Source organism: Rhinopithecus roxellana, chromosome 14 (genome assembly GCF_007565055.1).
Source record: "Rhinopithecus roxellana isolate Shanxi Qingling chromosome 14, ASM756505v1, whole genome shotgun sequence".
In the NCBI taxonomy this organism is placed as follows: Eukaryota; Metazoa; Chordata; class Mammalia; order Primates; family Cercopithecidae; genus Rhinopithecus; species Rhinopithecus roxellana.
This window is the reverse complement of record NC_044562.1, coordinates 30403617-30545359: the sequence shown is the minus strand read 5'-3', so window position 1 is coordinate 30545359 and position 141743 is coordinate 30403617. Positions and strand designations below refer to the sequence as shown.

Genomic DNA, 141743 nt, shown 5'->3' with positions numbered 1-141743 from the left:
TTCTCTCCAATTGACCATGTATAACTTCTTGCTAACCACAAGCTTGTATCCATGAGCTTCCTTTCTTCTAGGATCACTGCAAAACTCCTCGCTTCTGCGGAGGTACTGCCAGAAAGGCAGACATACAGTTGATTTTTTCAACCAACTGAATGTGGGGAGATGTGCTCATTCAATCCTCCCCTTTGTCACCATCTCCATCTGCCCCAAGTTTATTCCATTTCATAGTTTTCTTGTGCTGCCTCTTCAGATGACAAAGTGTTAGGCCACACCTCCTCCAGGCTCATGCAGTCTCCATTTTTAAAAGCCTTTGTGCCAAATTGTGTTTTGAGGCTCTGGAAAGCCTCAGGAGAAGGCTTCATTAGTCCACATTCCCTCTTTGCCCTTTGTCCTGGTTACTATCGCTGTGTAAGGAGTTACTCCAAAATGTCAACGTTCTGAACAGCCATTTTATTTTGTGGTTTTGTGAGTCAGGAATTCAGAAGCAGCTTGTCCATGTAGTTCTAGCTTGGGGTCTCTCATGTGGTTGCATTCAGACTTTGGCCAGGGTTGCAGCCATCTGAAGGCCCGGCTGGGCTGAATGTCCAAGATGGTGCACTCCCATGGCTGACAATTGACTCTGGCTGTTAGCTGGGGTGTCAATTGGACCATGGACTGGAACATCTCTCTATAGGTTAGGTGCACACACTCTCCAGCATGGCGGTCTTAGTGTAGAACCAGGCAGAAGCTGCATGGCCTTTCTGACCTAGCCTCAGACCAGATTTGAGGTAGACCCAGCATCTTTACAGGAGAAGTGTCAAAGAATTTGTGGACATATTTTGACCGTCCCCCCAACCCAACCCTATCCTGGATCCCCTCACAGCACCTAGAACATTATTCCTCCAGAACTCCCTTCTCTAACAGGGTTCTGGTTACTCCCAAGTTCATCAGTCCTTTTGGCTGAGGTGAGGATTGTCCCTCCCATCCCCTTGGTTTGCTGCTGTAGGAGACCTGCGATCTGGTCTGAACTCTGCTAATGTTTGATTTTTAAGAAAATGAGTTCACCTCTCTGGGCCTCTGTTTCTTCATCTGCAAAGTAGGAATTAGGAACAACCTCATGTCACACACTGTTAGGATGAAAAAAGACATGTGAATATCACACGTAGCACACCTAATCCATAGTAGGTGAGTAATAGATTATGGAAGATATGGCTGTGGGCAAAGCATTTTCCCTCTTGGGGCTTTGGTTTATTTATCTCTGAAATGGGGGTAATAATTCCCCAATTCTGCTTCCCCACACGGATGACAGAGCTCTTAAATAGGCTGCAGGGAAGGCCAGCCCAGAGGTCAAACCCTGACCCTGCCTGGGCAGAAGGCCCAGCTGGGGTGGATGGGATGTGCATGCGTGCCAGGCGGCAGGTGTGACTCAGGCCGGTGAGGCACACAGGGCGCGGCTATATCTACCCAACTGGGCCTTATCAGATCCGAGCTGGCCACCACTTGGCCCCGTGAAACAAAGAGGCTTTGAGAACCAGGCTGAGGTGTGGGAGGTGGGGCCGAGCCCCAGAAGGTACAACCACCCAGGGACCAGAAGGCACAGGCTGGGAAGCTGCCACCACCTACCCTGCCAAGGAGGTTTGCCCTGAAGGGGCGCCCCCCAAGGTGGGATGCTGGGTCTGTGTTCTCCAGAGAAGTCCTCCATTGCGGGAGCCCAGCCCTCTTTGGCACACTACCTGCTGGGGCATTTCCCTCCAGGCCCTCAACTCCATTCCTGCCATGGGATAGAGCATTTCCCTTCCCCACCTCCCATTTTGAAGTCTCCCCTCCTCAAACTTCTAGCCCCAACTACACTGGCTCCCAGTCCCTGGGCATGCCCTGAACTTCCCCTCTGTACATCTGCTCCTGATGATCCACCCACCTGCCCTTGCCCAAGTCACTCATACCCCTGAAGACCCAGACCAACACCAGCCCCAGGAAGTCTCTGAGCACTGCGCATCCTGCCCCTAGTCTTGTCTAATTGCTCTGCACTTCCTCTGGTGTCACACTGTGTGGAGCTTCTCTCTGAATCTTCATCCCTGGCAGAATCTGCTAAGCCTGGCAAAAGCCCAGGCCCACCAGGACCAGAATTGATGGCTGTAAAAGTTGTACACTGCACAGGGCTCTAGGTTGAGCGAGCAGGGGGACTGCAATCCAGACACGCTCTGAAAGTCCCAGCATATACCCTGCATTAGTCTCTTCTAAATGGACTTCCTGCTCTGGGCACCAGACCAGGAGAGCTGCCTTTTCTAGTTGAGTGTCCCTGAGGGAGCACTTCTTACCAAATATTTCAATGGAGGGCTCCTATTTCCAGTTCCCACACAGGTGGCATAGGTGCTAGGGCTCTGCTGTCTAAAGGCCATGTGCATTGGGTTCAGCCCTTTCCAACACAAGACCACTCACTGTCAGAAGCCATTCTATCCTGAGACCTGTGTGTCTTAGGGAAGATGGCTGAGTGCAGGCGTGCAGGGCTTCCAAAGAGCCATGCAAGCGGTGACTGGGGGCTTTCCAAACAAAAGAGAGGAGGCTGCAAGGCCCGCCTGAGGAAGAGTACTTATGGAGAGGCCCCAGCACAGCCAGATAGGGGAACCAGGGTGCAGTGAGCTTCTATAGAAGGTAACTGGCCCAGGCAGCTCCAGAGGCCTCGCAGCCAGGAAGTTCCCCATTGTGACTCCTAGACCCTGACATTCCAGGTCCTCCCAGGGACCTGTGGACTTAGGCATAGGTCTTGCATTTTGCCTGGACTGGGATATCAGAGGCTACTCTGAATTTCTTTCCCACGCATTTCCAAGATAGAGCGGAGAGGCAGGCAGACAGAACAGGTTCTTGGAGGGTACCTTGAACCCAAGTAGACTCTTGGATGACAGGGAGAGAGGATATCTCTACAGGAAAGCCCTGGACATCACCCTTACAGGTGCAGCCACTAGGGCCCGAAGACCAAGGTCCAAGGTCAAGGATGCTGGGGGTGGGGGAGCTGGATTTCCTATTTAAAACCCCCAAAGTTGACTTGGGCCCTTTTCTCATCCCCTGGCTCATCCAACCCTGGCTTCCATCCTGGCCACTCTGTTGCCTAAGTGTCTACAATTCATCACCTTCTTTATGACCCTAGGGCCACTTCCCTAGTCTAGGACACCAACTTCCACAATTGTTCCCTCTGGTCTGCCTTCCATACTGTAGCCAGATGAGCTTTTGGAAGAACCTAGTCATGAGCTTCCTCTGTTTGAGGGCCCCCAGGATTGAGTCCTATTGTGTGCAACACAGGCTCTGTGTCATCTGCCTCCTGCCTCTGTCTCCACTTTGGTTTTTGCCAAGCCCACATGACCCACATAACTTTACCATGCTGACCTCATGGTGGTTCCTCTAAGCCTGCAAGCCCCTAAACCTTTGATTTAACTATGTCCTTAGCCTGGATCTCTTCCACATGCCTGCCAGGCAAACTCCTTCTTGCCCCATGTTGTAGCGTCATCGCCTTCAGGAAGTCTTCCTAATCACCAGCCACTCCATGGTGCTTCAGTAGCCACTGTGAGGATGTCAGCCACAGCAGTTGGTGCACCATGTGGATATCCCTGTCTCCCACACCTCTCCCTCCCAACTTAGGAGTTCCCTGAAGACAGGCACTGCCTCTTTCCCCCAACTTGGGCACAGTGCCTGACATGGAGTGGCATCCATTAACACTGACTATGAGATTGGCCAACCGCGGTGGCTTATATCTGTAATCTCAGCACTTTGGGAGGCTGAGGTGGGCAGATCACTTGAGGCCAGGAATTTGAGACCAGCCTGGCCAACATGGCAAAACCCCGTCTCTACTAAAAATACAAAAAATTAACTGGGTTTGGTGGCATGCATCTGTAATCCCAGCTACTTGCGAGGCTGAGGCAGGAGAATTGCTTGAACCTAAGGCAGAGGCTGCAGTGAACTGAGATCATGCCACTGCTCTCCAGCCTGGTGACAGAATGAGACCCTGTCTCAAAAAATAAAAAAAAAAAATAAGCATTGACTATGAGTGACCGTCACAGTTGTGGATGCAGCAGCCTTTGGTGCTAAGCTTGGGCCCAAGTGGAGAAGGAGGCGTCGGATCTGCACTGCCTGGGTCTGGGCAGTGCAAATGACCCTCCTCTGGGTCTCGGCACTGTACAGAGGATGGGAGAGATTTGGGCCACCACACTGCAGACGCGAAAGATGATCTCTAGGCTGTCTCCTTGTTTCTTCATATCTGGGCCCAGGATTCCAGGAAAAGCTGTACGGTCCAACTCCCATCCCAAATTTGTTCTTTTGAGGGACTGAATTCATACAAAGTTCTTTGTCTTTGAAATCTTTGAAATCTTTGTCTGAAGAATGAATTTTTTCCCTGAGGAGGCCCATCTAGAACAGAAAGGTCTAGGGACACCAAATGACTGTGTCTGCTGGACCACATGTGCCCAACCCTAGTAGGAGAGGCGCCCCCCCACTCCTTCCCCCATGACCTGGGGAGTCATCCACTGCATGCATCCACACTCACCAACAACTTGTCACTGCAATCTGATCTCCCAGGTAGAATGTCTACAGGGAGAGAATGTGTGAATGAATGGACAAGAGCATCTTGACCTTGGCCTGATATTTCTCACTGTGAATGAGTTCATGAACATTTTGGTCCCTGTGAGCCTGGTCAGTAAGAGTCTGCCACAGAGAGATGGGTCCACTCTAGATGTGTTGACAAAGCAGATTTCCAGACCTCAGATGCTGAATGTTACCTTCCAGAGAAAATCTGAGTTCCCCAGAGGAAAAGCTTGGGGTTAAAAACAATGTGCACAAGAGCCAGTCTGGAAGGATTCAAATTCTGCTTCTGTTGTTTGCTGTGTAATCTTGGGCAAGTTTTTCCCTGTGCTTCTGTGTTCTCTTCTGGAAAGTGGTAATATTAAATGAAGTACACACCACGTAGGGTCATTATGAGCATTAAATGGGCTACTGAGTGTAAAGATCTAGAATGATGCCTAGCAAGGGTTAGTCATCATTAAATGATAGCAGTTATCAATACAGCCAGTGGAGCCCGATTTCTCCAGATGACACAGACCACAGAATAATGGTTTTCTCTGGCATTTTCTTCAATGGATGTGAAGAGAGGATAAGCTAAGAGTCTGAACAGTCATCCCCACCACTTTCAACACAGTCATCTGTGTAAGAGGACAGAGCCTGGGCAGTGGCACACTTCAACAACTAGCTCCCCAAGGTGGGGGGAAACCCTAATTTGTAGTCTCTGCCAATTTCCAGTGTTCTATGGCCACTGTGCCTATTTCTTTTTTTTTTTGAGACAGAGTCTCACTGTGTCGCCCAGGCTGGAGTGCAGTGGCGCGATCTCGGCTCACTGCAAGCTCCGCCTCCTGGGTTCACGCCATTCTCCCACCTCAGCCTCCGAGTAGCTGGGACTATAGGCACCCGCCACCATGCCTGGCTAGTTTTTTGTATTTTTAGTAGAGACGGGGTTTCACCATGTTAGCCAGGATGGTCTCGATCTCCTGACCTCGTGATCCACCCGCCTCGGCCTCCCAAAGTGCTGGGATTACAGGCTTGAGTCACCGCGCCCGGCCTCACTGTGCCTATTTCAACTGACTCACAAAACTCCTGAAAATTTTGTATCACTGGACCTAGGACCTCAGCTTATCTGTAGTGAGTATAGAAAAATTTCCATTGGGATGGAGGGATGAAGGGAAAGTAAAGAAGGGGGTCATGCTGTCTTGGCAGTAAACCGGGCCTCCTCTGGACTAAGCAGCAGTTCTTGAGTGTGGCCCATGGACCATCTGCCATGTTTGGGGTGTTTGCAAAACTAAGCTCCTGGGCCTTGCACTGGATCTACTGCACTGGATCTACTGCACTGGATCTGGGTGCAGTAGCTCATGCCTGTAATCACAGCACTTTGGGAGGCCAAGGTGGGTGGATCACGAGGACAGTAGATCAAGACCATCCTAGCTCACACGGTGAAACCCCGTCTTTAGTAAAAATACAAAAAAAAAAAAAAAAATTAGCCAGGCATGGCAGCAGGCACCTGTAGTCCCAGCTACTTGTGAGGCTGAGGCAGGAGAATGGCGTGAACCCAGGAGGCGGAACTTGCAGTGAGCCGAGATTGTGCCACTGCACTCCATCCTGACCAACAGAGTGAGACTCCATCTCAAAAAAAAAAAAAAAAAAAAAAAAAAAGTGGAATCCTGGAAGTAGGGCCAGGAATCATCTTTAAACAAGCTTCCCAGGTGATCCTGACGTTTCAGAACTGCTGGATTAGAGATCTCTGACCTATCCGAGAAGTCAGAATAGTCCACAAGATAAATGTGAATTTTACAGAATCTTTTCATACTGTGGTCCATTACCAACAGGGAAGAGTCAGAAGCCCAGACCCTGAGAGCACAAGGGCATGGTTATAGATGAGTGAGGTGACCATGGACTTGTCACCTCTGTTCTCTCTCGGATCCATCCTTGTTTGAGGTAAACGGTGAGGTCAGTGTGAAGGCCCTGCCCTGTGCAGAGCACAGCTCTCTGTAGGGGCTTTGCAGAGCTACTGGGTGGGAATGGACCTGCAGCGACGGTGGAAGGCTTGGAGTTTCTGTCCTTGGAGGAAGGTGAGCCAGGCCTCTCTGAGGAGGGAAGAAAACCCTGGACAGACCCTTCCAGGGCTCCAAACTATCTGTGAATTGTCCCCTCTCAGCATCTTGGACTCTGTGGCTCTAACAACTTAAATAATTTTTATTACAAAAGGAAGAAAAGACCAAAACATCCCCAAAATTCTCCCATGGGCTTCCCCCTCCGCACCAATAAATAAGGTATGGGAGACTGACCAGCGGAAGGGGTGGGGATCATGGTTCAGCAGAAGAGGGAGCTTAGCCCGGGGGGTGGCAAGCACATCCAGCCCACTTCCCCCAGTCCCCGGCACTATAGTCACATTGGCCAGAACACAGAACTCTGCCCACTGACGGCAACAGTCTCTGGATGTGTCTTGAGGAGTGTGGCCGGGGAGGAATGTCATACCTCAGAATGGCCGGGATGGCTGCCCCACCCCTGTGGCCTTCCCAGTTCTGGACAGCATCGGGTCCAGCCAGTTCCATGCTGGCTCCCAGGGAATTTAGCAGCATCAACTGAGGTGCAAGCCCACCCAAAGGGGCCTAAGACAGATGGAATGGGCCCTCCCCAATGGGGGAGGCAGAGTATGAAAACTCATAGTGAGAGTAGGCTGAGTTGGGAGTCGCCGTGCCAGCCTCAAGGTCTCTAGGATAGAGGGGTCAACAACCACCCCCTCGCCAGCTCAGCTTGCAGCTCTATGACTACACCACGACTGGGGTGGGGGACCCTGGTGTTGCCCAGTCAAGTCTCAATGATGTATCTCCATGGCAGAGGAGATGGCAGGAGCCAGTGCACCCCAGCACAGGTCCCTTCCAGGGCCAGCTCCCTCCTGGCCGAGAGGCTTCCGGACCCAGTACAGCAGTTCCAGGAGGGCAGCGGTGGAGTCCTTTCAGCTCCCTGCCCCGGACATGCCCAGTGGGTGGAAGCTGCCCTCTTCTAGCAGGAGACGCCCCAGGCGGTAGAGCAGCTGGGGGTACCAATGCACACCCTCCCCAGGGGTCCAGCTGCCCCACGCCAAGCTGTGAAAGAGTCTCAGGGGCCAGAAGGCCAACTGAGCCAGGTGGTGGTCAGCCACGGCCGCGAAGCAGGATGCCACCACATCTTCCACCACGAGTGTCCCGTGCCTTGTGAGTGGGGCATAGGCCCCAAGGGCCACGTGTGTAGAGACAGCTGCCACGCGGGCAGGCTGCAGGCCTGGCACCCCAGCCACCAGCACGTACTGGCCAGGCTGCACGTGGCTGGCAAATGTGGCCCGGAAGCGGGCTGCCGGCTCCGTGTGATTGTCAGCCGTAAAGAGCAGGTGAGCGGGTGTGAGTGCCAGGCGGCGTGGGGGGTCCTGAGTCTCGATGACCTGGAAGGCTCTTAGCCTGTGGGGCTCGCGGTCCAGGAAAATGAGCACATCACTGAAGGTGGGGTTCCCGTCCTCCCCCATGGCCAGCACGCGGTCTCCCGGCCTCACAGCTGACAAGGCCACACGCGCCCCACTCTCCAGGCGTACCTGGGCTCCGGCAGGGAAGCAGCCACCCGTCTTGGCTGCAGCCGAGTGCTCTGTGGGAGAAAGGGACATGAAGGTGTTACTGCTGTGTAACTCGGCCTCCCCGTCACAATGACCCTCCCTTGGCCACCCCAGCCAGCCAGAGCTCCTCTTGCTCCCAGAGAGCCCCTGTCACCATATCCTGGCTCCTGCCGCCCACTTCCTATGCAGGCTTGAACCCACACTTCACTGCCCCCATCCCTCACTCCAATGTGATCTTCTGCCCCCTCCTCCCCAGCCTAATACCTTGCCAACGAGAGGAGCACAGTAGGGCTCCAAGACCCAGTGGATGAGAAGGAAAGGGCTGCCTCATGGAGCAGGAGGTTGCTTAGCTCCTCCGAGGCCTAGATGTTTTGTTATTTCACACCCCTTGCTCAGACCCTCCCCAAAAATTGCCCTCTCAGGCTGATTCCCCAGGTTCTGTAACAGAGCTGGCCCTTTGAACGTAGGGATGTGAGAGAAGCCCACCCAGTGGGGCGAAGGCAGACTCCTGGGCAGCCTCGGAGTGAATGGTTGGGTCAGGAGCAGGCCAGGGGCGAGGACACAGTCACCATCTTCAGTTCATGTGCTGAGTCCCTGTGCAGGGACAGGACACCTGCGGCATCAGCAAGTGAGCTGGAGAACAGTGTTTGGGGGTCAGGAGTAATGAACAGAAGTGGCTGTCGTGGGCTGGTGTTTGTGGTGAAGGGTGGATGGGGCTTGCAGTAGACACAGTTGGCAGGGGAAGTACTGAGTGGAAGGTTCAGAGTGTGGTTGTGGGTCAGGGTAGGGTCAGGAATATCAACATGTGGGCCTGGGATCAGTATGTGGGTCTATGAGAGTGCGACTACTACATGCTGCCAATGTGAAGGGCTGAGCCGGCAGCCAGGTGGGGCTAGGCTGGAAGCCACACAGGAACCTTTTGGAGCCTCCATGGCTGGGTTCAGTGTAGTTGACAGGGTGCTGACAAGACTTGAGGGAGGGGTGAGGCCCAGTGCCTGCCGATTCTGATCAACAATGCGGCCAATCTGGGAAAATCCACTTTATTGAGTCCACTTTGTTTAGTCTGGCTCTCCTGGCTGGCTTTGCCCTGAAATGTCCAGCTTCAGGGCACGGGGTGTAGAGTTTGAGTTTGGGGACGCCTGCGCCCCAGGGAGGGCTGACCTGCAACTGGGTGATGGGTTCTGAGCCTCTGGGCTCCTGGTCAGGCATGCAGGTGTCTGGGCATATCCCGGCCCCTGGCCCCACCACCCACCTTATTCTGCACCAGGTGGGGTGGGGAGGCCTTTTCTGGAAGCCTGGCTTCCTCCATCTGTCCAGCTTGCTCTGTCTTGCACCTCCTGTGGCAGGCTCTGGACTGTGGGCCACCAGGTCAGCACCCAGCAGCCCTGGGACAGGGCCCTATCTCCCTAGGCTCCTACCATGACACTACCAGGCATGGGATGAGCAGGCAGTCAAGGTCAGGAGTAGCCTTGGAGAGCGCCGCTGATGTCCTCTTCCCCCGGATCCCTGCCTCCATCCCCGGGCGGGACTCTTCACCTTCTTGGCACTAGGCCTCCTGCCCACGCCCTGCGGCCCCGGCCCCGGCCCCGGGCCCAGCCCCCCGGCGGCGGCTCACCGGACTTGACGGAGCAATGCACGTGGGCCTTTGACTCGTAGTACACCCAGTCAAAGCCGGCCTCCACTGCCAAGCGCGCCAGCAGTCCATACTTATTGCGGTCGCGGTCTGATGTGGTGATGTCCACCGCGCGGCCCTCATAATGCAGGGACTCCTCTGAGTGGTGGCCGTCCTCGTCCCAGCCCTCAGTCACCCGCAGCTTCACACCGGGCCACTGGTTCATCACGGAAATAGCCAGCGAGTTCAGGCGGTCCTTACAGCGCTGGGAGAGGAATGTGCGCGAAATCAGCTGGAGCGAAATCGGCGGGAGGAGACGGCCGAGGTGCAGGTGTAGGCGCAGCCTCGCCCAGAACTCTCCCGCCACACCCACGGGAGCTGGAAGCCCGGGAGGGTGCTGTCCCTCTCCCTTAGGAACAGAGGGCCCTGAAGTGCTCCCTCCCTAGCATACAGCCTCCCCCGGGGATCTAGACCGCACGACGGTATCACAAATCTGGAGGAGGCATGGAGGCAAGCGCCCTGCCGGCGCCTTCTCTGGTAGGTAGAGGTCCCCTCCCTCCCTGTGCTGTCTTCAGCTCTGGGTATCCATCCCTCCACAGACAGGACTACACCTTTCAGCGCCCGGTCCCTCTGTGCCTCCAAGGCAGGAGGGCCAGCCAGCGGCCGGGAGGGAGGAGTGGCAGCGGAGTCGACTGCCTGCGGCGGGCCTGCAAGGCGTGCAAGGCCCGAGGTGCCCAGTAGGTGTCACCGCAGCCTCAGGGCTGAGGCCTGGGGACGACGGGCTCTGGAGGCGCGGCAGGTGCAGAGTGTCTCAGGAGCTTCAGGGGGTGTGTTGGAGGGGAATCGCCGGTCTGCCTGGATCCCTCGAGCATCACCGGGGACTCCTGCCAGGACCCTCTTATAATCCCAAACTGGCCCACACCCCCGCTAGAGATGACAGGGCCAGGAAATCAGAAACCAGTGGACTAGCGCCAGGGCCGCCCAATGCAGGGCCACATGCAGCGTCTTCCTCTGCAAGGCACATAAGGGGCTGACAATCCCAGACCTCCAGGACCTCTGCACCGGTGGCCCGCCCCTATACCGTGGGAAGGAACTCCATAAACCAAGCTTCTGATCTCAGGGAGCCAGCTCCACCACCCTCCTCATGTGGAGCTGGGGTAGAGCCATGCCCTGGGGGAAGGACGGAAGCGGCCATCCCTGGTTGCTGCCTCCTGGCATGCCTGGGTCCTGAGAGCCCAAGGGACTGTGCAGCTGACTCTGAGAAGAAGCTGGGGCAGAGGCCTTGGCCTGAGGGGAAAGGCCCTTCCACCAGTCCTCAACTCTGAGATTCAAGGCGCCAACAAGTGTAGGCAGCCCAAGACTCAACCTACCCCCACCCTGCAGAGCCTGGGCCTCACAGACCCTTGGACTCAGCCTCCTAGGAGCCAATAGCAGCTACAACCCAGGGCCTCGCAGGTCCTCGCTGGTGCACAGCCTGGCTGGGGGTGCTTACTGCCTGGGAAGGGAGTTCCGCTTGCTCCTTTGTAGACCCTGCTGTCAGGCTTCTAGCCCCTCACCTATGCCCGCCTGCAGCCCTGGTTCCCCGCCTCTCTCCCTCACTGCCACCGCCCCCTCTCGGGTCCAGAGCCCGGGCGTGCGCTGTCAATGATTGCCCAGCCCGTGGCCCGGATCCTTATCTGCATTCCTCGGCGCCCGGCCCGGCCCGGCCACCAGCCAACCTTCGGCCCCGACACGGGCCGGCCAGCCCCGGCGCCAGGGTGCATGCTGAGGGCCCTGAGTCTAGCTGCTCTTCCCAACGGATCTAGAAAGTCAGGGGCCTGCTTTCAGGGGGAAGCCTCGGGAGACCCCGGAGGAAGGGGGTGAAGGTCTCCCCCCTCGCGGACCTGGCTGCAGAGAAGGAAGTTTGCGCCTCTAAGCTTGGGTGGAGCGCGGGTCCCGCTCCCAGCATGCAGAGACTAGCGTCAGCCCTGGTTCCCTGCCTCCTTCGGCATCTCAGCCCCTCTCTTCCACCACCAAGCCCAGGAATACCCTAAGCTCAGTTCCAGAGCCCAAAGACCCCAACAACCTACCCTTCCACCGCAGTAGCACCCCTCAGCTCTCCGAACAGACACGTGGGCTCGCTGAGCGGGTTCCCTTTCCCACCTCCGCCTCCCCATTCAACTCTTCCTCGCTGTTCTTAACCCCAGACCCAGCCGGGACGCTGCTCCTGGAGGGGGCAGCGCATAGAACCAAGAGCGCACAGGGAGGAAAGGCCGTGGTGCCCCTACGCAACAAGAGATTCTTTGCCTCAGGGGTGCCGAAAGGTTTCAAAATGAAAGGGGCACAGCTGTGCAGAAGGTTAGGCCGGGAAGGACTGCGTGGGTCCCGGAGGCGCAGGAGGCAGCTGGGTAGAGGTACCTCCGAGTGCCGCGTCTGGCTGAGCTGCCAGTACTTTGGGGCAGAGGAGCCGCCGCCAACCTGCTGGGCTGTGGGGCTTGGCAGCGAGGAGCTCTTCTAGCAGTCTCCGCCGGGCTTGGGGATGCTGACACTCCTGCCTGGACCCCTGGCCAGCCCATCGTGGGCAGGAGGCAGGGGGGCTTGGCGAGAGGGGCAGGTGCCAGGGAGCGTGCCAGCCAGTCGAGAAAAGGTGCCGGGGGTGGGTAGGGCCGGGCAGGTGGCGGTGCTTCGGCGGCGGCGCGCTGGTAGGGCGGATCGCGCTCACCTGGGTCATGAGGCGGTCGGCGCCTGTGTTCTCCTCGTCCTTGAAGATGATGTCTGGATTGTAATTGGGGGTGAGCTCCTTGAAGCGCTCGGAGCTGCGAGCGATCTTGCCTTCATAGCGTCCGCTGGCGCCCAGGGTCTTCTCGGGCACGTTGGGGCTGAACTGCTTGTAGGCGAGCGGCACGAGTTTGCGCGGCGGTCGCCGGCGGCTGCCCACCACCCGGCCCGGCCCGCAGCCCCATGCCGCCGGCACCACCAGCAGCAGCAACAGGAGCAGGCAGAAGTGCAGTCGGGGCCGGAGCCGGGCGGGAGACATGGCCGGGGAACCCGGGGAAGCGGCGGGCGAGGACTCCTGGTGGGCTGATGGGCAGGCGAGTCGACGGGAGCGCTGCGGGGGCTCAGGCGTCCGGGTGGCTCCGGGGGGCTCCAGGCGGGGGCGCCATGGGCGGCGCGGTGCGGCTAGGGCCGGCGGGACTCAAGTGCGGGGCGGGGGCCCGGGGCCCGAGCTGGTGGCGGCGCGCTGTCCCCCTCGGCGCCTCGACTCTGAGCTGCCGGGCTCGCCGGCCGCCAATAAATAGGCCGGCCCGTTTGTTTTGGCAACGCGGCGGCGGCGGGGGGCGGCGGGCGGCGGGGCTGCGGGCCGCCGGGCTGGGCTGGGCTGGCCGGGCCGGCGGGCTGCAGGGCCCCGCGGTTAGCACCCCGGCCCGGCGGTCAGGCGGCTCGGGCGGAGCGGGAGCTGCTGCCGTCTGCGGCGCGGCCCGGGGCCGAGTGAGAGGGGAAATGGAAGGGATCCGGGCTCGGGCCCCGCGCAGACCGCACCCTACCCATGTCCCTGCCTCCTGTGCGCTCGACAGCGAACCTGCAGCAAGGGCAACACAGCCTCCTCCCCCTCGGGCGGGCGGCCCCGGCACTAGCCAGCCCTAGTCCCGCTCGCGCCTCCGCCGCGCGTCCGCCCGCCCGCTGCCCTCTGCGCCCCCTGCGCTGCCCGAGTTTGCCCTTCCAGCCTGGACGCGCCCCACCCCGCCCTGGCCTCGCCTACCGGCTCTTCGCGGCTCTGGGGTGCCCCGCCAGGCGCAAACCTCCCGGACAGGAGCTGCCACCCCCACGGAGACCGCAACCCACGGCGCGGCCGGACGCGAGGGGCGGGGGGCAGTGACCGGACCGCACAGCCGCCTACGGTGTCCCCTGCGGGGAAGCAAACCCAAAAGGCAGGAGGCCGCTCATAACCTGGTGCCCCACCCTGGCCCAGGCGACGCGCCCTTTCAGCTTGGTGGAGCTTGGTTCTGTATCAACCGGGTGCACATCCCACAGCCTGCCTGTCGGTGTCAAACTGGGGGTGGGGAGTCTAGCCTTTTGAAGAGTCAAATAGGGGGTTTTAGTTGGAAACACTGTTAAAAGCGACAATATGAAGTTGCAAAGGGATAAGTCAATATGCAGAGAAGGATAGCTAAAAAGTTGACATCAACAGAATACCGAGGAACCCTGACTGACCATGTTAAAGAGAGGCCGCAAATATCTCAGTAACGGGGGCTTGCTATGAATGCCAAAATGATGCAAAGCCACCGGAACTGCTAAATAATTACTTGCTTCTATATTACACATTTAAAAGAGCAGAGAATATGTAGAAACAACTAGGAACGTGAACATCTGTTATGTGTTTTTATACGACATTCGGGAAAGCTGAATGAATTAGGATCCCTTCTGCCAAAACAAGTAAAGGCAAGTGTGTTAAAGGCAAACAAAAAACATCACCACCACAACACCAAACTATATGATTTGACTGTAATAGATTCTACAAATCCAATAAAGGTAGAAATGAAAAGATGAGAAATAAAAAGGCTTAAAAATTCTCATCCAAATTCTATTAATACAATAGGTACCATTTTATTGGTACTTATATTCCTGAATATGGGAGTTATTAGATATTATTGTACTACTTGTTCTACTTGCATTATCTAATTTAAACTCAAAACGGCCAAAGAAGCTATTACTGTCTACATTTTACAAATGAAGATATTGAAGTTCAGAGAAGATGAACAACTTGCTAGTGGCTGAAAAGCAGGGATTGAAGCCTATGACTCTGGCCCAGCCCCAGTTTTCGCCTATGCAGGTGCATTGTCCCTCTGTGCAGGACCAATCCACCCAACACCACCGGGTTTGGGGCTGAAGTAGCTCTTCACAGATTTACTCACACTCCCTGGATCAGTTTTATAAACACAAATTCAGGATTGGATGAGACTCAAGAGAGTGCTTAAGAGAGTGCTTAATCTAAGCGCTTGAAAGGAAACTGAGGCCCACAGAAAGAAATTTAGGATTGCTCCACTAGGAGTGGAGTGGTGCCTGCAATGTGGAAACAAAATGGATCGCCTCCTTTCCTCCCCTTTGCCCGCACCTTCTCCCCACCCCGCATGTTCTTTCTTGCACTAGCATTCAGATTCTGTTTCCTAGTCAAAGATGAATGTTGCTTCTTTTCCCTGAAAGCTTTCCAAGAGCTTTAACTTGTATTTTCCAGGGCTCAAGAACTATCTCTGCGATATTCTCCATCCCTTTTCCCTCCTGCCCCACTACCTCAGATTTCTGGAGCTGGGTCAGTACCTCTCACAAACCAGACAAACAGGGGCTCTCTGTTTTTATGGAGCTCCATGAAAGAAAATTCCATAGGCTTCTGCGGTCACCTATCCCAGTGTTTAATAATATTCTTCTAGAGAAGTTTTGCCTTAAATTTAATCTTTCTCCCTCCCTCTGTAATGCAAATTCAACTCATTCCTCTTTTTCTGGCCTTGGGGATTAGGACCATTATCCTGCTGATTATCCTTCATGCATTGTCTTGAAGAGTTGTTAAATTACTTTCAATCTTCTTTTCTCCAAGTAAGAGACAATTTCTTTAAGTTCTATCAGAGGTTCTAATTTATAATCATTTATTAGCTTTTCCATTCTTCCTCTCATTTCTCCTCTCTCAGACTGTGATTCTAACCTATTAAATACAAATCTGGTAAAGATCTGATCCATGTCAAATAAGTTCTTATGCTGTAAGTGCTGCCATAGCTTGCATAGGTGTGCCTCTGCAGCAGAGTCACCTCGTTGGTTGAGATTGGGCTTCACTAAGACCAGACCCTCCTCTGCCATGCTAACTTAGGAGCAGTGATAAGGGTGTGTGCTGGAGAAGCAGAGGGAGACCAGTGTATCAAGTTTTTTCTCTCTGCCAGGTGCTTTACACAATTAGTAAAATCTCCACAAGAATCCTCTGTGCATGACATTATTCTCCTTTTAGAAATCTGTAACTCCAAGATCTAGTCGCCAAGTAACTTGCCTGGGGTCCCAGAGCTAAAAGTTGAACGCAGAGCTTTTTCACTCCAAAGCTATACTGTTTTCTCAGGACATAATGGTGCTCCAAGATCTGAATCTCAAATTTGGGTCAACATCAGTCCAACCTCCTTCAATGGAGGAAGGGCGGAGACTGGGAGCACCATAAAGTGACCTGGAACACTTTAAATCCAACCTGGGGCCTCAGTACCCAGGTCATTTCTTGGTTGCCTAAGTTCTTAGCTGTTCAGTAGGTATAGGGTGGCTTTTAAACTGGGCTAGTAGTTCCTTAGACCTATCAAACAAGACCTGGTTCTTTTTCTGATCATTGCCAGCCTCTGCCAGCAGTATTGAAATTGGACAGGGGCAGAGTATGCCACTCTGGAAGCTCCAATGGCCTACAGGCTGGGACATGTGACCTCATTATCAGGAGAGAGCTGCAGTGATCGAGCCTCACTGGGCTCGACCCTCCTGAGCCTGCTGGTAAAATCACTTTCTTCTCTTACCTTTAGATCTCTTCTATCCTTCAATCAGCTCTATTTTGAAGAGGACAAATTATCTATTGCTTTGGATAATACGATTAATTTTTTGTTTAGAAAAGTGAAAGTTAAAAAAAACATTAGAAATGGAGGGAAATACATAATAGAACATAATTTAAATATCTACTTAGTAGACTACCATGTTAGCATTTTTAGTTAATCTTACTTTAACACTATATAGTACAAATACATTGTACTTATAGTATATACATATTCTATAGCATATCTTCACATCCATATACATACTGCATAGGTCCGCACTTCTATAGTCAACCAGTATTTTTTCTCCTAATCCTGCCACTTGACCAGATCAATCCAGCTCTAAATCCAAGGGTGGTAAGCCACACCCAGACAAGTTTCAGGAATGCAGTTAGTCCAACACCCTCCAGTGACCCAGTGCACAGCAACCCTGGCTCAGTAGAAACAGTGGACGTGGAGGTAGCAGACCCATGCCTGAACACCGTCTTTGCTACCTTCTACCTGTGTGACCTTAGACATGTTTCTGAACTTCCATTTCTCATCTATAAAATGAAAATAATATCATATACCTCATAGAGTTGTTGAAAGGGTTAAAAAATAAAAGCTTTAAAGTACAAATGTTACTTATAATTCACTTTTATCCTCTGCTGGGTTCACTTAGGGATAGCAGCAGTTTTCTGATTCCTATTACTCATCTAGGGGGAACATAAAGAGGCTCATGTGTGGTGCCCCAAGACAGCAGTGGTGATTAGGAGCCCCTACCTCTTTCTATTAGTGAATATCTACCTTGATGCTGTAGTATAATAGGCCCATAAGAACACAGAATGCAAACAGAAAAGTAGAAGATACAGTTGTCCTTGAGGAATTTACTATTTAACCTTAGAGATAAATCATGAAAATAAAAGACAATTACAAAGCCACAAATGCTACTCATAAGTGAATACAGAATAATGCATTATAAACTAGATAGGCTAATAGATTAGATGAATTTGGTCTAGGAGAATACGGAAATAAGAAGTGATTAGCCTGGGGTTAGACCTCTTGGATAAAATCAGTTCTGAAGGAGGGAAGGGAATGACTGAAAAGAATGAAGAGGATACTCAGGAAAGGGGAGTGGTACAAGCAAAGATGATGGCCTCGTAATGAAGAGCCAAGTTAGATGATCTAAGAAAGAGAGGAAACCCTAGTATCACCTCACAAAACCTTCACAAAAACCTTATGAAGTTCACACTATTATCTTAATTTTACAAATGCAGAAACTCAGATTCACAGCTTGTCCAATAGGGAGCTGGAGTTGGAATCCAGGACCCTGTTGACTCCATGGTAACAGTTTCTTGGTGAGTGATTCCCAGAGCAAGCATGCTGGGTTGTCCACCTCTGTTCAAGTCAACCATTTTCCTTCCTAAATTGAAGTAACTGTTTTTCCTCCTTCCAGAACTGTTACCTTCTTCTTGCGCTTTTAACACCTTATACTTTATTTGACTGACCACTTCCCCAACAAGATGGTGTCACTCTGACTTCTACTGTTGATTTTTTGAAAAGGTAAGCAACTCCACCAAATTTGGCCCCATATGCAGAAATAAAAGCATACCTTTCAAGCCTCTGATCAGTCCAGGTCACATTTGGAGATCCAACTAGAGCCACTCAAAACAATGCTTTGAAAGCTGGCTGTTGATTAGAAATGGGAATGTCAAGTTACCTTTGCTCAAACAATAAGCTCATTACAAGGTACTTCAGAGAGAGTCAGGCATTAAAGACCTTGCTTTGATGACTTTGAAAAGCTAGGAAAAGGCAGAATTAGTTACAGAGTGTTTTTCCCTCAAATCAGAGACCAAAGATTGTGGGAAACTCTTATCGTATAGAAAGACATTTACAGAAAAAAAGACAGATGTCTTTTTTTATCTAGGGCTGGGCTCTGGCTCACACCTGTAATCCCAGCACTTTGGGAGGCCAAAGCCAGTGGATCACTCAAGGTCAAGAGCTCAAGACCAGCCTGGCCAACATGGCGGAACTCCTTCTCTACTAAAAATACAAAATTTAACTGGGTGTGGTGATGCACGCCTATAATCCCAGCTATTCAGGTGGCTGAGGCACAAGGATGGCTTGAACCCTGGAGGCAGAGGTTGTAGTGAGCCAAGATTGCACCACTGTACTCCAGCTTGGGCGACAGAGCAAGACTCTGTCAAAAAAAAAAAAAAAAAAAAGAACAACAACAACATACATACATATATCTCTGTACATGGATTATAACATATTGACTAACTAATAAGTTATTTTTTTTTTCCTGAGCCACCATGCCCAACCTTTATTTCTACTCCAGTCTCTATTTGAGAAGAAATGAGTTGCTTAATAGAAAATCTTAGAAAACACTAGGTCAGTGAATGTTCAATAACACTCAAGTGATTCCCTGGCACACCTATCAGTTTTCTGTAACTGGGTTGTACTAGTCTACCCACAGTCTCTCACCCGGTCCCTCTGGGTAGAGATGGTACCCTAAGGATGCTGGGGATCTGTAGCCAAAGAAAGCAAGAAAGGATACAGTCAATTACTTTTTAGTAACTTGTATTCTTAGCTTCTGCAAAATGACAAGTTTATTCTATTCTGGTTATAGCTAACAAAAGGGTATTTAACTCTCACTCCTACCCTACAACAGAGTGCCCCAAACAAAACAGACTTCATTTATATCCACAGATTTCTAAAACCACCCAAGATACTGCTAGTGTGAACAGGGGTGTCTCATGTGTGTGATAATCTTTCTTCATTTATTCACTCAACAAAAAAAAACTTTTTTGAGAACCTACTAAGTGCCAGACACCATTCTAGGTGCTTGAGATGTGACAGAACAAAAAAACAAAACAAAACAAAATCCCTGTTCTCATGGAACTTTATTCTAGTAAACAGGAGTTGGGGAGACAGACAATTTAAAATGAACATAAGAACAAATAACTGGCCGAGAGCCATGGCTCATGCCTGTAATCCCAGCACTTTGGGAGGCCAAGGTGGGCAGATCAACTGAGGTCAGGAGTTCGAGACCAGCATGGCCAGCATGGTGAAACCCTGTCTCTACTAAAAATATAAAAATTAGCCAGGCATGGTGGTATCCACCTGTAATCCCAGCTATTAAAATGGCTGAGGCACCAGAATTGCTTGAACCAGGGGGACAGAGGTTGCAGTGAGCCAAGATAGCACCACTCCATTCCAACCTGGGTGACAGAGCAAGACTCTGTCTCTAAACAAATAAATAAATAAATAGGCTGGGTGCGGTGGCTCACACCTGTAATCCCAGCACTTTGGGAGGCCAAGGTGGGTGGATCACCTGAGGTCAGGAGTTCGAGACCAGCCTAGCAAACATGGTGAAACCCCATCTCTACTAAAAATACAAACATTAGCTGGGCATGGTGGTGCGTGCCTGTAATCCCAGCTACTAGGGAGGCTGTGGCAGAAGAATCACTTTAACTCAGGAGGGACGTTTCAGTAGGCCAAGATGAAGCCACTGCACTCCAGCCTGGGCAACAGAGTGAGACTTCATCTCAAAAAATAAAATAAAATATATAGTTGTACTTCAGTTTACAATGGGGTTGTGTCCCACTAAACCCACTGTAAGTTGATGATATCCTAAGTCGAAAATGCATTTAATACACCTAACCTATCAAATGTCATATCCTAGCCTACCTTAAACATGCTCAGAACACTCATATTAGCCTACAGTTGGCCAATATCATCTAACACAAAACCTGTTTTATAATCCAGTGTTGAATATCTAATGTAATTTACTGAATACTATACTGAAAGTGAAAAACAGAATGATTGTATGGGCACTCAAAGTATGGCTTTTACTGAATACAGATGGCTTTTGCACTATCATCAAGTCAAAAAATTGTAAGTTGAACCATCGTACATTGGGGACCATCTGTAATAATAATAATAATAATGTGTTAGAAGGGAATAAGAAAGGACTATGGGCAAAACACCACATTCCAAGCACCTAAAACAGGGTGAAAGGATTGGGGTGCAGCCAGCTTGTGGCAGGAGGGGGATGCAAGGTCAGAAGGCAGATTCCTCCGTTAAGTAGAGTGGTTAATGTTGGTCTCATTGAGAAGGTGCGATTTGAGCAAGGACCTGAAAGAGGAGAAGGTTTTCACCAACCAGGTACCTAGAGGAAGAGCATTCTAGGCAGACAGAACCATGGCATGTCACGGAAATAGCAAGGAGACCATTGTGACTACAGAAAATAAAGCTAGGTGGGAGAGTCGCGGGAGAGGAGGATGGAGTGAGTGAGCTTAACTTTCTACTTTCTGATCACGAGGGTGTTTTTCAAACTTTTTGTAAAGCTCAGAGTGAAGATAATTTACCCTTTAAAGAGATTTACGTATTGACATGTAAATATAGACACAACATAATTAAGTAAAAGTAGGTAACAAAACAGTATTTACATATAGGATTCTTTTAAACTTTAAAAGAGAGAGAGAGAGAAAGAGAGAGAGAGAAACCCTCTCATGGTTCTCACTTTCTCCTTCATACACTTAAAAAAATTTTTTTTTCTTCTGAGACAGAGTCTCGCTCTGTCACCAGGCTGAAGTGCAGTGGCGCGATCTCGGCTCATTGCAACCTTCTCTTCCTGGGTTCAAGTGATTCTCCTGCCTCAGCCTCCAGAGTAGCTGAAACTACAGGCGTGTGCCACCACGCCCAGCTAACTTTTGTAATTTTAGTAGAGACAGGGTTTCACCATGTTGCCCAGGATGGTCTCGATCTCTTGACCTTATGATCCGTCAGCCTCAGCCTCCCAAAGTGCTGGGATGACACGTGCAAGCCACCTCACCTGGCTCCCACACTTAAAAAATTTGAGAGGAATGCTGGGTGTAGAGGCACTCACCTATTGTCCCAGCTACTCAGGAAGTTGAGGTAAGGAGATTGAGCCCAGAAGTTTGAGACCAGACTGGGGAACTCAGTGAGACCCCACGGGGGAAAAAATTTAAAAAATGAAACAATTTGGGGGAAAGAATCTATCCTTTAAATATCAACTTCAGGCTGGGCCTAATGGCTTTCCTTGAACCCAGGAAGTTGAGGCTGCAGTAAGTCATGATTGTGCCACTGCATTACAGCCTGGGAGAATGAGTGAGACATCTCGAAAATAAATAAATGAAAATTTTAAAAATAAAGGAGAAATTTAACACGGTGATATTTTCAGCAAAAGGCAGAGAAGACTCCTCACTAGGACACCCAACTTGTGAGGCAGCTGACTTTGAGTTTGTACTTGGCTGTCATGTACCTGGGACGTACCAGGCATAAGTCACAGCCACACTGTTTTTGGAGGGGTCACCAGTCAACGAAATGAAGTACAGTGAGACCCCAGTTCCCGTACTATGGACTAGTGAACGGTCAAAGTGTGTGTGCATTTTTAGAGTTTGACAAATGAAAATAGCAGAACTGTGCCAAATGAAACTATTTAATCTGTTCATATAGGGTAGGGGTGGAGCAACAGCAGAGAACACTTCAGGGTTTCTCACCTAGGGTGCTCTGTGGTGACTCAGGGACTGGCCTGGCTCCTTTGGGTCATTGATCAAAGCCATTTTGAAGCAGGGACTGCTTAGCAGGAGCTGAGCTTTCCACCAGAAAGACAACTTAGGAAATAGTTCCTGGCTGTGAGAACGTAAGAGGTATGCATGCTTCTGGATGGGAATCTCAGAGATAATGGCAGTCATCAAATGGAACTGAAGCAGGTAGAGAAAGTGGTTTCAAAAGGATCTAAAGATGATGGAAAACATTTCAATGGTTAAGCCACTTAGATAACTAATTGGAAGAATTCAGTGGGAAGAAAGATCCCCACTGGAAGCTCCAGAAAATGGGCTATATTGCTGACCAGGAAGGGAGATACAGGAAGCCTATAAAGTTGGCTTAAACCTCATGTTGGTTAAACATCATGGTGTTCACAGACTTGAACTGCAAATGAGAAGATCCAGTGGGAAAACATTCCAGATCACTAAGGGAAAGGCACAGACTTGTAGGAAATATATTGGGAATTAGATAGAGAAACCCACATTCAATAAGAAACAGGAATCCTTAAACACGTATTAACTCAAATTATATACTTACTGACTGCATTGAGTGCTTATTCACTATCACCACCAACAGGGGCATTATGCTTCTTGCTGAATGGCCACAAAAACATACTGCCGTGTTCAATAAGCCCACAATCTGCCGCAGCCTCCTGAGTACCTGGGACTACAGGCGCACATCACCACACTAATTTTTTTTTTTTTTTTTTGAGATGGAGTCTTGCTCTGTTGCCCAGGGTGGAGTGCAGTGGTGCGATCTCAGTTCACTGCAGCCTCTGCCTCCCGGGTTCCAGCAATTCTCCTGCCTCAGCCTCCCAAGTAGGCTAGCTGGGATTACAGGTGCACGCCACCTGGACTTCCATCCAGCTAATTTTTGTATTTTTAGTAGAGATGGGGTTTCACCATGTTGGCCAGGCTGGTCTCGAATTCCTGACCTCAGGTGATCCACCCACCTCAGCCTCCCAAAGTGCTGGGATTACAGGTGTGAGCCACTGCACCCGGCCCACCACGCTAATTTTAAAAATGTTTTGCAAAGACAGGGTTTTGCCATGTTGCCTAGGTCTCAAACTCCTAGCCTCAAGCAATCCTCCCACCTCAGCCTCCTAAAGTGCTGGGATTACAGGTGTAAGCCATGGAGCCCAGTCTTAAACTTCCCCTTTAGCACAATCCAGACACTCAATCTTTTCTTTTTTTCTTAATTCCATTAATCCTTAAATACCATTGTACAGCTTATCCTTCTGAAATGATCTATTCCCTTTGTCTTGCCATTCTAATTATGTAAATTTTCCTGCCAGATTTAATTCACACCTATGAAAGAGGGCAACACAACGGACATTACCACTACCAGAAAACCACTCAAGTTGGGCCATCAGTATCACCTTCAAATGTCATCACACTGTTATTAGTATTGCTGTCATATATGAAACAAAACCTAAATTATTACCAGCTTTGCCTTCCGCAACTAGTGCCTCCTCATTCCTCCCACATGACAGGACACCCTGAAATCCCCCCTAGGCAACAATGCTAAATGAAACTGGAAGTCTTTCCTTCTTGTGTGGCATCAGGCTTTTTCTCTCTTGAGTAAGGGCTGTCTTTACCATGCATGATTCCCAACAGTACTGCTTTTGACCCCTGAGTGGAGACCCACACCCTATGGAGCTTCTCTACTAGCTCCAACCCCTTTCACCACTCCCTGCTCAGCCTTCAAGGCCTGAGGTAGGAGGGAAAAGCCAGGATGAAGTGGCAGTCAAGAGGATCACCCTTCCCCTATTCCATTTTCCCCTCTTCTGTCACCCATTTCTGACTGGCCGTCAGTCCTATCAGGGGTCCATAAAGCTGGGAGGACTCTGGCCCGGGAGAGGGGGGTAGGGGTTAGGCAAACAGGCCAGGGAGGCAGTTGGTTGAAATTTAACCACAATATTCTCGGTCTCTATTGTTTTGAGTGAGGCCCAATATTTCCACAGCAGGATTATAGGATCTGATTAACCATGTTAGACAACAATGCCGAGCTGGGATGGGCTTCCCCTTCCAGCTGCCAATATGAAAAAGTAAATACAACACATTTCAGCAGGGACTCCCAGCAGCCCCTGAGTCCTACTCCCCAATTCTAACTCTGCTACTGTTTTGGGCCCCAGAGTAAGGGGAGGGAGGAAGAGTGTGGCACTGCATGCTCCTTTAACTACTGGCCCTTGGCCCAGCAGGACAAGTAATCCTAGCACAATCTTCCCAGGTGAGTCAATGGCTGTGTGCTCCCCACACCCTGGAGCTCTTCCAGTGCTTCTTCCGGGTTCCCCTGGTAGACTGGCCCAGATTCTCAAGAACCCATGAGAGTTGGGTGCCGAGTGGGTGGAAGGGTAGCAAAATCTGTTGGACTCCAAACAGAGAAACTGAGCGGGGTGGGACTTAATAGCTGAGAAGAGTGATGAAGCCTTTGCTAGAATACTTGGGTGCCACCTAATGACTTCCTATGTGCTAGGATAGAGAACTGAGAGCCCAGAGCTGAGAGGATACATAAAAGGCCACCACAAAAAAAAAGTCTCAGAAGATGGGATGAAAGATCAAGAACAGATGGACTTCTAGATCCTCAAATAGAGAAGGATTCCCTATGGTCCCTCTTCCTCACATAAGACAAGCTACCTCATATCCTCCATGCACTGGATGTTCCACTCATGGTGAGGTCTTCTGAGGCCTTGGCCAAGAACACAAGGAAAAAACACAGAGCAATGAGCTGCCCTGGACAAGAGTACCCTGTAGCAGCTTCCAGGGCGTCACCGCAGCTGGGAACCCCCCTCCTACAAAGTGTGGGCTTCCTTCTCTTCCTGCATTCCCCTCTGTATCTAAGAGCCTAGCGTAATCCATTACAATTTTGCTAGCCCATACATTTATGCATGTTAGTAACAGAGATGAGGAACCAAGGTTCTTGAGCTCTGAGTTCTGCAGCTTCCTTCCAGTATGTCACTTATTCCTTTCAAACAGATTTTTCTTCAAGAAAAATTAGAAGACAGAAACTATTTCACAGCAGTTTAGAAAAACATATTCCGATTGTATCAAAACCTAGTTAACATAAACTTATATTATTTAATGGTATAATACCCCTGCAGTGATATTTTCTGAGTTAGGGTTAACACTGACCCTGTTCTCAAAGAGTATAATCTAACGAAAGGATGAAAACAGAAAAGTGCACAAGAAATGTGTCTATTAACACAGTCTACATTAATAGCATAAGCAGAACAGACAAAGTGAGCTTACCATATCATGAGGAAGGGCTATTAAGAGAATTTAGGTTTACCCTATACTCTTTGGAGTAAATTTGTGTAGTTTTGTAAGCTGGAGAAAATGAGAGACAGAATAAATGGAGAGAGGAAAATGCTCCTGGTGACAATGTAAGGAATGAAACCAGGAGGAGCAGCACAGCCTTTTCCACTCCCCACTCCTCCCGCCAACTTTGTACAGAGTATACAAGGGGCCTCTGCTTATCTCCCAACAGACATGGGCTAAGGAGGAGGTAAGGGTTTGGGAAAATGGGAGGTCTAAGTGAAAAGGAAGGAAAGAAAAGGGAGTCCAAATGTACTGCTGGATAAAAACAAGCAGCAGTAGGGCTGAGTATCAAAAAATGTGAGCATCTCTCCTTCCCCCAGTGCTCACTGTGGGTGCACTACACCAGGCCTGTGGAAGGATTTTGGTCTCAACAGGCTAGACTCTTTCCAGTTCAGAGCATAGGAGCACAGATCTCACTCTTTGCCACCTTACACCATAGCAATTAGCTCCACAGGAGTCAGGGAAAGATGGAGACTAGAAGTTTTCTTTTTGCCTTCTCAATAACTTTACTATCCCTTGGAAATTCTCCTTGATCTGGGAGACTGGCTGCCTGGTGACAAGAGAAGAGAATGACCCTAGTGATATCTTTCAGGACCCAGCCTGAGCTTTGCTTTTAAGGGTTGCTGGGGAAGTTCCCATTGAGGCATGAGAAAAGGAAGTGCTATCCAGCTGGAGTGGAAAGGGATGAGGCTTTCTCTCCAAGCAAAGAGCACGCCTGTCCTAGCTAACTATGGGGGACCAGCCGGCAAGGCCAAGTAGGCCTTGCAACCTAGGTGGCGCTATTTCTCTACTTTTTACGTCGAGTTCCTGCAGGAACTTCCTCGAGGTCCCAAGTCCTGCTCCTGGTTTGCTGGCTTGCTCGTGTAAACCACCTTATATTATTTTTTTTTCTAAAAATACTCCAAAGCAATTGAAAGAGTCCCTTCTCCCACCAGCCAGCTCTGGCCCCAGCCCCAGCCCCGGGGAGCGGGCGGGTAGGCGGGGAGGTGGGCCACTGCTTTATTAAACACAGGGAAAACTAATATTTACGGAATAAAATTTATGGAGCAGCCACGAGAATTCGACCCTTTTATGTGCATGTAGAGTGGGGGTTGGGCCAGGCTGGGGGCCTCAGGGAGGGGCCCAAGCCAGAGGGCAGGGCTGGAATACAGCCTGGCTAGGCCAATTTGTCAAAGCAGGGATTTCCCTGGAGTTGCCTTAGGATGAATGATGCTCAACCACTACCCCTAGTTTTCGGGGGTAAGGGCTTCAGGGCAAGAATGCCTGTGGCAGAGCCTCTGGTAGCAATGTTTCTCTAAGGATGTATTTAAGCAATACCCCCATGGAGACAGCAACCTTTGGGGATGATGGGGGCAGTGGATGGAAGGTTACTAGCTATACTCTTACTTAACCTTTTTAGAAGGTCACACATTCTTTTTGAGAACATCAACAACATTTTGGTCTTAAGATTTTACCTACAATTTTGAGGGATTCACAGGCCTCTGACCCCGCTGTGATGAAAAATGTCTTGAGTCTGTGCTCTTAGAGTACAGGGAATGCCCAGGGTGAAGAACCCGTATTTTCTCCAAGCTTGCTTGGGAAGCCTTTCCATTTCCCATGTGCCTTGTGGATAATGAAATCTGACTATCTAAATTATGCTGAAAAGAAACAAAAGATCGGCTCGGTGCAGTGGCTCACACCTGTAATCCCAGCACTTTGGGAGGCCGAGGCAGGTAGATCACCTGAGATCAGGAGTTCAAGACCAGCCTGACCAACATGGTGAAACTCCGTGTCTACTAAAAATACAAAACTTAGCTGGGCTTGGCGGTGGGTGTCTAATCCCAGTTACTCGGGAGGCTGAGGCAGGAGAATCGCTTGAACACAGGAGGTGGAGGTTGCAGTGAGCCAAAATCGTGCCATTGTACTCTAGCCTGGGCAACAAGAGCAAGACTCCATTTCAAAAAAAAAAAAGAAAGAAAGAAAGAAACGAAAGGGCAAAGTAAGCCAGCTGATAGGCTGTTTTTATATAGTTCCCAATTCACTTCGATGACAGTCACTACCACACAGCACACTCTAGGGTCCTCTGGTCTGGGAGTAAAGAAAAGTTATTAGCAGTGACTGGTAAGGAGCCTTGGTGGAGCTCTCAGACTCTGCTAGCAGGAAAGAGCATGAAGGTAAGTCCTGGAGTCCTCAAGAGCTCCTTCCTTGAAGAGCCCCAGGGGAGTAGAACATCCTATTGAAAGGAGGCAAGGTCATGGGATATGGACGTTTACAGTGGGAGACTAGAAAGAAGGACCTAATGTCCTTTCTGGAAAATAAATGTTCTCATTAGTGTATATAATAATGCTGCGAAGAACTCAGCTATCTGGGCTTAAATTCTGGCTGTCACTTATTAGCTGTATGACCTTTGATAAGTCACTTACTTCAAGACCCAATTTCTTAGTGGGATAACAGCATCTTCCTCACATGATGCCATGAGGATCAATGTCAGGTGCTCATTAGAGTACCTGGTATACATTAACTGCTCAATAAATGTTAGCTATTTATTATTGTTGTTCTTATTATAATTATTTTATTATTGTTTGATCATCTTCTCGAGACTTGACATCAGGACAGAAACACCAGTATATATACAGGATATATGAATAAGGAGGCATTTAACCATCACAAGTAAATAAACCAGAAATGGGACAGGCATGGTGGTTCATGCCTGTAAACCCAGCACTTTGGGAGGCTGAGGTGGGCAGTGATCTCACTAGAGCCCAGGAGTTCAAGCCCTGTCTAGGCAACATGGCAAAGCCTTGTCTCCACACACACACAAAATACAAAAATTAGCTAGGTGTGGTGGTGTGTGCCTTTAGTCCCAGTTACTCAGGAGGATGAGGTGGGAGGATTGATAAACTACCCCGCATGATAGTTTAACCTGTTGCCTATACTTTGGAAACAAAGAGAAAAATGCATTCAAGTTTGACACAGGAAAGCAGCAATCATCTATCTATCTTGTTCCCACCATGAAGAGAGTTCTCAAGATCGAAGTTTCCAAATGGAGGTTTAGCTCTGGCCACTGCAGAGAAGTTTAAGAAGAATCTGAAGGACTGGACTGATGGCTAGACTTCATCCAGAGACAACAATGGGGTGGAACCCAGTGAAGTGAATTGGGTTATGAGTTCCACAGCATAAGTAATCCCAAAAGCAGGGGAGTGTGAGTGCTTCTTACTCCATGCAAAAGACAGAAGTGGGTCTCTGAGGAGTGTCGGGGGCTGGCTGGCTAGAGACTCTAGGGAAAGGTAGACAAGGCTTCCTGAGTGTGTGGTGCTTTCTTGCTGACTTGCCCTACATACCTAAAGTCCATGGTAGAAACCTGAATCTACAGAACCTCCACCAAAAGAGAGGAGAGCATGGGATTCTCAGAGACTGGCTTCCACTTGAATAGGAAGGCCAATTCCCTGTGGGCCTGTCAACATGAACTTCAGTTCTCTTGCCCTTACAGTAGGCCTCTGACTGGATCACTGTTTTAGAAATACTGCTGCCATGCAAGCTTCTTTCAAGGTGAAGCTTGGAAGCTATTCTCCAAGTCCATCCTCAGCAGCTGAGGCCACAACAGGTTAACTGAAGAGCCCCCTTGGCTTCTTCCTCTTGACCTTTGACAGCTGAGGTCTCTGCAGAGGGCCTGAAGTACCCTAGAAAAAAGGGAACCCAAGTTAGTAAGGGTTTTGAAATAGTTCCACTGAAATTAGGAAAGGAACTTTCTTCCTCTCATGGCTCCTGGTTAGGATGAGGCCCTCTTTTTTTTTTTCGCCCAGGCTGGAGTACACGGGCACAATCATAGTTCACTGCAGCCTTGAACTCCTGGGCTCGAGCAATCCGCCTGCCTCAGCCTCCAAAGTAGCTGAGACCACAGGCACATGCCGCCATATCTGGCTAATTTTGTTTTTTTTTAAGATAGGGTTTACTTTGTTGCCCAGGTTCGTCTCAAACTCCTGGCTTCAACTGATCCTCCTGCCTTGGCCTCCCACAGGTTGTGATAACAAGTGTGAGCCACCATGCCCAGCTAGAAAGAAGAGGCATTCAGGAAGTGTCTGACATAGGTATTTTGAAGTCTATGTCAGGCAGCAAATGTGATATAAGACCCTAAGCAGGAGATGGAGATGTCCCTTCTCCCCCAAGGAACAGCCTCGCTATCACTGGTCATCACTGGCCATCACTGGAAGTGGGATAAGGTGAAAGAGGAGTCGAGGCACATCATTCGTACAAGGACTACAGAGAAGAGACAGCAAGGGAAGATGTGCAAGACCATGACTCTCCATCTAGACACCTACAATTTGGAGCCTGGTCACAAATATCCCTCAATATTGTTGAGGCAGTGCCAATGAAGTAGCAATTCCAGGGACCACTGGTTTGGGGGATATAGGTGCCAACTCTCAGAACACCATCCAGGAAGCTGCTCATGACTTACTGTGGACTCTTTCTCAGGCGCTGAGAGGGTTGGAGCTGAGGAGACCAGTTGTTCTGGCTGGTTTACACATTGGCTATGAATTCCTTGCAGAGAAGCACTGTTTGAGGTCTGAGGATCTCCTGAAATCAGAAAGATCAAGAGAAGATAGTGATAAATGCCTTCTTCTTACCAGGAAGACATTAGTATTCACCAAGCATTCTGATAAAGGCCAGAGTTTGGTACAAATATATAAGTAGACAGAAGTAGCCACAAGTCCAACTTCCAGCTGACTTTCAGAAAGCCCTGTTTCTGCTATGAAGATTTCCCCAGGCCCACTTTCAGCAGGTAGGATGAGAGTTTCCTTTACTCAAAATAGCCAGCTGTTCCTCTACATATTCCCTGACATGTCTCAGGTATGGAGATTAACTTTTTTTTTTAAGAGATGAGGTTTTTGCTATGTTGTCCAGGCTGGTCTCAAACTCCTGGCCTTTCCTACCTTGGCCTCCCAAAGTGCTAGGGTTACTGGTGTGAGCCACTGTGCCCAGCCAGGGAAACTAATCTTTCTCCTGGTTCTTTCACTAACCCTTCTAAGCACCTAGACCAGAGCCACCCAATCAAACTTTCTGCAGTGATGGAAATGTTCTGTGTCTGCACTAACTTGGTAGCCACCAGCCACATGTGGCTACTAATCATGTGAAATAAGGCTGGTGCAAAAGAGAAAATACATTTTTAGTATTATTTCATTTTTATTAATTTAAACTTAAATGTTATATGCGGCTAGAAAACTATCATATTGGACAGCATAAACCTAGATCCTAATTGTATCCTCAGACAGACCAGGTACCTCTGGAGTGCTCACCAGTGCCTTGATGCTTCTGTCCCACTTGGACCTCTTGTTTGGTGACTGCCATATACAGATCCTGCAGATTCATGACAAAGGGCTTTCCATCACCAATGCTGCATGCCTCTGGCAGTTTCTGTAAGAGAGAGGAGAGACTGTCATTGGTTACACTGTACTGCTGGAGAAGCAATCTAATACCCCACATGCAGAACTGGCATCAACCCCAAATGAATTAATATAAAGCAGTTAGATCCAATAGGGGGCGTCCATATCCAAGCCTGGTGGCACCAATATAAAGATTTCTTGGGACATCTCCTCTGAAGGGCAACTCCAAATGTATATCTTATTTCCCCTAATCCTTAGGTCTATTATGTTTTCCCATGAATACCCTATAGATTTCTAGGCTCTTTTTCCAAAGGGATGATTTCTTAGAGGGCTACTTTAGGAAATTATTTCCCCTAAATTTTCCCTGAGCTGAACAAATTACTATTTTCATTAAATTCATTCCTAAACTAGAGAAAAATGATAAAATTCAGGATAAAGGAGAGAGAGCAAAATGGTAATGACAGACTGAAACACAAGAAAAAAATATGGAGCTGTGATGTTCAGGCAGAAGAGACAGGAAAAACAAAGCTGACAAAACTTTTGAGGCCCCCTGCCATTTTCCATTCCCCACTGCTGTCCCATCCTCCTTTACTATCACCCACATGCTCATAGTGGGCTGAGATTCCTCCAAGGGGTGAAAACTGTTCTTGAGGGGTAAAAAAAATTTACTCTTTTAAAGCATAAAGCGTGCACACACATACACACACACACACACACACACAGAGTACATAGATTTTTTGGTATATCTGTAGCATTAAAATTTCCTGAGAGGGAGTGATTAGGCAAAAAATGTCTTAAAAGTTTCCTCAGGGAAGTGATAATTTTTAAAAGGCTGAGAAACACTGTTATGATTACATTATATTTATCTGTTTCCTTCACTACAGAATGAACTGTGGACTTATATCCAGAGCAAAATGCTTTGCCTAGTTGTAGTTTCATACACTTGGCTGAACTGGGTTCAGGGAATGGCTGAAGACTGAACAAAGTGCAATAAAAATGAGATGAAAGACTAGGGTATCTAGTGGTCCCAAACCTGGCTGCACTTCGGAATCGTGGAAAGGGCCCAGAACGATTTCATCTGTCCCTAGGCGTGCAAATCACCATGGTTCCCAGCCAAGTTAGCAGGTCCCCAAGAGCAGCCATGCCAGCAGCTCACACGGGAACCAACCCAAGAATCCTGGATTGGCCCATATCATGGGTCAAGGGCACCTTTTTGTGCTATAAGGGCATTCATTTCTGAAAGCCCCTCGTGGCAGAAAGATAGAAAAGAGAAAGTGTGAGAAACAGGAAAGCAGGTGCTGAACCAGTCAGGATAGCTGAAAACCTTGTTGATTACCAGGAAATGTCACATACATTTCTACTCCAACCCTATCCCCATAAAGACTATATCAGGCCTGGACTTTCACTGGAAACCACAGGCAATGAATCAGTGCCCCGAGTCCAAACTTTGCCTCTAGCCAGTAATCACACTAGGAGTCTAACAGCCCTCTGGCAGCATTCCCTGAGGAATGAACTGAAACAGGGAAGGTAAACTATCAGGCCACACCACCTCTACCCTACCTCACTCTCCTTCCTAAGTTCAGCTCTCTAACTCTCAAGACACCGCCTTCAAAAGAGGGTTCTCTCCTCCACAGCCAGAGAGCCCTGATGGTGGGGAGGCAAACAGCTGCCCTCCTTCCTTATATATTGACCTCTAGCATCTCCCTTCATACTACCCAAGAAATGTAGCCTCTCTTAGGGTCACTCATACATGACTTGGTAGGCACTGTGCTGTCTACACAAATGGGTTAGGCAGAATGAGGCAGTCCAGAGTCATTTCTTCCTGCCCTTTCCATGGAATCAAACAGATTCATCAATTTTTCAGGGTGACCTTCACTCAGCTCAAGTATTTAACCTCAAAATGAAGTGCCAGAAATGTTAGGCCTGCGTCTAAACGTGGAAACTAATCTAAGCCCTTCCTCTGTCCTTCCCCTTCTCAGAGAGATCTGGTTCTGCAGTTGCTGGCAAAGTTATTCCACCTGACTATTCTCAGAAAAGTCCTAGGAACAGCATATTGCTAGAATTGTCGAATACTTAATATATGCTAGACATTGCTCTAAGTACTTAAAATGTATTAAACCATTTTTGTGTTTTCTACTACTATTTCCCTGGCATCTAGAAGAACCCTGAGCTCACGGTAGAGGCTCAGTAACTATGTGTGAATAAATGAGCATGGTAGGCACTAGCATGACCTCATTTGGCTGAGATGGTCCCGGCTAGTAAGTGGTGGCACAGGGTTAGAGTCCGGGCAGTCTGGCTTCAGGGCCCACACATATAATTACTATCCTATTTACTTCCCTGAACAGCAAAATTTTAGTCAAAAGGGCAATCCAGCTTCTCCAAGGATCACAACCCGCAATCCTTCACATCCCAGATGACCGGCCATCCAGCTGAGGAACAAGTTCCCCAAGGTGTCAAGAAAAGGGAGCAGATAAAAAGGAGACAGCTGGACCAGACTGGAACCCGTGGGAGCTGAGAGATCATACTCTTAATCCCATTCTAGCCATTCCCCATTATCACAGATTCCTTGGGCCTCATTCTCAAAATATAGTAGGGAAGAGAGGTGGAGAGGCAGGAGCTTGGGAAAGAGAAACATTAGCTCCTGGGGCAGGACAATGGTAGTGGCTATCTGGGGCAGGCAGCAGAGATCAAAGGGAGAATGCTGGAGTCAGGAGTAAGTAAAGTAAATAGTGCCCCCTGCTATAGGTGCGACCTGAGCCAGGAGCACGATGTACCAGCCACAATGCGGGTCACTGCCCAAAGTGGGGAGGGAAAGAAGAGTCAGGTAAGCCTACTCGTAGAACGTGTTCATCTGATTAACCCAGAATCAATTCTAGTAAGCAAAAAAGTTACTGAGAGTCTGCTAAGACAGGATTCAAGGCAGGGGAAACAGATGCATCAATCCTTCCCTCATAACAGGTCTGAGTTAATAAAAAAAAAAATAGTAACTCAGAGTCCCTACCTCAAAGAGTTCATATTTGCATGTGGGAGATAGGCAGACATATGTTGTTTTGTTTTATTTTTCAAGTGATTTGCTATAACAGAGTTCAAAACGAAGGGTAATAGGGAACCAGAGAAGAAGAAAGGGATGAATTTTGACACAAGAGTTCTGCAAAAAGCATCAGAGGTGATGACATCAAGACAAGCCTTGCAAAGTTAGACTTTGGATGTGCTGGAAGTAAGTGAAGCATAAAGGTGTGAAGACAGGATATGCGGATGTGTCTCATGGGAAACAAGACTAGAAGGCTAAGTTCACATTCACTAGTTTGCAAAGGACTTCATTTTCTGAATTAAGGTTATGCCTAAGGGAATTTCCTTTTGTTTCACAAAGTGGCTTTCTCTGCTCTACAACTGTTTGCCAAAGCTTCCTTGGCTCCAAACTAGTATTGATGGAACAACAAGGAATCCAGAGCTGCTTCCAGGCTTCGCTTTTTAGACTCTCTGTTACATTTACCTAAACTCTTAGTACTTCCTCATTACTTACTTCTAGTAGTGTGATTTTTCAACAGCCACAAGAGCTATATTACTCTCCCATGTCCAATTCGCTGGGACTTTGGACCCTGGTATACAGCCATACCAGAAACTGTAGGCAAACCAAAGTGACAGAAATCCTGTAGGGCATTTTATTTCCCCTTCTTGTCCTTGCTGCAGCCCATCTTGGTTCTGAGGGTCCAACCTCCCCTCTTTAGAGGTATCTCTCATCTTCATGAGGTCTAAACTCACTCCCAGTGGTCCAGAAAGCCCAAGAGCTTCCAATTAGCATTTTCAACTACAAATACAAAATCTGCCTCTCCTCCCTGCCTTACTTTCCTCTGAGTTTCAGAAAAGAAACTTCTAGAATCCTGGGTAAGAAAGGCTAGATCTGATCTACTGCTCACCCTATAAATATGGGCCCACAGTCTGAGGATACAGGTTTAATGAAGAAAAAGGGAAAATAAGCTAACTGGAGCTCTCCAGAGTCAGCCTTTGAGCATGTCTTTGGTTCTGGCACCCGCCCCAGAAACTGGCACAGCCCCAAGGCCCTGGCACTAACCATCACAATATCGCAAGGGCAGGGCTCACAACATGTGACTTCCCTAAGAGTAAGAATTCCGCTCCTCCCTCTTGCAATGTGGTAAACATTGCTGGTCTGGATACAAACTTCCTTCCCTTGGGAGCCCAGGTCTCCACTTAGGGAATCACGGCAATGTGAACCATCAGCTTCCCTTAGGAATAAGAGCACATTAGAAAACTCTTCTAAGGTCTCAAATGGCCAGGGAGTTCGCCAGAATAAAGAGACAGGAACAAGAAATGTAGTTTAGGAAGAAGACTCTAAAGAGAAGGACTCTTCAAGAAACGTAACTCCCCCTCTGCCAATCCATTCACATTTAACAAATATTTGCTGATCATCTACTGTGGTGTTTGGGACTATTTAGATGCTGGGAATATGGTAGTGAACAAAAGAGATAAAATTCCTGCTCTCTTGAAGTTTACATTCTAGAAGGGAGATCACCAACAAATATATAGCTAATTAAAATGTATACTCTGTGAGATGGTACTATTACCATCCAAATGAAATCCCTAAATCAAAGATAATCTGAAATGGCCCTGGATCCATGACACAGACCCAACTGCAGTAGTAAAACGCTGAGAGTCAGAAGGAAAGATGAACCCAATGCATGAGGATAGTATCAAGGTTTAAAAAAGAAAGCCCAAAGTAGCTTCTCACTCAAAGAGAAAGAAGCAAGGCTATTCAGGAATTAGAAAAAAAAAAGAAAAAAAGAAATACACTTTAAGTTCTGGCCTTAAGGTCTCAAAGATGTGGATTTGTACCTAAGGTGGCCTTCTATTTGCTAGCTGTGACACTGTGGGCAAGCCATCATACTTAATGGTTTATTTTGAGAGAGAGGGGAGGGAAAGGAGAGAGACATTGGGAGTCAGGCACTGAGGGATCAAGACTAACAACATTTACATCACAGAATATGTGAAAGAATTAAATTAGAGAATTGAGTAAGTGCCCAAGAAATGTCTGTTCCTTCCCTTTGCAAGGCACACTGAGACTTTTCTTGCCTGGCCTTACTCCAGTGAGTGCTAAGTGGACTTAAGAAATGCCCTAATGATAAAGTACACAGAGAAACCAGGTCTGATCCAATTACAGATGGTCCCTGACTTAGGATTTTTCTATTTTACTGATGATGTGAAAGTGATAGGCATTCAGTACACTCCTTGACCTATGATGGGGCTATCTTTGGATAGTCTCATAAGTCAAAAACACACTTTCAACTCAGGATATTTTCTTTCTTTCCTTTTTTTTTTTTTTTTTTTTTTTTTTTGAGATGAAGTCTTGCTCTGTCTCCCAGGCTGGAGTACAATCTCCGCTCACTGCAACCTCCTTCTCCCAGGTTCAAGCGATTCTCCTGCCTCAGCCTCCCAAGTAGCTGGGACCATGGGTGCCTGCTGCCACGCCCGCCTAATTTTTGTATTTTTAATAGAGATGGGGCTGCACCATGTTGGTCAGGATGGTCTCGAACTCCTGACCTCAGGTGATCCACCCACCTTGGCCTCCCAAAGTGCTGGGGTTACAAGCACGAGCCACCACGCCTGGCTCTACTATTTTCAACTTAGGATGGATTTATTGGGATGCGGCCCCATTGTAAGTTGAGGAGCATCTGTATTAACTTCTCTCCATTGGTGTCCCAAAGCATACTATTATCCAGTCAAGGTCCAGATCAGGGAGACACAGAAACTACCCAGTAACCTGTGGGTAGTTCACTGCCCACCATCACCACACTAGCCGACTCCTCGGTCTCTAGTAATGACCGAGGCAGCATGGCTTTTGCATCAGAAGGTCCTGGGTTTAAATCCTGGCTTTGCCAGTTACCAGGTATGTTACTAACCCCTTTTAGCCTCTGTTCCCTTACCAGAAAAATGAGGAGACCAACAGCTACTTTGATGAGGCTGATGGAAGGATTCCGTAGGATATGTTGAAGGGTGCCTGCTCAGTAGGTACTGTCTCCCTACCTCCCCCAAATAGCCCCTGCTTCTCAAAGCTCTCCTTTACTCTCCAATTCTTCAGGACCTACCCAAGAGGCCAAGGTTTCATCTTCATTCTCTCCACCCTCTTTTCTGGGTGGCAAGTATAACAGTAAAGAGTAAAGCTCCTACTCTCTCCAGAAGCACACAAAGCACAAACAGCTTGCTTCCAACATTTTAGCAAGAGTATTCTGCACAGCACAACTGATCCCACAATGCTTGAACCGAGAACTCTCTCACCATTTCCTGCTTCCTAATGTGGCTTGTGCAAATGCTCTGCTATGTCATTTCCATTTTTAAGTAATATACACTCAATAAGGGCTATCTGGAAAACACAAAAATACAACCTGCAGATATAGATCATAAAAATAGCTAACAGCCAAATGGTTTTTGAGGGGATTAATTTCACAGTTTCCTCAGAGTCTGAGAGAAAAAATTCTCAGGACAGAGAAAAGAGAGAGGGTGGTGATATCTGGATTTTTAGAAGACAACTGTTTCATTCTCCTTTCTCCTCATTTCAAACTTTCAATAGCAGCTCACTTGGATGAGCTATCTCTGAGTTTCAGGCAATAACCAACTCTGATACTGGGTCTCTCTCTTTGTCCTCACAGAATACCCCTCTATCAGTTCACTGATCAGAAACCTTGGTGATTTGGGAGAACACATAGTACCCTAAATACACAAGGCACACTGCCCTTGAAGGTCCAAATGTGAAACTGAAGAGAGAGCTAACACTGCCCCTGTGTTTGGTCTGATTTAGCTTTGTTTGGGTCTGTGCCTGCAACAAGGTCTTCCCTGATCATCCTGCCCTGCTGCAGCCGACCTCGTCATGCTCTATGATTAGCCTCCAGCTCCTGAGCATCCACTCAGTGCTGGGCTATAAGGAAAAAGAACACACAGAAACCCAAACTTAATCTTGTGTTTAGGGACCTTGCAAATTAATTAAGTCATAGTCCAACTCGCCCCCCCGACCTTTAAAAGCAAGGTGGGAGAATGGATGCAGCCATACAGTCATACATGCAAACATGCATGTATGCAATCTAGTCAAGTTACTAAATCACTTTCTTTGTGGCCTCCCTTCAAAATGAGATAATTTTGCTGCCTCTCTCTCACGATGCTGTAAATACAATGGAGTAAGATAGGCGCAGAGTTCAAAACAGTTTGAGACAAAGTCCAAGTCCTACGTATACTATTCAGATTTTTCTGGTTCAGTCTGAGGCCTGGCTAGCTCTCTGGACTGCAGGGTCAGAAGAGGAGGGGGATGGGAAGAAAGACTATGAAAAGAGGTCCAAACAGAAGGCTTGAAAAATATTAGTAAGATTAACTTTGTAAATGCTTTCTATGTGCTAGGTACTAGGCTATGCATTTTGACACATTACTGCAATTAACCTCCACTGTTACCCTATCAGTTGGGCTCCAAAATCATTCTCATTTTATTTATTTTTGTTTTTTTTTTATTACTTATTTATCATGACTTGAAGCCCAATCTCATTTTATATATAAGAAAACAAAGGCTTGAAGAGATTAAGTAACTTGACCAATGTCACAGCAGAATGGGGAAACAGAAGGCCCAGGAAGTTGAACTCTAGAACCTACACTTCAATCTCCACACTATAATGCCTCTTACCAATGAGACATCCATTTCTCCCTCCCATCTCCTACCCCTGTAAGAAAGTGGTCCCTGTTCTGAGGTCTAGTGGTACTAGAAGCTGGCTCTCACTTCTCTTCTTAAATCTCCAAATAGCTCAAGAGGCTGAAAGAGGGAAAAGACAAAATGCCCTCTAGAAAAGGAAAGCCTTACTTCACCCCTTGAGTGTCCTCCAAGTATACTGGAAAATCAGAAAAATGAATCTCTGGTATGGGAAGTCTCTAGACTTGAATCTCCTTTTAAAATAAGTACAGCCCCTCAGAGTCATAGCAGGAAGGCCCCACAGCTCTGCCCCCAAAGAAAAATAATGGTAAAGGGAGTGGAAGTGAAGGTGGGGGTGGGGCAGTAGCTCTCATAAGAGGCCTTTGTGGTGGCTGCCTCTGAAAGGAGGTTTTGCTAGACAAGGTGGAACTTCTCAAGGTGACAAGCAAATGGTACAGACTGAGCTGTGACCCTCTGCTTGCTCTATAGCCACCCCCTCCCCTTTGGAGGGCCAGAGCCTAAACTGTCCCTGGAGCCCCACCCAGCCCCAGCACAAACCATGGCTTTCTAGTCTGGAGGGCAACTAACGAGCAGCAGAGGGGCTTGGGGAACGAAAGTGGTTTCCTGGGGGGGATGGATCCTCAGAGCCCCTCAGAAAGTGCAGGAGCAACTTTCATTCGTTCTTTTCTCTACTCCCACTCCTTCTCCAAGAAGAACAAGCAGCTCCTGTCAGCTCTGGCTCAGGGAAGGGGCTCCGACCAGCCTAGCAGGGGAACAAGCAGTTTGAACATTATTTTAGCACCTCTCTCAAATTCAGCCACCTCAACACCCTCTTCCCAAATGGAAATGAAACAATGTGGTAGAAACTGGAAAGAACAAAAGCATCAGATTTAATAACAAAAAGAAAATCACAGCTATAAGGCAGATAGTCTGGCTCTGAAAGCTCTTCATCCCTGCCCTGTGCTACTGGCACTGTGCAGGAGTGCAGATTCCTTTTTTTTTTTTTTTCCTGTCTTAGTGGAGAAGAGAGGACAGTCAACTGGGTGTGCAGGGTACAAAATTGATTTAGAGTACCCCGCAGTATCCTCTGTAGGACCTCCACCACCAAAAGGATTCTCTTTCACTCCAGATTACACGCTTGACAGCTGGGAACACAGCCCATAGCAGCCACGTTCTCATGGACTCCCTGCCCCCATCCCGCCTGCTGCCCGCCTCTCTGGAGGGTGGCAGTGTCCTCTCTGCCCTGAGAAATCTTACTCTATAGGGTGATGCACCACCTCCCCCACCTGCCACACACACTGGAAATAATATAAGGTACTGATCTTCATGACCTTGAGGAGGTAAAGATTTCTTAACAGGACACAAGCCATAAAGGAAAAGACTGATAAATTGGACTAGATTATAATTAAGAACTTCCGTTCATCGAAAGAGACATTTAAGAGAGCAAAAAAGCAAGCTACAATGTAGGAGAAAATACTTGCAATACATATATCAACAAAAAACTCATTTCCAAAATATATTAAAAACTCTTAAAAATCAGTACAAAAAAGACTTAGTCATACCTAAGTCTTAGTCATATTTAAATGACTGATAACTACATTAAAATGTACAGCACCTCATTGAGAAAATTAAAACCACAACAGAATATCACTACATATTCATCATAATGGCTAAAAGGAAAAAGGAAGATAATATCAAGTGTTGACAAAGAAATAGTACAACCAGAATTCTCCTAAACTGCTTGTGTGGTTATAAATTGATACATCATTTTTGAAAACAGTTTGGCAGTATCTATTAAATCTAAAAATATACACACCTATGACCTAGACATTCCACTTCTATGTATTTCTCCAACACAACTAGGTAAATACATGGTGGCATAGTTTTCCAATAAAATATTACACAGAAGTGAAAATTTTAAAAGTATGGCTACAAAGAGCAACATGGATGAATTTCATTAACATTTTGGGCCAGGTGTGTGGCTCACACCTGTAATCCCAGCACTTTGGGAGGCTGAGGCAGGAGGATTGCTTGAGCCCAGGAGTTCGAGGCTACAGTGAGCTATGATCGTGCCACTGCAGGCCAGCCTGGGCGACAGAGTGAGACCCTGTCTCAAGAAAAGAAAAAAAAAAAATTTACATTTTGTTGAGTAAAAGAAGTCATACTCAAAAGAGTATATACTATATTATTCCATTTCTATGAAGCTCAAAAACAAGCAAAATTAACTTAATGATCATATTAGAAGTCAGGATAGTGGTGTTACCCTTTGGAGGTGGTAGATACTGGCAGGTAATGGGGGAGTACTTTTGAGTAGTGGAAATTTTCTAGCTCTTGATTTGGGTGCTGGTTACACAGCTATGTTAATTTTGTAATAATTCTTCAAGCTGTACACTTCTGATATGGGCACTTTCCTACATGCATCTTATACTTCAATTTTAAAAGTTTATTAATAAAGGATGAATCACTATGGAAAACAGCGAGGCAGTTACTAAAAATGTTAAACACAGAGTTACTATATGACCCAGCAATTCTATTCCTAGGTACATCCCCAAGAGAATTGAAAACATATGTTAACACAAAAATGTGAACACAAATGTTCGTAACAGCATTATTCATAAGAGACAAAAAGTAGAGACAACCCAAATGTCCATCAACGGATGAATGGATAAACAAAATGTGGTATATCTGAATAAAGTACTGATATTCACTTTAATACATGAACCTTGAGAACATAATGCTAAGTGAAAGAAGCCAGACACAGAAGACCACATATTGTATGATTCCATTTTTATGAAATACGCTGAATAGGCAAATCCACAAAGACAAAGAGTAGTGATTTCCAGGGGCTAGGAGACAGGGCGAATAGAGAATGACTGCAAATAGGTATGGCATTTCTTTTTGGGGTGATGAAAATGTTCTGGAATTAGATAGTAGTTATGGTTGCATAACCTTGTGAATACACTAAAACCACTGAATTGTATATACTTTTGGTATATACTTTTTGGTACATTTCACGGTATGTGGATTATAGCTGTAATTTTAAAAACAAGTTTTAAAATAGATAAAGTCTCTATTCTCCCCATCTCTTTTGCCTATTCTCCACTCTATTTCCTCTTTTAGGAATAGATGCTCAGGCTCCCAACAGGCTTGGACAACTTTTAAAGAACTTTAAGCAGTCAGTGAAGCAGATACCTACCAGTGGCTGAGAGACTGGAGGTGGCATGGCATGTTGAAAGACCACAGGATCTAGAGTCAGACAGACCTGGTTTTGAAAATAAGTCCACCACTTACATGTTTGTTTTATGATCTTGATCTTGGCCAAGTGACTTAATTTTCTGAGCCTCAATTCTCTCTCTATGAAATGAGTAAAGGAATTCCTACTAATGAGGGTTGTCCAAGGATTGTTAAATGAGACAATGTATGTAACATATTAATTCTGTTCCCTTGAGAGTTCCATGCACTCTCAACTATTTGAAGGCAACTGGGAAAATCACTTTATTTCAGCAAAAACAGTGTGGGCTCTGGAGTTCAACTGCTTACACTCAAATCCCTGACTCATTACTTCATCTCTAAGCCTTAGTTTCTTCAGCTGTGGAATGGGAATGATATTACTACCTGCACTATAGAGTTATTATGAGGATTAAATGAGATAATGCAAGTAAAGTTCTCCCTATCATGCCTGGCACATAGGAAGTGCTCAATAAGTATTAACTGTTATTATTAATTCGATCATTAAACAAAATTGCCAAGGATACACTAAAGCATGCTGTGTCCTAAGGATAAGACAGGGTTCACTGTCCTCAGGGAGCTCACAGTCTGGTTGAAGAGTCAGACACATAAACAAATAATTGTTCTTCACAGCTAGTCACACACTGGAGACTTTGATTCCCAGGCAACAGCACTAGGTCTGAGGCCTTACTAAACAAAGCCGGATATGTAAGGAACAGTGTGGGGTGGGGGCAGCAGTGAATAGACGAACCGTGAATCAACAGTAGGCCCTTCTTTTCCCACAAATAGCCTACAAAAATCTAGATAGGTATACAGACTTCCTCCTCTGAATTACTACTAAGGGGCCATCTGTGTCCTCCAACTTATTCAAGTGGCTGGTTTCTTCTCATCTTTCGAGTCTCAGTTTAAATGTCACTTCTTCTGGCCCCCTGACCATATCATCTGAAGTGCTTTTATAGCATTCTATTCATTTTCCTCAAGTAATTATAATAATTTTCCATTATTCATTTACTCGTTTCCTGTCTTCCCCATTAGGCTGTGAGTTCAGGGACCTAGAGTTCAGGGACCATTCATCCAGCAAATATAAGTACCTACTATGTGCCAGGCACTGAAGTATGTGCTGGGAATTCAGTTTCGGGGGAGAGACATGGCCACTGCCCTCATAGAGCTTACAGTTTGTATCTGTGGAAAAAGTTTTAGGATGCAGGTTTATCCCAGTTCCGGCTGAGGACTCTCTTATGACTAGCCCAGTTAGATAGGAGCCCTTGGCTGCCAATCTCTCACTGAGTCCAAAAAGCCAGAAGCTGAAACTCTGGTGACTTCTCAGTTCTTTTTTCCGCAGTCCTAGATTCCTGTGGAGTTTAAGCTAGGGTAAATAGCATAACCTCAGAGCCATTTCTGCAAGTTCTTTCCTTATAAAGCTATTCCTATCAGCATTCTAAGGGCAAACATGGTCGGTATCAGGCAAGAAACACATTGGCTGGGGTGGAGGGTGGGGTGGAGGGTGGGGTGGGGATGGGGATAGGGAGGCAAGAGTCTCCCAAAGTCCTGTAGAGATGAAACGACTGAACTGGAAGTGCTGAGCCCTCAGCGCCTTTCAAATTCGATGCCCTCGATTTCTCAGATGGCTGCTTCCCACAGTCTAAGCTTCTCTACCATTGAGTCTGACTTCGTCCTAAAGGCTACTTCCTGCTAAGCTAACCTGAGGTCTAGGAATGCTGAATTAAACTCTAGGAAATACATTCTGCTGCAAACTCTCTGGGGAAATGCCAAGGGAACACTGTTTTCCAGCACTGGGTGATAACAAAATTCAAAGGATTGTTGAAAAAGCTTCTTTAAATTTGTTATTAAATGAACAAGGGTATGTGTATATATGAAGTGTGTGTGTATATAAAATTAATGAATAAATCCTTGCTTAATAGCAGGAGATAATGTCCTGAGAGCAGAATCAGGGACAAAGTTTCAAGCCACATAAGCAAACAGACCTATTCATTCAAGAACTATTTACTTGACACCTTCTCTGAGCCACATTATTCTAGGTACAAAGAAATAAATGACTGATTGTGGGTTTAGCAAAATATGTTCAGTTCTGTGATACAGGTCTATGTACAGTCTGCTTTGAGAGAAGAGCAGACCAGTCTGGGCAACATAGTGAGACTCTGTCTCTATAAAAAGTGAAAACTTAGCCAGGTGTACTGAGTGGCACATGCCTATGGTCCCAGCTACTCAGGAGGCTAAGAAGGGAGGACTGCTTGAGCCTGGGAGTTCAAGGCTGCAGTGAGCTATGATTGTGTCACTACACTCCAGTCTGAGGGACAAAGTGAGACACTGTCTCAAAAAAAAAAAAAAAAAAAAAAATTACAGGATTACAAAGGAAACCAATTAATTGAAATGTTATTATTCAAATATTTTTAAACTAATCTGTAATATTATAACATATGAGCTTCTTTATTAACACATTAAATCATGAGATCTAGCAATGAGTCTAATAACCATAATTTCAAGCAGTAATCAGCAAAAACTATATTTCAAGATATCTGCAGCAGTATAGAATGATATGAAAGTATCTGTGATTTCTACTGGTGACAGACACTTCTAATACACAGTGTCTTTTGCTTACATTTATAATTGAAGGAAATACTAAATTCCAGTTACGGGTTAATAAAAATAAGATGCAACTTTCCCTCATTCCATTCACGAAACCCTGAACTCTAAGCATGAATTCCCAAGGCATCCATAGACCCCAGGGTAAAAACCTCTGCTGTAAAGATGTAAAGACTCTCATTGGGTAACAGTGGATGCATAATCAGAAAGACCATGCAGAGCCAGTTCAGAGTTAGCAGTAAGGGGAGCCAAAGCCAGATGCCAGTCAATGGTCTGCAGGAGTAGAAACAAATTGGCTGTAGGGGGCAGAGATAAGAGATCTTGAGATCCCAGAGAAAGAAGCTGCCTGTCCAGTTCCTGTGAGGCATGGGTAACCATCTCCAATTAGGTACCCAGAGAACACCCTGTGCCTATTCAGTAAATCCCCTTTTCACTTAAGCTAATTAAGGGGATTTTTCTACCTCACAATTAATTGTTAATACTTCAAACAAAAGTGCTCAATGAAACATGTTTGCAATACACTATGTATATCTGTGTATATTAACAGCCTTCCAGATGAGAAATTCCTTAATTTATAATCAGTTCAGGGTATGTATACTCCAGATTCTGTAAAGCCCACAGCGGCTGATTTCCATAAATCTCCTGTAGAAGATACCACTGTCGAATACCTTAGGGAGGAGGGAAAGCTGCCCGTCCTCTACATAGAGGGCTACCCTGGCAGGCAGGATGACTAATCAACAGGTAGACAGTGAACTCATAGCAGCCAGAAGAAAGGGAGCAGGATGAACAATCAATAGAGAAGCCAGGGCACTACCTGAAACTGTGCATCTTTAGGTTTAAGGAGACAAGGACAAGAGGGATATATAAATGGCCAGAAGAAGAATCCTAAGCTATCAGAAGTCCTCTTGCAAAATGTGTCTTAAAACAGATTTTCGATACTACTGACAGGGAAAACTGTGCCCTGAACACAGAATGGTCAGTGCCTAAACTCCCACAAGACAGACGTAGATCTGGGGCCACTTCTGTGGAGAAGGGAACAGAATGACCTTGCAGGCCTCTCCAGCTGCTCTTCCCACTGTTTTTTTTTTTTTTTTTTTGAGGCGGAGTCTCGCTCTGTCGCCCGGGCTGGAGTGCAGTGGCCCGATCTCAGCTCACTGCAAGCTCCGCCTCCCGGGTTTACGCCATTCTCCTGCCTCAGCCTCCCGAGTAGCTGGGACTACAGGCGCCCGCCACCTCGCCCGGCTAGTTTTTTTTTTTGTATTTTTAGTAGAGACGGGGTTTCACCATGTTAGCCAGGATGGTCTCGATCTCCTGACCTCGTGATCCGCCCGTCTCGGCCTCCCAAAGTGCTGGGATTACAGGCTTGAGCCACCGCGCCCGGCCTCTTCCCACTGTTTTTAATCCCACTAAGGGCAAACAGGAAAGGAGAAGTGACTGGGAAAGGAACTGAATATTACTATCAATTGTTTAAAAATGCAGTTGAATAGTGGGTATATAGTTTTTGTTTTATTATATGTTCTTTTGTGTGTATTAAATACTTTATAGTAAAAATATTTTTAAAAGACACAGTGAAACCAAATCAAACCAAACACACAATTGGAAAATGAAGTTACTTAATACAACATCAGCAGTGACTACCGAAGTCCAAGCATGGAACGTGTGTTGAGGAACATCTCCAGCCTGTGTCAATGCCTGGTCCCACTAGACTCCAAGTTTAAAGATGGGCAAGGATTCTGAGGAGAGGCTCTAGAGAAAAATAAGTTCTGGATACAAAGTCACTTTCCAGGAAATCAAGACTGGCAGGTTTTGAGGTTAGGAAGTCGAAGGGCAGAAGGTCAACTGCTAGGCCTGAGTTATCTGCCACCAGTTTAACTTAGAAGACTCATTCTCAACAGGGTACCTGCCTAACCCATGGCTGGGGTGGTGATGGAGGTATCTGATCTGATCTAAAATGTTAGGATGACCCTAACATCCAGTGTCTGGGGAAAATTAAGCAAGACTTACTAGCCATTAAAAAGATCCCAGAAAAAGATGGAGGGTAGGGAGAAAAAAAGAACTGGAAATTAAGATATACTTCAATTCAGACTCCCCACTCAGAGCAGGAGTCTGACAGTACTGTGGAAACGGAGGTTGTGGCTGGGTGCTGGGAGAAGGGGACTGGAGAAAGAGAGAAGTCTGAATCTGCAGAAGAGTCAAGACGGCTCGATTTGGAAGAAGTTTTCCTAAATGGATATGATCAGGCTTGAGGCTAAGAGCTACTTCCTGAGACTTCTAGTTCCCCGGTTCAGAATTTCTGCATCCTTGTCCTCACTCCTGGCTATTGTCCAGGTACTCTAAAATGCCCAGATCATTTCTAGGTACAGTACATCTCACACTCTTTTGGGTCTAGGTTTCACTAAGCAGGAGAGAATGCCCTGGTTACTTAATTTAGCATTTCCTAACTGATCTCCACTTCCTTGCAGGAAGTCATAGCTGTGCGTGTAGGATTTCCATTGAGTGTGCTAACCCCCTATCCTCAGGCTCACTTAGGAGGCACAAACAGGCAGCCCTGACACCAGGCTGACCCTAGGCAACAGAACAGCACTCCAGGGTTCATCTCCAGGTGAGGGGATGAAGGAAAGACCAAATCTAAGCTCTGGTTACAGGGCATCTTGAACACCTGCTAATAATAAAACATTATCTGTCAAGGCCTTGACCCTCCAAACCACCAAAACAGAGGAAGAGGGTGGGAGAGGAATTTTAGTCCCTCTGATTTTCACCCCAGGTAATAACAACCCCCACTCCATCCCAAAGGCCACTAGCCAGAGTAGAAGAGCACCTAGGAGGATCTAAAGAAAAGACTGACTAAGGCATGTGGAAGACCATATTGGTACCATCCTAGAAGGTGGGCAGTGGGTGTGGCTAAGGAAACACTTGGCTAAATCAGCTTTCTTCCCTTCCCATTTCCATTCAGCCTAACTATTGAGGTGGCTTTTGAAAGATCTGTGAGTGAGTAAGTCAGGGAAGACAATGGAAACAAAAGCCTACCATGATAAAAAGAGACCGACACAGTATGTAGAGTTCTAGGCCAATATGCCAGGTCTCCAGTTTTGATGGGTATATCTTTTAACTGTCAGATGATAAATTATTTGGTTACTAGTAGTCCTGACTGTTAAAAGATCTTACCATCAGGTTCTTAGCATGTGTTTCTGGGTGATATTGTACAATGCTTTAAACCTAATGGTCACTTAATAGCTGTCTCCTTCCCATATCATTCCCCATACAACTGAAACTTAAGTTAAAGACTCCTTAGCCTCTGCCAACTTCTTGTGGCCAGGCCTGGACTGCTTCAAGGAAGCCCTTACCACAGGGATGAGAGCTCACAGCCAATGGGGAGAGCACCATCCATAGCAGGGATTAGTTTCTTGATTAAATTCTTAAGAGCCTAGGATCTAGTTCAGGGAGGAGGGGTATGGGTACTATTATAAATGCAATCAGAGAGCTAAGGGGCAGGTTTCAAAGTACACACAAAATTCAAAACATTTTCCACAAGGTAATGAGGAGGACTGAAAGCAGAAAACCAGATAAAAGCTGGCGAAGCAATAAATGTATCAATTTGACAACATCTGAATTGGGCCTAGATAGAGAAGCTTTAAAAAAAAACTGGCAGGCCGGGAGCGGTGTGTCACGCCTGTAATCCCAGCACTTTGGGAGGCTGAGACCAGTGGACCACGAGGTCAGGAGATCGAGACCATCCTGGCTAACACGGTGAAAACCCGTCTCCACTAAAAATACAAAAAAAAGTTAGCCAGGTGTGGTGGCGGGCATCTGTAGTCCCAGCTACACGGGAGGCTGAGGCAGGAGAATGGCGTGAACCCGGGAGGCAGAGCTTTCAGTGAGCCGAGATCACACCACTGCACTACAGCCTAGATGACAGAGCGAGACTCTGTCTCAAAAAACAAAACAAAAAAAAAAAAAACCAAAAAAACCTGGCGAAGAGTAAGTGGCTTGATAAACCAAAATTTAGATTCAGGGAGAGAGGTGGAGACTAATATTAAGGAGCTCCTAGATACAAAGCATTCTACCTCATACAGAAACATTTCCTAAAACTCAACATCAAAGCCCAGAAATCAAGGACTCAAACTTAGAGAGGGCCACTTGGATCACGGATACATGGCTTTCTAAGATTTCCTTCTTTCTAAATAATTCAAGGCAGGAGGAAAGTGAGAGGACCTATCTCTTGCTATTTATGTATTTTTTAATTCTTTGAATTTTTATTGCATAAAGTTGATAGAACTTTGCAAGACTAATCCCTCAGGAGAAGAATACTTGAGGGAGCAGGAGAAAGAGTTAGTAATGACCTGGGAAAGATTCTGTAAACATAAAGTGCTGTAGAGATATATGAAATTACTACTCAACTGACTCAGATTTTCAGTCATTTTTGCTCTGCAATCATGCCTAAAAGTAGACAAGTATTAATTCAACAGGTACTTATTGAGGCCCTACTATGTTCCAGGTACTATTTCTGGCTACTGAGACACAGAAGTCAACAGAACATACAAAAATTCCTGCCCTTGAGGAGCTTATATTTTAGCAGTAGAACGCCATCAATATTAGTTATGTTAGGAAATGTTCAATGCAATGGGGGGAAAAAAGAGTAGGGTAAAGGATTGGTAATGTAGGGATGAAAAGGTGGCTTGCAATTTTAAATAAAGTGATCAGGGTAGGCTGTGATGAGATGACATTTAGCAAGATTTGACAGTGTGGGAATTAGCCTATGGATATCTGGGGCACAAGTGCTGGAAGCAGAGGGCATAAGACAGGAGTGTGCCCAGGGTGTTAAACAAAACAGTAAGATGACCAATGTAGCTACAGTGACGTAAGAGAGAGAAAGGTGGTTAAGAGATGAGGTCAGAAAGATTATAGGGATCAGATAAGAAGGGGCCTTGTGAGCCACTGTGACAACTGTTTTTACTTAGAGTAAAATGGAATCCCTTGCAGAGTTTTGAGCAAAGAAGTGGCATGAACTGACTCAGAACTTTAAAGAATCACTCCAGCGTCCAGGTTGAGAAGAGATTATAGACAATTCCTGGCTTATGATTTTTTTGGCTTTACAATGGTGTGAAAGTGATATGCATTCAGTAGATATTCAGGGATATTCAGCATTTCATTATAAAATAGGCTTTGTGTTAGATGATTTTGCCCAACGGTAGGCTAATATAAGTGTTCTGAGCATGCTTAAGATAGGCTAAGCTATAATGTTCTGTAGGTTAAGTGTATTCAATACATTTCAACTTACGATATTTTAAACTTATGATGGGTTTATCAGGATGTAACTCCATCATAAGTCAAGGGACATCTGTATAGGAGAACAAGGATGGAAACCCAGAGACAACCGTAGTCCCCTAAGCAAGAAATGATGGTGGCTCAGATCAAGGTACTAGAGCAGAGGCAGATTCTGTATTTATTTTGAAAGAAGGGCCAATAGAATCTCTTGATGGATTGGATGTGGGGTATGAGAGAAAGACAAGAGTCAAACATGACTCCAAGATTTGTTTGTTTCAGACACAGAATCTTGCTATATTGTCCATGCTGGATTCAAACTCCTGGGCCCAAGAGATCATCCTATCTTGGCCTTTCAAGTAACTGGGACTACCCATGTGCTCCAGCATATCTGGCTCAACTCCAAGATTTTTAACTTGAGCAAGTCTGAAAGGATGAAGTTGCCACTAACCAAGGAAAAGGCTATGGGATGAGCAGGCTTGATGTGGGGGTTGGGGGGAGGGGGGAAGAAACGAGAAGTCCAATATGAATATGTTGAGTTTGATCTATTAGACTTCCAGGTGGAAATGTTGAACAAGTAGTTGAATATACAAGTCTGGGGTTTGGGAGAAAGAACTGGGCTGAAGATACAGGGATAAAGATGATGTTTAAAGCCATGAGACTGAAAGTGATCACCAACAGGGCAAACGTGGGTAGAGAATAGAAGAGGGCCAAGGACTGAGCCTTGGAGGTAGTGCAGAAGAGAAGAGATCAGCAAAGAAGATTGTGAAGAAGTAACTGATGAAGCAGAAAATAAAGCCAGGAAAGTGTATTGCTCTGGAAACCAAATGAAAGTATGTCGAGAAGGACTGAGCGACTAACTCTATCAAATGCTGTTTGACCAAATAAGATGAGAGATGAGAACTATTTACGGGATTTTGCAACGTAAAAGTCATTAGTAACCTTTTCAAGAACAATTTCAATGGAATGATGAGACCCAAAACCCCATTTAAATGGTTTTAAGACAGAACCGGAAGAAAAGGAAGGTAAGATCACAGTAAAAATAGACAACACTTGTAAGGAGTTTTGTAGTGAAGGGGAGTAAAGATGTAGGGTGGTGATTGGTGGGCAAACTGGGGTATCAGAAGGATTTTTAAGGTGGAAGAATAATAGTACACTTGAATATTAATATAACAATGTTATAGAAAACAAAAACTTAGGGAGAGGGCAATTACTAGAGCAATTTCCTTGATAGGTGAGATAGAATCTATTGCACAAATGGAGAGACAGCCTTTAGACAGAGGCAAGGCTACTTTATCTTTGCACACAGGTGGAAAGCCAGTGTCTGAGGGTACATATGTTAGCAGGAAGCAGAAGTATGGTTTAAGTCTGCAAAAGTTCATTTCTGACTGATTCTTCTTTTTTAGGGAAATTTAATTGTCTGGCAGCATTAAGGGTGCATTTGAGAGGCAGGGTCAAGAATTTAAATTGAAACTAGTCAGGCTGGGTGCAGTGGCTCACTCCTGTAATTCCAGCACTTTGAGAGGCCAAGGTAGGAGGATTGCTTAAGTCCAGAAGTTCGAGACAAGCCTGGGCAACACAGCGAGACCCTGTCTCTAAAAAAGTTTTTTTAATAAATAAATAAAATGATGAAACTAGTCAGCATGGTTGTTACATTTTGCTTTCTGACTACATTTGACTGCATAGGTATGGGGGAGGTAGAAAGTTGAGTTTAACTGTACACAAGAAATGGGCAATAAAATCAGGAGTATGTACAAGGGAGTGGTTATAATTGACCACAGAAGCTGGGTAAGGAAGGGAGGCAGGATATCACAGGAGTCAAGACAATGAAAAGGAAGGTAAGATCAATGGGCTGGAGCTCTCGGTAGGATCAAAGGAATGTTGAGTCAAGGTAGAAGAAGACAGCTGGAAAAACAGGATGGAGATATGCTCAGAAAGTAGGATGTATAAAACTGAGAATATGGAGGAGTGCAATGATTGGTGATTACAAGGCCTAGAGCAGACTCTAGAACAGAGCTTCTAACAGTGGCACTACTGCCACTTTGTGCTGAACAATTCTTCATGCTGGAGGGCTGTCCTGTGCACTACAGGACATTGAACAGTGTCCGTGGACTCTACTCACTACACCAGATGCCAGTAGCACTTCTCAAGTTATGAGACCCAAAAATGTCTCTGGACCTTGCCAAATGTTCCCTGTGGGCAAAACCTCCCCTTGTTGAGAACCACTGCTCTAGGGTATGTCCAGAGAAGTCAGTGAATGAGATAGGGCAAGAGTCAAGATAATTAGAGAAGTACTGGAGAAGGCAGTAGTGAGTCAGGAGCTAAACTCCTCAAGAAATGAGTGGGAATTACTAAGTCAGTGCATTTTATAACAGTGAAGAGTCCTGGGTGACAGGTTCAGATGCATTAGACTCAAAGCTGGGGCTTTTTAAAGAAGAGGGAGCGTACATGGTCAGAAACCAGCAATTAGAAATAAGGAAGACGTGTATCCCAGCTCCATACTCAGTAGTAAGAGGACTATGAAAGAAGAAACAGCCACCGTGTGAGAGTGCGGCAGAAAAGACATGGGAAAAGTCTTTAGGGGAAGGCCAGGTTTCTGACCAAGAAGGAGAAAGTAATGCTCGAGGAAGAGACTGAAGATAAAGAAGATTTTGCTGATTATAAACTATGAATTTCAGAAGGTACAACGGTAGGGCCCAGGAACCAGGGAAGGGTAGGAAAAGATGACAGAATGGGGAAATGCAAGGTGTATTTCTGAAACTGGTAGGTGGCATCCAGTGGGAGGTCCACCGAGGGAAGGGGTGGTATAGTGGAGGCACATCTTTAATACAGGAGAAGGAAGCCTTCGGTTATTGTGGCAAGAAGGTGGACATAAAGTAAGAATCTTCTGGGAACATGGCACGTGACATATTCACACTATAGTCAGGAATCATGCAGTAATTACCAACCCTAGGCTAGAACCAGTTTAGAACAAAGGGATAGTTTTCTAAGCGTCAACAGCTTTAATATAAGGAAGTCGACCAAAGAGATACAAATCTAGCAGGACGTGAGAACAGGGTCTTCCAAGTTCCAGGAGCTAAGGAAACCTTCAAGAATGGTGAAACTTGGCTGCGCATGGTGGCTCACACCTGTAATTTCAGCACTTTGGGAGTCTGAGGTAGGTGGATTGTTTGAGGCCAGGAGTTTGAGACCAGCTTGGACAACATGGCGAAACTCAGTCTCTACTAAAATGCAAAAAAAAAAAAAAAAAAAAAAAAAAAAAAAAGCTGGGGATGGTAGTGCGCACCTGTAATCCCAGCTACTTGGGAGGCTGAGGCATGAGAATCACTTGAATCCAGGAGTCAGAGGCTGCAGTGAGCTGAGATTGTGCCACTGCACTCCAGCCTGGGCGACAGAACAAGACTGTCTTTAAAAAAAAAAAAAAGAAAAAAAAAAAGCAGCAATGAAATATGACTAAGAATCCAGAGAATCTGATCTAGTGCTTATACACTCTGGAAGAGAATTAGAATGCAGATTCCCACAGGGACCAAGAATCCCACCAAGCCAGACAGGGTTGAGGAAAGTAATCTGGACCCAGGAAGCTAAGAAGTGGCAAAGAACTCTATCAAGATAAAGAATTGGTACTGGGAAAATTCACCCATTTATATTTCTTCCTCTATGGGCATTTTACAAAATTATTTTTAAAATACTAGTCAATTTAAACACTATAGATGTATATAAATAAAAGACTTATTCTCTTTAACTCCAATCCCCCCCTCAGAGGAAACCACTGTGAACAATTTGATGTGTATGCTCCCAGACTTTTTTCCTATTTGGTATAAACATCCCAAATGGGATCACATTACATATATTCTTATGCATTTTGCCTTTTTTTGCATAACAGTATATCATAGTCATCTTTTCAAGGCCATTTATTTATTTATTTATTGGGGATGGAGTCTTGCTCTGTTGCCCAGACTGGAGTGCAGTGGCACCATCTTGGCTCACTACAACCTCTGCCTCCTGGGTTCAAGCAATTCTCGTGCCTCAGCCTCCTGAGTAGCTGGGATTACAGGTGCGTACCACCACATCTGGCTAATTTTTATTTTTAGTAGAGATGGCATTTTGCCATGTTGGCCAGGCTGGTCTCGAACTCCTGACCTCAGGTGATCTGCTTGCCTTGGCCTCCCAAAGTGCTGGGATTACAGGGGTGAGCCACCGCACCCGGCCTATTTATTTATTTTTGAGACAGGGTCTTGCTCTGTTGCCAGGCTGAAGCACAGTGGCAGGATCATAGCTCACTGCAGCTTCAAACTCCTGGGCTCAAGCAATCCTCCCACCTCAGCCTCTTGAGTAGCTGGGACTACAGAAACATGCCACTGTGCTTGGCTAACTTTTTAATTTTTAACTTTTTTTAGAGATGGAGTCGCAATATGTTTGCCAGGCTCGTCTTGAACTCTGGGCCTCAAGTGATCTTCCTGCCTTGGCCTCCCAAAGCGCTGGGATTACAGGCCTCTGCTACCACACCTGGACTATCTCATTCTTTTTTTTTTTTTTTTTTGAGACGGAGTCTTGTTCTGTCGCCAGGCTGGAGTGCAGTGGCGCGATCTCAGCTCACCGAAACCTCTGCCTCCCGGGTTCAAGCGATTCCCCTGTCTCAGCCTCCTACGTAGCTGGGATTACAGGCATGTGCCACCACGCCCAGCTAATTTTTTGTATTTTAGTAGAGATGGCATTTCACCATGTTGGCCAAGATGGTCTTGATCTCCTGACCTCGTGATCCGCCCCCCTCGGCTTCCCAAAGTGCTGGAATTACAGGCATGAGCCCCGCACCCGGCCCTCATTCTTTTTAATAGCGTCATTGCATTACCTTATATGGATAAACCATAATCTATTCATATTTCCATAATGATGGACTTTTAAACTGTTTCCAATTCTCTGTATTGTAAACAATGCTGCTTTGAGTATGCTTATTAGGTATTTTTGTATGTTAATAATTTTATAGAGTACATACCCAACTGGCTAAAGGACATATTTGACACTGCCAAAAAAATGCCCTCCAAAAATGTACCAACATACCTTCCAACCAAAATTGTATAAACTGCCCAATTCTTCATACTCTAGTCAGAGCTATAATAATCTTAATTTTTGCCAACTGATAGGAGAAGATCAACTCATTCTTGTTTTAACGTGAACTATTTTTTGGGGTTTTCTTTATTTTGGTGGCAGGGGATATATCAGTTTAAGAATACTGAAAACTTGCTGGGTGCAGCGTGTGCCTGTAGTTCCAGCTACCAGGAGGCTGAGGCAGGAAGATCGCTTGAGCCCAGGAGTTCTGGGCTGTAGTGAGCTATGCCGATCAGGTGTCCACACTAAGCTCAGCATGAGTATGGTGACTCCTGGGAGCGCGGGATCACCAGATTGCCTAAGGAGGGGTGAACCAGCCCAGGCTGATAAGAGAGCAGGTCAAAACTCCCATGCTGCTCAGTAGTAGGATTGTGCCTGTGAATAGCTACTGCACTCCAGCCTGGGCAACATTAAAAAAAAAAAAAAAAAAAAAAAAGCCGGGCACGGTGGCTCACACCTGTAATCCCAGCACTTTGGGAGGCCAAGGCAGGCAGATCACTTGAGGTCAGGAGTTCAAGATCAGCCTGGCCAACATGGTGAAACCCCGTCTCTACTAAAAACACAAAAATTAGCCAGGCGTGGTGGTATGTGCCTATAATTGCAGCTACTTGGGAAGATGAGGCAAGACAATCTCTTGAACCTGGGAGGCAGAGGTTGCAGTGAGCCAAGATCGCACCATCGCACTCTTTAAAAAAAAAAAAAAGCAAAAATGGGGAAAAAAAACCCTGAAAACTGTTTTCAGATTAGGTTATATACACAAACATTGAACCAAGAGGATACTATTTTTATTTATTTATTTTTAACTTTTTTTTTTTTTTTTTTTTTTGAGACAGAGTCTCACTCTGTCGCCCAGGCTGGAGTGCAGTGGCACCATCTAGGCTCACTGCAACCTCTGCCTCCTGGGTTCAAGTGATTCTCCCGCCTCAGCCTCCCAAGCAGCTGGGACTACAGATGTGCGCCACAATACCTGGCTAATTTTTGTATTTTTAGTAGAGACGGGGTTTCATCATGTTGGCCAGGATGGTCTCGATCTCCTGACCTCAAGGGATCCATCTGCCCAGCCTCCCAAAGTGCTGGGATTACAGGTGTGAGCCACCATGCCTGACCACCATTTTTTTTTTTAAACAGAATGACTGCTAAATGGAAAGAAACCTAAGAATAACAATAATACACATATAACTAACACTTTCAAATGCTTCTAATGTGCTGGACACTACAAAAAGCACTCAAGTATATCTCATTGAGCTCTCACAACTCTAAAGAGAACATTATCCCTATTTTACACCAAAATAAACTGGAGCCAGGTAGGTTAAGTAAGTTTCTCAAAGTCCCGCAGCTAGTAATTAAGTAGAGCCAGGTTTCAACTCAGATCACCAGACTCTGGAGCCTCCATTGATACCAAAATCAGCTCAATTGAAGTCAAATAGCCAGCAAGTGGTACAGTCAGGATTCAAACACAGGTTTGCCTAACTCTAGAGCACACATATGTAAGGTATTTAATAGAATTTATATTATCTGTATGAATAATGTTATGATAGTCTTGGGAATAATTTATTCTTACCCTTTTTTTTTGTTGTTGTTCTGGTTTTGTTTTTTGTTTGTTTGTTTTGTCTCAGGTTTAAAAAACAAAATGACATTGCCTTGGTTGAACAAAGTCAGGGTCACTGCCCTGCATGAATCCAGGAGCATCCTACTTTATGAGAATGGAACTCACTGGCGCTGTGCCATGCACAACCTGCAGGGCCAAACATGGTGGCCCCAGAGACTGACTGAAGGAAAAAAGGGATTTCTGCCTGCAACTATGCCAAAAGAGCTAAGGGAAATAGTGTGTCCCCTAGTGGTTGAGAACTGTATTGACAGCTGCAAATGTCTAGCTAGAGAGCTCCAGAACTGACAGAATTAGGGTAGTTGCTTGCAGTGAGATGGGCACACATGAAAACTTGAATTGCTGCTCTCTCTACCCAGGGTGTTCCCTTACAAGAGGGTGCAAGATCTATCAAGGCTACTCTTTGAAGAATCAGAGGTTCCCTAGGAAACAAAGGGGAATAGAGGAGAGGTATCACCCACAACTTAGGTCTCAAGAATAAGACGCCTACATAATAAACGAAGAGAAGAAAACAACTTTTACTACATGAGAGAAGGTGGTAGAGAAAGAGGGATATACATAAATAGACTCAAGACTAGATAATCAATGGTGGAAACTTCGCAGTAATCTTCCAAAAGGCACCCCCCCAACAACAAAAAAAAAAGAAGAAACCACTAGAAAATTAGGAAAACCTTGAAAATGTTCTCAAGAGGGAAAATGATGCTAAAAGAAACCCAGATGTGGTGAATATAAAATGAATGGAATTTTGGACTCATTCCTACTGTCAGCCTCTCTTAGAATTGAGGCAAAGGCAATTGCAGACTTGGGAAGAAAGGCTTAACTTGACCAAATTAAAATGGCCTAAAGCCATGAAGAGATCATGGGTAAAACAGAAACACACATCAGCTGGGGTGGAAGACAAGCACTCAGATGTATCACAGGAACCGAGGGAAATGAAGAGGATTCACCAAGGTAAACCTGATTATAGTTGAGTGCTGGTCACTGCTTGATTGAGAGGGGATATTCTGCTTAAACACATCTTCTAGTTTAGTATTTACCATTTGTTCCATAAGCAAATTACTAATTTTCAAATAATTAGAAAGTATACTATAAAATAAAAATAACACACCTCATAATCTTCCAGTAACATAGGGTGTTAATCAAAAGTATCAACTGTCACTATTGTCTAAGATTTGTGCAGAATCCGGTCTGTTATTGACTTGTCAAAGATCTGGCTAAGAAGAAATATCTAGAAAGTTGTAGGTGGCACCAGATTTCCACTGCCCAGACAGGAAAGAGACGTTTTTTAATTCAAAGAACTTGTACAGTAAGACATGTGGTTAATTATCACAGCAATGGGACAGAAGGGAAACCCAGCCACATCTGTTTTGACAGCTCACTAGACTGCAAGCTCTATGAGAACAAGGACTTTGCTTTGGTCACTGCTCTGCCACTGCCTCTAGAACAGTGACTGGCACATAGGAGGTGTTCACAAAGTATTTAAAGAAGAAATATTAACAAATGCTGTTCTATTTACTATGCCTTTTTCTCATTCTTTCAAAAAAACCTCTTGACAAAGAATGAATTCTGTTCATTCTGTCTAATACTCCATCTTCCTCTCCTCTAATTAAGGAAATCTCATTTATGAAGGTCAAACTCAAATTTCTTCTCTTCCTTAAAGTCTTCCCTGATTCCTTTCTGCCGCCTACAATCCTCCCTCCTTCAAATGGCCAGAATTAAATCTTCTTTATTCATTTTCCCATGGTATGTTACTTGGACCTATATTTGCTCTCATTTCATTTTATACTGTATTTCAATTCAGTATTTACATGCCCAATTCTTCCACGGGGTTACAAGCTCCTTGAAGGCAAGGTTTTGGTTTCAGTTATCCTTGAACATCCATCCTCTAACATAATGCCTTGCATATAGTAATTACTTAAATGTCTTTTAAGTTTAATAAAATAGAATTATATTCTTGGTGCTTAATAAGGCATCAGCATATATTAAGTGCTCACTAAACGTTCATTCCATGAATGAATGGAAAGAAATGTAATACCAGCAAAACTAAGCTGCCTCAAATCCCAGGACTAGGAGGCATCATGCCTTGAAGACAGAGAAATGGTCTCTTTCTCTTGGTTCTAAGAAGACCTTGCCTGGCTCCTGTGCTCAATGTCAGCCACCCTGGCACCAAAACTGTAGAGATAAATTTGAAGAAGTGCCAGGGAGAGTCACATAATTGACTTGGGATGGGGGAGGAAAGGATAAAAAAGGAGCGATTAGGGGCTCAAGTTAGACAGATGGCCTAAGTGACGTCTGAGACCAGACACGATAACCTTCCGCTAACACTGGGAGAGTGTAAACACCCAAGAGGGGAGGAATTGTTTAGCCTGGTCCAGTGGGCTCAAAGTAGGAGAAAGGATGAGACAAGGGACGGGAGATCAAAGCCCTGCGACAGAAAGCCAAGCAAAAGAGACACTGCTCTCCTTGGACTCAGAGAAAACAAGGCCATATACATTTTCACAGATATCTACAAGTGTTATATCCTCATCTTTGGGCATAAAGGAGGCCTACAACAGATGGATTATTGAAACTTAATACAAAGAGCCTATGCTTGGAACAGAAAGTCCTTTTACCGTTATGCAAAATGTAGCTCCATACTCAGTGTTATTAAACAGTGTCCAAAAAAACCCACAGACTCAGGCTGTGCTCATAAGTAAAAGCACCTTCAAGAGAAGATGAGAAAAGAAAAAGTAGAGAGAGTCAGCAAAGCAGTGAACTGGAATCCCATAGTTTGGTAAAATGCATGAAATCACTTACCTGTGTTCTCATTTGCTGTTTTCCATTTTACTCTAACAAAAACACCTCTCAAACTGGCATCTGCTGAAAAAATATTCATTTTTTTTCCTATTTCCCATTCTACTCCAAGTCTGCCTTCCAGTGAGCTTGAGTGGGCTTCAAAGGTGCCCACAACCTTGACAGTGAGTGCTGAGAGAGAGATATAGAAGATATGGTGTCCTGCTTCAACAAGCTTCTAATGTACTTGAAGAGAAAAAAGGTATGTGAAAACAGCAAGAAAATAACTGCAAAGAAACATATGATATATGCAAGAGGAAGGAGGATAAATAAACTATATAACTGCTAATGATCTGTCAAATCAGGGGAAGATAACTGAACTGATCATTCAGGGAGGGCTTCCCAGCAGAAGTGAATTTTCTTCCTAAAGAGGAAAAATAGAAATCGATTGATTGAAACCAATTTATGGTTTACAAAAGCTAGAAGGAACCTCAGGGTGTATCCGATCAAAATTGCTCATCTGACAGATGAAGCCCAGGGAGCATAATAATATGCCCAGGTGACAAATCAAAAAAGTGGAAGAACTGGAATTCAAATCAAAGTATTCTGATTTCAAAATCCAGGGCAGGTGACAGGAACAAATGCAGAGAAGCAAGAAACAGCAATGTCTATCAGGAAGAAGGTAAGCAGATTGGCATGGTGGGAACAGAGGAACTGTTTCATAGAGTAAGGAGAAATAAGAAGCCCCAGGCTACTCCCAAATAATCTTAGTTGCTCCATATGGACCCCACTTCTCTCCCTCTCTCCAGGAACATTCACCATACCTTAAATTAGCGGCAGGTGCCCTGCAGGACTTCTGTATTTCCCATACCACATGCCCTGCTCTGGGGCCTAATCTCCCCCTAAGGGCCACAATTCTCACTCCCAGAGTCTGCACTGGTTCTAAGGGCCCTAGAAGCTCCAAGATATACATATGGCAAAACTAACCAAAAAGTTACTCTACATACGAACTTCTTGTTCTGCTTACAGCCCCACCCTCCTCCCTTGCCCCACCAACACTGAGGAAACCAGATGTACAAATGGTTAACAGAGGAAAAAAAAAATCCCACCCAGACCACTTGAAACGCGGCTAGTCTGGCTGGGCTTCGAGTCTGCTCAGCGACTGCGCCATGACTGCTATTTATAGCTTCTGGGTGCCCAGCCCAGCTTCCAGGTCACTAATTGTGGCCCAGCCCCGAGCCAACCCCCACACCTCCTCCCCCGCCCTGTAATACAGGGAACAAGATGAAAATCTAGCTTTGTCCAGCCCAGGAAGAATAGCCAGGAGTGAGATCTGAATCCAAGACCCTGTATTATATGCCTTGTGAACAGTATCAAAACTGTCCAGAAGGCTCTGCCCTGGTTCCACACATCTTGAAGAGCTGAGTGTCCCTCCTTCCACAGCAGTCTCCTTTCCTGAATTCTCTAAGTTCATCCAGAGTTGAATCCTGAGTTCAGTCTAACCCATACAAATGCTAGAGAGCGACAGACGGGTTTTGGCTATCAAGGAAACCAGCCAACAGTTAAGTAAAGAGCATAAGTCTTTGAGCAAGCATCTAAGCACCCATGGATTCATGTGTTTGCCTCTTCCCGGGGTCTATTTGTTTGATTATCTGTCCATTTATTTGTGTTACTAGTCACCCACAAAAAAAGCACCCAGGCAGGAGGCACGCTCAGAACTAAACTTCTAAAAATTCTTTTCTAGCATTCACCAAATACATTTTAAATCCCACATATTCTTAGTTTCAGATAGAGGACCTGAATAAGATAGTTTTATGAGAGTGCTATAAATCCAAGATGCTGTTATTTGAGTATTATTCTATAATACTGTTTTCCCCCTAGAGATACAGATGACTGAGATAGGCAATGATACTTCTTTTTTTTTTTTTTTTTTTTTTTTTTGGCATATGAGGCTTTGTGAAGTTATCCTGGGTGGGGAAAAAAAAAGTTTTTATAAGGCATAAGAGTTAATGGCAAAAAGACTCAGTGAAGCTTACTCTGTTGGTTCTGTACCTGTGCTACAGTGGGGCAACCACTATGGGCCACATTCCCTGCTGTCAATTCTACATCTGAACCCTTGTTCCCATCCCAATTAAACTTAACCACTGTCAATGACATCTATATTCAGAACAAAGGACTGGGACTAGAGATGAAAGAAGAGTTAAGAGACTAAAAGTGAGATATCTCTTTCTTTTTCCAGTGCCCCAGCACCTAAACTATGGTTACCATTCTCAGACAGAACAATAAGCTCCCAACCCTCTATATCTTTGACTGATACTGCCTAAGACTACACATCCCAATGCCAGTCTTTCCCTACTCATTTTGGGGTTCATTTGGGCAACTGGATAACGTGCCAGGGATTCTGGTTATTGGAGCCAGAACCAGAATGCTGCTGTGCTATCTCATCATCACCCACAAATACCAATTCCCAGCCCCAAATGGTCCCAAATCTTTCCTCCCAAGACCACAAAGGATAAAAAAAAAAAAAGTTTCCAAATTAAAAAACTAAAACTGGCAACAAAGGTGCCCCATGGCAGTAACCTTTAAAACTGGCCATTAAAGTTTATAAGTCAGACGGGCACCAACGTGAAGGATCAAGAAGAGAAAAACAGCCCCCTCCCTTGGGGACCCGGAGCCACAGCCTTCCCCCTAAAGCCACAGAGCTGATGTCACAAGAAGCGCTTGCTGCATCAAGGGCTCTCTGTGTCCCAGCTACAACCATTCACAATGTAGGCAGACTCTGCATGCTGGAGGCGGGTTGGCAGAGAATAAAGGAAAGGGGAGGGGCAAGGAGGCGTGGGTTGGGAGTATATATAAGGTAGGGAAAGGTGAGAAAGGAGAGAAAAACATCAAATCTCCTCCTAGCCCTCAGGACTGCCTGTAATTCACAGGCCAGGAGGAAACAGGCCCTGTCAGACAGGCATACCACAGATTTTCATCAGTAACGATGGCATATTATGCAATAATCCTTAACTATCTTGGGGTGGATAGTTTTTTGATATGTGCATATCAAACATTTTTTGATAAGGGTATGAATAGTTTGAAAAAACTTCCAAATAATTCTAACCATCTCCCCAATTGAGTATGTACCCCCTATGAAGAATCATGAGCTTAAAGAGCCTACTTTTCCTTCCCTCCCTTCCTTCCTTCCATGTATTCAACAAATACATTTTGAGAGTTTGCATGTGCCAAGCATTGTTCTATTGACACTGGAAAGATAGCAATGAACACACAGACGAAAATCCCTGCCCTCATTGAGAATCCGTGCCTTCACAGGGGGTAAAATCAACGTAATTAAAAAGCAGAATCTAGGGGGTACCCACTGCACCCTGCAATCCCAGAACTTTAGGATGCCAAGGCAAGAGGACTACTTGAGCCCAGGAGTTCGAAACCAGCCTGGGTAACATAGAAAAATCCCATCTCTACAAAAATAAATATATAAAAATTAGCCAGGCATGGTAGAGTGCACCTGTAGTCCCAACTACTCGGGAGGCTAAGGTGAGAGGATTGCTTGAACCCCAGGTGGTTGAGGCTGCAGTGAGCTGTGTTTGCACCATTGCACTCCAGTCTGGGCAACAGAGTGAGATGCTGTCTTAAAAAAAAAAAAAATGTAGAATCTGTGGTATATTGGGTTATGGTAAGTGCTATGGAGAAAAATACAGCAGAGACAGAGACAGAAAGTGCTGGTGGGGTGGGGGTGGAGGTGGGGCTGAAATTTTAGATGGGGTGGCAGGGAAGTCCTCAATTAGAAGGTATCACTTGAAAAAAGACCTGAAGGAAGTGAAGGAATGAATCATGCAGATATCTGGGAAAGACCATTCTTAGCAGAGGGAACAGCAAGTGAGAAGGTCCTAAGGTGGGGCACCGGTCTCAGATGTTCAGGGAACAGGAAGGGGGCAGCCACCGCGGATGGAGTCCATATGCTACTGTTCATCACAGCGCTCCTCCTCCATTTCAGATCCTTTGGCTCTGAGGAGTCTGGGCTGACTGCATGTTGGACTGAATTGGCCAAGCCAGGAACATGCTCGCAAGCAGAAAGAACTTAAATAGCTTGGTGAAAAGGGACATGGGTAGATAAGATGAGCTTAGTGTTAAAGTATTTCTCTTTACTTAAAACAGCTCAAAGTTCCTTTAAATAAAACATCACCCATCCTCACAAAATCCTTGTAAGGAATAAAGGTCATATTCCTTAACTAAGGACCAGAGGGGGGGAAATCATTTTAAAGATGATTTTAGAACTGGAATAGAATTTACTCTTGATACCCAGACCAATGCTCTATTATTCCTAAAAGCATAGTACTAAAAGGTAGAAGCCAGATTTATCTCACCCATTCTCCTCATTTACTCAAAAGGCAGCTGACAAAATTAGAACATAGGTTTCTTGGATAAGGGGTAACACTACTTAAAAAGCAAAGTAGGGGGATGGTACAGCTTTTAAAAGAGGGGACCAGCTCTCAAATCCTGCATTCTAGAAACTCTCCTACCAGGGAAAGATATGTGATGACACTCGCATTACAGAATACTAATAAACACTCGCATTACAGAATACTAATAAACAGTCTTCTCTGTCCCCTGACGCCTAGAAAAAAATCTAGTTATCCCACACGCTAGGCCCACTCCCCTTATCTAGATCCCTTCGCCCCAAATGTCTTTCATGAGACAGTAGGCCAAGCCAGTGGGCTGCAGGTTCTGAAGACCAGAATTAAGTCTACAGTGTGAATACAGACACACACACACACACACACACACACACACACACACACACACACACATACAGTCAGTGGGAAGGAAGGGGAAAGGAAAGCACACACAACACAACACACCAGGGCAGCTGCAGAAAACAACTGCTTGTTAAGTTAAAATTAAACTCTGTACAAATATTGACCTTTGGAGGGGACAGAAACCGGTCCCATATTTACCAGCTTTATAAATGGGACTGACCACAGCTGCCCCACGCGTTTGGCCAGCATCATGGCAGGATGGGGCGAGGCCACGCTTTCGGGGTGGGGGGATGAATGAGAGGTGCAGGAGACATTTTAAACACTCTCTTAAATGTAGTTACTACTGGTAGGTCAAAGTTCCCAAAAGCCTTAAAAGGGGAATTTCTAGGAAAGCAAATAAGGCAGTCTCTGAAAGTGGGGGTCAGAGAAATAGGAATAGAGTGGAAATGGAAAGCTTCAGAGAGGAAAAAATTGCTAAAAAGAATGAGAAATATAACACAGATTGTAACTAAATGGCGAGAGCACTGGGGAGCTTATCCTTTTGAACCCTGGCCCTTGGTCAAAGCAAGAGTCATAAGGTAGAAGACCAGGTGACCAATTTAAGTAACCTAATGGAACAATTTAAACTGACCTGGTTTGAGTTTTGGCTCTGTTGCTTACTTGCTATGTTACCTTGGGAAACTCAAGGACCCCCAGTTTCCTCATCTATAAAACAGGGATAATAATACAAAAATATTGTCCTAATTCACAAAGACTAGGACCAACCATAAACTTCACACATATATAAATCATCATTATTATTAATTCTATTCCAGCTAACTGTGCACTTTTATACTCCAAACTGGCCAACAAACTGCAGTCTCTCCAGGAACAAAGTCAAGGGCTAGAAAGGAGAGCTTGACCTTGCCTTGAACTTGTAAAAGTCCCCTAGGGGCACACACCTAGACCCTTCTCTTCTTGCAGGATAACAGGGAGGCCAACCTGCTCAAACAGGCCCCAAAAGCCATACTCGGGTTGCAAAAGGTCCAGATATGAAGGAGGAGAAAGGACTAATCAATACTACTTCCCTGAAAGCTGATCTCTAGCAACCTGAAGTTTTTCAGGAACAAACATCACAGATGCTGGGCAACTTAGTTCTGTTCCAAACCCCTGAAACTTTGCCCTCTTTTATGCCCTCCTTTACACTCATTACTTTCACAATGAATCAGAGTAAGCAGAAAAAGACTGGATCCATCTCCATATGGTAGGACATGACACATGCACACACACACACACACACACACACACACACACACGCACTGTGCCACCAAGAATCACAATTCTGAAAGTATTTCCAATAAAAACACATGAAAAGATTTTGCTGAAGTTAGTTGTCCAGTTTTACAGAAAGCTCTTGTGCCTTTATGTGGTATGTTGTTTATGCTATACATCTTAAAATCATGGGGTAGGCAGGCAGCTATCATGGCATATGAAAAAGGCAACAACTAAGTCAAAGTACTTTACCTCCTCAGTGCTAACCAAACGTGTCACCAGCATCTTTTGACTCAGCTTCACTTGTTCAATGTTTTACCTTAATATATTACAGTTTATATTGTTAAACGTGTGTCATAAAATATAAACAACGTACAGCAGAACCAGGTCAGCAATTCAGGAAGAATTTCCAGCGCTGCAGTCTCTGTGGTCACAGGGCAAGATGATTTGCATTTGGTGCACCAAATACGTGCTAAAGCACAAACTCAAAACAAATTGAGGAGGGAGAGATAGACAGGAATGGAAAAGGGAGGAAAATGGAGAAACTATCCTCCAGGTAGGGACCAGCTTCCTTGAATTCTGATTCAATTTTTTTTTTTTGTAATCTGACATTTTTACCATCAAGAACTTATCTTAAAATGTAATCATGGCCGGGCGCGGTGGCTCAAGCCTGTAATCCCAGCACTTTGGGAGGCCGAGACGGGCGGATCACGAGGTCAGGAGATTGAGACCATCCTGGCGAACACGGTGAAACCCCGTCTCTACTAAAAAATACAAAAACTAGCCGGGCGAGGTGGCAGACGCCTGTAGTCCCAGCTACTCGGGAGGCTGAGGCAGGAGAATGGCGTGAACCCGGGAGTCGGAGCTTGCAGTGAGCTGAGATCCGGCCACAGTACTCCAGCCCGGGCGACAGAGCGAGACTCCGCCTCAAAAAAAAAAAAAAAAAAAAAAAAATGTAATCATTATTTATCTCTATAACCCTCTTTCTCTGGCTTTGTCTTTCTTCAGAGGCTCCAGATAACTGATAAGCCTCCAAGTTTAGCCACTCAGGGCCTCCAAGGCTTTTGTTCTGACATAGAAAAGAGCCCTTTTCTCAGTCCACCCTCATTTTTCTCCCCCTCCATAAGTCTTAGTGTCACCTTCTATAAACTACAGAGAAGTGGAGTTAGCTGGCCTTACCTGTATGAGCCTAAGATCCTTGGCAAACCTATGAAGCTACAACTAGAATTGCTATCATTTCCAAGATATTCCATACTTGGAATACCTTTCTAGAAAAGGGAGAGTTATCATAATGATGACCGTCACCCATTTAAGAAGAACCCAAAAAAAGTTCTTCCCTCTCATTCTCAGCAACAATGCTCACAGGAGAAGCCCGAAACAGAACTCAGTCTATCACTCTTCAGGATCCTCCTCCCACAATATTCTCATCCAAATAAAACCAATGCCTTAGGCAGGGAGGTTTCTAGGCTAGGAAAGTGGGGCAGGGGCTAAAAACAAGCATCTTCAAAAGCAAAATATTCTTAGGGAGAAGTTCACAGCTTTGAGCACATTAAGGAAATCTATGAAAACACACACACACAAAAGCCCACAAGGGGACAAACAATTGTCATCCAGCAATTAGAAGTGACATGTCTAAGGACATTTTGCTTATGAAGGGGTCTCCTCACTCTCCACCCATAGCTCCATCTGCTGATCACCTCCCAGACTAAATTCAGGCTGCCTACATTCAACTCGATTCAGCAAAATGCAACCCCACATAGGATTTCCAGTTGAATATTGTTTGTTTCAGTGATCTCGTACTTTCTCCTAGTCAAGCTCGTATATCGGTCTCAGAGAAGTCCCTAAGCAGATCATGTGCGTGGACTGATTCCTTTTAGAATGTCTTGGCCTAAGCAAGCAAAATGTCATTCTTGGGGGCTTCCAGACAGAAGGGCACTCCAATATTGAAGATGACAGTAGCATAAGTACTGCACAGGCCTACAAGAGGTAATGCTTTACACAGGCCTAAGAAATAGAAAAGGGAAGCCAAGATCCCAGGAAAATGCTCTGATGCAGCCCAACAAGAGGGACAAGAAGGGGACTCTTACACAGAAACTGGGTAAGGCTGGGAGCAGACTGCAAGCATGAAGAAGTGACCCACAGACCTGGAGAACATCTCCACACACCAGTGCCCATCTAATTCTATATCTGGGGCCCAGACATGGCAGAGGTTTCTGATTTTATAAGAACTATATCTGTAATCCAGAAACAACTAAATTTCGAGCATGCTAGGAAGCATCCCTCTACTGTAGTCTCTGAAGCCCCTAGAGAGGCAAATAAGGAAACATTGCTACCAGGTACCAGTGAGTGCTGCCGACTTACCAGGCCTAGGAAATGCCTGAACAGAGTCTTATTCAAGCCAAGGGAAAACGCTGTTAAAACACACAAAACTCCTTTGACTAATGTGAGAGGGGGAAAGAGCCTCTATAATTAACAGAAACTGTCACAGGCATTGGGGGCCTCCGACGTGTTCAATGCAAACCACTTGAAAAGACCTGGTCTTCTAGGAGGTTGGGGTTTGTGAGTGGGGCTCCAACAGACTGGGGACAGCTTTTCCAAAAGAATCCCACCATATTTAAAAAAAAAAAAAGAAAGAAAGAAAGAAAAAGAAGAAGAAGAAAGGGGGCAGGGGGAGGAAAAACCCAAACCTCAGCTTAATCTTTTTCCACCAGTGGAACTAAAAAGCAAAAAAGAAGAAGAAAAGTCCAAATGTAACCAGTTTTCAATTTGGGCCTAATTAGAAAGAAACGTGGCCATGCTATTACAGATCTAGGAAGGAAGAAATGCAGTCAATGACTTTAGTTTGGGCTGAGCCATCCACTTGAAAGCTATGATGATTAGAGGGATAATTTATGGTGAGAGATGGTAGAGGGGAAGGGAGGAACAGAAGAAGAGAGCCTGGGGGTTGACTGATCATGCAAGTCAAGAGCCTGAGCAAATAGTCAAAAATATGTATTGATCAGCCACAATCTGCAAAGCGTTACACAAAGGGCTAGAAAGAGAAACAAAGATCACAATAGATATAACTCTGACCTAAAGAGACTTATAAATACTGTCCCTGTAAAAAGCACCCACCTCTTAACACTCAGTCACTGTATACACATGCACCAGTCTTCAGAGAAAATTCAACCTTGACTTCTTTTCATATACAAAGTCCACTCCGACAACTCATGTGGGCTGTCTCTGCATTTTTCCCAGCTCCCTACTCATTTGCAATTATGACATACACAGACCCCATAATAAAAATATGTTATCACATCAAATATAATTTCTGGCTTGGAGCGGTGGCTCACACCTGTAATCCCAGCACTTTGGGAGGCCGAGGCGGGCAGATCACAAGGTCAAGAGATCGAGACCATCCTGGCCAACATGCTGAAACCCTGCCTTTATTAAAAATACAAAAATTAGCTGGGCGTGGGTACACGTGCCTGTAGTCTCAACTACTCAGGAGGCCAAGGCAGAAGAATCACTTGAACCTGGGAGGCGGAGGTTGCAGTGAGCTGAGATCATGCCATTGCACTCCAGCCTGGTGACAGAGTGAGACTCCATCTCAAACAACATCAAAAATATATAATTCCTGAATGAAGTGATTTGGATTTGCCTCCGCCCTCAAAAGAAGCCAGTCAAGGTCTATACCTGGCTCAGGCAAGCTGAGACACTGCATCAAAATGGAGAAACTTAGAACAGCTGAAAGAGCATTTCTTGATTTCCTTTTTCTTTTTTTAATAAAAATAAAAAAGATTCAAGTAAGGTTTACACATTGCAATTGGTGGATATATCTCTTAAGATTTTTTTTTTTTTTCTTTTTGAAACAGGGTCTCACTCTGTAGCCCAGGCTGGAATGTAGTGGTATGAGCACAGCTCACGGCAGCCTTGACCTCCCAGGCTCAAGCAATCCTTCCAACTCAGCTTCCTCAGGAGCTGGGACTACAGGCATGCACCACCACACCTGGCTAATTTTTGTCTTTTTTTGTAGAGACGGGTTTCGCCATGTTGCCCAGGCTGTCTCGAACTCCTGGGCTCAAGTGATCAGCCTGCTTTGGCCTCCCAAAGCACTGGGATTACAGGCGTAAGCTACCATACCTAGCCTTTCCGCTTTCTTTATGATCCCAAAGGATTCAGGTCCATTTTCTGTAAAGGCCATAATACATAAGAACAAGCAGAAAGAAATTGGGCATGGGTACCCTTGTATATGGCTATAGGAAGGAACGGATCAGCTGGTTCCATTCCACGTTTGCAATAAACAAACCAGTTTGATTGGGAGAGGCATGGAATACTTTCTTCCCCTTGCTCTGGGGTACCCTCTCCTTTGTTGATTTAGTTCAGGCAACTTGGAGGAGGGACAGGAAGGGCTAGGGCAAACATGTCACAGCCTGCAGTGAATAGAGCCAACAGAAAGGAGAGGCAAAGAACAGAGCTGAGAGGAGAGGAAAAGAGGAGAGGCCTCTCTTCCCATCCCACAACCTGGGCTCCATCCAACACAAAGTTAATTCCTAACCTCGGCTTCACCACCCTGCCCACTGCTTGCATGATTTATCCCCCTATCTGCCTGCATCGCCTTTACAAGCCTCCCAGCCCTGCAGACCATTATAAAAGCTGTCTGTGCTGCTGGCTCGACCTGGCCTGGCCCAGGCTCCTGCCACGGTAACCCTTCTCCACCCCTTCATTTTACAAGCCTTCCGCCATCATGGAAATCTGAAATCCCACGAAAGAACAGTAAACATTGCAGGGGAAAGAAAATACCTAGCCAGGCTACTCTGGACAGCAGAGTCACAAATGGACCGATGTCTCTAAGCCAGGGATGAAGGCCTCTAGGCAACAGTGAGCTACCTTCTTGCCTGGACTCACCTGGTCAGTAACAAAGAGATGCACACACAGATGCCAATCCTTCATGGGGCACAGCCAAGTATCCTGGTGCCCTGGGAGTTCCCAGGCTCAGAGAATCAGCCAGAATGTTGGGGAAACTCACAAGTAAACACAGGTGTCAGGTTCAGAGAACCATGTGGAAATGTGAAATTTTAAATAACGGAAAGAGACTAAACATTTTTCAAACCACGAACTCAGAATCAGCTCTGTCGCCTTCTTATGGGCTTCAAAGGGAGGTGACATGGTATATGGAAGGAGCACAGGCTTTCAATTCAGCTGAATGGGTCTGAAAGCTGGCTTCATCACTTACTTATTAGCTATGTGACTTTGGACAACTCAGATTTTCTGAATCTCAGTTTTACTCTGTATCATAGAAAAATACCAACTTGTAAAAAGGTTGTGAAGATTAACAATAAGATTTACAGCCAGGATGCCTGGCATACAATAGGTATAAAAAGTTGTAGCTATTAATTGTTATTTGGGATGTTAGACATCCTAAAATGGGGATGTGGTAAGGCTGAACAGGTCCTATTCTTTCTCCATGCAAATACAGCCTTTTTAATAGGTTTCCCCTTTATTCTATGCAGTTCCCTTTCTACACCAGATTCCACTGTTTGATCTCCTGGCCAGGGAAAGAGCCAAAGAGAATTTCCTAGGGGAGTATTCTTTCCTACCCACTGCTGTGAGGACCCCTGCCCCTTCATGACTTTGAACTCACATAACCTAGCTCTGCTCCTGGCCCTTCTCACTAGGCCCCCATTGGCTTCTTCAGCCTCAGTTTATCAAGGCTCTTCTTCTTTCTCTTCAGACGCCTCAAGAGAACCTGCCAGCACCCAATGGATTTCATTCTTTTCACGAAATGTTGGACTGCCCTATTACAACAGACTCTAAGCCAGAAGTGAGGGTTCATACCTTCCCCGAACTAACATAGTGGAGAATGGACACTAAGGAATTCTCCAGTCTCTGGGGGTCCAAAATGCTCTGCCAAGGAGACTGAGTTCTCCCCAGAGCTCCGTTATTCACTTGGGGGTAGGCAGTGGGAAGATGGAGGGGGAGGGGCGGGGAGGGCAGGAAGAGAAGAGAGCCTTGATTCAGGGGGCCAGACTGAGTCCGCTACAGGCCAGGCTCCGCTGAGGTTTCTCGGGTGAAACACGCCTCTGTGATGGCTGTGTCTGTAAAGCGGATGGAAATGCCCATAAAGCCGTATCAAACCCTGTGCAGAGAAGGACAGGGATATATATAGAATCAGGAACCAAAGGGGCCACAGGGGATTCAGGCGGACAGCTCCGCCCAGCCCTTAAACCCGCCCCAGGGAAGGGGGAGGCCCAAGGAACAAGCTGAAGGAATGAAGGCTGGAGACAGCCCGGCGGGCTTACGAAGGGAGTGGGGAAATTAGGGGCGTCAGGGACAATGCTGGAAGAGAGCTAACGACTGAGCTGTGGGAATCAATGGTGGCTGGTGGGAGCTGGGGACAGCTCCAGCACACAGATAGACGCTAAAGGGCAGACTTGGAGTTTCAGCAGATCCTGGGGGGACTTGAACCATCTGCTTTGGTGTCCCACAGTCTTGACAGTGCTCTGCTTCCTTCTCAGGACCAACAAGCCTCTAACAAACCGCTTTCCCTGTTTTCTTCCTCTGCATCCCCACCAGTACCTGCAGTTTAAATTAGTCGAGGGGCCAATGTTCTCCATGCCTCACTCCCTTAACCCCACTCCCAGTCTCCCGCAGAAATGAGAGTTGGGGGCATGTGAAAATAAGAAACCTATCTGTAAAGAAGTGTCCTGAAGCAAGGAAAGTATTTCAAGACGGACATCTGTCAAAAGACAGAAACAAATTCACAGAAAAGAAAAAGAGGCTCACAGAATGAGACAATAGTGTAGAAACTATGGCATCTGGTGGAATTGGCCCTAAAGGAGTCTTGCCTGGGACAGAAAGTGAACTGTCTTCCACTCTGGTTTGCTGGGATCCCCCTCTCCCCATCAACCTTCTTGTCAAATCAGGACGTTAAGGGTAGAGATCCCAGTGATGGGGAGCTAGAAGACATTAAGCTCACAAGAATTTCTTACCTGAGCAACAGCCAGGGTAACCAATCTCCCACTCCCCCATCCCTATTTCAGCAGAGAATCCCTCCCCCTCACAAACCTGAGTCCTCCCCGCCACCCTGCCCCTGGCCCCGCACAAGTAGGACAATGTTTTGGCGCCACCTGCTGTCCTTTCACGACAACTGAGTAGAATAGATCTTTGAATTGAGTGGACCTCAAGCTTACCTTCCTTAATTCACCATAAATCCTAAAGGAACTTAATCCAAGAGAACAGAAACCATAATTTCTATTAAAGAGAGTACTCCTATGGAGCACACTGGAGAAATCCAGTGCTCCAATCTTCTCCTATTTCCTTGGATCCTAACTAGCCAGAACCTTCTCATAGGATTTTTACATCCGGTCCTACAGCTCTTTGTGAAGTTCCTTCTCCACGAGTCTGGCCGATTTGAGAATGACCAATACTCAACAAACCTTTTCGCTACTTAATAGAGTCCACATATTTTGAAATTAGCAAATCACATTGTTTTGGTTTTCTTGGTTTGGGGCAGAAATTCTAATTTAGCACTGAGAGGACATGATCTAGTGTTTGTCATCAAACACTAATAAATGCAGTATCACCCAAAAAGCAATGACTTCGATATATTATGTTGCTGTATCATTCCTATGATCTTCACTCTGGGCAAACATTCTAATATGTAGTAAGTTCATTGAGCAGTCACTTCATCTCACAAAGATACTTTTTCATTCATTTAACAATTTCTATAGCCCCTATTATATGCCAGCCACAAACTGGAGGTACAGTGGGGAGTGAGTCACACAAGGTCCGTACTCTCAGAAAGGCTACATTCTATGATCACTTATCTGACCCAACAAGGTAGTGTAGCAATTTCTCATTCATCTTAAAGAAAATCTATGTGAATAGCAAAGATCAAGACAAAAATATAAACAGGCTTTGGAAAAAGGCAAAATAAAGAAATGTAAGAAGGAATCAGAGTAGGTGGTAATTAATGAGTATATAAAAAATTGTTAATATTATTCTTTCTGGCTATGCTTTTCCCTAAACCCCATTCCTAGACCTAACTCTAGGAACTGCATGCCAGCGTCCAAGGTCAGTTTCCTCAGACCTCAAGATTTACAAGTCTTTGTAGAAAGAATGAAGAAGAGGTGATATTTATTCAATACCTAGGATTGTTAGCTTAAATTATATGCAAGTATTTCCCCAAATGTCAACTTGGGAAATACGTGGGGCTCCATCAAGTATACTGCCATTTGTAGAAGAGAAAAAAGTCTCTGATCGACCCTAGTATGAGGGGAATAAATCTAGGGGAATAGAGAGCCACCAAATCTTAGGGCTAGCCATGTCCTCTCCTAACCTCATCCTCTAATTGTTCCAAGCAGGACTATACTATACTTATCATTATGTAAAGAATCTTAAGGAAATCGCCCAGGCGCAGTGGCTCATGCCTGTAATCCCAGCACTTTGGGAGGTTGAGTCGAGTGGATCCCTTGAGGTCAGGAGTTCGAGACCAGCCTGACCAACATGGTGAAACCCCACCTCTACTAAAAATACAAAATTAGCCGGGTATGGTGGCGCATGCCTATAATCCCAGCTAGTGGGAGGCTAAGGCACCAGAATGGCTTGAACCCAGGAGGCAGAGGTTGCAGTGAGCCGAGATTGCGCCACTGCACTCCAGCCTGGGTGACAAGAGCAAAACTCCATCTCAAAAAAAAAAAAAAAAAAAAGAAAGAAAGAAAAAAGAAAGAAAGAAATCTAGGAAAGGAGCTCCCAAAGCTTCCCTAGTAACACAGTAACATAATCAGGTCAGGTAAAAAATTCTTCTCGCCACTTCAACTACATCCTTATAATTCAAGTTAATCCTTTCTTGTACTATCTTGAGCGAAATGCAGGAAAGCTATTTACTATCCTACATGTGTTAATTTTCCATATTTAAAAGAATGAACTACCATTCAATCTACTCTCTGAATTAAATAATTCCATTGTCCTTGGATTTTTCTTTTTTATTCTATGTCCACCTCTTTTATTATTGTTCTGATTCCTTCTATGGGCATTAAGGCCTCCACGCATCTTTCACACGAAACATTAAAACCTCAAGAGCAGCTGGGCACAGTGGCTCATACCTATAATCCTGGCACTTTGGGAGGCCGAGGCAGGTGGATTGCTTGAGTTCAGGAGTTTGAGACCAGCCTGGGCAACATGGTGAAACCCAATCTCTACTAAAAATACAAAAAATCAGCTGGGCATGGTGGCGTGTCCCTATGCTCTTAGCTACTCGAGGGGCTGAGATGGGAGATCATTTGAGCCTGGGAGGTCAAGGCTGCAGTGAGCCCTGATTGTGCCACTGCACTCCAGCCTGGGCAACAGACCCTATCTTAAAAAAATAAATAAATAAATAAAAATAATGAAAATTGTTTAAAACCTGAAAAGTTCAACTAATGCTAAATACAATGATAGGGTGGCTTGGGGTTTTCATGCTCTTCTTTTAATTACAGTCTGGAATTATATTCATCTTTTTAAACACCCAAAATATACCAAGAACTGTATCACAATTGGGAGCACTTACTAGTTAAATGTTTCAAGAAAAAAGGTGGGGCAACATCTCCCACCTAAAGAGTAGAAGACCACTTTATAAGCAGAAGTTCTATTAAACAAGAGACTAGACCAGAGGGGAAGCATCTGACAGCAGGGGCAGCAGCCATGGCTGGTAAGTAGGGAGCCCAGGAGGGTATTTACAGCCTTGTGGAGGGTTATTCAAGAAGTCACAAAAATTTTACTCTACTTTCCTTAGATCCATGCACCTTTCAAGAGCTCCCTGGGAATCTTTCACTAATATCCCCACCAGGGAATGACTTCCTCATCTGTCCTCACTGAGCACTTCATGTTTGTCTTTATTATAGCACTCTTACTTTGGTAAGATAAGTGTATGTACACATATCTCCCTTTCTAAGCCATATGCTTCTTGGGGGCAGGAATCATGTTAGTTACCTCTGTACCCTTGGGACAGTAAGTACTTAAATATGCTAGTTTCCTATCCCCCATAGTACTGGTACAAGAACCTAAACCCAGTGGTATTCAGTAAATGCGGGATAAGGATGATAACATTAATAACAGCCATTCAGCACAACTCCACTAAGTTGCCAGACCAGTTTAGGATATTGGCATGAAAAATGCTTTTTCTCCTGGCCCAGACATTTACTCTTAAGATTTGCCTCCTCCTCAATAGACTCCAGGAAATAGGGTTAGTTTTAAGTTCTAGAAACTCTAATCATTCCTGTTTTCTCCAAACTAAGGGCCTGAAGGAAGACTGCAGATACCTCATGAATATTGATGAGCCTCTGCGGTCACATGAATATTAACAACACCCTGTGGCTTTCGGGAATAGCAGCCCAGCTAGAAGGTCTAATATTAACCTTGGCTAGGCCCAAAAGGTAGAAAGCGCATATGCCCATACATCCCCATGGGGAGTAAAGAGTGGATAGTGGAGGCCAGTTTGGAGCTTGGCCCCTGTGCAAACACTGGGCACACAGGCAGTTAAGAAAGAACTAAACATTGTGTCCTACGTCCCTGGCACTGGGGGGCTCTGTTAGTAGCTACCCAGGCAGGAATCCCCAATTCTCAAGCTTTGCAGAAGTTAGGATGTAGAGGCTAAATCATAATTCAGAAAAACACTGGTGGGGATACACTGACCTAGTTCAATAGCTACAGCAGAGGGGTAGGAAAGGTTGACAGTCAGATCACATAGGACAAAAACCAGAATCAAATTATAAGGCTCAATTAGGCAACAAAGACATATTTGTAGATCACACATTAACAGTAAGTAAAGTTCTATAGACTGGAGTTTCCAGCCCCATACCCTCCCACGAGACTAGTGGACACAGAGAACAATGACTGAGACTTAAGCGGAAAGCTATTCTAGGATTGATGCAGTGAGAGACAGAAGGAGTCAGATTCTTTTTGCACCTACAGATCCTCAACCCAGGAAACATCAGAAAGAATGATGATCATTATTAAAAACAAACAAAAACAACAAAACAAAAAGTACCGTGAATCAGAGTTGACCAAAGAAACCCATGTACTCCTAGCCCTGGGTCTAAGTTCAAAATCTACTTCTATGTCACATGACAGAACTATTAAAAGGAAAAGCAGGTTAAGTAACCCCATACAGTGGCTGGAATTAATGCTAATAAGATTCCTGCTGTACTCATCCACCAAGACAGACTACATTTAAAACTAGAAAAGTGCCTCTTTACTTGCCTAGCCTGATCCTACTCAAAGGCCTTGACCCCTTAGCTCTGCCTGAAAAGCTGATCCAGCCCCCTTCACCCACACTCAAGAGGAACAGAGAGGCCTGTAGGCCTAGCCCAAGCTGAGGTGGTGAGAGGCCACACCTAGGAAGAGGGTGGGGGCTACTCTCAGGCGCTGTGTTCTGTCACACAATTACCATATTATGTAGCTCTAATAAAAAGAAATACTTGAAGTTTTATTAGTGCCATATAATAAAGTATTTATAGAATCCGGGTGGTGGGGGCAGAGGCAGAGAGAGGGAGAAGGAAATAGGAGGAATCGAAATTGTTAGCAATAACCCCAGCAATGGCAGCCCCCCAGCATTAGCCACCCTGGGCAAACCTCAAAGCCTTCAGCCTGGGACATCAGGCCAGCTGTCATCAACCTAGATCAGCATGGCTTACTGTCCACTCCCTCTAAAACAGTCTGTCTCTGACTTCTTCCTGGTTAACAAAGAAAGAGGTGAGGAACTGGGAGTAGTAGGGAAGAGGAATAAAGAATTGATATCAGCAAAACTGTGGAGCCTAGGCCTGAAGAGGCTGGGAAGCAGAGGAAAGCAGGCATCAGTTGAAAGAATGAGTGGAATGTAAGCTTTAAAAGGTTCCATTCTGGAGCTAAATTTGAGTTCTCACCATCCAGCATATCTGACCATTTTGAAATTTGCCCAAACAGGGTTTTCCATCACTGCACTGTCCCCTTCTGCACACCTTTCATACCCCCACTCCAACCACACTCTCCACTCACCACCACCACCACGAGAGGAGTGCACCCTACACCTACTCCAACCACACGACACACACCCACAGCTTCTCCCACACCGCCCCTCCTCACACATGGTCCTCACAGCCACAGTGCACACACATACAACACGCTCACCACAGCACGCTCCTTCTTAAGGTCACGGGCTGCCTGCATTTCCTGGGCATCCTCCCAACTTAAGACACGTCCTAGATAAAAACATTTTCGGAGTCTACAACACTCTTTAACATTTTTAAATTTTCTATTACCCAGAAAATCTCCCCAAAGAGAGAGAGAAGTGAGGGCTGTGACATTATTACAGAGAAGACTATAAACAGAACAAATATAGTGCTGCTTTATTACAAGGCAGTGTGGGGTTGGTGGCTGGCTGATTACAGGGCCACTCCCCAGAGCTCTCTGCAGTCCCAGACCTCAATAAAGGCCAGACTTGAGCTGCCTTCAACTGAGGGGCCCCCTAGAATCCCTTCAGATTCCAGTCCAGGATATGATATCTGCCTTGGTTGAAGATAAGGAGGAAAGCAAACACAATCTAAGAACGACCATGCTTGGCAAAGAGCCACTAGACCATCTTCTCAAAGGCAAACACAATTAGGATGGTTTGAGTTTCTTGGAATCAATAGATTCTAAACTTTGGAAATTAAAAAAGATAAAAAACCTAGAGAGATCAAGAACAATTGATAGACTTAAAACCCATACACATCATAGATAGTGCAGAGTTAAGGGGGAAGAATGGATTAGAGGACAGAAAGAGAAGCAGCGCAGCTTGAGTGACTAAAGCAACCCATATTACGCATAAAATCATAGAAGGAAAGAGTGGGAAATCCACAAGTCCTCTCTTCTGGGCTCTGGGCACACAGCGTCCCTTCTTGAGTGACTCACACTGGGATCACCTTCATCCCTGCTTCATGTGGTAAGAGCCTCTTTATAAGGAGACACACCACGAGCCTTCTCCTCCTCCACCCCTGCGAGTCAGGGCAATTGCGTCACTGACCTCCACACACACTCACTCCCTCCTCTTTCCAGCCGGCCACCACACAAGGGATCTTGTCTTGTGGTCCCTGAGATCCTTTCATCTGGGCTCCAAACCCACTGTCACCTTGGCCCTGAATCACTCCCCAGGAGACACTGGGAAAACAGAGCTGGACAAAGAGTGTCTGGGTCCTGTATGGCTAGCATTTACTGATCCCTGCCGGTGAGAGAACCCAGGTTATGCTCTTCTCTGCCCAAAGGCAGGGCACAGGAATAATTTTTAACTTGGCCTTGTGGCCAGCCCTGCCTACAGACTAGGTGTCCACTGATTTGGGTGATACCCAGCCCCCAACAGCTGAGGGATAAAAAGGGCTGAGAGGCAGCCCTAAAGGTTCTAGCTCCTCTGCCTTACTTGTTCAGTGGCTGAGAAATTGCTAGAGTTGGAAGAGTGCCAGCAAATATCCCCCCAGTTCTGCTCTCATTCCACTTGGCTATTCTGTTCTGAGGGTAGCCCCAAGGAAAACATTTTGGCAGCTGAAAATGTTACTGTTTCTTAGATCCTTCTCCAAGATAGAGGATTCCCTCCAACTGTGTCTTAGCTCATTTCCATGTTTCATGGTCCTAACATTTTTCCTTGACCTTCTGTGTAATGATATTCCACTTTGGGGCTTTGTCATTTTTCTGTAATTTCAGAACCTGTGGTTCAATGGGCAGATTTTAGGATGAGTTATAGGAATGCTGTTTACTCTCTGACTTTTCTCCCTTTTCAAATATCTTTTATTAGAACAAAGTCTCTAAGATAGCACGGGATAACGGGGAAAAGCTCTGCACTAGAAAGTCAAAGGACAAGGTTCTGTTTTCCAACAATTACTTGTGCAACTCGAGGCTATTCAATTTTTCTGAGCCAACCCATCCTATCTCCTCATCCTTAAAGTGGCCCTACTGGGCTTTCAAGACAAACAAACAAATCCTCAAAACAATAATTATGTCAATTCAGTCTTCTTTTTATCTGAGTAGGTGATCAATATATTCGTGTTGAACTTTATTCAAGGAAGCCTGCTCATTTTACCAGGCAGTTATGCAAATCAAATGAAATCAAAAAGGCAAAAGTTCTCTGCAGAATTCATAGTAGTACAAAAATTTACTGAGTATTTACAATGGATCAGACAAGTTAAAAACATAAGTTCCCTTGGGGAACTTACCACCTAGTAGGAGGAGCCAGAAAAACCAGTAATTATAGTACAGTGTTGATATGGCCTACGATAGAGCAAACATAATGGCACATAAGAAGGGTAAGTAAACTGAACTCGGAGGGCCAGGGAGAATTCCCTAGAGGAAATAACACATTCACTGAAATCCAAACAATGAACAGGAGTTACCCAAGTGAAAAGGTGGAAGGGGGTTTCCAGAGGGAACGGCATGTGCCAAGGACTAGAGACAACGGAATGACGGGCTCTAGCAACTGACAGCAGTTCACTGTGACAAAAGTGTAGATCTAAGAAGCAAGGTGGAGAGTGTGGATGGGGTTGGGGAGGAAGGGTTAGTGTGGCCTAGCAGAAGAGTAGCAGATGAAGCTGAAGATGTAAGTAGTGACCAGATCATAAGGGCCTTAACGGTCTTATTAAGAAGTTTGGACTTTATCCTAGGACAGCAGGAAGCCACTGAACAGTTTTAAGCAGGGACACATGACCAGATTTACATTGATCAGCAGCTTCCATTTGGTTTCTTTTCCTGACTGTAGATCCCTGGGGCTAGGGAGGTGTCAAAAAGAAAAGAAACAGAGGTTCAGACGTGGCCTACTTCTTTTCTTTCCATGGAACCCAGCAGGTTCCCACTCCCTTCCTCATGGGACTCTCCAGTCCTTTAAGTGCTTAGCTTACTTTCCACACAGTCTTCTCTCTCAGTCAGTCCCCTTACTCCTCCCTCTTCTTCTGGCAAAGAAAAACCTTTTATGATGTGGCAAGTCCTTTCCAATCAGCTGTCCTATTGACCTGGGATATTAGCCTCTTTTCTTGAATATTATCCCCTCACCAGCAACCTCCAAAGAGGGCTGTCAAGTAACCCTGCCAGTAATCTACATTTCTAATCCAAGGCCCATTTCTTATCTCTTACTTAAATTCCACCAACTCTGCCAATATTTACTTTTCTCCCAATCCAAGATCTCTCAACCTCTAAAAACAATTTGGTGGCCTCCTAACAGAAGACCAAGATATGCTGACCAAACAGGTGATCAATCTGAAAGGCCTCATAAGAAAGACCTCATATCTAGATGATAATGATAAACTAGCAAATGAACTCTACGAAAACATTAATTCCTTTTCTTTCTTCCTTATCTCCTCTTAAACTGCAGTTTAAGGTTTAAAATCAATCCCATACAGGAAAATCATCATGGTCATTAATTTTATCTCTTGGCACTACCATTTAACCTTAGAATCAAAGAACCTTGGCACTGGAAAATAAACCTTTAGTCCAATCTTCTACCTCAGTGTCAGAGCTCTTTGGCATGACTTGGCAATTGAGATCAGATTGCTTTTTACTGCCTGAAATTTCCTGAAAATTCCTTTTTCTACTCATCCCCACTGAACAGGTTTAAAGCAAGACCTCTATATGCATTAGGAAATAGCTCAACCCACCAGGTCTTAAGCTTCTAGAACAATGCTATTCAAAGTATGATCAGCAAACTGGTCAGTGCTGGTCTGTGAACTCTTTGTAACTAGCCCATGACGTGATAAGTATAGAAATTGAGTGTAAGCATTTTAAAACTTTTAAAGCAACTTGACATTACCAGGACATCAAAACATGTGTTCAGAGGACTTATCTCAATGAACAGAGTATAGTACAGTTTGAGTACTACCGAACATGTATGGTAAGTCACATATGGTACATGCTGCACACTAGTTAGGCACATTAAGACCATATGTCAGATTACTGTGAAACGCACTATTCTAGAAAGTTTTCGGAAGGGAAGAGGATAGGTCTGGTGATAGGGGGGCTAGCTCTCTTCTTTTTTTCCCCTTCTGGGTACAATAGAGAGCGAATCTGCTACCTCGGATGAGGAACAGGAAGCTGCTCCCACCAAGCCACTGACTGTATGGGGTGAAGAGGAGGGCAGGAGTTGGTGGCCAGGTTATCAGGCAATAACAAACTCAGCATCCAAGCACGCGACTTCCAGCAATGCAAGGAGCTTCCTTTGTTTTGGGAAAACAAGAGCTGCAAGAAGCCTCTCCTTGACACGTTCTTGCCTGGCCTCAGGAGAAGCCCAACCACCCCTGACACACAAATAGGAGAGTCCTGGCCAATGACTGGCCAGCCAGAACCCTGACCACAACCCCTGTTTGCTTTTCCTTTTCCACCACTTCCTCAGTTCGAGGGCCACTGTGGGGCCATAAGTAGCTGCCAGCCTAGGTCACCCTTCAAGAACTTCACCCCCAATGACCTAGTACCTAGTCCATACAACTCTTCTAATGCACTTCCTATAGCTACTTTCTATACCCCATATGGTTTGGTCTGAGAGCAAGGGCTTTTGGCCCCTTCCCTAGAGTTGTAGGTAAAATTAAGTCTCGGAATACCACTCTAACAAAGGCCATGGTATGCTGTAGTGAACTAAATCCAAGAAGATCATCATCTAGCCAAGTGCCCAAGAAGAAGAATATTTGAGGCTTCAATAGAATATTCTGGGCTGGGTGTGGTGGCTCACGCCTGTGATCCCAGCACTTTGGGAGGCCAAGGCGGGTGGATCATGAGGTCAGGAGATCAAGACCATCCTGGCTAACACAGTGAAACCCCATCTCTACTAAAAACACAAAAAAATTAGCCGGGCATGGTGGCAGGTGCCTATAGTCCCAGCTTCTTGGGAGGTTGAGGCAGGAGAATGGCGTGAACCCGGGAGGTGGAGTTTACAGTGAGCCAAGATTGCACCACTGTACTCCAGTCTGGATGACAGAGCGAGACTCCGTCTCAAAAAAAAAAAAAAAAGAATATTCTGAACAACTATTTTTTTTACCTAAACAAACTTACTTGATTGCATTAGATCCTCAGCTTCAAGAATTCAGTTATCATCAAGACTGAAATATGTAAAACAATACGCCTATACATGATGTAGAATGTCAAAACTAAACTTCCAAAGAGTTAGCTAGGAAGTTTAGAACCAAAGACCAAAAATCCAAAACCTGGGAGTCTAGCTCTTGGAGGCATAAACAGAAAAAGAGTCTCAACTCTCAGACTCACATGAAGGTGCCATCTAATCTAAGACGAACGACTTTGGGACATTTTCTCCAAGAGCTCTGAGAAGTGGGGCTAGCAAGTCCCACCTATGACTTTGCTATGATAAATCAAGAGCCTTGGGGACCAGCAAACCTTCCTCCCTCTCTGATTAATCAAGGGAGCTTACTCTTTATCCTGGCGGTCCAAGAGCCCAAGTTTCTATGAAGACTAATTTGTCCTGTAAGGGGAGGGATGTGGGGGCGGGACTCCCCCCACTCCAGGCCTCCTTCATGCCAAAGAAGGAGGAAACAGAATAAGCAAAATAAAATTCATAAAGCGAAGCAGTAATTATGGTGTGGTCAACAAGAGGCTGCTCCTCAGGCCCATCATTATGTGGCTAAATTTAACGCCCTGCGCGGCCAGGGGAGCCGTGCGCCCCGGGCACGGTGTGTCCACACAGACGCCAGCTCCGCCACCTTCACCCGTTCGACGGCCGCCAGGGCTGCCAGAAAGCAGGTCACAATTTTTTTTATAGTCTGTTTACCAAGATGCTGTTTTTACTGCCGAGGTTTCTCTCATTTTATCTCTTTTTCCCTTTTCCCCAAACAGACTGGCCTGTATTTTCTGTCCTGGTTTTTTTTTTTTTTTTCTTTCTCCCTCTCTCAGTTCTATTTTCAGAACTCTAATTTTATATGGTATGTCCCTTCTTTTTTTTTTGGTAAATATTTGCCATAACTAAGCCAGGCACATCCAGTTTAAAAGGCTCCGTCCCACAAAACATCAGACCTTTAATGATATGCATCTCATTAGCGTGTCCTATGAAAGGGGGTATAGAAAAAAATGCAACTTACAGACTTTCTCACTTTTTATATCTAGAGAGACCTATATTTATATATGAGGACAAGCCGAAAACTGACGTTCTGAGCCCCAATACAAGGCTAGTACAATGGTCATTTGATTCAGGCTTTGAGACCTCAGAAGCAGTTTCAGGAGAGAGGGGCTACTGGTTGGTATTACTGCTGGTCCTCCCAGGTGGTTCTGACAAGGTAAGTACAGCCAGAACCAGTCCTCAGACCCAGAAGTATTAGGGCTCTCTAGATCAGAGGAACAAAACTCTGGGAAGTCCTCTGACACAAAATTTCCCAAAATGGCTGTAAGAAAACAGAGTGGCAATAGGGCATCAATATTTCCCTCCTTCTCTGGCTGATAAGTTAAAGAAAGGGAAGTTACGAGTTAAAAGAGTGCTTGAAGAGATCCGTTCCAAGCTAGAACTTCCACATCTCCCATTTACTGTCCAAAGGCTTCTCCAGCTGTGCAGAGCCCCAGAACTGAAGGGAAGATTTCTTTCTGTACATGTTAGGTTGGATGAAATGGGTTGCATGGTTGAGTCTACTTATGGTACTGAACAAAAGGCACAGCATCAAATAAGCACTCTCCAAATACTTGTCTGTGATGTGCTTTTAAATCCAGTTTGAGGCTGGGTGCAGTGCCTCAGGTATATAATCCCAGCACTTTGGGAGGCTGAGGCAGGAGGATCGCTTGAGGCCAGGAGCTCGAAACCAGCCTGGGCAAAATAGTGAGACCCAGGATCTACTAAAAATAACAAAAACATCAGCCAGGCATGGTGGTACATGCCTATAGTACCAGCTACTCGGGAGGCTGAGGCAGGAGATCACTTGAGCCTGGGACTTCAAGTCTGCAGTGAGCAATGATCACACCACTGCACTCCAGCCTGGGCAACAGAGCGAGACTGTGTCTCAAAAAGAAAAAAAAAAAAAAAACTGCAGCTTGACATTCTAAGATGGTGTTAGAGGAGCCCCCAGCATTCAGTGTTTTTGATAAGACATGTTGGGGGAGGGAAATAGATACATGAATTGAAAGACCCTGCATGGCTGTTCAGGTAGCACCTCCTGGGGACTCTATACATTGCAGGGGTCACCAAAGGTCCAGAGTCTCTAACTCAGTTTTTATTAGTTCATTTAGGGATGTTCAGACTTTAGAAGATTGGCTGATGTTAACTAAAAATTATAAGAGACTAATTTTGAAATTAAAATGCCAGTTTATTAGTTTACAAGGTGAAGTCTAGTCCAGTTACTAAAATATCTTCGGCTGCTTTTTCCTGGGAAGCTGAATAAATATTGAGAGTGCTACTTGTTAAACACAGGAAAAGGGCAAAACTCGGCAAATAGCTTTAGGGGATAGTCTACATACATTGTGCAAGCTAGACATTCATCTCGTTCTACTGTATCACTGTTTTGGCATTGTGCTAAATTAATAAATAGTTACTCCTTGGTTTTTCTTGTTTTGGATTCTATACAACTCTGTTCCTCTGTTAGTACATTTCCTCACACATCATGAATTAATTACATAAAGGTTTTTCTTTAATTGCTTGTAAGAGTCTAGAGGTGTACAAGACTAAAAGTGGCAAGCAAGGAATGTGGAATAAGAAAAGAGGCAGTACTTGGGGCAGAGCGCTCTAGCTTTGAACCATTTTCCTATCTTTTAAGTTAGGTCTCTATACTGCTCACAAATTGGTCTCAATCTTGCCTACTGCCCACAAAACTTCCAACACGTATAACACGTGGCAAGGCAATCGGACATGATGGAAGAACATTGGACCAGAAGGTCAGAGTCCTGGGCTCTGATGCAAGGCAGAGTCCTGGGCTCTGGTACCAAATTCTACAATTGTTTGTCTATGTAGAGTTATTTTATCCTTATGGACCCCAATTTCCACATAAGTAAAAGAGAGTAGCTTGATATAGCCTTAGATTGATAAAGTCACTTCAAAATTCCATGGCTCTAATCTGGACAAAATATTTAAGAGGCTGTAATTTCCTTCATTGAGATACTGGCCCAGGCCCTTGAGATTTATCATCTAGTTTCATGAGCAATGTATTTATTAACTGTTGGATAGATTACTCTGCAGAGAGCTAATCTTATCCATTTTATATTGATTCTTCTTTACACCTCAGTATGAGAGGTTACCCCAAATTTAGAGGGGATACTCTGCTTAAGACTTGCATTTCCTATATACTCACTAAACTCAGCAATTTCACTATGCTCTTCCCCTAGGTGCTGGCGGCTGCAGAAAACAGAATGCAGTTGCCATTAACTATTCTTTCTTTAAACCAAGCAGTATTATCCCATCTCAGAATTTCTCTTCATTGCTAACTTTACCCATACCAAATTAGAAGGGGTTCTCTGGAGTAAAAGATTCTAAGAGAGCAATGCATAGCATCAGAACTGCTCAGGCTTCAAGCATAAGATTAACAAAAGCCAAAGAGCTTTTAAAGGATTCCCTCAAACCACCACACTTCAGGAAAGCCCCTTAGATTGTGTAACTCAGTGAAAGACCTAGCTGTGTCTTTTCCTTTAGCAGCCATTCTCCACATAATATTCCTCTGAACTCTTACCTCAAGAGTAACTTCTTCCAAAAATACTTTTCCCAAACTGGCCTGCTATGAACCCCAGATCCCATCCAAATGCCAAATGAATCCATTTCTTCCTCCTCTCAGGTACTATATATATATATACACACTATATATATATGTACTATATATATACTATATATATGTACTATATATACTATATATATGTACTATATATATACTATATATATGTACTATATATACTATATATATGTACTATATATTTAAAATGTATTTAGAATATTCATTGTAGATATGTAAATTCCAGCAGTTTAATCTCCATCAAAAGGCCATTTTTAAGGGCAGAAAACATGTTTTAACTTTTCAGTATAATTCCATCAAGTTTCATATCTTCAATGGGCTTAATAAGTACTGTCCACAAAGAGTTTAAACTTCTAAATAGAAAAACAAATAGACCAAAGATCTCCCACACTGAATGAAAAAAGTTAGTCTGGGATCTTCTGGCAATTTCTCCCTTCACAATTCCCTTATGGAAGATAACAAGGATGTCCGTGAATCCTGCAGTCTCATTTCCTAAATACTGGACAGCTAAGCTGCCAACCTACAGGACTCAGTCTTTATAGAACTCTCACTTTTCAATGTGGCCCACTACGCAAAAGAAATATCACCCGTAAGTGAAGGATATAAGAGAACACTTTGGGTATACTGTTAAAATTATGAAGCCAACAGACCAGGTAAAACTTAGAAGTCAGTTGTTTGATACTTTCTTTGTTTTCTCCTAATTTCTACAACCAGAGACAACATGTCCCAATGTGAGAGATTCCTCTCATGCCACCACCTTTAAAAAGCCTACAACCAGGTACCTTCTATCTACAAGGCCCTGAGGTAGAGTTAGAAATTACAAGAAGAAACAAAATGAGCAAGACAGTTCTGCCCTTGAGTACTCTGTAAGCTAACAGGGAGATAAGTATAGCAATTCTTAGAATATGAGGCAAAAGTGTAAGTGACACAGGAAAGAGAAAGCATTGAGAGTTCAGAAGAGGAAAATAATATAGCTTGTGCTTTTACTTCTGTCCCTTTCACTAGTTCTGTCATAACAGAAAGGTCATTTAACTATCTGACTCTCTTTTTAAGTCAGGGAAATTAAATGCCCTTGGAAAAGACTTTACAAATTATTGGATGAAAAGGCTGCCTCTCCTGGGGGAAAGAAGCTGGAAGTATGCAGAAATCTAGTCATCTATCTTCAAAGTACTGCCCATCCCTTCATGCCATCCACAAATCCCAGAGAAAGAACTAATCCTTCCACTTGGCTCAACACCACAGGTTCCTGCTTCCACACCATTCCTTTCCCTTCATCAGCATAAAATTTTCCTTTTCTACTGGTTTCTCCTTTGCCTTCAAACACATATGCATCTTTCCATCTTATTTCGCTTAACTACTTCTAGCTCTCCAGCTATCTCTGGAGAAGAGTTCTACGCTCATTGTCTCCATTGCCTTATCCATTCATCATTTTTTAATAGCCTGCTTTCTTCTGATATTGCCCAAGACCATGAACTGCCTAATGGCCTTTCCTCTGTCAGTCAGTTACCCCTTCTCTTTGGTCCCTCTCCTGCACATGACACTGAGGCCATCCTTGGTGATGGAAATAGCACGGGATTTGAGTCAAGACAAATATGGGTAAATCAACTGAATGGCCTTAGGCAAATTAGTTCACCACTGAGCCTCTGCTTCTTTATCTTTCAAGTGAAGATATCACCTAGCCCATAGGTTTGTTGTAAGGATTAAGTTATAACTTAGATAAAGCACCTGTGTCTAGCACACACAGAGTACGGACTTTATATTTGTTAGTTACCCTTTCTTGGCTAATCTACTATGCTATTCTGATTATCTTCCTGTCTCACATTTCCATCACTGGCTCCTATTACTCCTTCCAGTTATGACTGTTCCCCAAATCTCAATCTTTGGGTCTTTGTTCTTTTCTCCATACTCTTCCCAGTTAAAGATCCATCCATTCTCATGGCATCAAATATCACTTCTTTGTAGAAGATTCTCAAATCTATTTCTGTAGATCCTTTTTTTCTACCTGAGCTTCAACTGTACTTTTTCAACTCTTTCCTAGGCATTCTCACTTGTATGTCCCATAATCCATTTAAATTCAACATGTGGCCAGGTGCGGTGGCTCACGCCTGTAATCCCAGCATTTTGGGAGACCAAGGTGGGTGGATCACGAGGTCAGGAGTTCGAGACCAGCCTGGCCAACATGGTGAAACCCCGTCTCTACTAAAAATACAAAAATTAGTCGGGTGTGGTGTGGTGGGCTCCTGTAATCCCAGCTATTTGGGAGGCTGAGGCAGGAGAATCGCTTGAAACTGGAAGGCGGAGGTTGCAGTGAGCCGAGATTGCGCCATTGCACTCCAGCCGGGCAACAAGAGCAAAAACTCTGTCTCAATGAAAAATTAAATAAATAAATAAATAAATAAATAAATAAATAAATAAATATATGTATATATTCAACGTGTATGTGAAAAAATATCTTCATCTTATGTTTTCAAATTAAGTCTAATTATAAATAAGCCATTGATGTTGTAAAAAATAGGCTAAGGCATTGTTAAATGACCATACTGTAACAAATGGATTTTTATGAAACCCTTCTTCTACTGGGGGAAGAGGAGGGAGACTCAACTGTGTAAATCTTCACAAAAATCTCTGGAGGTACATGAAGCTTATAGGTTAGGCCCAAAAGGGCTAGGTATTTGTCAGAAGTAAGACATCAAGTCCAGGCACAGTGGCTCATGCCTGTAATCCCAGCACTTTGGGAGGCCAAGGCGGGCAGATCACTCAAGGTCAGGAGTTTGAGACCAGCTTGGCCAACATGGTGAAACCTTGTCTCTACCAAAAATAAAAAAAAATTAGCCAGGCATTGTGGCAAGTGCCTGTAATCCCAGCAACTCGGGAGCTGAGGCAAGAGAATTGTTTGAACCCAGGAGGCGGAGGGTGCAGTGAGCTGAGATCACCCACTGCACTCCAGCCTAGGGGACAGAGTGAGATTCCTTCTCAAAAAAAAAAAAAAAAAAAAAAGAAGTAAGACATCAAACATCAATCATCACTGCCTCACAAATCAAATCTGAACCAGATTTCTCAGACTGGAGATTTAAAGCAAGTAAGAATGGCTCATGCCTATAATCCCAGCACTTTGGGAGGCCGTGGCAGCCGAATTGCTTGAGCCAGGAGTTCAAGACCAGCCCTCGGCAACGTAGCGAGATCCTGTCTCTATTAGAAAATAAATAAATAAATAAACCAAATGAGAGACTGATGGTGGATTTGGTGGAGCAAAACAGAGGAAAAAACAGTTTTCAATTTGGCAGAGTTGGTAACTTCCTTTGAGTGAAGTAAGATATACAACCCCCTGGAGCGGAGTCTGTTAAACTGTGCTAGCCTATCTGGATCTAGATATAGGAACATGCATGATTTTGTTTTCCACAGGCCCCTACAACTCTCTATTGTCTTCTATCCAGCCTGATATACATATTTATGTAATATGACTGGCCCCTGTAGATATATGATTTTGTAATATCTGGTTTTGAGATTTTTTTAGGATAAGAGAATTTGAGATATGGGAAAGTCCTTTGCTATTGGGATTCTTAGAATCAGAAACCCAGAATGGATAATTTTTACCCACTTTGTCCTCTTTCATTCTTTTTTTGAGACAGTGTCTTTCTCATAATGTATTCTCTCTTGGTTTCTTTTCTTTTCTTTTTTTTTTTTTTTTGAGATAAGGTCTCTCTTTGTCACCCAGGCTGGAGTGCAGCAATGTAATCTTGGTTCACTGCAACCTCAGTCTCCAGAGTTCAAGCGATTCTCCTCCCTCAGTCTCCCAAGTAGCTGCGATCACAGGCCTGTGCCACCAAGCCCAGCTAATTTTTGTATTTTTAGTAGAGATGGAGTTTTACCATGTTGGCCAGACTCATCTCAAACTCCTGACCTCCGGTGATCCACCCACTTCAGCCTCCCAAACTGTTGGGATTACAGGCGTGTGCCACCACGCCTAGCCCCTATTTGGTTTCTTGATTTGCTTGTTTCTTTGAGATGGAGTTTTGCTCTGTTGCCCAGGCTGGAGTGCAGTGGCACAATCTCAGCTCACTGCAACCTCCGCCTCCCATGTTCAAGTGATTCTCCTGCTTCAGCCTCCTGAGTAGCTGGGATTACAGGCACCCACCACTGCACCCAGCTAGTTTTCTTATTTTTAGTAGAGATGGGGTTTCGCTATGTTGGCCAGGCTGATCTCAAACTCGCGACCTCAACTGATCTGCCCACCTCAGCCTCCCAAAGTGTTGGGATTACAGAACTGAGCCACCACTCCCGGCCCCATTTGTACTTTCTATATTGATTTCCTTTTTGTTCTCTCTCAAAATGTTAACAATTTTTTTAAAAAATTACTTTAAAATGCTGGGCACAGTGGCTCACACCTGTAATCCCAGCACTTTGGGAAGCCGAGGCACGCAGATCACGAGGTCAGGAGATCGAGACCATCCTGGCTAACATGGTGAAACCCCGGCTCTACTAAAAATACAAAACAAAATTAGCCAGGCATGGTGGCGGGTGCCTGTAGTCCCAGCTACTCGTGAGGCTGAGGCAGGAGAATGGCATGAACCCAGGAGGCAGAGCTTGCAGTAAGAGATTATGCCATTGCACTCTAGCCTGGGCAACAGAGAGAGACTCCATCTCAACAAAAAAAGAGAAAAAAAAAATTACTTTAAAATTTTTAACAAATTTCCTTTTGAAAGCATAAGCCCTTATAAACCTTTGCAAAAGGAAAATAAAGAAAGAAGTCTTTTTAGCTATTCTTGAGAAAAAAAAAAAAAGAAGAAGAAGAAGTGGTGACCCCTGGTTACTACAGGAATCAGAAGGCGAAATTTAGGAAAAAAAATGTAGTTGAGAAACATGCACAGCCATACCTTCCTCCCTGGAGATTTTCATTCCAGATTTCATTCTAGAATGAATAAGCCTTCATTCCAGAGCTCAAATACTGGTACATTCATATTTTCAATAAGGAAAACCATTCTTTTATATGCCCACAGTTTAACCGACCCCACCCATGATCTTCCTAGTCTATCAATGGCATCACTATTCTTCAAATCACATAAGCATATGACCAAGAGCCTAATCTTCCTAAAGATTACCTTCATATGTTAATTCTCCAGTCAAAATTTTCAATGGCTTCCCACTATCTGCAACAGTAATTAATAAGTGCAAGGAGAATGTGCCCCATCTCCTTCCTAGGAGATGTGTCCCTGCTTGAGAATCACTGCACATAATGACAGTTGTTAACAACTGAACTAAGTGGAGAAATAAATGTTACAGGCAAAAAAAAAAAAAGCTAAAAACCACTTTCAGAATAAAACACTAATCTGCCAGCCCAACATTCAAGGCCCTCACAATTTAGCCTCAAGTTATTATCTTGCTAACTTTATTTTCTACTAGTCCTCATCCATTCTTATTCTTATTTTCCATCTTTTGCCCACGTGCTTCCCACCTAAAATGCCTTCCACATAGTCTTCAATCAAAACCTCAATCAAAGCCCAGTTCAAGTCCTGCCATTTATAGAAAGCTTTTTCTAATCACTCCATTACTGTGGCCCTTATTATCATTAACTAAGCGCTGTAAGCTCTTTGATGGCAATATTATCATACTTTATATGCTCACAGAACCTCATTCAGCCCACGTGCACCTGACCAAATACTGAAAGGATGAACTAACTGCAAGTTTTTCTAGGTCGGAGAACCGACACACACAATAGGAGGGAGCATATGCTCATGCATCTAGACTTCTCCTTCTTTACGATGCCCACAAGGATACTAAAAAACACCCTGAATCCTATGGCTTGCTCTACCTATTGAACAACAGGTACATGGTAAAAGGGTAGCCCTTCCAACTGTGGAAGTGGAGCCCTTGTGACTCTCTGACTAATTTTCTTTCCAGGATTTTGTTAGGTACTTATTCTTTTGACTTTTGAGGTGTCAGTCTCTTAACTGGCTCTAAAAAAAGAGAGGTTCTGGGATTTCTCAATAATAAAAGATTCAAGGTTTATATATACTTCATCCCAAAGTTGGGACTGCCTTTCAGAAAACATAAATGCCAAAGAAATAAGGCAGGTAGTAGAATGGGAATATAGGCTATTCATCTATTACATGTGAGGCTGCCTATGTCTAAGGCTACCAACAGGTGATTATTTGATGGCCTATTCATAAGGCCTATTCAAAAAAAGAGTGGGAAGATACGAGTCCTTCATCTATTCAACAAATACTTATAGAGTCCCTACTATGTGTGGAGGCACGTTTCTAGGCACTTGGGCTAGACCAGTGCACAAAACATACATCTTTGTACTTGTTGAGCTTACATTCTAACAGACAGTAAATAGACCATAAACAATAAGCATAATAAAATAAGTAAATTTTATGGCAATATGTTGGAAATTAGATGCTATGGAAAAAATAAAAAGTAGAGGATGATAAGGTGAAATGGGAGTTCTAAGGTGCAAGGGGGAGAAATGGAGCTTACAACTTTAAATGAGTGGTCAGGGTACACTCTATTGGGAAGGTAACATTTGAACAAAGACATTGCTGTAGTCCACGCAGATGGATGTAGTCTATGTAGCTATGGCTCCAAATTCTTTGACACAGCTCCCCTTAAGAGGTGAAGTTTAATTACCCTCCACTTAACTGTGACCTAGACTTAGTGACTCATTTCTAATAAAAAGAATACAGTGAGATAGTGATAGAATGTAACTTCTGAAATTAGGTTATAAAAGGACTGCAGGTCCATTTGGTCTTGGTTTCATTTCTCACTTCCTTTTTTTTTTTTTGAGACAGAATCTCATTCTGTCACCCAGGCTGGAGTGCAGTGGTGTGATCTCAGCTCACTGCAACCTCCGCCTCCCGGGTTCAAGCAATTCTCCCACCTCAGCCTCCTGAGTAGCTGGGATTACAGGTGTATGCCATCACGTCTAGCTAATTTTTGTATTTTTAGTAGAGACGGAGTTTTGCCACGTTGGCCAGGTTGGTCTTGAACTCCTGACCTCGCCCGCCTTGGCCTCCTAAAGTGCTGGGATTACAGGTATGAGCCACCACAACCGGCCTTGGTCTCTGTCTCTTGGATCACTGGCTCTGGAGGAAACCAGGTCCTGTGAGTAGCCCTATGGACAGGCCATGTGGCAAGAAATGGCACCTCCTGCCAATAACCACATGAGAAAGCTTGGATATGAATTATCCAGATCTTACAATGACTGCATTTACCAGCTGACATATTGACTGCAACTCATGAGAGATGCTGAGCCAGAATCGCACCCACTAAGCTGCTCCCAGATACCTGACTCTCAGAAACCATGCAATAACCATGTGTGTTATTTTAAGCCATTACATTTTGGGACAATTTGTTACACAACAATGGATAACTACTACGGACTTTAAGGAAGTGAGGAAGTTGGCCACACAAATATCTGAAGAAAGAACATTCCAGGTGGAGGGAACAACCAATGTAAAGGACTAAAGGCAGTGCATGCTTAGAGTGTTAGAAAAACAGCAAGCGGCCAGTGTGTATGCAGTGGAGTGAATGAGGGAGAACTGTAGGAAATGAGGTAAGAAAGGTAAGAGAGTTCTATAAGATCATATAGGGTTTTACAGGCCATGGTGAAGTCTTTGAATTTTACTCTATACATGAAGTGTTAAGCCAGTGAAGGGCTTTGAGCAGAAGAATATCATGATGTGCCTTGTAACTTAATAAGATTGCTTTGTTGATAATAGGCCAGGAGAGGTAGGAGTAGCTGCAGGATACCAGTAAGGCGGTTTTTGCCATAATGCAGGTAGGAGATGACGGTGGCTCCAGTATGGTAGCAGCAGAGATGGGAATATGGGCATAGTTTTAAGGTAGAGCCAACAGGATTTCCTGATGGACTGACTGTAGGAAGTGAGAGGACAGCAGTCAGGATGACTCCAAGGTTTTTTCACCCAACTAAAAGTGAAAGAATGAAACTTCCATCAACTTAGATGGGAAGGGATTGTTGGAAAAGCAAATCTGGGCATAAGACTGGAAGTTCAATTTTGGACATGTTGAATTTAAGATATTTTTTAGACTTCTTCATGAAAATGTTGAACAAGCAGTCTGGAGTTTCAGGGTAAGATCTACAGTGAAGAATAAATGTGGGATTCATCACAAGATGGTATTTAAAGGCGCTATAGTGGAATGCCAGAGGAGCAGGCTGAAGAGGTCAACAGGATCAAATCATAAATGATCATGTGTGGCGTGCAAGGAGTTTGAACTTTATCCTGTAGGAAACTGGGAACCACTAAAGGATTCTAAGCAAAAAAGTGGCATAATCAAGTTTGGGTTTCAAAGACATCACTCTGACAAAACTACAAGTTCAACTGCAGGGGAATAAGAACTGACCAGGAGACAAGTTAGGAGGCTGCTGCATGGTCAAGCCAAAAAAGGGACAGAAAGGCCAAGCACAGTGGCTCACACTTGTAATCCTAACAGTTTGGGAGGCCGAGGAAGGTGGATCACCTGAGGTCAGGAGTTCAAGACCAGCCTGGCCAACATGGTGAAACTCCATCTCTACAAAAAATACAAAAATTAGCCAGGTGTGGTAGCTCAAGCCTGTATTCCCAGCTACTCAGGAGGCTGAGGCATGAGAATCGCTTGAACCCAGGAGGCAGAGGTTACAGTGAGCTGAGATCATGCCACTGTACTCCAGCTTGGACAACAGAGTGAGACTTGGTCTCAAAAAAAAAAAAGGCAGGGGTGAGTGGGGGAAAGGGGAGAGAAAAATGGCTAATCTCAGACAACGGAAGCTGGAATAGAGAAGACAGGCAGATTCAAAAGACAGTCAATAAATTAGGCTTTGAAAGTAAGGACAAAGAGGAAAGTGGGTGACTCCCAAATTTCTAGCTTAGAAAACTGAACGGATAATGGTATAATTCCCCAATTTAAGGAATATAAGAGAAATAGTCTGGGGGAGTAGATAATTCATTTTGGACATGTTCAGGATATGCTTTATGTGGGACATCCAGGTGGAAATGCCAAATATGCAGAAAGAAATATGGGCCTAAAACACAGTGGAGATATAAAATTGGTATTCAGTGATGTACCAACAATAGTTGACACTGGTGTCTAGAGGAGACGACCCAGAGGAACGAAAGTGTAGCGTCAGAGGATCAGGGACCTGATCCTGGGAAACACTAACCTTTAAGAGGCAGGCAGAAGATGGAGAGCCAGCCAAAGAAACCAAGTAGAACTGTGAACAAGCTTAAAAGGATGGCAATTTTCAAGTTAAAGCATTGCCCATCTTCCCCAAGTGATATAAGCTGTTGCTTCATAAGAGCAGCAGTGACTATCTTCATAGCTTAAAGTATCTGCTCTAGAATCAGGCTGCAACCAGACAGGAGCTGAAGACAGTAACTAAAACTAGACAGAATATAACAACTATGGCTGCATTTAGGATGCTAAGTCAAATCAACGTTACCTATAGCCCCCTAATTTCTTAGCTAAGGTATTATACTGAACAGATAATATTTAAGACTTATAAGGCATTCAGAATGCAGCAGTAAGAACGACTGCTATGCTGAATACCCTCCTATGAAGAAAGAGGAGGAAAGAATTGCAAAATCTCCATCTCTGCTAAGGGACCCCTACCAAAGGAAGCCAACTTCATGCAACTGCCCAGGTTTTGGTGTCAAGAGCCGATTCCTAGCCAGGGGTTGCCAGCTGTAGAGGGCGGGGCTCTATTTTGGGCTGCCTGCTGTCCCTGAGCCTGGCCGCGTCTGGTTTGAGCAGCATGCAGCCCCAGTGACTCACACACCCATGCAAACCGCCTGTGGCTCAGTGGCATGGCCTTGGAATGCCAGCCTTAGGCCAGCTCCCTCCTCACCCCATTACACTGGGATAAATAAATAAAGAGCCCGCCAGCAGCCACACAGCCTGATGGCAACCAGATGGAGAGAGCGAGGCATGGACAGGGCCAGGGGAAGGAACTCCCTCCAGTGGACTAGACTGAGAGTGGGCTCTGCCCAGTCATCCTAAACTTCCTTTTTCATACGGTTCCTACTGCCGTGTAACAACAGTCCCTAAGTCCCTGACTCTTCTTTCACTCCTAAAGATGCCTCTCAACTCCCAGTCCTACAAAATGCCCTATATAGGGTTCTTGGCCTCCATGAAGATCATGCCAACAGGCACCCCACCCAGCCTTGACTTAAGTCAATATTGTCAGTATTCCCCCTCTAGTCAGGCCACTATCAATTGGCTCCTTGGGTTCCCCAGAAATGAGAAATCAGAGGCTCTTAGAGAGAGTGGAAAAACAAAAGGACCAAATAGGGAGAAGTAACCCCTGCTCAATTCTTATTTTCCCGAGCCTTAGTATCCTAGCAACCTGCCTGGCCTACTGCCCCCTGTGCCTTATTGTCTATAGCCTCTTGCCTAGTAATAATCTCAATGAGAATTTTAAAAACTGACCCCAGGCAATGACCGCATGGCCCTCTAACACCAGCCCTGGCCCCCCTGTGCCTTCATCCCGAGCTCTCTCCCTGGTTTGTTTATCTTCCTATTCCATGTTGCTTATTTTGATGGCACATCCTTTCAGTTCAGTCTTGGGTGACCCCATGACCCTTCTGTGTCCTGTTTGTAGGACCCCGGGCAAGCAGAGTAACTAAAAAGATGCAGTAGTCATAAGAAGTTCTACAGCCCCAGTAGGAAACCTTTCAGTTCTAGCAGCTATACAGGACATTCTGAGGACAGTGCAATGACCCCAGAGGTCATAAGAATTCCACATTATCCCAGCCCTTATGTCTCTCCTAACTGGTGTGTACAACCAGTTAAAGTAGCAAAACAAAACAGAGATAATCCTAGACTATGTGTCAAGAAATGTGGGAAGTCCTAAACATAAAGCTACAGCTATATGACCTTAGGCAAGTCACTTAACCTCTCTGAGGCTCAACTTCTTCATCTATAAAATAGAAAGCTATAACTACAACTACCTATCTCTCACTTCCTTTCCAGATAAAATAAAATTCTACAAGTCTATAAGATTGATCCACTCAGAACCTACAGGACCAGTATTCTTGAAGTAGCTGGTTCCAAAACACTAATACTCTTCCTGTGCTGCCACCTAAATTCTATATGCTTTCTCATTCAATTCTGCAGGGCTCCTCCCAACCTATAGTATGAAAACGATGAGCCTCCAATTTTACAAATGAGAAGTGATTTATCCAAAGCTGCAAAATAAGCCATGAGAATAACTGAAGACCCCAAATACAGGTCTAATAAGCAACACTGAGCCAGGTGCAGTGGCTGTAATTACATGCCTGTAATCTCAGCACTTTGGGAGGCCAAGGTGGATGGACTGCATGAGGCCAGGCATTCAAAACCAGCCTGGCCAACGTGGTGAAACCCTGCCTCTACTAAAAATACAAAAATTAGCAGGGTGTGGTGGGGCACACCTGTAATCCCAGCTACTCAGGAGGCTGAGGCACAAGAATCTCTTGAACCCGGGAGGCAGAGGTTGCAGTGAACTGAGATCACCCCACTGCACTCCAGCCAAAGAAAAGTAACATTGTATCCACAGGCCACACTGTCATAATTTTTATAAAATTCCCCTAGCTTAGACTTATCAAAATATTAATCCAAACTTATTGAAGACTTACTACCTGTAGGCACCATGCACAGTGCTGGGGATATAGAAACGCATTCAGCATGGTCCTTGCCTCAGAGAGTCCACAGATCAGTGCAGGAGAAAGCCATAGCCTTGCAAATGTACAAACAATAATATTACAATGTTATAAGAGGTAAAACAGAGGTATAATCCAAGGTACTATAGCAGCAGGGAAGAAGAATAGTCCTTACAAGCAGAGTACAGAAAGGTCTCCCAAACAATGTGAAGCTGACATCTAGAAGATTAACAGAAGTTTACAAGTTAGGGCCAGGCACGGTGGCTCATGCCTTTAATCCCAGCACTTTGGGAGGCCGAAGTGGGCGGATCACAAGGTCAGGAGATCGAGACCACAGTGAAACCCCATCGCTACTAAAAATACAAAAACTTAGCCGGGCATGGTGACTGGCGCCTGTAGTCCCAGCTACTCGGGAGGCTGAGGCAGGAGAATGGCGTGAACCCGGAAGGCGGAGCTTGCAGTGAGCCGAGATCACGCCACTGCACTCCAGCCTGGGCGACAGAGCGAGACTCTGTCTCAAAAAAAAAAAAAAAAAAAAAAAAAGAAGTTTACAAGTTAGATAAGGCCAGAACATTGGGCATTCTAGATCATGGGAAGAATGTGTATCTAAAGATAAGATAAAACAGCATTTGGGGAAATTAAAAGTCATTCCATATATCTAAGGCATAAAGTACATAGAGAAAAATGTTAAGAAGTCAAGCTGGATAGGTATGCAGGCACTAGATCAGGACGAGACCTCTCTACTGAGCTAAGAACAAGCCTTGCAGTGCTTAACTAAGGGGATGAGGCAGGGAACCAGTATGTTATCCCCAGCCTTAATACCTAAACTTATAGACAGGGGAAGCTATCTAAGAGAAAAATGGCCTAAGAAATCTCTCTCAGTCACAAGTTTAGGTTTAACAGTCTCTCTTTACCCATAAAAACTTGAAACCTTTTCTAGGCTGGGCATGGTGGCTCACATCTATAATCCCAGCATTTTGGGAGGTCAAGGAGGGTGGATCACTTGAGGCCAGAAGTTCAAGACCAGCCTGATCAACATGGTGAAATCCCGTTTCTACTAAAAATACAAAAATTAGTTGGGTGTGGCGGTGCGTGCCTGTAATCCCAGCTACTTGGGATGCTGAGGCAGAGAATTGCTTGAACCCGGGAGAGGGAGGTTGCAGTGAGCCAAGATTGTGCCATGGTACTCCAGTCTGGGTGACAGAGCAAGTGAGACTCCATTTCAAAAGAAACAAAACAAAACAACAACAACAACAACAACAAAAAGACTTGAAACCTTTTCTGTTTCAGGACTTAGTAATACAAGTTTTCCTTCTTCTCCAGACTTACAATTGCTTCAGTACCTGGACTAAGCACCTACCTCACATTTTTTGCATTTAGTGTTTAGACCCCAAGCACTGTAGCTCAGTCAATGCACAGAGGCAGAATGGGAGGTTCCAAATAAAGAATACTTGCTTTATGCCTAGCCCTTTAAAAAGTGCTAATTTAGGGTTCAAAAGAGGTATGGGACAGAGACCTCGTCCACAAAGGGCTTACAAATTAATCCAGAAGACAATGCAGAAATATAAATAATCTATATATAACACCAGATTATAATAGCATTATTTACTTACATGATAAAGTACCAACTTGGGTAATATATATAATTAGAAAATGGGGCAATACGCTGGGCGCAGTGGCTCACACTTGTAATCCCAGCACTTTGGGAGGCCGAGGCGGGTGGTCACCTGAGGTCAGGAGTTCCAGACCAGCCTGACCAACTTGGAGAAATCCCATCTCTACTAAAATACAAAATTAGCTGGGTGTGGTGGCACACACCTGTAATCCCAGCTACTTAGGAGGTTGAGGCAGGAGAATTGCTTGAACCTGGGAGGCAGAGGTTGTGGTGAGCCGAGATCGCACATTGCACTCCAGCCTGGACAACAAGAGCGAAACTCCATCTCAAAAAAAAAAAAAAAAAAAAAGAAAAGAAAAGAAAAAAGAAAATGGGGCAATAATACTAAGGTACTAACTGTATAACCAACAAGTCATAGAAGAGTGAGGGAAGAAGATCAATACTGACTGGCATAATCAAAGGTCACTATTATTAATACTTTCCCTATTTGGCATTTAATAGATGTTTCTTTTGGCTGAGCTCAATCCTTAGAAGGGAAACCTAGGCAGGAGCTTCTGACAGGCCACAATTATCTACTCCCCATTCATTCCTTTGCCAGTCCCCTTGTATAAACACTGTGATTTTCCACAACCTACTGTGCCCACAAGACAGCCCCCAAATGGTAGCCCTAAGCTTTTTACCTTCGTCTCCTGCTGGATCCTGCAAGGACCTAGACAAGTAATGACACCTACCCTTCTGCTCTACAGTCCAGACCTTATGACCAGATCTCAACAAGCAAAAATTTAACAACTGGTCAACCAACCTTTCCAAGGTTAGAGAATTCCAAATGAAATCCCTGGTACTTTAACAGAGATGTTTTATAAGTATCAATCAGCCCACTTTCGCCTCCTCCATTCTTTCCCCCTTCTTCCCCTCATCCTCGCTAAGTACATCTCAAGCCTTATCAGACTTTCTATGGGCAACTTTTTTGGACAAAGAGCATTCCAACCACACAAGCCACCTAATACCCAAAACACAAGTGGCCACTCAGGCACCTGGAAAGAGGAAGTAGGGCAAAGACACACAAGAAAATAACAAATACCTTACCTCTATCATAAATTGTTCCAAGAAGGAATTTTCTTCAAATGGTTCTGTCTTCAATCGATCTGTAATAAGAAGGAACAGAGAAAAGAAACATGAGTCATATAGGATAAGCTTTTTACCTGATAGAAAGGGAACAGAACAGGGTTACTTAGGAAAGAGGAGGAAGGTGTATCATGCAGAGATACCTAGTTCAGTGGGAGAAGAAGGGCTGAGAGCATGTGGGCAAACAGTAGTGGGAGAGGGTGATTAGCAACAAAGGGCAGGTTTGGTGGTAGCGTCTGCTCTAGGAGTTTTTCCTGCCACAAAAACAAAGGCCAAATTGAATTTTTACTCTGAAGTTGGAGCCATGAAACTTCCTAAACTCCCAAGTCCATGTTGCTCTGGTACAATTCTGTATAGCTATTGGCTCCTTTCCAAAGTCTTTCCCCACCATTGCCTAGGGAATGTCTGGACTCAGTTACAGCTTCTATTGGCCACTTGGGCTCCAGTCAGGTATTCGAGGCAGAGAAAAGTGTCACCCAGGCCAGGCACAGTGGCTCATGCCTATAATTCCAGCACTTTGGGAGGCTAAGGCAGGCAGATCACTTGAGGTCACAAGTTCGAGACCAGCCTGACCAACATGGTGAAACCCCATCTCTATTAAAAATACAAAAAAATTAGCCACTCATGGTGGCGTGCATCCACAATCCCAGCTACTCGGGAGGCTGAGGCAGAAGAATCGCTTGAGCCTAGGAGGAGGAGGTTGCAGTGAGCTGAGATCACCCACCACACTCCAGCCTAGTTGACAGAGTGAGACTCCATCTCCAAAACAAACAAACAAAAAAGAGTCACCTAGTATCAAGACTCCAGTTTCTGATTAGTATTCAGCATGCATCCTGGGGGAAGCACCTCTCTAATGCAAATGAGTCTCCCTCTTTCCTAAGACTCTTTGACTATCTATACCACTCCCCACCCGACTCCTCCAAGAATGTCCTCTCACCTCGAATCAGCGTAGCCCCACTCTCCTGGTAGTCTTGGATCTCTAAGTCTTTCATATGAAGCAATGTTGCTAGCTCCCTCACTTGGGACTGTAACACCAGACTCATGCCCATCAGAGGACGAATCAAATGTTGGGAGACCTTTGATGGAAGAGATATCCATTAGCCAAAAGACTCTTATAACGTACTCTCCAATTCAGTTTAGGTATTAGAAAAAATACTGAAAATAAATGTTCTTACAGAAACTTATAGTTTCATAGGCAAGTAACCCACTTACATGAATGTAAACATACATACAATAATTACATATATTAAGAAGGCGGCTGACGCGGTGGCTAATGTCTGTAATCCCAACACTTTGGGAGGCCAGGGCGGGTGGGTCACTTGAGGTCAGGAGTTTGAGACAAGCATGGCCAACATGGTCAAACCCCACCTCTACTAAAAATGCAAAAATTAACTGGGCTTGGTGGCAGGTGCTTGTAATCTCAGCCACTTGAAGGCCGAGGCATGAGAATCATTTGAACCCAGGAGGCAGAGGTTGCAGTGAGCCAAGATTGCACCACTGCATTCTAGCCTGGGAGACAGAGTGAGACTCTTTCTCAAAAAAAAGATCCCACCAGCTGAGATGGCTCATGCCTATAATCCCAGCACTCTGGGAGGCCAAGGTAGGAATTCACTTGAGCCCAGGAGTTCAAGAGCAGCCTGAGAAACATAGTGAGACCCCATCTCTACCAAAAAAGAATTTTTAACATTAGCCAGTCATAGTAGAATGCATCTATAATCCCAACTACTCAGGAGGCTGAGGTGGAAGGATCACTTGAGCCAAAGAGGTCAAGGCTGCAGTGAGCTGTGATCATGCCACTGTATTCCAGCCTGGGCAACAGAGCAAGACTGCATCTCAAAACAACAACAAGAAAACAAAAAAACAAATAAGAAAAGCAGAAGATCCAAGTAGCCCTCAAGAAAGTAAGTGTGGCAAAAACAGAGTACACTAGCTAAAGCGTTAACAGAAGACAAAAATCAACAGAAGGTAAAGACCCTTGAAAGTCAAATTAGATACAGACACTAAGAGCCACTTCAGGGCTCATGATAGCCCAGAAGGAGCCTGGAGTTTCAATCTGTTCCCACAAATGCAGTGTAGTCTAAGGTTATTGTTAAAATAGAACCAAGCCACCTACCAAGAACTAGCCTAGGAAGGTATAAGCCAACCCACTCTACACACAACCCTTTTTTTTTTTTTTTTGAGAAGGAGTTTCGCTCATGTTGCCCAGGCTGGAATGCAGTAGCACGATCTCGACTCACTGCAACCTCCACCTCTCAGGTTCAAGCAATTCTCCTGCCTCAGCCTCCTGAGTAGCTGGGACTACAGGCACGCACCACAATGTCCGGTTAATTTTTGTATTTTTAGTAGAGACAGGGTTTCACCATGTTGGTCAGGTTGGTCTCGAACTCCTGACCTCAGGTGATCTGCCTGCCTCAGCCTCCCAAACTGCTGGGATTACAGGTGTGAGTCACTGTGCCCAGCCCACACACCCCATTTTTAACAAGAGGTAAGAAGAATGCAAACACAGCCATAATGCTGTACAAATAGGGTAATACTCTCATATGATAAAGTATAGCTATATAGAATAATCATTTAATTCACCTACACAAGGTGTCCATTAACCTGTCAAAAAAAATAACTAGGTTGGCACAGTGGGTCATGCCTGTAATCTCAGCATTTTGGGAGGCCAAGGTGGGAGGACTGCTTGAGTCTAGGAGTTTGAGTCCAGCCTGGGCAACGTGATGAAACCCAGTCTCTACAAAAATTACAAAAATTAGCCAGACGTGGTGGCACATGCCTGTAATCACAGCACTTTGGGAGGCCGGGGTAGGTGGATCACTTGAGCTTAGGAGTTTGAGACCAGCCTGGTTAACACAGTGAAACCCCGTCTCTAATAAAAATACAAAAAAATTAGCTGGGCGTGGTGGGGGGCACCTGTAGTCCCAGCTACTTAGGAGGCTGAGGCAGGAGAACGGCATGAACCCGGGAGGCAGAGCTTGCAGTGAGCTTAGATCGCACCACTGCACTCCAGCCTGGGCGACAGAGCAAGACTCCATAAAAAAAAAAAAAAAAAAAAAAAAAAAAAAAGGCCAGATAGTCGATATTTTTCCCTTTGTGGCCTATCCAGTCCCTGTTGCAACCACTTGACTCTCCTGTTGTAGCACAAAAGCAGCCACAGACAATATGTAAACAAATCAGGTGGCTGTGTTCCAACAGAGCTTTACAAAAACAGGCAGCAAGCCAGAACTGGCCCATGGCCATAGTATGCCAACCCCTGTCCTAGACCTGAAAAAGGAGTACTTTTAGACAAGATACCCCAACAGACTTGAAATGAGGAAAAGGTACTACAGTGTCCCATAATATGTGCAAGCCAGACTCACCTGGATCCAGATCAGACATCTGGCCTCTTTCAGACTTTTGTGTTTTCATTTTGCATTCATTTTCTAGGTAAAAGTTACTACTACAAGTTCTAATTGTGCTTTGGCTCAAATTAAGAGGAAAAGACTTTTTTCCACATTTCTGTTAGATTAGAAAAGACTGGATGTGGGGAGGTGGAAAGAAAGGAAGTTAGTGGCGGCAGCTTTTATACCAAAACCAAGAACCAAGAAATGGAAGGGTTCTGGCACAGAGGGGAAAGCCAGAAATAAAGTCCAGCTATAGATACTAGGACTCTTCCTTCTACCACGCAGCACATCCCAACCTGGCACTGACCCCCAATTGAGGTCCTTAGCAAAAACTTAACCCTCTAGGAAGTACTGTTCAGAATGTGGCAGAAGTTCAGCTTTGGAAAAATTTATCTGCTCTACACTCAATCTTCTTTCCTAGGAATTGTTTTGTTAAATTTGGTCCTGCTGGGCAGGCATGGTGGCTCACACCTGTAATCCCAGTACTTTGGGAGGCCGAGGTAGGCGGATCGCTTGAGCTTAGGAGTTTGAGACCAGCCTGGGCAACATGGTGAAACCCCATCTCTACTAAAAATACAAAAAATTAGCCAGGTGTGGTGAGGCGTGCCTGTATTTTCAGCTACTTGGGAGACTGAGGTGGGAGAATTGCTTGAGCCCAGGAGGTGGAGGTTGCAGTGAGCTGAGATCACACCACTGCACTCCAGCCTGGGTGACGGAGTGAGACCTTATCTCAAAAAAAAAAAAAAGTTTGGTACTGTTTAAGTAGATCAGGAGGAAAACAGGCAAATACTTGTATAAATGACAGTGAATATTTGATGAGTTGAATTGAAATAATTGTCATTACTACCCAAGCAGCAACACCATCCAATTGGTGGCAGCACTGAAACAACAGAAACTCCTAAATTAATAACCAGCTTCCCTCTGGATAGCTACCTCAATATAAATTTCTTTGAGTGACAGCAAATATTATATAACAACATGAAACATGACAAGGAACAGATTTTAATTAATACCATGTCTAATTAAATATGATAATGCCATACCAGGCAACTGAAATTATCTATCAGACCCCAATGTCTATTTGGTTTTAAAAAAGTTTTTTTATCAGTAAATACTGTAACTGCTAAAATAATTTCACAGGATTGGGTTACATCATTCTGAATTACTGAGGTATAATTCATTTCAAAGTCATAGGAACACTAAAATGATTTCCCTTAGACCAGATAGCCTTAACTTAATGATCAATAGAAATTTTGAAAATATGTGTTAATGGGCATATGAGAGACTAGATAAAATGTGTAAAAAAATCCCAGCACTTTGGGAGGCTGAGGTGGGTAGATCACTTGAAGCCAGGAATGAGAGATCAGCCTGACTAACATGGTGAAACCTGTCTCTACTAAAAATACAAAAAATTAGCCAGACATGGTGGCACGCGCCTGTAGTCCCAGCTACTCGGGAGGCTGAGGCATAAGAATCACTTGAACCTGAGAAGCAGAGGCTGCAGTGAGCCGAGATCATGCCACTGCACTCCAGCTTGGGTGACAGGGAGAGACTCCATCTCAAATAACAATAATAATAATAATGATAATAGGCCGGGCGCGGTGGCTCAAGCCTGTAATCCCAGCACTTTGGGAGGCTGACACGGGCGGATCACGAGGTCAGGAGATAGAGACCATCCTGGCTAACACGGTGAAACCCTGTCTCTACTAAAAAAACATACAAAAAAAAAACTAGCCGGGCGAGGTGGCGGGCGCCTGTAGTCCCAGCTACTTGGGAGGCTGAGGCAGGAGAATGGCATGAACCCGGGAGGTGGAGCTTGCAGTGAGCCAATATCGCGCCACTGCACTCCAGCCTGGGTGACAGAGCGAGACTCCATCTCAAAAAAATAAAAATAATAATAATAATAATAATAATGATAATAATGAGTAAATAGTTCAAAGCAAATCCACAGACACTATAAGGAAAAATCTTGAAGTGCTTTAGGATGTCAGGGACACTCCCCGTAATTGATAGACAGCAATATATGAAGATATACAGTTCATCAGTCAATTCAACAGGTATCCACTGGGTTCCTAATATGTACTCTGACCCTATGAGGCCACTGCCATCAAAGAGCTCACAACAATTAAGGAGGTTAGGAAGTGTAATAGATATAAAAACAGGAGTTGCTAATCTTTTTCAGAGGAAAAGCTATTCATAATTTTCTCCAAAGTCTTCAGATTTTCCATAGAAATGTTCATAAGTCATAAGCAGGGGAGCAGAATGATAGGTCTCCATCTCAAGATGAATCAAGCTGGATGAGGTGGTACACACCTGTAATCCCAGCTACTCTGCAGGTTAAAGAGGGAGAATCACTTAAGCCCAGGAGTTCAAGACCAGCCTGGGCAACATAGTAAGACCCCCATCTCATAAACAAACAAACAAATAAACAAAAAAGATCAAGATGAATCATATCAGGAGATACAGTGAAGGCTGGAGTACAGTAGTGCCATCACAGCTTACTGCAGCCTTGAACTCCTGGGCTCAAGTGATTCTCCCACTTCAGCCTTCCAAGTAGCTAGAACTACAGGCACATGCCACCACACCCAGCTGTTTTTTTTATTTTTTTATTTTCTTGTAGATATGGGTTTCACTGTGTTGCCCAGGCTGGTCCCAAACTGCTGGTCTTAAGGAATCCTCCTGCCTTGGCCTCCCAAACTGATGAGATTACAGGCATGAGTCATCATCCCCAGCATCTCTTTTATTTATTTATTTATTTATTTATTTATTTATTTATTTATTTATTTAAAGACAGAGTCTCCCTCTGGCCAGGCTGGAGTTCAATGGCACAGTCTCAGCTCACTGCAACCTCCACCTCCTGGGTTCAAGCAATTATCTTGCCTCAGCCTCCTGAGTAGCTAAGATTACAGGCATGCACCACCATGCCCGGCTAATTTTTGTATTTTTAGTAGAGACGGGGTTTCACTATGTTGGCCAGGCTGGTCTCGAGCTCCTGACCTCAGGTGATCCGCCTGTCTCGGCTTCCCAAAGTGTTGGGATTATAGGAGTGAGCCACTATGCCTGGCCCCAGCATGTCTTTTAAAACGAAAAGTTATGGAGTTGAAATATTTGCCCTCACAGGTCCACTATAAGGCTAAACATAAGTAATATTTCATATGTGCCTTTATTTAATCCTCACGACTCAATAGTAAGGTTGTGGTTGATTTATTTTACAGATGAAGAAACTGAATCATAAAAATTCAGTACTTATCCAAATTAATACAAGTAGTCTCAAAGTGGTGGAGCTGAGTTACAAATTCAAGTCTGCTGTTTCCAAAACCTATCTCTTTCTGCCACTAAGAAACCTTTGGGGCCGGGCGCGGTGGCTCATGCCTGTAATCCCAGCACTTTGGAAGGCTGAGGCAGATGGATCACGAGGTCAGCAGATCGAGACCATCCTGGCTAACACAGTGAAACCCCGTCTCTACTAAAAATACAAAAAATTAGCCGGGCATGGTGGCGGACGCCTGTAGTCCCAGCTACTCGGGAGGCTGAGGCAGAAGAATGGCATGAACCCGGGAGGCGGAGCTTGCAGTGAGACAAGATCGCACCACTGCACTCCAGCCTGGGCCACAGAGCGAGACTCCGTCTCACAAAAAAAAAGACAAGAAAAGAAACCTTTGGATGTGGCTCCTAGGAATCAAAAAATGTCCAAAGACATGACAAATCTGAAAGCTAAAATGTGGAATATCAAAATTTATATTCGATATTAGAAAGAACAGACAACAGGAAACAGAAAGAGATGAAGTCTGTCATAAATGAAGATGGACTCAGTGTTAGAACACAGAGACCTGGGGCCAAGCACGGAGGCTTATGCTATAATTCCAACTCTTCGGTAAGCCAGTGTGAGAGGATCGCTTGAGCTGAGGAATTCAAGACCAACCTGGGCAATATGATGAGACTTCATCTCGAAAGAAAAAGAAAGAAAAGGAGGGGGAGAGGGGGAGAGAGAGAGAGCAAGCAAGCAAACAGAGACCCAAAACCTAACATATTCCATAATACCCTTGCAGACTTAGGAACCATTAGCTTGTTAATGTGAGTATGTTATGCTGGAGAAGTATGAGAAACCGGTATTCTCCTCTTTTCTGTACAACTGGAAGGAGTTAAGCTGCATAATGTCTCTGAAAGACAATTTGGCATTATGTTATGTGGCAAGATTAAAAGATACAAATATTCCTTGACCCAGCTATTCCACTTAGAGGAATTTACTCACACATTTACATGCAGAAAACGTAAATACAAGGATAGTTACCGTACATAACAACAAAAGACTTAGGTGCCTACTAACAGCAGATCAATTAAATATATGATACATTTATGAAATTAAATGCTATGTTGCCATTAAAAATCACAGGCCGGGCGCGGTGGCTCACGTCTGTAATCCCAGCACTTTGGGAGGCCGAGTTGGGTGGATCACAAGGTCAGGAGATCAAGACCATCCTGGCTAACACGGTGAAACCCCGTCTCTACTAAAAATACAAAAAATTAGCCGGGCGTGGTGGCGGGTGCCTGTAGTCCCAGCTACTCTGGAGGCTGAGGCAGGAGAATGGCATGAACCCGGGAGGCGGAGCGTGCAGTGAGCCGAGATCATGCCACTGCACTCCAGCCTGGGCGACAGAGCGAGACTCCATCTCAAAAAAAAAAAAAGAAAGAAAACACAAAGGTAGATCCTCTGAATGTGTTGATATGAATAATCTCTAAGTTCTTTTTTTTAAGACTGGCCAAGTGAAGCAGTGGGTAAGTTCTACAATTAAGTGAAAAAAGGAAGGTACTAAACAGTGTGTACAGCATGATACTATTTGTCAAAAAATACATATATACACAGATACATGTTTGGTTATATGAGGATATATATACAGTATATACACATATAGCTTTAAGAATTCACAAGAAGCTGATATTGGTAGTTGCTTTGAAAAAAGAAAAGGAGGGACTAGGGAAAGGGGTAGAAAGATCTATTTTTTCACTGTATACACTTATATGCTGTTTGAAATGTTTGCCTTTTTCAAGAATTACTCATTCAAAAAAATTAAATGAAAACCATCACAAGAATGAGTTACAAACAAAAATTATGACTGTGTGACCTTACAGACATACACACAAGCCTGAAATAGTATCCACCTACATCCTTACCCGTGTCCACTGGCTCTTTTTCCATATAAAGCTCTCTCAGGTTCAGGCATTTCCCTAGGGGGGCATTCTTTTAATGATATTTTATTTTAACTTGAAGTACAATGTTCATCAATTGCTCAAATCTAATTTCTTCCTATGGTAAACCAAGACTCATCCCTCCCTAAACACTGATGTCTCTTTCCTTTAATGTAGTTCCCCAATTAGAGGAATTTGCCTAGAATAGCTAGTTTTTCTTTACATACTTTTATATTATATTGTATTCTATATTACATGTTATATTGTATCATTACATATTATATAATATATATTACATTATATCATTATATATTATGTTAATGTAGATTAATATAACATATGTTAAAATAATATGTATTATATATTACATATATTTATATGCTAATCTATATTATAAAAAAGATATTATATATTATAATTGTAATATCATTATACTGTAAGGAACATAAGTGTTCCTTACTGTATTCTTTTGAAAGAAGAAACTATTAGAGTTCATGAGCCTCCAAGGAGAACTGCCTCCACAATCACACTACGTATTCTGCATTTCTAGGTCCATGTAATGCAAAATGAGACTAGCTATTGCTAGGGATTCCCCAAAGGTCACTCAAACGGTTTGGTCCCAGAACAAACATTATTGAGGAAACACTGCCCCCTGGTGTTACTTAGAAAGTTTAAATGTTTTAAATGAAATAGATAAAATATGGGATGGGGCCAGGCTTGTAATCCAAACACCTTGGGAAGCCAAGGCAGGAGGATTGCTTGAGGTGAGAAATTCGAGAACACCCTGGTCAACACAGAGAGACCCCCATCTCTACAAAAAAAAGTTTTTAATTTTATTTTTTAATTTATTTTTTAAATTTTATTTATTTATTTGCAAGATGGAATATTTCACAAGAAATTCAATTAAAATAAACAAATGTGAGTATATGCTAAGCACTGTTGATAGGCCTTAGAAGTTAATAAATGAATAAGTAATTCTCTCAGCACTCAGTTCTAGTTTTACTGGGCTCCAGATCAAAAATAAACATCAGCAAACAGTTTCTCAAAGTCTTTCTATCCAGTCTTCTATTGATGCCAAAGCATCACATCCCCTGTGGGAGACTAAAGAAGAAAAAAATGATGTCCTCTTGTCTTCCGATCCCTCTGCTAACAAATCTGTACTCTTAGGCTTCGCAAAGAAGACCCTGTCCCCTAAGTGATACTGACTGAAACCCTGTCTGTTATTCCAGAAAACTAGTCTTTAACGTCCACTCTTAATTTCTAATAAAATCTCTTGGGAAACATAAAGTTATGAGTTAGTAGAGGATATTATCCTCCTACTCTCTAAAAATGAGGCTTTGGACCAGACTATTCTGGGATTCAAATTCCAGCTCATTTATTCATAAGCTGATGGCTTTGGACAAGTTACTTTCAATCTCAGTATCCTACTCTGAAAAACAGGGACAATAATACTTATCCTGAAGGACAGTTGCAAGGATTAAATGATGAGATAATGTTTAGAAAGGTACCTAACACTGGTACATATTCTACCCTGTTGCCAGAATACTCTTGATAAACCATGAATTGGATCATATAAAATTCCTGTTTAAAGTTTTTCAGTGAATCCTGTTGCCTTTGAGATAAAATCCAAACTCATTAGAATCCTTCAAGATCTGGCCACTGCCTCCCTCATTTCTCATGCCTTCCTATCTACACAGCAGTCATAAAGTTCCAGAACTTGCCCCTCACTTACACATCTCTACACCTCTCGCCTACAATGACTTTTCTATTTATTTTATCCTACTCATCTTCAAAACTCAGCTCAGTAATAGTCTCTTCAAAGAGGTCTTCTCCAATCCTCAACCATCCAGGGTCTACCTCAATCAAAGAACCTATCATACTTTATCATAATTTCCTGTTTGTCTTCTCACTAGATTATGAACTCCAGGAAGAGGCTATATTGTTTCAGGTCTGGATAACCAACAATTAGCCCATAGTAGATGCTTTTAAAATGCTGAATAAATTGGCTGGGCACTGTGGCTCGTGCCGGTAATCCCAGCACTCTGGGAGGCCAAGGCGGGTGGATCACAAGGTCAGGAGATTGAGACCATCCTGTGAATGGTGAAACCCCATCTCTACCAAAAATACAAAAAATTAGCCGGGTGCAATGGCAGGTGCCTGTAGTCCCAGCTACTTGGGAGGCTGAGGCGGGAGAACAGCGTGAACTCGGGAAGAGGGAGCTTGCAGTGAGCCAAGATCATGCCACTGCACTCCAGCCTGGGCAACAGAGCAAGACTCTGTCTCAAAAAAAAAAAAAAAAAAAAAAAGCTGAATAAATTAATTAATGCAAAAAGACACTCAATACTCTGCTCCTTTTGCAAGGAAAGGATGTAACAGTCAAGAATCCTTTTTGTCTTCTGTCTAGTCAAGGAAAGTTTTCTGATTGGAGAATTTCAAACAAAGTTTGCAAAAAAAATAAAAGCACCTAAAGCTTCATCTCAAAGCAACTGGCATCCCTCCCCCAACCCCATATTCAAATTGCACTTACCAGGGAAGGACTAGCTAGGATGCAGTGGAAATTCCAATAGAAGGGGAGGCCAGAGAGCTCACTCCGCACCCGTAAAATCAGTGCATCTGCCACATGATCACAGGAGAAGGTAGCTTCGCTAGGGTGAGCAGCGTCCTTCAACAATGGGCGAAGCAGATTATCCAAATGACAGAGGAAAGCCGCAGGAGGAGCAGTGAGCCGCTTGTTCAGCTCCTAAAGAGACAGCAGTGGTACACAGTAAGGGTGCTAATAGGAAACTAATTCCCTCATAAGTAACAGCAAAAGAAAGCACTGGTTAACATGAAGACAACGGACATGAGAGGAAGGGGAGAGAAGATAAAAACATCACAACGGGAAAGAAGAAAACAAAAAGAAGAGAGTCACAAAGATCAACTGGCCTACTTCAAAATTCTGCCTGGGGCAAAAAAAAAAAAAAAGGTCTATCTAGATCAAATAATATATTCATTATCATGCATAGGGCAGAGAAACTAACTTTTCTCTCTCTCTCTCTCTCTCTCACACACACACACACACACACACACACACACACACACACACACGAAGATTCCAGGGCTACAGGCAGAAGTACAGGACATTAACTGGAATTGTCTCAACCCAATTCAACCTTCCTTGGGAAACTACAGGCCAGCAAGCTGGTTGATGTTCACATCCCGGACCTTCACTAGGAAAGAATGGTATCCCCACCACCTCACAGCAGTACTTCTCTTCATACTTACCTTGGCTCGCTGGCTGACCACACTAGTGTCCACCTGTTCATGCCACACCCGTTGAAGATCTGAAACCAACAAGGCATAGCCCTGCTTGCTGATAAAAACCTTGGCCAAGAGGGAGTTCTCAGCAAGCTGTAGCCACGCCCACGGCTGCATCAACAGACCTTGCTCCAGTTCTTCCATCTGCAAAAAAGTCCTCATTTAGTAAAGTGCCTCAGGGTCATGCTGGCCTAAGGAGGGTACCACCTAAACCACTCTGTATCAACTAAAATCTCATGAAAATCCTCCCTGATAAAACAGAAGGCATGGATTTACGTTCTCCCAGTATACAACCAGCTGAGCACTGACTTTACTACCTTTGGCCACTAAAAGTATATTTAAAATCTTGAGGGGTTTTTTCCCCCATATTATGTTCCTAGAGGACAGAAAATCTTTCTTCCACAGTGTTTAAGCCTCAACATGTTGCTGTTAGTATTTCTGCTTTCTAATACTATAGCATACTGTGAAAACCTAAACCCTTCTTATTCCACCTTTATCACATTGCTAATAAATATGTCACGGCTACCCTTTCCCAGAACTAGAAGAGAAGGAATAGTTCTTGTCTTATAAAACATCATAAATCATAGTGTCAGGGCCAGGAAATTCAAAGTGTTTGATCATTATCTAAAAACAGAGTTTAGGAAGCGCTCAGGATTTTTTTTTTTGTTTTGAGACGGAGTCTCGCTCTGTCGCCCAGGCTGGAGTGCAGTGGCCGGATCTCAGCTCACTGCAAGCTCCGCCTCCCGGGTTTACGCCATTCTCCTGCCTCAGCCTCCCAAGTAGCTGGGACTACAGGCGCCCGCCAACTCGCCCGGCTAGTTTTTTGTCTTTTTTAGTAGAGACGGGGTTTCGCCGTGTTAGCTAGGTTGGTCTCGATCTCCTGACCTCGCGATCCACCCGTCTCGGCCTCCCAAAGTGCTGGGATTACAGGCTTGAGCCACCGCGCCCGGCCGATTTTTTTTTTTTTTTTAATCCCTAAAACAGTGATTCTTAATCTAGAGTCAATGCATGTGAACCCTCTAGAATTGTATGAAAATGTTATGCATACATGCATATATGCACGGGGAGGGGGAAAGAGGTCTACAGCTATCATCAAACTCTCAAAGGGATCGATGACACAAAAAAGAGCCAAGAACCTGTGTCCAGGAGCAACAGAAAAGACCTAAATTTCATTTCAACAAGAACCAGAATGACTAGGAAATCATGAATACAAGGCAGAGCACATCACAGAGGTAAAGACTGAATTAACTTCCATTTAACTCATCCTCCACATTCCCACTCCAGTGCACTGCCACCAATAACACCATGCCCAGCCTGGAACCCCTGCAAAACAACTTTTCTATCTCAGCAGCTAAAGTGGTAGGCTTAACCTAGTAGACAATCAGAACTACGGCTGCTTGACAGAGAATGTGATTGTTTTTCCTGTGGCGGAGAAAAAAAAGATGACAATTTCCTTCATTAATCCAGTCTACAAATACAAAATGAAGAGAAGTACCAGGAAGGAAAAATTTAGAATGTAAATAACGAAATTCCTTATTAAGTCTGATTAAGACAGTCATTTCCCCTAGTTTTTGAAGTGTGACTTGTGACATAACATATATATATGCACACATATACGTATATATGGTGATCTTTCTTTACGGCATCCTCAAAGCCTTGTGTTTGGAGGATGGTGTTTCCGTCACATTTCCCACATGCTGCTCTTATGGGGACAGAAGTGGTCATGGGATGATTAAGCTAGTCCTAGCTGGACAAGAGTTCCGCATTGCCAAAGGTCACAAATGCAAATAAAGTCGCCAAACCCTTTCATCTCCCTTACAGGCACACCCCAGTGTACTCAGTTGCCAAAATTGGGTTTACTATTCTAGCCCATTCCTTCGGAAAGCCCGGAAGTTCAGAACCCTCAAATTGATGGGTTTTGTTTGTTTGTTGGGTAAAGGGGGAAGAGTTTAAAATGCGGCCAGCAGTAACCGGCCCTATAAAAAGGCGGCCTGACACATTGGGCACCAGACCCCGGCTGCCTGCTCCCACCACACGCGTCCCGTCCTGCGTCCGAGGCCTCCACATTTCACCCTTTTCTTTTTTCCTTCAAGGCTGCCTTTAGCATTCATATTAACCAGATTTACGGGTTTATTTCTCTTGAGTGGAGGTGCGCTCAGGGGCATCCCGGCGGAGGGGTCCCTTGAGAACCGTTATCTGCATCGAGTTCCGCTCCTCAGCAGTGACTCCTCTGGGCAGTTCCTCCGACGCCCTGCAGAGGGCAGTAGGGGCCCAGAGAGCATCCCGGCTGGGCCCCGCCCGGTCCCCCTGGGAGAGCGCGAACCCTAGGTCCCAGAATCACAGCCCCACCCCAGGAGCCGCCGGGCGTCCTGCTTCCACCCGCCCCAGCTAGAAGAGCCTTCGCCATCCGCCTTCCCATTTCTACAGCACTGGCTGCACTGGGACGCGGCTCGGGATCCTTTAAGGGGCAACAAAGCCGGCCACTGGAGGCTTCCTCGCACCACACAGGTGGCCAAGGAATACCCTCACTCGAGCCCCACCATCCACGCCTGGCCGCAGCCGGCGGACTGCGCACGCGCGGCCCCGCCTACCTCCGGAGGCCTTCCCTGGTCCCCGGCAGCGCGCGCTCCCTCCAGGGAGAAAACCCCCGAGCCAGGCCCAACCCGCCGCGTCTGAGCAGCCCTTCGCTGGCTTGCTCCTACCCAGACTCGAGTGCGATTCCACCTACCGTCAGCGGCAGCGAGAGCGCCCACCCTCCTCGCCGCACGCACGCTCTCTTGCCCGCTCGCGCAAACCGAAAGGCCTAGAGTAAGAGGCCGATTCCCCCCCCCAAGAGGAGGCAGGGTCTTGGGACAGAGGGGCGGGGCCTATGCCTGGCATGGGCGGGGCTTCTGGGCGTGGGACGCTGATGAGAGGAGCGCCGCAGTGGCAGGGTAACTGGAGGAGAGGCCGGGCGGCCAGCTAGTAGAGAGGTAGTGGGGCGGCTTGGAGTCACGCTGGCCGAGTAGAAGGAATAGAGGGCGAGGCGCAGGAAAGGGGAGCCCGGGTTTGGATTTGTCGAACTTGAGTCACTTCTCTTCCCTCCGCTACCTGTCCGGTCTCTTTTTAACAAAATAAGGCATTGAAGTTCCGTGGGTAAGTTCTCTCAGGTCCTCCACCAGCACTAGAGTTGTTGAAGGAAGGAGTCTCCCAGGCATAAGTCCCATAATCTGATCTCATCCTTTACCTCTCCTGCCTCATTTCTCCATCATCCCCGTACTTAAGCTCCTCACTACTGAGAAATTTGAAACCCCTCAGCTATCTTGGACTTTGTACAACTCATGGCTTTGCTCAAGCTGGACCTCGAACCTGAAAAACCAAAAATCCTCCTCATTTGTCAAGGCCATCCTCATTGCTTCTTGCATAAAGCCTTTCCCACTGTCCCCAGTCAGAATTCATTATCCCTTCCTCTTTGCTCCCACAGCATTATGTTAATCTTTATTACAGACTGCTTTCTGCTTTGCAGTTTCGTTAGTAATTACAAAGGTCTTTTTAAACCGTAAATGCCTTGAGAGGGCATGGACCCTGTCTTAACCCTGTAGTTCCAGGACCTTGCACATGGGAGATGCTCAATACAGGTTAAAGTGAATGCTGGGGTTCAAGTGGCGTTGATAGTACACAGGCAAAATCTCATTCATTCATGGTCCACTAAATCATGGCCTCTGCTCTGGAATAGCTAGGCCTAATTAAGACAAGGAAAGGCAACCCACCCTACTGGGAAATGGAACCTCTAGGCGGGCCCATATAATGCACAGACACATACCCTCTGCCTATGAGAAAGAACAGTTCGGGAGCTGATTCTCCAGCAGATGAGAGTGCTAAATTAACCAGAGCAGAAGTAGGCATACTGGTCATTTCTGGGACCTAAACCCTTCTCTGCTAGATTCAGGGCATGGCTCCCCTGAGCCAGGCAGCAAGTCTGCCATCTCTTCTGGCTCAGAGGAGCCTCCTTCCTCATCCCCAGGGTCTTCAGGCAGTGGGCAGAGGCAGCGGAGAGGCTGAGGGATGCAGGGACACAGGTTTTGGATGGGGAAAGGAAGTCTGTACACTTGAGCAGCCTTCTCCCTGGGCTTCTGAGGCATTCGAGCCTCTTGCGCAGTGAAAAGAGATGGTAGCCCTTGACCTAGGCCTCGCTCAAGCTGTGTGCCTGCAAAAGAGAGGTTTGTCAGGCCATTCCCCATCCCAGGGAGGGATGGCTTCCTGGCCACTCCCCAGTCTGCTGGGGCCTGGCCTCAACTTACCAGGAATTGTGTTCTCTAGTAGGAAGCCTGAGAGTCCAGCCAGGAAGATGGGCTGTGTCAGCAGTGAGTGCAGTAATACATCCAAGGGGCTCCAGCCTATGAAGGGTTGGGGCCAGGCAGGAAGGGAACTCTGATCCTATATCCAAGCCCAGGAGTCTTACCCTCCCAGACCTAAACCTAAGTCTTGGACTAAGGACAGATCTTTCTGAATTGTCATTTCATCCCTCTCACCCTTTGTCTGTCTACTCTCCACTTTCCAAATCCAGGCCTTTCTCACAGGATTCCTACTCAACACCCTATGTACTGATCATCCACACACCCTCCATATATGCTTTGACTATTCCAGGTTCCCTTTCTCTAGAAAGCTTAGTATTTAAGCCCCAACCTCATCTCCCAGTTTTTACCCTCTATGCTCTATCCTGGGTTTTTCAACCTCTAGGACTGTCCTACTGACATCTTAGACCAGATAATTCTTGGTTGGGGGTGGTGGTACAGGGGGGATGTCCTGTACAGTGTAGGATGTTTAGCAGCATCTTTCTATGCACTAAACCCTAGTAACAACTCCCTCTTCCTCCATGTGTAACAGCCAAAAATGTCTCCAGACATTGCCAAATGTCCCCATGGGGGCAAAATCACCCAGTTGAGAACTGGGTGGGACAATTTAAGCAATTTACTGCTCTCAGGACATATCCTAAGACTTCCCACTTCTGTGTCTTTGTATAAATGATGGTTCCTCCATCAGGAATGACCTTCTCACCAAAGATGTTTAAAACTTACCATCCTTCAAGACCAGCTCTGTTACTGGATCACCTCAAACAGAAGCTATCTCTCTTGCCACTGAGCACCATAGCTCTTTATCTGAACCTTTCTTGTTGTTTTCCTACACATCTCATCTCTTTTACTACACTGTAATAAAGGGAGGCACCTTTGTATCCCAAATGGCTAGCATAGTGCTCAATAAATACCCATTAAACAAATGAATGAAATATTTACACCAAAGCCCAGAGAAGGCTGTGGGGCCAGGAGTCCGGGGAACCTGAGCCTCAACTTCTTGCTTTCCTGCTACTGAGCAACTCCTCTTCCCTTCCACCTACCTGTGCTGAACAGGACTGGGGCTTCCCGAAACCATCTTGGCAGCAGCAAGGCCATGAAGATAGAGAAGCCCACAATGAAGATATTTCGCCCAGAGTCTATGTCAGCCACGTAGAAGCTGGAGAATCCAGCAGACAAAACCACAGCCTGGGTCACCCCCAGCACCCCACCTGTCTCATACAGAAGAAATCAAGGGGGTCAGGAGGAATCAAGGGGGCTCACATAGTGTAGAGTATTGCAGGGCAAGCAGGTTGTAGTGGGGAAAAAATAAAACCCAAGAGACTGATTTAGTTATTTATTATTTTTTTTTTTTAGAACAAGTCTCACTCTGTCACCCAGGCTGGAGTACAATGGTGCAATCTCGGCTCAATGGTGCAACCTCCGCCTCCTACTCCTGGATTCAAGCGATTTCTCCTGCCTCAGCCTCCTGAGTAGCTGGGATTACAGGCATGAGCCAGCATGCCTGGCTAATTTTTGTATTTTTATTAGAGACAGGGTTTTGTCATGTTGACCAGGCTGATCTCGAACTCCTGACCTCAAGTGATCTGCCTGCCTGGGCCTCCCAAAGTGCTGGGATTACAGGTGTGAGCCACCATGCCTGGTCTGAGGCTTTCTGATTCTTCAGGAAGCCCAGAAGCCCAATCAAGAGACCAAGATGTTAGGCTGAGAAATTGAGACTGACACATGCTCATATCCATCCATTCATCCATCCATCCATCCATCCATCCATCCATCCATCCATCCATCCATCCAGGAAAGCTATTTAGAAAGAAAAGGTGCCATCCTAAAGAACTGATCGGGCCACACTGGGGAGTACCAATTCAATACCAGCCCTGTTGATACATCCACTCACCAAGCACGGGCAGCGGGATGGTGGTGAGGAGCTGAGCCAACCTTGGGGAGAGTCCAAGCCCCATGCAGAGTAGCCCCGCTAAGTGAGCCACTTGCTGAGATCCAGCCTGCATGAAGAAAAGACACTGGAAAACACAACCACTTCCTCTGACTGTCCCAGGTCTTTGCCTTACTGGTTCCTTCTCATCATTTGGATCCCAGCTCAAATGTTACTCTTCCAAGAAGCCTCCCTGGCCAGTCTAAATGTGTTTCCTTTCCATCCCACTATCCTGATTTTTTTATATGACACTTATCACCTTCTGAAATTTTCTTCACTTTTTTTAAAATTTTTTATTTTTTGAGATGGAGTCTTGCTCTGTTGCCCAGGCTGGAGTACAGTGGTGTGGTCTTGGCTCACAGCAACCTCTGCCTCCCATGCTCAAGCGATTCTCCTGCCTCAGCCTCCCAAGTAGCTGGGATTATAGGTGCATGCCACCACGCCCAGCTATTTTTAGTAGAGACAGGGTTTCACCATGTTGGCCAGGCTGGTCTTGAATTCCTAGCCTCAAGTGGTCTGCCTGCCTTAGCCTCCCCACATGCTAGAATTACAGCATGAGCCACCATGCCTGGCCCACTTTTTTAAAAAAATAACTTTTTTTCCTTCAACTGTCTGCGTCTCCCTCTATGAAGTCCCCAAGAGAGCAGAACTTTATGTGACTGGTTCTTTGCCCCAGCCTTGGTACTGTGCCTCATGCACAGGAGTTCCATGGTGATTTGTTCACCTCCCCACTCTCTTAGCCCAAAGTCTAATCGTAGGCACCTCCCCAAGTGAGACAGTTGATGTGAGGTGCTGGGCGCACCTGGCAATCAATCGATGTAAGTTCCCTTCCTTCTCCTTCCCCTCTAGCTCCACTCCACCCCACCCCCATCCCAGGTCCACATACCTGGATAAGACCCACTTTGCCCACGTTGGGGAAGCTGGATGCAGTGCCCATGGGGCTTCCCAGCAGTCCGGCCAGCACACTGCCCAGCCCCTCCAGGCTCAGCCCTCGACTGCAGGCATGTGGAGGTGGGGGAGGCAAATGCAGCAGCCGGCCACACAGGGCATAGCAGCCCAGGGAACTGGTGGAGGCTGCCAAGGCCATGGAGATGCCTGCAGCCAGAGCTCTGGGCGTCAGCAAAGGCCAATTCCACTCACCTGGGGAGGGAAAAGGAGCCACTTTGGGGCCAGACTCAAGTCAGGAGTACCCCCTGCCTCCAACAGCCTGTGCCACAAGAATCCTAGATGCCTCAATGTCTTTGAAGATAATGTCTTAGGACAAAACTACTGAACTCTAAGGAGAAAGACCCATCCCTTTACCATGGTCTACAAGGTCCTCTTTGGTCTGGCCCTTCCCTCTCTCTGCAGCCTCATCTCCCAGCACACTCTGCCTCACTTCCTTCACTCCTACCACACTTGCCTTGTTGTAGGCCTTTGTACATGCTGTGCTCCCAGCCACCACAGGACCTTTGCATATGCATATCCTGCAACTAGAATGCTCTTCCCTCCTGCCTTTGTCTAGTTAGCTCCTACTCATGTCTTCCATCTCAAATCAGTGGCCACATCCTAAAGAATATCTTTACTTAGGCCGGGCGCGGTGACTTATGGCTGTAACCCCAGCACTTTGGGAGGCCGAGGTGGGTGGATCACCTGAGGTCAGGAGTTTGTGACCAACCTGGCCAACATGGTGAAACCCCATCTCTACTAAAAATACAAAATTAGCCCGGCATGGTGGTGCATGCCTGTAATCCCAGCCACTTGGGAGGTGGAAGCAGGAGAATCACTTGAACCTGAAAGGTGGAGGTTGCAGTGAGCCAAGATCACATCATTGCACTCCAGCCTGGGCGACAAGAGCAAAACTCCATCTCAAAAAAAAAAAAAAAGAATATCTTTACTGACCTCCCTGATAAATTCAAATTCCCTATTATAAGTTTTTTGGTTTGTTTTGTTTGTTTGAAGACAGGTCCTTGCTCTGTTCCCCAGGCTGAAGTGCAGTGGTGCAATCATAGCTCACTGCAGCCTCAATCTCCTGGGCTCAAGTGATCCTCCCACCTCAGCCTCCCAAGTAGCTGGGACTAAAGGTGCGTGCCACTGTATCAGGCTATTTTTTTTTTACTTTTAATAGAGACAAGGTCTCACTATGTTGCCCAGGCTGGTCTCTAACTCCTGAGCTCAAGCAATCCTCCCACCTCAGCCTCCCACAGTGCTGGAATTTCAGGTGTGAGCCATGGCGCCTGGCATTTTATTTTATTTTATTTTTATAAACAAGGTCTCAGTCTGTCGCCTGGGCTAGAATGCAGTGGTGCGATCATAGCACACTGCAGCCTCCAACTCCTGGGCTCAAGGGATCCTCCTGCCTCAGTCTCCTGAGTAGCTAGGCCCACAAGCATGTGCCACTAGGCCCAGATAATTTTTTTATGTTTTGTAGAGATGGAGTCTTGCTTTGTTACCCAGGCTGCTCTCGAAATCCTTGCCTCAAGCAGTCTTCCTGCTTCTGCCTCCCAAAATGCTGGGATTATAGGTGTGAGCCACTGCACCTGGCCTTCATTATAAGCTCTTAGGACACAATGTATCTCCCTTTGGTTACAGTTCCCACAGTGACAATTTTATATTTCTTTGGGTGACTCTTTAGTATCTATGTTCCCCAATAGACTGTAAGCTTCCTGAAGGTAAGTACCCTGTCTGTCATGGTCATCACTATGTCCCCTACCGTGTGCCTAGCACATAATCAGCACTCAACAGATCCTTATTAAATTAATGAAAAACCAGCCTGGACAACAAGGTGAAATCCCATCTTTACAAAACAACAAACACAAAAACTAGCCGGGCATAGTGATGCACATCTGTAATCCCAGCTACTTGTGGGGGTGAGGCACAAGGATAACCTGAGCCAAGGAGGTTGAGGCTGCAGTGAGCCATGTTTGCATCAATGCTCTCAGCCTGGGTGACACAGCAAGACCCTGTCTAAATAAATAAATAAATAAATAAATAAATAAATAAATAAATTGAAGAATGAGCAAATATAAATAAATAAATAAATAAATAAATTGAAGAATGAGCAAATTTCACATACAACGCCTCAAAAGCAATCTTTATGCATAGGATGCCAAGTCAAATGCCCATAGGGGCTGGTAACATAAATGTCATTGGGTAAGGAGTATTGGTAGTGAGTATAGGGAGTTACAGAAACAATAGATGTCTGTCTCCTAATACTGACCCAAATAAAACACCTGCAGTGGGATGGGGCACAGTGGCTCATGCCTGTAATCTCAGCACTTAATCAAGCAGATCACTTGAGCCCAGGAGTCTGAGACCAGCCTGGGCAACATGTTGAAACCCTGTCTCTACAAAAAACAAACAAAAGTCGGCATGGTGACACACACCTGTAGTCCCAGCTACTCTGGAGGCTTATGTGGGAGGATCACCTGCGCCTGGGAGGTTGAGGCTGCAGGGAGCCATGATCATGCCATGCACTCCAGCCTGTGTGACAGAGTGAGACCCTGTCTCAAACAAACAACAACAACAACAACAAAACACCTGCAGTGAGGGGCTAGCATTGTCTGTCTCTCAGACTGGTAATTTCTCTCTCCTATATGTTTTGAAAAAACACAGCATTTAACTCAGAAATAAAATCCATTAAGTTCTTTGAATTCAAATAAATAGATACCTTTATTTGAACAAGAGAATGGAGGACTAGGAGAAAACCTACCTGGGTGAGGCAGCCAAATCCACGGTGCCTTGGTGGGGGCAGACAGTTCCTGGGGGATAACACTGAACCCCAAAAAGGCAGAAACGATCCACACACAGGCCACTGGGATCAGCACCTGAGCGGCGAGACTGAGGAAAGAACTCCTCCCCCAGAACCTTCTGAGCCACCCTTGGAGGGTTAGACAGAAGCCAAAAGGTAGGGGATGGAGTGAGCACTCCAGGCCAGCCCTTCTGACCTCTACTGCCCTGTCCAGACCCACACATACCGAGAGGAGCCGGAAGGCAGGGAGAGGAGTGTGAGTTGATGAAGCTGAAGCTCGCCTCCAAGGGCACACATGAAACTGGCAGGAGCCCAGGTGCTGAGAACAGACCACCATGAGCAGGACAACCCTAAGAGAGAGAATGTTTTAGGAGCAAGAGGCATTGGGTATCCTGAGGGATGGGAAATGAGGTGGGGGTAGGCAGAATACCATAAAAGGGGGGGGTGGTCCCAGAGAAAGAGACTCCCATGGAAGGAATAGGAAGTCACCTTAGGGGACAGAAGAAAACAGTGTGAAAGTCAAGGAGACCAGATGAATCTAGGGAAAATCTTGGATTCCAAATATAAAATATGTCCCTATTCCAGTCGCTGCTGAATCTGATAGGACCAGTAGCTCTGCCCTCCCCTAGTCCTCCCATACACCCCCACTGGGCACCATCCCATGCCTCTCAGGACTCACGTACAGCAAGGCCAACCCCCAGTGAGCGGAGCAGAACTGGGCTACCTCCCTGTGGGCAGAAAGCCCTGCCACAACCAGGCTGGGAGCCAGCACCAGGGGCCCACAGTGGGGGAACACGCGGCCAGGACTCCCCAACAGCCCCATCGTGCCCTGCAGCAGCCCAGATACCACCACTGCCCCGGACACCTGGTAGAAGAGAGGAGAGGTTGGAGAGAAAACATTCTGTTCAATCAAACTGGCCTCAGCCTGGTCTTCCTAATTCTAGATATGGGTTCCTCCCCCAACTCCTTTCCAGGAGCTTCTCAGTCTCTGCATAATGGAAACAAGAGCTCCCCGAAGCCTGGCACCACCCTTATCCCTTCTCACCTCCAGACACCCACCTCCTGGAGAGAAGTGTTCCAGTGCCGCTGGCCATGGCAGCTAGGTCCCCTACACAGGTGCATCATGAGGGAGGCTAGGAAAAGTTTGGGGCATGGAGAAGAGAAAGATGAATGGGATGGAGACCCCCTACAGTGCCTCACAGTCTCACCACTGCCCAATCTCAATCCTGCACCCACCTACACCTGCACACTCAGATGAGAACCCAGCCCCACCCTTACCCCTTGGCCCTTGTTCTGTGCTCACAGTTTCCAGGTGTCTGGATGGCCAGAGGTAGCTTCTGGCTGGTCAGCACCAGAGCAGGGATAAGGAACTCTAAGGATGGAGCCTGGACAAGAGGCAGCCTGTAGGAACAGCAGCCCCAGCAGATCTGGAAATATGTGGCAGCCAACAAGGCTCCCCCAAACCTCTCCCACCCTCCAGGACTCTGCCTCCTCTCTCCAGGGAGGTTCCTCTCACCTGCTGCCCATCCAAGTTTGCAGGATGGTAGACACACCACATGAAAAGAAGCTGGAGGCCAGGAGCTGAGAAGGGGAGTAAGAGAGTCCTCCTGGGGAGAGACTGCAAAGCAGGAGCAGGTGGGAGACACAGAGCAGAGAAGCCATGACCAAGACATGCTGCAGGTGGAGGAATGGGGAGGGCAGTCTTCAGAGAAGTGGAAATACCTGCAATACTTCCAGAGGCTTTCACATCTACACCTACTTCCCCACACACACCATCAGGCAGCACCAACTCCTGCACCTCTGCCTCCTACCTGCAGAGCCAGAAGACAGCTGAGGCCCCAGGCCGGAGATCCACACAGACGGTCCCAAGAGTGGGTGGAGGGATTCTGGGGAGCAGGTGGAGGCAGGGGAGCCAGGGCATCCTGGGAGCCCACTGATCGGAGTTGGTTGGGATTGAAGGGTGATCGGCTCATGCTGCCCTGCCTTTCGCTTTGTCTTAGCTGCCTGGGACCAGAGTTAAGCAGAGAGTAAGAGGTCAGAGTTTGGGTGAAGCCTGGGGTGGGGAGAAGGTGGGGAGAGGGTGGAGGTGTCAATGAAGCGGAGCAAAGGTATAAGGAATCTGGGGCAGGGCACCGCCTTTTCACCTTTGCCCAGCTGTTGTGCAAATTCCATTAGCCATTAACTGGGGAGCTGAGTTCTGGGGCCCTCCTCCGAGAATCTTCTTGCAGATTTCCTGCCCCTAGACCAGGCTGTAGAAAGTAGGATAGGAGGGGTGGGGAGGAGAGGAGCTCTTCAAAATAATCTGGGGAAATTTTGCAGACTTTATTCCCTCCCATTTAAAACCATCACTATTTGATCCACAGTCCTCACTCCTTGCAGTACCAAGGCCCCTGGACTACTTCAAAATGAAACTTGTGGGGTGAGTGTGGTGGCTCATGCCTGTAATCCCAACACTTTGGGAGGCCAAACTGGGTGTATCACTTGAGGTCAGGAGTTCAAGACCAGCCTGGCAACATGGTGAAACCATCTCTACTAAAAATACAAAACTTAGCTGGATGTGGTGGCACATGCCTGTAATCCCACCTACTCGGGAGGCTGAGGCACAAGAATTGCTTGAACCGAGAAGGCAGAGGTCGCAGTGAGCTGAGACCACAGCACTGCACTCCAGCCTGGGTGACAGAGGGAGACTGTGTCGATAAAAAAAGAAAACAAGAGGGCCGGGTGCGGTGGCTCAAGCCTGTAATCCCAGCACTTTGGGAGGCCGAGATGGGCGAATCACAAGGTCAGGAGATCGAGACCATCCTGGCTAACACAGTGAAAGCCCGTCTCTACTAAAAAATACAAAAAACTAGCCGGGCGAGGTGGCGAGCGCCTGTAGTCCCAGCTACTCAGGAGGCTGAGGCAGGAGAATGGCATAAACCCGGGAGGCAGAGCTTGCAGTGAGCTGAGATCCGGCCACTGCACTCCAGCCCAGGTGACAGAGCGAGACTCCGTCTTAAAAAAAAAGAAAAAAAAGAAAAGAAACTTGTGGATAATATATCCTACATCACATTTGACAACCACAACTACCTGAAACGTGCTCACTGTAAAGAATAAAATTTATAGTAACATGTATTTCATTATGTGAAGGCTTAAGCACAACTAAACCAGAAGACAATAAAGTACAATGAAGTAGTCCAGTCCAATCCCACACCCTATGAGAATCGCTGTGGTTGCAACAGCTGCAATGCCAGCTGATATTGCTGCTTTATTGGTGACTCTGATGTTGTAACCCGATTTTCCAAAATGCAAACAAACTCTTGGTTAAAAGGTGCCAAGCAAAACAAAGTCGTTTTAATTTACATGGGAATGAATTCCTAGCAAACTGAGTATTTTCAGAATGCTATCAAGTTTACATGTGCACAGATAGTTCTAGGCTCAGATAAATAGGGTTTTCATATACATAAAGCTGGTCGTTCAAAAGTTGTCTTGGGAATTCTTCACAGTAAGGGAAGTCTGAGCATTTCAGGATGTCTAGCGTCCCGCCCAGGTTGATGAAATGCCAGTAGCATTCCCTCGAATCCTTTTGACAATGAAAAAATGACCCATAAATTTCCAAAATGCTCCCTAGGAGGCAGAACCACCTCTTCCAAGAAGGATCCTCAGCAGTCCCAAATACCCTCAGCCAAGCTGCCCAGACTGTTTTCCTTCTTCCAGTGACGACCCAGCCTTGGAGTTCTTCAAGTTCTTGGTATTGTTAAGCACCATGTGACCATCACCATGCGTCAGACCAGTTAGGAGGTCAGGAGAGAGAAGCGTCCTGGTGGCTTGCCCTCAGGAGCTCACAAGGCTCTACTGGATACAAGGCCTGGCCCCTCTCCATGAGATGTGCTTCGGGATCCACAAGGAGAGTGCTCACCCAGAACAAGTGACAGACGGCCAACTCAGGCACAGGACAGTCACCCTTTGTGTCCCATGGCACCCCAAGTTGAGCAGTACTAAGGGCCCAGGGTCCTAGGAGCAGGAACAAAGTTGGAAATGGGAGGCTATGCCTATCAAACGACAGGAAAGTCCTAAGATGAGGCTGAGAAAAGAGTTTGTGAGATGACAGTATCAGGAAGCAGGGAGGCTTGGAAGGCAGATACAGGGAGGAAAGATCTTCAACGGCTGCCGCAGAAGGAAAAGTCCAGGCCATGCAACTGAAACTGTTTATTGAAACCTCAGTTCTACAAAAGCGTGAAAAACCCTGATACAAAGCAGTGGCCAGAGAGGCCTGGGAAGAGAACACCCGGGAGAGGAACCAGAAGAGAAGGGAACCTAGGAGCAGGACACTAAGAGAAGACTGGAAGACAAAAGGTCAGGGTTGAAGGTCCCAGCAGTCCTTGGCTCCATTAGACTAAAGCTAAGGAATGGGAGTGAAAAGGTTCCCTGCCTCACCCAGCAGCTCCCACCTGACCCCATCAGTCCCTGGCTCTTCTGCTTCAGGGACATCACACGGGCCCATGCCAACATATCCTTTCTCCTCTCACCCCACTTCCCTTATCTCCCACCTATACCCTTCCATCCTAGGGAACTCAAAAGTAAAAGTCTAGAAAATCCCAGGGAGGCAGAGAGGGGCTTCTCCTGTGTCCATCTGGGATATGTCCCTGGTCACCAAGCGGAAGTTCTCCCTGGTGCCATCATTGTCCTGGCCAAGCAGCCAGCCACTGAGATCTAGGAGTGAATGACCTTCAGTCCTTCTGCCCCATCACCCCGTAAGCTCCCACCCAGGAGGACAGGGGACCTACCAAGGACCCAGAGAGGCAGACAGGTTCTAAATCAAGCTTTGCTCCTCCAGGTTCTCGGAAACTCCCAAACCCTCTTAATGCATTCCTCGCAGGCCTACCTAGCCTGGGAAAATGAAAGACTTGAGGCGAGCCAGCTCCATGACACTGAAAAGGGAACATTGCTGAGGCTGAGGAAGTGTCGGGGGCACCGGGCTCCAAGGCCAGTGGGGAGCCAGGCCATAGGTATGGTACCAGGGGCTGGACAGCACAGTGGGGACTGTATGGTTGGGGTGGTGGCAGGCATGGCAGGTTGGGGAGTCTCTCTGGAGCTTCTGGCAAAGGCGGCAGTTATGAAGAGTGGGAGGGGCAGGGGGGTCTGGGGGAGGCAATGGTGGAGGAGTCAGTGAGGCCAGAAGACTGCCCCAGAGTGACCGCAGCCCTGTGCTGCCTTTCAGGCAGCTGGAGACATTAGCAGGAGACAGCAGGCATTGTGGCACAGAAGGTATGCAGGGCTTCAGGAGGCAATGGGAGGTCAGTCCAAGGTCAGGCGGCCCAGGTGCAGGGGTGCAGGACAGCCCCAATGACTGATGTATTACGGCCACTGATGCCACAGCCAGGGCCACACTGCTCACATATGCCACAGCTAACAGGCAGGACAGCTGCAGGAGAGGAGGTAAAAAAGAAGGATTCTGTCTTTAACACATTCACCCCTTGTCTCTAGAAACTTGTGTTCCAGCTAGAGGTCTCTATAGCCATTTATACCCCACTCTGCCCATCTATTCCCAACCCCATATCCTGGGCCTTTCAGCAATCACTTTACACCATCCCACCCTACACACCGGCCTGCTCAAGCTCCCCATCCTTCCGAGCCCCTCCTCACCTTTACCAGCCGCTGGCAGAGGGAGCCCAGGACCAACTGCCAGGTTGGCTGCTCCAGCAGCACACACAGGTCTGTGTAGGTGTACCAGCCTCGCCGCTGTCCCTGCTGCTCAGCCACACTGGGGGAAGTGGAGAATGACAGAGTATGCAACTGTCCTACAGCCAGCCCAGTGGCATCCTCATACCACTCAGGACTCACCAGGAAACACTGGGAAGCTTGTTAAACCCAGATTCCTAGGCTATCTGCTGATCAAAAACTAAGGGTGAGACCAAGACCTATATTTTATTTTTATTTATTTATTTATTTTGTTAAGACAGGATCTTGCTGTCTTCCATGCTGGAGTGCAGTAGTGCAATCATAGCTCACTGCAGACTTGACGTCCTGGACTTGTGATCCTCTCATCTCACCCTCCTGAGTAGCTGGGATTATGGGTGTACACCACTACAACTGGCTAATATTTTTTTTCTGGTAGGGTCAGGCGTTTTGCTATATTGCCCAGCCTGGTCTCAAACTCCTGGACTCAAGCAATCCTCCTGCCTCGCCCTCCCAGAGTGCTAGGATTACAGACCTAACTACCATACTCACCCAAGACATGTATTTTAAATAAGCTGACAACCACTATCTTGGCAATTCTCTTTCTTGTCTCCTCCCTCCCCCAGTTATACAGACTCTCATCTCTAGCTCCTACAGCTAAGGCCTCAGTCCTCAAATCCCTCGAGCCCTTCTTCCCAACTCCGAGAACCTACCAGCTCTCCAACCAGCTCAGCACCTCAAAGATCTCCCGAGGGTCAGTGTAGAGATGCCAATCCTGTAAGGAGAGAAGACATCAAACCAGACTTGGATGAGCCACAGTCATTTAATAATAAGAGCCATAGCAAGAACTACAACCGCCACTATAGCTAATGTATATTTGGCACTTACCATGTACCAGATACTGTCTCAAAAGCTTTTACACATTAATTCATTGAATCACCACCTGCCTGGTTTCACATTATACCCTCCACTAAGGAAGAGCGGAGAAAATGACCCTGAGAATGGTCCGTGCCCACAAGGAGCTAAACATCTAGGGGGAGAGAAAGTATGGACACAAATACTCAGAAACCAATAGGATAAACTCTGACTCAGAATGTACCCTGTGGGACCCTGGAGGAATAGAGGTGAGGAAATGTTCCACTCCTGGCCTCACTGCTCTAGGAATCTCCAAAAACTGTGGTTAGTACTGAAGAGATAAGAAAGGAAGACACTAACACAAAAGCACAGGAGAACAGAAAGAGAAATGACAAACCAACAGAAGACTGAGAGAGAACAAAGGACTAAAGGATGATTAAAGATGGGCCAGGGAAATTGAGCAAGAGACAGAACACAGCTACTCACCATGGCACTCAGGAAGCCCCTCTCCAAGGCATTGAGAGTGGGCACAGCCACACCCCCAGCAGCTCCCCATTCATCATTGAAGACCTCCTCCTCCTCCCCTTCATCATAGAGGTACTTACTGGCCACCATCTGCAGAGGAACCAGAAGTGGTGGAGCAGAATTCACAGCAGGCTCCTGGCTCTCTAAGGAGACGGGGAGGGGGTGTCTTACCATGGAGATCAGGAACAAGTCAGAGGATGACACGTGCTGCAGGTAGTCTGGGTTTCGGTGGCGGAGCCGTTCAATGTACACCAGAGCCAGCATCATAGCACACGGGGAGATGCATGCCTCCCTGGGTGGTAGAAAGGATCACTAATTAAACCCAAGGGTCCTTCAGCTCTTGCAAGTCTTATGGTGCTTGCTCCTGTCTTTACCTCTTATCTTTGGGGAAAAAAACTATTCTTGGCTGGGCACGGTGGCTCATGCCTATAATCCCAGCACTTTGGAAAACCAAGGTGGGTGGATCATTTGAGGCCAGGAGTTCGACACCAGCCTGGCCAACATGGTGAAACCCCATCTCTACTAAAAATACAAAAATGAGCCAAGGGCGGTAGCATGTGCCTGTAGTCCCAGCTACTGGGGAGGTTGTGGCACAAGAATCACTGGAACCCAGGAGGTGGAGGTTGCGGTGAGCCGAGGTTGTACCACTGCACTCCAGCCTCGGTGACAGAGCGAGACTATCTCAAAAAGAGAGAAAAGAAAAGAAAGAAAAAACGATTCCCCTTTCTCTAGGGCCCAAACACTCTCATCTTATCCTCAATTCCAGGCTCACCGGGACACATGAGCTACATATTTCTTCTGGAGTCGGCGAATAGGGCTGGGGGCTGCCTTCTGGAGCAGTTCCACAGCAATGTCTGCAAGGGACAGAAGGAAGGCTGAGTGAGCAAACAAGCACCCATCCACAACACACCAGTCCCCACTGCTAGCAGAAGAGCCAGATCTGTATTTTCTGAGGCCTTGGGGACAGGACCATAGTAACAAAATAGAGATCAAATTCTCCCACACTGAGACAAAAAGCCCATTCCAAGTTTGAATTTCAGCTCATTCTAACAGGAAAGCTTATTGCTCTGTCACGTGAAACTATCCAGATTTGTCTACCACTGCTGTTCATCTGTGGCATAAACATCCCTTGTTTATTTGGGAAACATATGATGGATATCCTTGGAAAATTAAGTTTTCAATATATAAATCAAGAGTGATTTATATAGACATATGTGGCAGCAATGTTTTTTATTCATTTGGGCTAATAAGAATGAGAAATGCAAACTGCCCTCTTGAACCAAGTACCAACAAGCTAGCAATGAAGAGACAGTGCAGCCACGGGGCAAACCTCGAGTCATTTTAGTGGCTGATGACAACCCCATTTTCATGCTTCTCACTTGTCCAGTCACAAAACACTGCCTAACCTGCCACCGGGCTGGAGAGCTCCTCCAGGCTACAGTCGGCTTCCCAGTCCCAGCCATAGTAGAGTCTCCTTCGGATCCGGGCACTCAGCTTCTGGTGTCCTGGGAGGAGCTGAAACAGGGCAGGGGCAGCGGAGGGTGAAGGGCAGGGAAAGGTATGATGCAGCTCCTGGCTCCGGGATGGAAGGCGGTGCAGGGCGCAGTCCGGCCTCGCTTGCCAGGGGGCCCGTGGCTTATCCAGACCGGCGTTCTGTCAATCGTTTGCCAATGGCAGCCTGGTCCACAGAGGGAGGAATACCCTCACCCCCATCGAGAGCTCCCTGGGAGAAGTTCTCCGAGAAGGGCCCTCGTGTGGCCACCCCTACCCCCATTCCTATACTCCGCGACTCTCCCTCCGGGCCCAAGCGGCTGCGGCCTCGAGGAGGCACTGCTCGAGCAGCTGCCGCCCAATCCCGGCACAGCAGTCAGAAGAGCTCGTGGCGCCGCTGGGGCCCGGAGGGGCGCGCCGAGAGGCCGGGGAAGGAGCGGGCCGCCCACTCACCGTGAAGTCCTGGAAGCCGGCGAGGGAGAAGGTGCCTTCTTCGTCCAGCAGCCCGGTCAGGTCCATCGCATCGCCAGTCGCCGCCCTGCGAAGGTGAACGGAAGGAAACGAGTTGTAGGGGGCTCGCGGAGCTGTCCTTGCCCGCCTGTCCACCTGCCCGCCTGCCTCCCGGGGCTGGCCGCCGCCCTCGTCCTCGCAGCTCCCTCCCCGGACAGCGGAAGGCGGGGCCGGGCTGGCGGGCGCCTCTTCCTGTTCCGCCCCGGGCTTGGCGCGGCGCGAGGCCCTAGGCCGAAGAAGTGAGGTGTCGAGAGGCCAGGCAGCGCTCACCTCGCCGAGCAAAAGAGACCCGGCTGCGAGGCGCGTACTCCGCCTGTGCCGCGTCCGCCCGGCGTTTACAAGCCGCTGGGGTGCAGCCCGCAAGTCAGCGCCTGGCACTTCCTCCCTCCAGTCTAGCCCAGCCTCCCGCCCCGACCCGCGGGCAGGAGCCGGACTCGAACTCCTGGTCTCACCGAACGTGACCAAGTCCCAGAGCTGACCCCACGCGCCCCTAAGAAATGGGGACACGGCCGGGCGCGGTGGCTCAAGCCTGTAATCCCAGCACTTTGGGAGGCCGAGACGGGCGGATCACCAGGTCAGGAGATCGAGACCATCCCGGCTAACATAGTGAAACCCCGTCTCTACTAAAAAATACAAAAAAAAAAACCTAGCAGGGCGAGGTGGCGGGCGCCTGTAGTCCCAGCTACTCGGGAGGCTGAGGCAGGAGAATGGCGTAAACCCGGGAGGCGGAGCTCGCAGTGAGCTGAGATCCGGCCACTGCACTCCAGCCCGGGCGACAGAGCGAGACTCCGTCTCAAAAAAAAAAAAAAGAAATGGGGACACTTCCTAGGGGAGCACGCCACACTGAGGATGAACAAGCCAGTAGGACCTTTCCGTAGCAATGGAGAAGTTAATGTGAATAAAAGGAAACGCACAACAGGAAGTTGTTCCTAGTTGCTTTTTAGGAGAGATTATACACACTCAGCAATGCATATGAAAAGCGTCTGAAAGGATACACGACATGTAGCATTGGGTGAACTATGAAAAGGAAGAGAAACTCAGGGTTTTTTTCTTTTTTTTGTAGTGTAATTTGAACTTTTAAACCTAAGGCCACTGCGGAAATGTGATCTTAAGCGAATGTAAGGCCTCAAAAACGTGTCAACACATCCACCCAAAAGTAAACTGCATCTACCCAAGGTTTTGTTTTTAAATCCATCTCCCGCCTCCAATCTCATGATTGAGTAGGCCGAGGTGGGAAGGAGCTCCGATGTGTGGAAGTGGCAACGTTTAAGGAGATAGCAAATCAACAACTTTTCTGAGTAGATGAAGCTGTTTTCGAGTCTGTCGAGTCACGCGCTGGTGTGTTTGTTTGCCCACTGAGGGGAGGGAACTGGAAGGGCCAGTGCGATTAGGGTTGAGTAATGCGACGGCCACCGCCCTTCCCGAGCAGAAGCAGCTCCTACTGGGGATACTGGGAGTCTGGAAGCCCACTTCCTGCTCCACACCATGGATACCGGGGCAGCACCACACTCCCTAGCCGCCCTGCCCACTGTGGGATAAGAAAACGGGCTCGACTGCCCGGACCGGGACCCGGACTTGGACCCTGGGTGACTTCGGCAACCAGAAAACGAACCTGTCCATGCGAAGGATCAGCGGTAGCTGCCAGCGCGCACGCGCGGGCCGCCCTATCCGGGCGGTTAGGCCGCGTCACGTGACGGGCTCAGCGCTCCGCCGTCACGTGACGTCCGCCGCAGCCTCTGCCGTCCTCCGCGGCGCCCCCTTCCGCCTGACGCGCCCCCGGCGGCGGCCGCGCAGCCCTGGCTCCTCGCGGGCTCGGGCGGCGGCTGCGGAGGGGCCATGGCGAGCGGCGGTGTCGGGGGTAACACCGGCGCGGGTGCGGGGCCGGGGATGGGCCTGAGCCTGGGCCTGGGTGTGGGTCTGAGCCTAGGCATGAGTGAGGCCACCAGCGAGGCAGAGGAGGAGGCGGCCACGGCCGAGGCGGTGGGACGCCTGGCCACGACGCTGTGGCTGCGGCTCCGCGGCTGGGAGGCGGTGCTGGCGGCGGCGCAGCGGTTGCTGGTGTGGGAGAAGCCGCTGCACAGCTTGGTCACGGCTGCCGCGCTCAACGGCCTCTTCTGGTAACGGCCGCGGAGGAGGGGGCGGGGCCGGGATGAGCGGGAGAGCTGGGGAGGGAGGGGTCGAGAGCACCATTCCCCTTTCTGGATTATCACTTGGCCTGGGGGGCATGACCCGTACCCAGTTTTTGCAGGCTGGCATCCACTTAAATTTCTTCCGTCTCTGAGTCGTGAGTCGCGAGTCAGGCCTGGAGGTGCCATTCCCCCATCAGTAGGCGCCTTTCCACCTTCTGAGATGGATGCATGAGTCTCTCTCACCCACTCACTGCTGAGGTGCCTGTCTCTCCCTAAGGTTGCTGTCTTCCTCGTCCCTCCGGCCCTTTTTCCTACTCAGCGTCTCACTTTTGGCCTATTTTCTGCTGGATCTCTGGCAGCCTCGCTTTCTCCCTGACGTGTCAGGTGAGTGTTTCTTCATTCGGTAAGCACCCATTGGGCACTTGCTTGGTGCCTGATTCCGCTGGGTGGGGTTAAATGGTGAGGGGAACGTACAGCAGGCCACCTGCCTCCCAGGCATAGCCCACTTCCTTTTTGTAGGGAATTCCCTAAAATGAAAATTGCCCCTTTCCCAAATGAATGCTACTGTAGGTGCAGTGGTTAAGATGATGAAGTCTGCAGCCATATTGCCTGGGTTCCATTCCCTGCTCTGCCACCTACCATGTCTGTGATCTTGTAAAAGTAGCTCTATCTCTGTTTGCCTCAATTTCCTTATCTGTAAAACACGGATGATAGAATTTATTTCATAGAGAGGTGAGGAGAGGATTAATGAGTTAATACACATCCTATGCTTATGATAGTGCTTCACATGTAAGCTGTATAAATAGAACGTCAGTGTTGTTTTTCTTGTTATCCATATAATTTGCTTAATAGGTGACAGGCTGTGTGTGAGTTGCTTCAGAGATAAGCATGAGTAAAATGTAGTTCTCATTTTGGAGAAGATTAATGTCTAAAGGAGGAGACAGAGGCAAACAAAAACATGTAACAGCTCCCCCATTGGTATCTGAAGAAAGTGCTCTGGGGCTGCAGAGGAGGGACAGCTATTTCTGCCTTGGGAAGTGTCTCCCAGGGCCCCACCACTCAATAATTTGTCCCTCCGCTCTCTCTAGCATCGTCCCCAGAGGAGCCGCACTCTGACAGGTGAGTACAGGCCACCTCTTGAAGACAAATGCCCACATCCTGTCCTGCTTGCCAGTGCCGGTGTCACCAAGGAGCAGGGCAGTGCCCCAGCATTGTGAATGAACTGGTAACAAGCCATGGGTTTTTCATGGTCCTAGGCACCTGTGTAGGTGGTTTTGTGCCTGCTCCTTTTGGGGCAGAAGGTTGGGTCCTCCTGGCTTTGCTTCCTAAGACCAGGACAGCCTCCTTTTGGGAGGTGGGGTTGTTTGCTTTTTTAGACTAAAGATATCATTGGCATTCTCAGAGGGATTTAAGTGTCTAGGAAGCTGGTATCTGAGGCCTCCAGGGGTTATGTCATGTCTCCCCAGTGAGGGTGCGGGGTCAGGCGCCCGGCCGCACCTGCTGAGTGTGCCCGAGTTGTGCAGATACCTGGCTGAGAGCTGGCTCACCTTCCAGATTCACCTGCAGGAGCTGCTGCAGTACAAGAGGCAGAATCCAGCTCAGGTAACCTCCCCTACATCATATAACAGTTCACTACACTGAAGGGGTATAGAGGTGGCGGGGAATGGGAGTGGAGTGATGTAAATTTCCTGGGTTGAAGACCCTGAAAGAAGAGGCCTGGGCGCCTTTTTGAGGCAACATTCACAGCTAGTCCCTGGTGCAGGAGGCAGTCTCACCTCAGGAAATAAGCTTCTGATAGCCTGACGCTTTTCTCCTGCCAAGGCAGACAAGTGTGAATTATAGGTGGTGGGCACTATTTATTGGCAGCTTCCTGAATTGGTGGTCTTGAGCATCCTCTTAAGCAAACTGGACCACCCCATTCCTCGAGTACATACCTACCAGCTGAGCAGTAGTTTTTTACCCAGCTGAGTGGGGCGCATATCTCAGCGTGCTGTTCTTAGACTTGTGTTCTTCTCTGCAGTTCTGTGTTCGAGTCTGCTCTGGCTGTGCTGTGTTGGCTGTGCTGGGACACTATGTTCCAGGGATTATGATTTCCTACATTGTCTGTGAGTAGGGTCTGTCCCTGCCCTATTTAAAGTCCTCTCCTTTCTTCTTTGCTTGGACTGACCCAGAGGAAAGACTGTGGTCTCTCTGCTCAGTTTCTGATTTGTGGAGATCTCCAGGGATGCTTTAGTATTAGTAACTGTGGAAGACTTAACCTGGGGAGGAGGGCAGTGGATGTGGCAAGAAGAGGTTGGCACAGACTCGGGAAAGGACCTTGCCTACCTTCAGCACTTCAGTTTAGGGACCAGCTGAATGGGGGCTCTTAGGAAATTGACGTAGGGAACTCTTAGTTGACATTCTTAACCCGTAGTGTTGAGTATCCTGCTGTGGCCCCTGGTGGTTTATCATGAGCTGATCCAGAGGATGTACACTCGCCTGGAGCCCCTGCTCATGCAGCTGGACTACAGCATGAAGGCAGAAGCCAATGCCCTGCATCACAAACACGACAAGAGGAGTAAGGGGCTGCCCTAATCCAGGAGGGTGAAAGAGCGGGAGGGCCTTGGCTTGGGGCTCATGAGATGCCCTGGAATTGAGATCTTCTCCAGTTCTTTAACTGTATTTGTCTCCCCTCCCATCATTCATGCTTGGTCACTGCTCTGCTACTCTTGATTTTCTAGAGCGGCAGGGGAAGAATGCACCCCCAGGAGGTGATGAGCCACTGGCAGAGACAGAGAGTGAAAGCGAGGCAGAGCTGGCTGGCTTCTCCCCAGTGGTGAGGTCCAGGGAAGACGGGGTGTCAAACAGAAAGCCAGAGGAAAAATATTTCTGCTTTGGAGCTGCCACCTCCAAAGGATGTGGAAGTCAGAGGTTTTGGGAGAGGGGATGCTCCTGATAAATTGGTTCTCTTAGCCCCTCACATGTCATGTTCATCCTGGTTCTCCTGCCAGGTGGATGTGAAGAAAACAGCATTGGCCTTGGCCATTACAGACTCAGAGCTGTCAGATGAGGAGGCTTCTATCTTGGAGAGTGGTGGCTTCTCCGTATCCCGGGCCACAACTCCGCAGCTGACTGATGTCTCTGAGGGTACGGGGAGCCCTTTGCTGCCCTGCTTTCCCCCTACAATCTTTGTGTTCCCTACCATGGGTACTTGCTGTGCTCTTTGGCCCACTGACTCTAATTCTACTCAGCTCCTAAAAGACCTTAACACTTAGGGCTTGGCCCAGCTTTCCATGTCTTGAATTCTCATCCTTAAACTCATTGGCTGTTGTGGCTAGTCAGAGCAGCAGCAGGCCCATCCTTAATTCTTTGTTCTCTGCACAGATTTGGACCAGCAGAGCCTGCCAAGTGAACCAGAGGAGACCCTAAGCCGGGACCTAGGGGAGGGAGAGGAGGCAGAGCTGGCCCCTCCCGAAGACCTACTGGGCCGTCCTCAAGCCTTGTCAAGGCAAGCCCTGGACTCAGAGGAAGAGGAAGATGTGGCAGCTAAGGAAACCTTGCTTCGGCTCTCATCCCCCCTCCACTTTGTGAACACGCACTTCAATGGGGCAGGGTCCCCCCCAGATGGAGTGAAATGCTCCCCTGGAGGACCAGTGGAGACACTGAGCCCCGAGACAGTGAGTGGTGGCCTCACTGCTCTGCCCAGCACCCTGTCACCTCCACTTTGCCTTGCTGGAAGTGACCCGGCCCCCTCCCCTTCCGTTCTCCCACCTGTTCCCCAGGACTCACCCCAGCCCCTGCCTGCCCCTGAGGAAGAAGAGGCACTCACCTCTGAGGACTTTGAGTTGCTGGATCAGGGGGAGCTGGAGCAGCTGAATGCAGAGTTGGGCTTGGAGCCAGAGACACCCCCAAAACCCCCTGATGCTCCACCCCTGGGGCCCGACACCCATTCTCTGGTACAGTCAGACCAAGAAGCTCAGGCCGTGGCAGAGCCATGAGCCATTGGGGAAGGAGCTGCAGGCACAGTAGGGCTTCCTGGCTAGGAGTGTTGCTGTTTCCTCCTTTGCCTACCACTCTGGGGAGGGGCAGTGCGTGGGGAAGCTGGCTGTCGGATGGTAGCCATTCCACCCTCTGCCTGCCTGCCTGCTTGCTGTCCTGGGGGCATGGTGCAGTACCTGTGCCTAGGATTGGTTTTAAATTTGTAAATAATTTTCCATTTGGGTTAGTGGATGTGAACAGGCTAGGGAAGTCCTTCCCACAGCCTGTGCTTGCCTCCCTGCCTCATCTCTATTCTCATTCCACTATGCCCCAAGCCCTGGTGGTCTGGCCCTTTCTTTTTCCTCCTATCCTCAGGGACCTGTGCTGCTGTGCCCTCATGTCCCACTTGGTTGTTTAGTTAAGGCACTTTATAATTTTTCTCTTTTGTGTTCCTTTCTGCTTTATTTCCCTGCTGTGTCCTGTCCTTAGCAGCTCAACCCCATCCTTTGCCAGCTCCTCCTATCCCATGGGCACTGGCCAAGCTTTAGGGAGGCTCCTGGTCTGGGAAGTAAAAGGTAAACCTGGGGCGGTGGGTCAGGCCAGTAGTTACACTCTTAGGTCACTGTAGTCTGTGTAACCTTCACTGCATCCTTGCCCCATTCAGCCCGGCCTTTCATGATGCAGGAGAGCAGGGATCCCACAGTACATGCGCCAGCACTGGAGTTGGTGAGCATGCGCTCTGTCTTGAGATGAGGAGCTTCCTTACTGCTCCTCTGGGTGATCCAAGTGTAGTGGGACCCCCTACTAGGGTCAGGAAGTGGACAGTGACATCTGTGCAGGTGTTGACTTGAAAAATAAAGTGTTGATTGGCTAGAACTGCTGCCTCCCTGACTGTGAGCTGCCTTCCACACCCTGCACTGCACTGCGTTCTCTCCTCACCCTTACCTGCTTCAGCCTAGTCTGTTCTGGCTGTTTTATTACCTTGTTGCAAAACATAGCGGAAGCAAGGATTACCTTGACAACCCTAGCTTCTCCTTAGCCATCTTCCCTGAGAGTGTGATCTGTTTAGTGAGATTTAGCATGTGTGAATAAAGTGTATGCAGGAAGAAGTTGCCTTGTCTTCCCAATCAGTAGAAATTTGGGACCATAACAATTATGTTTTACCATGTGGCCTACAACCTTAACACTGTTTTCTTAAGAAGTCTTCACCCATCTACGTGCTAACAACTCAGCCCAGATTTGTCTATGCTGGGGAAGCCAAACAAGCAATAGAGGACCTTTACAAACTGTTAGAAATAAGTTGGAGCCAAGGAACACTGAAGAAATAGTATCTTAACAGTTACTGAGTCCATTGTATGTGCTTGGCTCTGCTCTGAGTGATTTATAGGTATTAAGATTTTTGCTCACAGTTCAGATATGTACTATTATTAACTTCATTTTATAGACAGGTTGTTTCCTGAAGGCCACAGGTACCAGTAAATTGTGGAGCCAGAACCCAAACCCAAGCAGTTTTGGCTTCAGCAAATGTATCAAACAGCCCCTGTCCATTAATAGGGCACAGGTAGGAAGATGCACAAGGATGTGGGAACTACAGAGAACCAATCTGATAACCTTGGCTTAACAGTGGACATGGCAAGCCTTCCTCTGCGCAGAACTGAGCAGATGGCCTCCTTTATGAGTTCATGTCCTCCGCCTTCAGCTGGAGGTGCCATATGGCAATGCTACCTGTCTTTCTGCTGGAGGTACCATATGGTAATGTTACCTGTCTTTCTGAGGTTGACTTTTATGCCATGTCTTTCCTAAGTGTGTAAGAATTTTTCTGTTTGCTTCACATTTGACTGAGAATGATTCCAGGGTTTGACTGAGCCCCTGTCCTGTGTCACTGAAGGAACTTGAACTTTTCCATCATTTAGAGATTTCAGAGGGGAATGGGAGAACAGTTCTAATCAATAAGCAAGCAATTCAAGAAAAATAGAATTAACCGATCAGGCAATGGCTGCCACATGTCCTATCTTTAATCCGTTTTCTTATTAAGGTTGGACATTGGCCAGGCGCGGTGGCTCAAGCCTGTAATCCCAGCACTTTGGGAGGCCGAGACTGGCGGATCACGAGGTCAGGAGATCGAGACCATCCTGGCTAACATGGTGAAACCCCGTCTCTACTAAAAAAATACAAAAAATTAGCCAGGCGAGATGGCGGGCGCCTGTAGTCCCAGCTACTCGGGAGGCTGAGGCGAGAGAATGGCGTAAACCCGGGAGGCGGAGCTTGCAGTGAGCTGAGATCCGGCCACTGCACTTCAGCCTGGGCGACAGAGCGAGACTCCGTCTCAAAAAAAAAAAAAAAAAAAGGTTGGACATTGACAATAGAACCAGAAGCTTGTAGCTGGATCAAAATATTCTCCATAGGCCTGGAGTTTGATGAAGGTCTATTCTTTTCTGTTTGTGTTTTGAGATGGAGTCTTGTTCTGTTGCCCAGGCTAGAGTACAATGGCGCAATCTTGGTTCACTGCAGCCTCCGCCTCCCAGGTTCAAAAAATTCTGCCTCAGCCACCCAAGTAGCTGGGATTACAGGTGCGTGCCACAATGCCTGGCTATTTTTTGTATTTTTAGTAGAGGCAGGGTTTCAACATGTTAGCCAGGCTGGTCTCGAACTCCTGACCTCAGGTGATTCACCCACCTCGGCCTCCCAAAGTGCTGGGATTACAGGTGTGAACCACGGTGCCCGGCCTCATGAGGGTCTATTGTTTACATTCACCATGGTCTGATGGTTGCTACATGTTTGTGATTTTTTCTATTATCAGGTGTCTTGGCCGTTTTATGCCCCATGATGAAAAGGCCAAAGGTTTTCATATAAGTAAAAAGAAAAAGCAGAAATGTGAAACCTACAATTAAACTAAACAAAAATCAATTGGAAAAGTACAAGTTGGGGGCCGGGCGCGGTGGCTCAAGCCTGTAATCCCAGCACTGTGGGAGGCCGAGACGGGCAGATCACGAGGTCAGGAGATCGAGACCATCCTGGCTAACACGGTGAAACCCCGTCTCTACTAAAAAATACAAAAAACTAGCCGGGCGAGGTGGCGGGCGTCTGTAGTCCCAGCTACTCGGGAGGCTGAGGCAGGAGAATGGCGTAAACCTGGGAGGCGGAGCTTGCAGTGAGCTGAGATCCGGCTACAGCCCTCCAGCCTGGGCAACAGAGTGAGACTGTCTCAGAAAAAAAAAAAAAAACAGGAAAAAAAAAGTTTGTATTGGGGGAGGAGGCAGTACATTTTAGCTATGTATTCAAACAGTTAATAGTTTAATGTTGCTGCTTGTAAACTTAATTTTAGGCTGCATTAATAAAAGCATAGTCTCCAAAACAAGAAATGTGATAATTCTAGTGTCCTGTGCACAAATATTCTAATACTTCCAGAGGATGGCTTGCTATGCTTGTGGGCAAATTGTAGTATGTCCAGGAGATGACTGCTAGAAATGAAGGCTGAAAATCATCATAAGACAAACTGTTGGAGGAACTGGGAACCTCTAATCTAAGAAGACAGCTGAATTGGTTCACATCAGCTGGCTTCTAACTTGAAAGGTTTGTCTGCAGGACTTCAGAGGGCAGATACGAGTTGAGTTTGGTTGATAATAGTGCTAGGTAGAATTTAATTTTCTAGTCAAGGGAATATTGTAAAACAGTAAATTTAAATGATCTTCAAAAGTATAATGATCAAGGGCGGTGATTCTAAGAGTAATTCCATCATGGAAGGACAATATTATCACCATGTTTTGCTTTTAGTTTCCAACTAAAGTCAGCTTGGACTTCTCTTCCTCTGTCTGTTCCCTTAAAAGTTGGTATTTTGGGCCAGCGCGGTGGCTCACACCTGTAATCCCATCACTTTGGGAGGCCGAGGCGGGTGGATCACAAGGTCAGGAGTTTGAGACCAGCCTGGCCAACATGGTGAAACCCCATCTCTACTAAAAATAGAAAAATGAGCCGGGTGTGGTGGCGTGTGCCTGTAGTCCCAGCTGCTCAGGAGGCTGAGGTGGGAGAATCACTTGAACCTGGGAGGCAGAGGTTGCAGTGAGCCGAGTTCATGCCACGGCACTCCAGTCTGGGCAGCAGAGCAAGACTCCATCTCAAAAAAACAAACAAACAAAAAAAAAACAACGAAGTATTCTGAGATTTGACCCTGGCCTGTCCTTACAGCAACAACAAACCCCAAACAGCTTGTCCTTTCCACTGCTCAGTTGTGCTGCCCTCCCCCATCTCTGCTCTACACAGACACACACCCTATCCCTTCACTTGGCAAATGTCTCACTTTTTTTTTTTTTTTTGAAATGGAGTCTCGCTCTGTCTCCCAGGCTGGAGGGCAGTGGCATGATCTCAGCTCACTGCAACCTCCACCTCCTGGGTTCAAGCAATTCTCCTGCCTCAGTCTCCCAAGTAACTGGGATTACAGGCTCACACCACCATGCCCAGTTAATTTTTTGTATTTTTAATAGAGACATGGTTTCATCATGTTGGTCAGGCTGGTCTCGAAGTCCTGACCTCAGGTGATCCACCCGCCTCGGCCTCCCAAAGTGCTGGGATTACAGGTATGAGCCACCGCACCCAGCCCAGCTAATTTAAAAAATATCTTTTAGAGACAAGGTCTTGCTTTGTTGCTCAGGCTTGTCTGAAATTCTTGACTTCAAACAATCTTCTCACCGCAGGGTCCTGAGAAGCTGGGATGAGCCACTGCACCTGTGATATAGTTTGGTTGTGCCCTCACCCAAATCTTGCCCTTTAGGAAATGACCAGATCATGAAGGCTCCACCCTCATAAATGGGATTAGTGGGCTGGGCATGTGGCTCACCCCTGTAATCCCAGTACTTTGGGAGGCCAAGGCCAGTGGATCACTTGAGGTCAGGAATTCCAGACCAGCCTGGCCAACATGGTGAAACTCGGGAGGCAGAGGTTGCAGTGAGCCCAGGATCATGCCACTGCACTCCAGCCTGGGTGACAGAGA

The 141743-nt window shown here is 46.2% G+C and overlaps 5 protein-coding genes across 11 annotated transcripts; 1 reads left to right on the top strand and 4 right to left on the bottom strand.

Moving 5' to 3' along the window:
* Window positions 1-6703: 6703 nt before the first annotated feature.
* On the bottom strand, window positions 6704-13381 carry IHH (Indian hedgehog signaling molecule). Its single transcript, XM_010360263.2, has 3 exons — window positions 12427-13381; window positions 9729-9990; window positions 6704-8145 (listed from the first exon to the last, which is right to left on the bottom strand). Exons 1-3 carry the CDS (start codon window positions 12739-12741, stop codon window positions 7487-7489), a joined length of 1236 nt encoding a protein of 411 aa, XP_010358565.1. The 5' UTR covers window positions 12742-13381; the 3' UTR covers window positions 6704-7486.
* A 14263-nt stretch (window positions 13382-27644) lies between these two features.
* NHEJ1 (non-homologous end joining factor 1) lies at window positions 27645-114511 on the bottom strand. Its single transcript, XM_010360264.1, has 8 exons — window positions 114369-114511; window positions 111608-111784; window positions 110871-111083; window positions 100711-100849; window positions 99735-99793; window positions 30393-30510; window positions 29555-29673; window positions 27645-28778 (listed from the first exon to the last, which is right to left on the bottom strand). Exons 2-8 carry the CDS (start codon window positions 111782-111784, stop codon window positions 28704-28706), a joined length of 900 nt encoding a protein of 299 aa, XP_010358566.1. The 5' UTR covers window positions 114369-114511; the 3' UTR covers window positions 27645-28703.
* A 573-nt stretch (window positions 114512-115084) lies between these two features.
* On the bottom strand, window positions 115085-124114 carry SLC23A3 (solute carrier family 23 member 3). Of its 2 annotated transcripts, XM_010360266.2 has the most exons (13): window positions 123776-124114; window positions 123443-123635; window positions 123148-123305; window positions 122935-123032; window positions 122691-122764; window positions 122315-122496; window positions 121858-121981; window positions 121593-121707; window positions 118788-119041; window positions 117866-117971; window positions 117015-117182; window positions 115921-116016; window positions 115085-115826 (listed from the first exon to the last, which is right to left on the bottom strand). In XM_010360266.2, exons 1-13 carry the CDS (start codon window positions 123808-123810, stop codon window positions 115531-115533), a joined length of 1899 nt encoding a protein of 632 aa, XP_010358568.2. In that variant the 5' UTR covers window positions 123811-124114; the 3' UTR covers window positions 115085-115530. The 2 variants fall into 2 exon arrangements, with proteins under 2 accessions (XP_010358568.2, XP_030772786.1); XM_030916926.1 differs by lacking the exon at window positions 123776-124114 and having other exon boundaries at window positions 121593-121981; window positions 122935-123727.
* Window positions 124115-125804: 1690 nt separating this feature from the next.
* On the bottom strand, window positions 125805-132326 carry CNPPD1 (cyclin Pas1/PHO80 domain containing 1). 5 transcript variants are annotated; one of them, XM_030916209.1, is made up of 9 exons: window positions 132283-132326; window positions 130614-130698; window positions 130076-130184; window positions 129442-129523; window positions 128841-128961; window positions 128631-128759; window positions 128003-128064; window positions 127257-127374; window positions 126491-127035 (listed from the first exon to the last, which is right to left on the bottom strand). In XM_030916209.1, exons 1-9 carry the CDS (start codon window positions 132288-132290, stop codon window positions 126496-126498), a joined length of 1254 nt encoding a protein of 417 aa, XP_030772069.1. In that variant the 5' UTR covers window positions 132291-132326; the 3' UTR covers window positions 126491-126495. The 5 variants fall into 5 exon arrangements, with proteins under 5 accessions (XP_010358571.1, XP_030772069.1, XP_010358575.1 ...); XM_010360273.2 differs by lacking the exon at window positions 132283-132326 and adding an exon at window positions 131317-131360; XM_010360272.2 differs by lacking the exon at window positions 132283-132326 and adding an exon at window positions 131123-131273.
* A 3-nt stretch (window positions 132327-132329) lies between these two features.
* On the top strand, window positions 132330-137861 carry RETREG2 (reticulophagy regulator family member 2). Of its 2 annotated transcripts, none has more exons than XM_010360274.2 (9): window positions 132330-132787; window positions 133077-133183; window positions 133888-133918; window positions 134266-134401; window positions 134820-134904; window positions 135213-135356; window positions 135520-135614; window positions 135790-135925; window positions 136163-137861. In XM_010360274.2, the coding sequence occupies exons 1-9, from the start codon at window positions 132507-132509 to the stop codon at window positions 136774-136776; spliced, it is 1629 nt and encodes a 542-aa protein (XP_010358576.1). In that variant the 5' UTR covers window positions 132330-132506; the 3' UTR covers window positions 136777-137861. The 2 variants fall into 2 exon arrangements, with proteins under 2 accessions (XP_010358576.1, XP_030772068.1); XM_030916208.1 differs by having other exon boundaries at window positions 132347-132787; window positions 134354-134401.
* Window positions 137862-141743: the final 3882 nt, after the last annotated feature.

Bases quoted from the DNA above. Each gene is read 5' to 3' on its own strand.
- IHH (XM_010360263.2), bottom strand. From the start codon at position 12,741: ATGTCTCCCGCCCGGCTCCGGCCCCGACTGCACTTCTGCCTGCTCCTG. The intron at 9,991-12,426 runs GTGAGCGCGATC...TTCCTCTCCCAG, and splicing joins CCGACCGCCTCATGACCCAG to CGCTGTAAGGACCGCCTGAA. The intron at 8,146-9,728 runs GTGAGCCGCCGC...TTTCTCCCACAG, and splicing joins GCATTGCTCCGTCAAGTCCG to AGCACTCGGCTGCAGCCAAG.
- NHEJ1 (XM_010360264.1), bottom strand. From the start codon at position 111,784: ATGGAAGAACTGGAGCAAGGTCTGTTGATGCAGCCGTGGGCGTGGCTA. The intron at 100,850-110,870 runs GTAAGTGCAATT...CTTCCATCAAAG, and splicing joins TCCTAGCTAGTCCTTCCCTG to GTCTCCCAACATTTGATTCG. The intron at 99,794-100,710 runs GTGAGAGGACAT...TTCTTATTACAG, and splicing joins TGGGGCTACGCTGATTCGAG to ATCGATTGAAGACAGAACCA.
- SLC23A3 (XM_030916926.1), bottom strand. From the start codon at position 123,304: ATGTCTTGGTCATGGCTTCTCTGCTCTGTGTCTCCCACCTGCTCCTGC. The intron at 122,497-122,690 runs GTGGGTGTCTGG...CTCTTCTACCAG, and splicing joins GGAACACTTCTCTCCAGGAG to GTGTCCGGGGCAGTGGTGGT. The intron at 121,982-122,314 runs GTACGTGAGTCC...TCTCTCTCTTAG, and splicing joins CACTGGGGGTTGGCCTTGCT to GGTTGTCCTGCTCATGGTGG.
- CNPPD1 (XM_010360269.2), bottom strand. From the start codon at position 130,679: ATGGACCTGACCGGGCTGCTGGACGAAGAAGGCACCTTCTCCCTCGCC. The intron at 130,185-130,613 runs GTGAGTGGGCGG...GCCCTGTTTCAG, and splicing joins CCGGCTTCCAGGACTTCACG to CTCCTCCCAGGACACCAGAA. The intron at 129,524-130,075 runs GTTAGGCAGTGT...TGTCCCTTGCAG, and splicing joins GCTCTCCAGCCCGGTGGCAG to ACATTGCTGTGGAACTGCTC.
- RETREG2 (XM_010360274.2), top strand. From the start codon at position 132,507: ATGGCGAGCGGCGGTGTCGGGGGTAACACCGGCGCGGGTGCGGGGCCG. The intron at 133,919-134,265 runs GTGAGTACAGGC...ATGTCTCCCCAG, and splicing joins GAGGAGCCGCACTCTGACAG to TGAGGGTGCGGGGTCAGGCG. The intron at 134,905-135,212 runs GTGAGTAGGGTC...CTTAACCCGTAG, and splicing joins TATGATTTCCTACATTGTCT to TGTTGAGTATCCTGCTGTGG.